Source organism: Glycine soja, chromosome 3 (genome assembly GCF_004193775.1).
Source record: "Glycine soja cultivar W05 chromosome 3, ASM419377v2, whole genome shotgun sequence".
In the NCBI taxonomy this organism is placed as follows: Eukaryota; Viridiplantae; Streptophyta; class Magnoliopsida; order Fabales; family Fabaceae; genus Glycine; species Glycine soja.
Genome location: NC_041004.1, coordinates 5657664 through 5782421, shown reverse-complemented (window position 1 = coordinate 5782421; position 124758 = coordinate 5657664). Strand labels below are relative to the sequence as shown.

General features: G+C 30.3%; 6 protein-coding genes and 3 pseudogenes across 6 annotated transcripts; 6 read left to right on the top strand and 3 right to left on the bottom strand.

The window, feature by feature from the left end:
* Positions 1-9339: 9339 nt before the first annotated feature.
* LOC114406038 (dirigent protein 22-like) lies at positions 9340-10205 on the top strand. The gene has a single exon (XM_028368581.1). It carries the CDS (start codon positions 9381-9383, stop codon positions 9954-9956), a length of 576 nt encoding a protein of 191 aa, XP_028224382.1. The 5' UTR covers positions 9340-9380; the 3' UTR covers positions 9957-10205.
* Positions 10206-22472: 12267 nt separating this feature from the next.
* Positions 22473-25596, top strand: LOC114404862 (annotated as a pseudogene).
* Positions 25597-27433: 1837 nt separating this feature from the next.
* Positions 27434-28906, top strand: LOC114404861 (annotated as a pseudogene).
* A 16044-nt stretch (positions 28907-44950) lies between these two features.
* On the top strand, positions 44951-45868 carry LOC114406037 (dirigent protein 22-like). The gene has a single exon (XM_028368580.1). The coding sequence runs from the start codon at positions 44968-44970 to the stop codon at positions 45622-45624; it is 657 nt and encodes a 218-aa protein (XP_028224381.1). The 5' UTR covers positions 44951-44967; the 3' UTR covers positions 45625-45868.
* An 11539-nt stretch (positions 45869-57407) lies between these two features.
* On the top strand, positions 57408-58303 carry LOC114406036 (dirigent protein 22-like). Its single transcript, XM_028368579.1, has one exon. It carries the CDS (start codon positions 57586-57588, stop codon positions 58150-58152), a length of 567 nt encoding a protein of 188 aa, XP_028224380.1. The 5' UTR covers positions 57408-57585; the 3' UTR covers positions 58153-58303.
* A 3740-nt stretch (positions 58304-62043) lies between these two features.
* LOC114404860 lies at positions 62044-64438 on the bottom strand (annotated as a pseudogene).
* A 10269-nt stretch (positions 64439-74707) lies between these two features.
* Positions 74708-75942, bottom strand: LOC114404859 (protein MAINTENANCE OF MERISTEMS-like). The gene is made up of 4 exons (XM_028367605.1): positions 75607-75942; positions 75421-75503; positions 74886-75318; positions 74708-74800 (listed from the first exon to the last, which is right to left on the bottom strand). The coding sequence occupies exons 1-4, from the start codon at positions 75940-75942 to the stop codon at positions 74708-74710; spliced, it is 945 nt and encodes a 314-aa protein (XP_028223406.1).
* Positions 75943-75960: 18 nt separating this feature from the next.
* On the bottom strand, positions 75961-76541 carry LOC114404858 (protein MAIN-LIKE 2-like). Its single transcript, XM_028367604.1, has 2 exons — positions 76431-76541; positions 75961-76266 (listed from the first exon to the last, which is right to left on the bottom strand). The coding sequence occupies exons 1-2, from the start codon at positions 76539-76541 to the stop codon at positions 75961-75963; spliced, it is 417 nt and encodes a 138-aa protein (XP_028223405.1).
* A 15398-nt stretch (positions 76542-91939) lies between these two features.
* Positions 91940-92849, top strand: LOC114406035 (dirigent protein 22-like). Its single transcript, XM_028368578.1, has one exon. The coding sequence runs from the start codon at positions 92021-92023 to the stop codon at positions 92603-92605; it is 585 nt and encodes a 194-aa protein (XP_028224379.1). The 5' UTR covers positions 91940-92020; the 3' UTR covers positions 92606-92849.
* Positions 92850-124758: the final 31909 nt, after the last annotated feature.

Here is a 124758-nt window from a genome sequence, read left to right as displayed (position 1 = left end):
ATATAAAGGTCGAGTCATACATAAAAAATACACACATTACAAATAATAAGCTTGCCTGGTCCGGGCTATAAAATTAAAAAGCAAGTCAGATCAAACTTAGGTAAGAACAGATTCGACTTAGTCCATTTCTATTCTTATATAGTGAATCTAAAACTTAAGCTTTAATTGGTTTGCTCTTAGGTTGATCTTATTTTTAAACAAAAAGATGGGTTTGTATACCAGTCATAGAAAGAGAAGGAAAACTTCCCCAACTTTGCATACAATCACACCCATGATTTGAACAACAACATCAAAATCCAGATTTTCCCCATTGAACACAATGTTGTTTCTATGAACCATCCACAATTCCTTCTCCCTAACCGATCAATCACAATTTATGCTGAGAAAAGTGTTGTGTACATGATCAAAAGGTTGCACAATTTGGACGCGCAACCATTGGTAACGATTTGGTTCCAAACTGAAAATGCATGAGAACCTGCAAGTAAACAATAAGTGGAACAAGATCTCCTCTTCCATAAAACAAAAAGGACATAGATGATCAACAGTTTTCTTCCAGTTTAGTTACTGCATGATTGGGTATGAGATCGAGGAAGTTTGCCGGGTTTTATTACATTGTTTGTAATGTTGTGAAGATTAATGCAAGAATGATATACAAGGTTAATAATGTTTGCGCATGTTGCTCGGATATGAATATGAAATACAAGATTTTTTTAATTTCAAATTTCAAAAATTTATAGCACACGATATGTTAACACGGATTTATAATTAGAGAATAGTAGTTTTACGGTACTGTTATATGTTTTGGAAGCGTAACAATATAATAACTTAAATCTAACAGACTTAAGAGATCAAATAGATCCCTCAACTAAAAAAAAATCAAATAAAATTTTTAAAAGGATAAAAGACTCAAGTGAATTTTAGGGAGTGTACTGGATTAGGATTTGCAAGAATTTTAAAGATTTTTTCATAAAAAATTCTTGTGGTATTCAATTATATTTTTAAATGATATAAATAAGTTTTGTGTTATTCAATTAATATTTTTTGAATTTTTTAAGGAGTATAATAAAATCTGGTGGTATTTAATTAAAAAAATTTATAACTTAAAAAAAGTCTTTTGATATTCAAAAATATATAAATTTTGATGGATTATTTTATAAGATGAATTTATCTTACTTTTTAATATAAAATATCTATCAAATAACATTTTTTCTCCATATACACATTCTTTCTCCTATAATTTTTCCATATACACAACTTTCAAATTTAATGCTTGAAATGCACCTTTTTTGCTGTTGGTGAGAAGTCAGAACCTGACTTCTCTATGGTTTCCCTTCCTTTTTATTTAAAAAATTAAATTTTTTAGTTTAAATAAAATTAAATTTTTTTATTAAAAATTTTAATTTTTTTTAAAAAAATTAATTCACTTGTTTTTTTAATATTATTTTTGCATTAATAAAATAATTAAAACTTTTAATATTATTATTTTATTAAATATAATTTTTTGTTTATGTCATTTAAATTTTTTAAAAAATGATAATATTTTTTGTTTAACAATTTATTTATAGTACAATACATTATATTATAAATAAAATACATAAAAAAATAATATTTGTCTAAGAAAAACTAAAGATGAATGTATGTTGTGACAATTTTTTCTATTATGTTCTTATTGCTGGCAGATTCCACTTTTTTTTAGTATCCCATTCATTTTGTTCTTCATCTTCATCTGTCTTAATAGGAATGCGAATTGAAATTAGACAACCATTTGTACTCCTCATTCTCCTTGGATCAGGACCCATAATCTCCTTCTTATTCTTGTCACACCAATGTGTGGTGTAGCAAAGGAGGTGTAGTAGACGTGTAAATATTTTATAAAGTAAATAGTAATGACATATAGTTCATGAGATTAACATCAACATTGACAGATTTACATGCAGTCATTATGTGAGAACACGGCAAATATTTACCATGATATTCACTATCATCATAATTTTGGGACTGTAACATGACCATAAACCTTCTAGACTTCTTAACTTAAATCATTTTCTTAAAAAAATAAAAATTATTTTTAAAAAATATAATATTAAAAAAATAAAGTTAGGAAGTCGGGTAGTGAATTCTCGACTTCTTAAATTCCTTAAAAAACAATTTAAAAAAATTAAAATGAGTTAAAAATTTTAAAAAATTACACAAGTTGTTCAAATAAAATAAAATAACACAATTTGTATTCTTATATTACAATTTTAAATTAAAAAAAATCAAAATTTTTAAAATAAAGAAGGAAAATTATAGGAGAGCATTTCAAGCATTAAATTTGACAGTGGTCTGTATGAGGAAATTATAGGAGAGCAAAGGTATATATGAGGAAAAAAAAACACCAAATAATCTCACTTAAACCCATGAGATTTTGCTAGGCTTTTTTATATTGATTATCAAACTTTTTTTTTCTCCCATCACACATACTCTCTTCTCTCATCAATATCCCAACACAAAAATGAGATCTACTCAATTGAAAGAGTTATCGAACAACTGGAAAAAAATAATATTCTTCAAGATGTGTATGACATATATGTCTCTCTTATTCTTTTGGAACAAAAAAAACATCAAATATATTCCTCCCCTTTACACTTTTATGTTTGTTTTTTAAATTAAATTAATATGTGTCTTATGTGTCAATGCTAACCATATTTTTCTTATACTGATTATGCATATCACTTGTTCGACACAATGTTTCCATTACTATCATACTTAATTTTGTCATCCTCATACCTCAGTATTTCTTCTACAAATTTTTCACTCTCATCATTCCCTTCTCGTATAGGCTTGTTATTGCACTCCATGTAAACATGTCATTAAATTTATCATGAAATAATTGAAAAAAAAATCAGTGTATAACTTTAAATCTATGGTTCAAATCCAAAAACGAGAATGAGAAGATGCTATTGAAAAAAGGGTTAGTATAGGAGGACCTAAAGCTAGAAACAATTTAGCTATTAAAAGATTTAAAAAATAATATTGGTTTTACTTTTTTATTCAAACCTCATCATTTCTTATTACCTTTTTTATCAACTCTTATAATTTTGAATGTATTTTAAAAAATTCACAAAATCCTTTTAAATCTTATAAATTTATAAAAAAATTTACATTCTTATGATATAAATTCATTAAAATCTAAGCTATCATAAAAGTCTTGAAAAAAAATAGATAAGTCAAAACATTCCTACACAATCTTTAAAATTTACAATACTTTTTTTTTACTACAATAGTCTTTTAAAATCACAGTCCTATACACACCTTGATAAAAACAATAAGGAATAAAAATATTTTTTACTCTACAATAAAAAAAGAGAAATAAAAAACATAATATGAATAAAATATTTAGGTTAAATTATAATATTAATCCATCTTTAGTTCTTGATCCATCATTTGGTCTTTCTCTTTTTTTGCAATTTTATTTTTCACATTTTTTAAAATTTACAACATTAGTTTAATTCTCAAATTGGTATATACTTATTTTTAATAAATTAAATTATTTATTAATGAAATCTTAAATGAATATGTTAAATTTAGGGTTTAATTGAATAAAAATCAAATGTATAGAAAATTAATAACTAGTAAAAATTAAAAAATTTCTAATACTCATGAACAAAAATTACAAAAGAAAATATAAAGACCCAAATTATAAATAACAAATTAAAGAGAACTAAAAATATAATTTAATCAAATATTTATAAGCGATTAATAGACATCAGGCAGAATTCGCATGGTTATCTCAATTCCTTGAGGTAAGCCTCACGTGAAAACTCCTTTGAAGTCAAAGTCGCCGCGAATGAGTAATACAATTACAAATTGCTAACTTCGTACGTCTTGTCCTAAACTAAATTCACTTAATTTATTGGGACAAACATTTACTTAATTTATTAAAAAAAACTAAAAGAGATATGCAAAGACACTAAGGTAAGGATTATGATATTTTAAGTCTCTATTTCTACAATATTTTTTTATAAATAATGTTTTATTTTTATATTTCTTACTTTATATATATATATATATATATATATGGATCAACTTATTTAATAAAATTACTCATCATCCTCGTTATTTATTATCTTAAAATTTATATATATTTGAATTTGAATAACTAATACATCTATTGAATGTGTACATTTTGGTTAAACTACATATAATATTATATGATAAATTTATTAATTATAATAATAAATATCTTAAAATCAATATTAAAAATTGTTTTTATTAACTAATCATGTAAAGTGTCAGATACAAACAAATATTTGACTTTTTTTGTGACAAAAAATATTTGAATTTAAATCTATTTTAACTATACAAAATCAGTATGTAAGAAGAGAACTCTTAATTATATATTTTATTTTGATCATATTATTATTCATAGGTATGTAATTTTTAAATACTTCATTATGTCTCGGACTCCTTGTAACAACTAAAGCACTAAGGAATAACAGTAAATAAAGAGACTTTTTAACACTGTCCCCATCTCCAGCTTAGTACTAGGAGCCTGGAGCGTGACAAATAGCGATAGTCCACCAATGAATCTTGAATAATTACTCGTACAATCTTTAAATTTGAGTAAATGTGTGGTTGGATTTGTATTAATTCACGTTGTGGCTTAAATTCAGGCCAACCCAAGAAAAAAGATACAAAAGCCGAAAAGACCTCCTTCATTCTATATTGAACTGCGTATACTAATCCATTTAAACAGCCATCCAGAAATAATTCTCACTTGGCCAAACTTCAGACTTTTCTAAGATCTCTCTGTTTTTAAATTTCTTCCCTCCAAACACTTTCATTCAGAATTTTATAAAATAGTATTGTGTTATTCAATCAGAATTTTAAATGATATAAATAAGTTTTATGGTATTTAATTAAGATTTTTAAGATTTTTGAAGAAGTACAACAAAATCTAGTGATATTTCATTAAGATTTTTTATAACTTTAAAAAAGTCTTTTGATATTTAAAAGGATAAATACTCACTTTTGTCCTTCAATATGTACCGTTAACTTTCGTCCGTCACCGTTAATAAAATAGTCTACATGACACGGTTGGACAAATTTGTCACTGAAATGATTGTTAACGTGGATGGCTAGCATAGGGGCATATTTGTCATAATATTTTTTGACTTTTTGTCTTCTCAGTTCACTGACAACTATGTCCCTAAAAGATGAAAATACCAAATTTAGTCCCTAAAAGTATAAGAAGTGCGACAAATATATCCCGACGTATATAATGAATTGTATAGGAGAAAAACTATGAAAAAAGGGATTAAAAAACAGTAAAATACAGCTTAAGATTTGAACTCTTATACTTTGATTATTTATCTATTTATCCATCTATCAAATTGTTAATTAGTTTTTTAATTAATCAATATAACTACTTATTTTCCAAAATAAAATAAAATTCTTTAGTTTTATGGTATAAAAAAATTGAGTTACCATTTAAAAAAATGAAAGCCATTTATTTTTTGAAATTTTTTGTTTCTTTAATTAATTATTAAACTTTATTATGTACTCTGTCACATTATGTCAAATGGAATGGAAGGTCGTTGCAGTCCATAAATCAGCGAGATATACAACTCTACATCCCAAAGATAAAGAATAAACCTCTTTGTTAGTTTTTTTTTGTTTTATTTTAAAGTTAATCTTTGTATTAGTTTGAGCATTATTATATTTTTTATTTAAATTATTTGTATTCTTTATTTATTAGTAACTATTTTAATTTCATTCATATTATGTATAATAAGTGTAATCTCGAATGGAAGCATATAAGATTTATCCAAAAGATTCTTTCATATTTAATATATATATATATATATATATATATTATTGATCAAGGAAAAAGACTTATAATTCCACTTTAGCTTTATCTAGTTAAATTTTGTGAGATTTTTTTAAAAAAAAATAGTTGATTAAATTCTTTTTTTAAATAAATAAATAAATAAATTTGGTCCCGCAGTCGATTGTATTTTTTATACTCAAAATTCTCGACATATTATTTTTAATCTAAATATGAGGGCACTTAAGTTGGAATTGTGATATGGAATAATTTTAAAGATTAAAAGTGAGAAATTTAGTAGAAATTTGATAAAATTATAAGATATAAGATAAAGTTTTTTTTAACGGCAAAGATTAAGGTTTGACAAGGAAATTAAAATAATAAAAATATATATATATTAAAAGGAAATTTAAAAAATATATTACATAAGTACTAAATGGATAAGAACAGTAAATTATAAATACATAACAATAATAATAATAATAATAATAATAATAATAATAATAATAATAATAATAATAATTAGTAACAATTCATTATTAATGTTCGAATATATTTGTCGCACTTCTTATACTTCCTGAGACTAAATTTTATATTTTCATCTTTCAGAGACGTATTTGTCAACAGAGTGGGAAGACGAAAAGTCAAAAAAATTATTATGACAAATATGACCCTATATTGGTAATCCACGTTGGATCATTTCAGTGATAAATTTGTCTCTCCGTACCACGTAGGCTATTTTATTAACAGTGACAGACAGAAGTTAATGACATAACATATTTGTCGCACTTTTTACACTTTCAGGGACTAAAATTTGTATTCTTATTTTTTAGAGATGCATTTGTCAGTGAATTACACATTGAGGGACAAAAGTGACTATTTATCCTATTTAATAATATACAAATTTCGATGGATTATCTTTTGAGATGGATTTCATCTGACTTTTAGTATAAAACATCTATCAAATAATCTCACTCAAACCCTTGAAATTTTGTTAGACTTCTTTCTTTATTTTTATATTGGTTATCAGACCTTCTTTTCTCTCATCAGACATACTCTCTTCTTTCTTGAATACTGAACACAAAAATGAGATCTACTCAATTGAAAGAGGTATCGAACAACTGCCAAAAATAATATTCTTCAAGATTTGCATGTCATATATATGTTTCTTATTTTTTTTGGAACAAAAAAATGTCAAATATACTTCTTTCCTTTACACTTTTCTATTTGCTTTCTAAATTAAATTAATATTTGTCTTATGTGTCAATGCTAACCATGTGTTTTCTTATATTGATTATGCACATCATCTACTTGACACAATATTTTCATGGATTGTCACACTTAATTTTGTTATCCTCATAGCTAAGTAATCCTCCTACAATTTTTTCAGTCTCATCACTCCCTTCTTGTATAGGCTTATTATTGTATCCCTTTTAAACATGTCATTAGATTTATCATGAAAGAATTATAGTAATTAAAAAAAATAAAAAAATCAGTGTATAATTTTAAATTTAATGTTTAAATTCGAAAACAAAAATGAGAAGATGCTATTGTAAGAAGGTTTAGTATAGGAGGACCTAAACCTAGAAACAATTTAGCTATTAAAGATTAAAAAAAATTGTATTGATTTTACTTTTTTTTTATCTTAACCTTGTCATTTCTTTCTTTTTTTCACCAACTCTTGTAATTTTGAATGCGTTTTTAAAAATTCACAAAGTTCTTTTAAATCTTATAAATCTATAAATTCTTTTACATTCTTAAGATATAAATTCTTAAAATCTAAACTATCATAAAAATCTTGAAAAAAAATTCCAATAAATCATAACATTCCTACATAATCTTTAAAGTCCACGATACATTTTTATGTTAAGATGGTTTTTTAAAATCCTAATCCAATACAACCCTTGGTAAAAAATGATAAGGAATAAAAACATATTTTACTTTACAATAGAGAAATTAATAGTAATAAGAGAAATAAAAAAAGCTTAATATTAATAAAATATTTAGTAACATATTTTATCAAAAATATATACGCAAGGATTAAAAAAGAGAAAAAATAAAAAGAGAAATAAAAAACATAATATTAATAAAATATTTAGGTTGAACTATACTATTAATCCTCCTTTAATTCTTCATCCGTCATTATGGTCTCTTTCTTTTTTAGCAATTTTATTTTTCACATTTTAAAAAATTTATAATTTCAGTTTAATTCTTAATTTGATATATACTTATTTTTTAATAAATTAAATTATTTATTAATAATAAATTAAATAAATATGTTAGATCTAATATTTAATTGAATAAAAAATCAAATGTATAGAAAATTAATAACTAATAAAAATTAAAAATTTCTAATATTCATGAACAAAAATTACGAAAGAAAATATAAAGATCGAAATTATAAATATAAAATTAGAGAGAACTAAAAATATAATTTAATCAAATATTTATAAGCGATTAATAGACATCAGGCAGAATTCGCATGGTTATTTCAATTCCTTGAGGTAAGCCTCACGTGAAAACTCCTTAGAAGTCAAAGCCGCCGCGAATGAGTAATACAAATTGCTAACTTCGTACGCGTCTTGTCCTAAATAAAATTACTTAATTTATTGGAACAAACATTTACTTAATTTATTAAAAAAAACTAAAAGAGATATGCAAAGACACTAAGGTAAGAATTATGATATTTTAAGTCTTTATTTCTAAAATATTTTTTTATAAATAATGTTTTGTTTTCATAATTTTATGTTATATATATATATATATATATATATATATATATATATATATCAATTTATTTTATAAAATTATTCTTGATTTTTATTATTTATTTTCTTGAAATCTATATAGGTATAAATTTGAATAATTAACAGATCTATTGAATATGTATATTTTGGTTAAATGATATATAATATCACTGGATGATAAATTTATTAATTTTAATAATAAATATCTTAAAATCAATACTAAAAAATTGTTTTGATTAACTAATCATGTAAAGTGTTAGACATTAAAACAAATATTTGACTTTTTTTTTGACAAAAAATATTTGAATTTAGATCTATTTTAACTGTACAATAGTATATAAGATGAGAACTCTCAATTATATATTTTATTTTGATAATATTATTATTATTAATAGGTGTGTAATTTTTAAATACTTCATTATGTCTATCACTAGATGTCAAAACTAAGGTGCATAGGAATAACTGCAAATAATTCCTATCTCCTGCTTATATAGTACTACCAGCTTTTGGAGCGTGACAAATACCAATAGTCCACTAATGAATCTTGAATAATTACTCGTAGAATCTTTAAATTTGAGTAAATGTGTATTTGGATTTGTATTAATTCACGTTATGGCTTAAATTCAGGTCAACCCAAGTAAAAAGATACAAAAGCCATAAAAGACCTCCTTCTATATTGATGTGCGTATACTAATCCAATTAAACAGCCATCTAGAAATAATTATCACTTGGCCAAACTTCAGACTTTTCTCACATCCCTCCGTTTTTAAATTTCTTCCCTCCAAACACTTTCATTCCAACTTGCCAAACAATACCACAAGACCATGGCTCCCCAATTTCTCATCCTGTCCCTTCTCATCTCATGCCAAGCCCTCACTTCAACTACCAAAGCCGCCGAAGACACCGGTTTCGTTGGCTCACTAGACCGAGCAACGCTCGGTCTAGAGAAAAAAAACCAAGTTAGTCATTTCCGATTCTACTTCCACGAGACCTTCACCGCGAACAACGCTACCAGTGTTCCCGTCGTTCCGGCGTTGCCCAAGTACAACACCACCACCTCCTTCGGGACGGTGGGGGTAATGGACAACGCCTTGACGACGGGGCCGGAGCGTAGCTCGAAGCTGGTGGGGAGAGTGGAGGGGTTGTATGCTGCCACCTCGCAGACGGAGTTCAACCTGTTGGTGGTTTTGAACTTCGTGTTGACCGAAGGGAAGTACAATGGCAGCACCATCACGATCTTGGGGAGGAACCGCATATCTCAGAATCTTAGAGAGATTCCTGTTATTGGGGGCAGTGGGGTGTTTAGATTTGCTACGGGGTATGCTGAAGTTAATACAGTCTTTCTTGATCCACAAACTAGGTCTACCATTGAGTACAACATTTATGTTTCACATTACTGATGAGGATCAGTTAGTTGAATGCGTTTTTGCTTTGATTTAATGTGTGGCACACTATGTTTCAAGTTTCTATATATATATGTTCTTCTACGATTATGAGAGGAGGTTTAGTAGTATACCAGGTTTTGCATTATTTGTTTTTAATGTTATGAAGATTGCAATTTGCAAGTATTGTAAACAAGGTTAATAATGATTGCCCATGATGCATGGGAAATGATATGAAAAACCAGATTTTTCAAACATTTTGCCACATATTTTATTAAGTTCTGGAATTAGTGAATTATATAATCTAATGATGCATGCAATAAATACCAAAATATCTCTAATCTCTAATACTTGAATTGGTTAGCAACAAGCCAACAAGTTGCTTATGGTCAGTGTAAACAGATACATAAGGATGCAGATCATTAAGTAATGTTGGAGTAGCTGGAGCTTCCCCTGACCTTCAACTTGGACACCGATTGCACCATCAATGATCACTATAGCAAGTAAGGCTGTTTAAAACCTAAACAAACCATTTAAAATTGTGTAACTGATTAAAGGAAAATGAAAATTATATTGATCAAATTGGGGGAAAAAACATGAGACAACAAGAATGACAATAACTAAGTTCTTAAGCATGTAATCCAAGATTCAATCTTAAGTCAATGCATGCTAAATACATCTGTTTAGAGATGTTAATTTTTTAAATGAATTTCAATATATGCCTCGAAGAATAAATTCTTGACTCTCAGATTGAAAAATATCATTTAAGTTCATCCAAAAAATAATTGGAAAAAAACTATATTTTTTCTTCGATTTATTATAGTATGCAAATGTCATTTTGAAGGCTTCATCATGATTCAATTAGTTATTAGATTTTATATTGTCAGTTTATTTTATTATTTGAAAAATTAAAAATAATTTCAAAAGTGGCGTAAAACTAAAAAAAATGTAACAAACTACCAAATAAATTTAAACTAGACCACGTAAAATTGGTTTGGTTTGAAAATAATGTTATATTCAAAATTAAACCAAAGTAATCCAAATTAAAAGGTATATTATTTTGATTTGATGTTTGATTTGGATGATTTTTTTTTTCTAAAATGAAAGTCAAAACAAATTAGAACACAAACACCTCTAATAACAGGAGCTTCCTCTAACATGATGAGCATTTGGTTAATGTTCATTGATTATTGTAAATTCGGCTTGTGCTTAAAATGTATGCATTTTGGTAAAAAAAAAAAAAAACTGTTTGACCCATAAGCTAAAAAGAAGGGGGCAATCCAAATTTATGCAGGCGCTTTTTTTCCCTCTGGTACCCCTGGATGTTGTTATTTATGTAATGACAAAAATGTTCATCCCAAGGGAAATAAGTGTTTTTTGTGTATGTCAACCACTTACTGATCACCAGAAACTTATTTCCATTGTGTAGTTAAAAAATATACATAATAGAAACAAGTTTCTATTGTGTAATAGCAGGTGTGAAAATATTAACACAATGAAAATCCGTTGTGTTCATACAAAACAAAAATAATTTACTGCAGTGTAAGTGATTGATATATCCAACAGAAACTTGTTTTCGTTGGGATGGAAATTTTCGTCATTACATAAAATAATAACATTCAGGGAAAGTGCCAGGAGCAATTGGAGAGGTGCTAATAGTAAAGCCCTAAATTAAAGTAGGCCGTTATATTGACAGTTGACTATCCAACATTGGGAAGCCCAACTAAAATTATAGTCCACTGGGCGTTGCTTTGTGCAACAGAAGAATTATTGATACACCCAGCACAATTTTAAAATTCTGATAATACCACTGCCTTATAACTTCTGTGCTTTCCTTCTTCATGCGACATTTTGATTTGTTTGCCTTCACCTTCATTCTCATGAGAGGTACTTTTTCATTGTTGGGTCCTCTTTGGTGGATGTGCATTGTTTACGGTAGTTCGTAGGCAAGTGGTGGTTGGTTTGGCCATTCAAGGCAAAGGTAAGGTCTTCGATCTGGTTTTTTTCGTGTAAAACTTATGGATTGATAATCCGTAAGTTATATGAAATTTACAGATTGATAATCCATAAGTTTTATATAACTTACAGATTGGTAGTCTGTAAAAACCTTACAGATTGTCAATCCGTATGATACTTACGAATTGACCAATCCGTAAGTAACATTTGGATTATCAATCTATAAGTTTCTTACGACTTACCAATCCGTAAGTTTTTTTTTTTATAAATTTATTTTATTGTTTAACTAAATAAAATTAGAATTGTTAATTAAAAAACTTTTAAATAGATATAGTTTGAATATTCATTTGAAACTTGTAGTTTGTATAGTTTGAAACTGATATTAATCTTAAAAGAATTTATACTTTTAATTTAATTTAGTCGTTTTAACATAAATTTGTTTTTTTACCTTTTTAATTTAATGTGTTATATTATTAAATGTAGTAAAAAAAATGAGAAAATTATATGATGGTATAATTATGGTGTGGTTAGGGATTTTTTGTTTGTCATTGAAATTTTTCAATGTTTTGTTAAGATGAATGAAGATCAGTGGATGCATGACAGTGTAATATCTGAAGTAGTTGATATGAATGAACAAAATGAAGACGAAGTTGGTGTGAATGAAGAACATGCTGATTGTTCTAAGGCTTTCAATACTTCTCATGTATTAATATGATTTATTATTATTAAAGTAAGCAAATGAATGTCTCTTGAAGACTAAACATGTATGAATTGCATTGTAGGTATTTGCTACCCATGATGATGTTCCACATTGGGCTCAATCTGTTGCTTATGAAATTGGTTTTGTGGATATGATTATGAGATTAGACACAAATATTGATATTAGAGGAAGAACCTCATTTGTTTTAATTGGTTATTAAAGGAGTGGTCAGTATAGGGCCAAGAAGAAAGGTTTGGTAAGAATAGTTACTGCCAGTAGAAAATGTGGGTGTCCTTTTAAGTTGCATGCGAAACTAGTGGTGGGAGACGAAGGATGGATGGTGAAGTTAATGTGTAGGAGTCACAATCATGATTTGGCTAAGTCATTAGTTGGACATCCGTATGATGTTCGACTGACTAAGGATGAGAAGATCATTATTGTTGATATGACAAAATCAATGGTGAAACCAAGAAATATTTTTCTAACGTTGAAGGAGCACAATGTCAATAGTTATACAACAATCAAGCAAATATACAATGCAAGAAATGCTTACCATTCTTCCATAAGAGGCGGTAATACTAAAATGCAACAATTAATGAAGTTTCTTGAACGAGATTAGTATATTCATTGGCATAAATTGAAGGATGAAGATGTTGTACGTGACATATTTTGGTGTCATCCTGATGTAGTCAAATTAACCAATGTATGCAATTTGGTATTTTTGATAGATAGTACATACAAAACAAACAGGTACAAATTGTTGTTACTTGATGTTATTGGTGTGACACCAACAAGAATGACATTCTCTGTTGCTTTTGCCTATTTGGAAGGAGAACGTCTAAATAATGTTGTTTGAACTCTACAACGGTTTCGAGGTCTTTTCCTCAGACGTGATGCACTTCCTGGAGTTATTGTTACCGACAGAGATCTAGCATTAATGAATGTAGTCAAAACTGTATTCATGTGGTTATATATGCTTTTAAAGTTACCACATACTTCTCAGACGTGATAACACTGCAACATACTGAAATTAAGGTATCTTTTGAGACAAGTACACATGTGGTTGGACATGTTTTTAAAGTTACCTTATACAAGAAACTACTTGGCATAGTATCAAGGTATCCTTTAAACCAAATTACTGCTGAGTTTGAGCGTGTACATTATACTAGTAAAAACCCTTCTCATTGTGGATGTATAATGAGAATTACTCATAGTCTTTCATGTGCATGTGAGCTAGTTAAATATGTTATTGGTACCATATCACTTGACACAATCCATATGTTTTAGCGGAGACTAAGTTTTTCAGACCAATGGTTATCTGAGCCCGAAGTCAACATAACCAAAGAAATGGAAACCATATCCAAGCGGTTTGAAGAGTTTCATTTTTGTGGCAAAGTTACTCTAAAGAGTAAACTTTGGGAAATTGTTTACCCTGATCTAAACTCTATGTGTGCTCCTCTAGAAAAGGTGAAAACAAGGACCAAACATCAAAGATCAACAAAGCGTGATCCGTCTTACTAAGAGTATGTTGATGCATTACATTCTGTGTAAAATAATAATTCTTTAGTCAAATGTAGTGCATCATCATCTGACCAAGCTAAACCAAGAAGGATCATACCAATGTTGGATCAATTTCATCCATGCATTCATGATTCCAATGAAAACATTATTCATGTCAAAGTTGATGGTAATTGTGGATATCATGCAATTATTGTCTTATTAGGTATGGGTGAAGATTCATGGTCTTTGGTTCGCAACCATTTGCTTAAAGAACTTGCAAAATGGTCTTATCAGTATATCAACCTACTTGGTGGCATAGACAGATTTGAGAAATTAAAGCGATCCCTACTTGTTGATGGATTATCCATGGTATATAAGTTTTTTTTGTTACGTTTTGATGGATTAAATTGACTTTAAATAAATTTAATTATAACTGTTACATGCAGGTTACCATGGATAAGTGGATAAATATAACCGGCATGAGATATGAGATTGCATCAAGGTATAATAACATATGGATTGCCAATCCATATGGTTTATACGGATTTCTAGTCTCCACCAACCACAAAAACGTGAGAAACCGACAAAGAGGGAAGAGACACTTACGATGGCGAAGCATAACACAATGACGACTTCGCTGGCAGAGACTGACAGCATGAATGACGGCAGCGTCGCGGAGAGAACATCAAACGAAGAACGAAGAAGAGAAAGCACAGAATGCATGGACAGAGTGAACAGAGAGGAAGAGGGAAGCATTTTTAAAATTTAAGTGAAAGACATTTTTACCACTTCACATAAATTGTTGGATGTACCATTAATTCTGTTGAGTGCACAAAGCAATGTCCTAGTCCACTTTGACAATTAGCCCATCTATCACACATGAAGTTGCTACTTCCAGTCCCCAATTGTACTAATACACTCCCCTTTCTCATTTTGTTCCCCAAACTACCATGCTAAACATGCTCCTCCCATCTTTGTGTCCCTCCTATTTAATTCTCTTCGCAAAAAAACCTTCCACAAAAACACAATCCCCTTTGAGGCCTCTCCAAACTGCGAGTGCCCTTCTCAACCTCGTTGAGACATGAGCGTGAGCACAATGACAGCAATGTGCGCGAGATTTATGGAATTTGTTCACCAATTTCTGGTAACAGCTTCAAGGGCTGGGTGGCTGTGTCTTTTAATTTACTCTGTTTTAGGCTGCATTATCATGTGTACATAAGTTAAGGGATATACATTTGAAGACTTATTGTACGTTAACGCATTTGCAACCTCTATGGATATAGTCATTTAGTGGTGGCCAATTTTGGTTTACCTTTGGGATTAGCACTTGTAGATTCAGAGGCTTTGTTTTCCTTGTGGATTGGCGTTAATGGTTTGTTGAGTGGTGGGATTTTTTTTTTCTTGGGTTCGGAAGAATTAACGAAGAGATTTTCTGAGGATAGGTTGGAAAAAAATGAAAATGGGCAGTGGAAATAGCAATATCCTATTTCTTTTGCTTTAATAATTGATAATTTCTTAGTATATACCCTCTAAGGGAAAAATATTACGCTGGTACTTGCCCATGCTGCACGTCTCTTCACAGTACATCTTTAATTCCAAGTCAATGCATTAGAAATGTGACGAGGGATGGACCAGACTGAGATAATAGCGGACAAAACATAAAAATCGTTCACCAATTATACATCATTAATTTGTATATAAAATATTTGTCATTTGATGTTTTATATTTAATTATATTAATGATTTATTAAAGCACATAAATTATTTTTTATATGTCACAAAAATAATTAATAATTGAGTTTGTATGAATTAATTTTTAACGATATTTTTAAATATAAACCAAAATATAATGAATAAAATATTTATCTTTCATCTTAGTGACACTTGATTATACGAGGTTCACAAAAATATAATTAAAAAAATAGAGTTTAAAAATTAGATATAAAAATAAAAAAATTTTATATAGTAACTAAAATTTGATAATATATAGAGTTTAGATAAAAAAATTTAAGAAGATTTTTTTAGTTTAAAATTTAAAAAATTTAGGAGATAAAAATGAAGTATAGGCTTTTAGTCTTTATTTTTTAAAATTCATAATTTTAATTTTCTATTTTAAAATAAAGAAATTTAGTTTTTATGTTTTTAAAATTCATAATTCTAATCCCTAATTTTAAAATAGAGATAATTAAAAAAGAAGTAAAAAAACTAATTATATAATAATTTAAATTTAATAAAATATAATATTTAGTTGAAGATCAAATTTCTTTTAATAAGATAAGTAATTTTTTTAAAATGTAAATACTTATCTATTAAATTTTTTAATTTGAAAAAAAAAATCGGGGCCCACTCATATAACGTGAGTCCCCCCCTGAGAATGTGATACTGTCAGTCTTGCAGGTCATTTTGGCTTGTAATATGTTTAATTTAGTGGAAATATTGCTCTAGCTCTGGCCGGTCCAGCTAGAAAGCAATGCTTCATGAATAATGCGAATTTATTTGGTGCCACTTGACTCCAATTAAAATTAGAAGACCCATTTGGTGTCTAATCAATGGACAAAATAAACATCTTTGATTTCAAAGAAATAAGAGGGAAATAATGTATATTATTAGTTGGTCAGTATACGTGACAGTTGGACTTCATGAATAAATCAAGAAGTTAATTTAAATTATAATTTTATTGCCTTGAATGGATCATGTATTGATTTACCCTTTTACGTCATTTTCTAGAAATAATAGAAATTTGCGATCTGCAAAGACCTTTTCATATGCATTAAAGAACAAAAACAAGTTGTTTTTTAGTGTAAAACGCTAACTAACCAACAACCTCTATTTTTTATTTTTTTGGTATTCCAGCAGCAACCTCTAATTTCAAAATCTTAACATGTTGTCAGGGAGGGAGAAAGAAAATGAAAACTATTTTTCCAAATAATAATCAAAACCAAAGATGCAATTCTAACTGCTTCATATCATATACAGTTCTTTGATTATTAAGAAAAGGTGATTAATAAATTAATATATATCCTAAATTATGAGTTTTTTGTCAGAAGAATCCAACTGAACTACAAAAACTAATCTTGCAAAATTAATAATTCCTTAAAGTAAAAGACTGCATTAAGGGGAGAGAAACTACCTATATAATTTAGCTGCTTCTATTTTGGTAACAAGCTTTTGGTTGTAGCTAAAATGCCAAAGCACGTAGCGTTTACTGCTGTAGGTGCATTGCCTTTAGTCAGTGGGGACACTGTCCTACTTTGAAATTTCTTTTTTGATGGTACGTAGACAAAGAATACCTATAAATAAATGTTCCACTTACTATTTGATGGTTTAATTTTTTGCTGCAGAATATTAGCTTGTGACAACTTAGGTTGTCTTGGACACTACTACAATCTGGATAGTTCTTGTGCTGGTACAATATATGCAAGAGAATAAGAAATTAGTTGTAGATCTAGAAATAATGATGTATATATGCAACAAAATCAGATATCAATTTTTTATTGATAAATATTAATTGTTAGTTTATTAATTTTATTAGTAAAGAGTTGAACCTATCATATTTTTTTCATTCTCTCTCTTTTTTTTTTTTTTAATCATCCAACCAATTTTATCACCAATCATACATCAATATATACATGTCATATGAAAAAAAAACTCTTTTTAATAGAATAGATGCGAATTTTAATTATCATATATTTCCTTATAAAAAATTATAAGATATTAATATTAAATATAAAAGTCATGTGAAGTTTTTAAAATGTTACGTAAATTTTAAATTGATCATATAAGTTATAAACATACAGATTTGCTAACGTACATTTTCAAAATTCATATATATATTTTTGACCTAGTGACTCTTGTAATACTTTTTCTTTTTTGAATAAGACTCTTGTAATACTTATAGCAAGGTTATATAAGACTCTTGTAATACTCTTGTAATTCCTATAAAATTAATTTATGATCTTTATATATTTTTATATTACTTTAACAAAACTAAGATAAAAAAATATAAATAAAATTTGATGACACGATATTTTTATTAAATATTTAATTAAATTATTTAATTCACCATTACGCTAACTGTTATTTAATTTGACCATATATAACCTGTAGTTCTATCCAATAACGTAAAGAAAACGATTTATTTTATTAATATAGAACGGTTTGGTCAATCAACTTGCAATGAAATAGAATTATAATACACAGTTTTTATAAACGTGCCTTATTAGGTTAATTAATTTTAGTTGACATTGATTTTCACATATCACCAATATTTTTGTTGAGATGCAAACATTATGTTAAATATTTTTTTCTTAATGAAAGGGGCTTAAACCTCAGAAAAAGACTAAAAGTCACAAGGAAACAAGTGGATGAAACAGAAAGATACTGCAAAATACATATTAAAGAAGGAACAAATTACTACTTCAATTCTTCAGCAACGAGTCCATATCTTAAAAGAATATAGGTTTATTAGATGTTCAATATGAGTATTTGTTGGTATATAATTTATAAATACTTCTTTAGGTGATCTTTAAGCCTTGAAGTCTATACTAATTTTGGTGAACTTCTACCCAACCTGCCTACACTCGTGGTTATAAAAAAAGATTAAATTTTTATTCTCTTAATTTTTATAAATTTTAATTTTTAGGTCCTCAAAATTTATTTGACTAACTTTTAGTTTCTTATTAATTTTTTGTCAACATTTTTAGTCCCTAAAAAAATTTAGCCTATCTTCAGTAATAATCTTATTGAGCAATAAAAATAAATAAGAGACTAAAAATAGATTAAAAAAAAACTAAAAATGTTAGATGAAAAATTAACGAAAATCCAAAATTTCTTTAATTTTTTTTTGAAAGTTTGGATCTAAAAGACTTAATGAACTAAAAATTTAATTAACCCAAAAAAAATAACAAATTAAAAAATCTTTTAATCACTTTCCACGGAATAACTTCTTAACTTTAAAAAAATTTAGCCTATCTTCAGAAATAATCTTATTGAGCAATAAAAATAAATAAGAGACTAAAAATAGATTAAAAAAAAACTAAAAATGTTAGATGAAAAATTAACGAAAATCCAAAATTTCTTTAATTTTTTTTTGAAAGTTTGGATCTAAAAGACTTAATGAACTAAAAATTTAATTAACCCAAAAAAAATAACAAATTAAAAAATCTTTTAATCACTTTCCACGGAATAACTTCTTAACTTTGCAAGCATTTCCGCATCTTAATTAATTTCTCGCAAAACATGAGATTGCATCAAGGTATAATAACATATGGATTGCCAATCCATATGGTTTATACGAATTTCTTGTTAGAGCTGTCAAAACGGGCCAGTCCGGCCCACGTGGGCTGGCCCGCAACGGGTTGAGCTAAAAGTGAGCTAGCCCAGCTCGACCTATTTTTTTGTGGGCTAACAAAATGCCAGCTCGGCCCGGCCCACCACGGGTTGGTGGGTTATGTGGGTTAGCCCACTTTTTTATCTTTTTTTTGTAAAAAAAAATAATTATTCCAAACAACTTAAAATAAAATTCAATATAAAAACAAAACTAAATCAAATTCAAATATTTAATATTAAAGTGATTGAAGTATTCAAAATAAACATTCAACATTAAGATAATTGAAATTTAAATGTCATTAAAAATAAACTTCTAAACTATTGAAATTAAACATTAGAGTTATGGACTGTGAAATCTAGAACAACTTCCTCTTCTTTCTCAACATCACCTTTAATTTCATCTACAAAGACAAACAAAAAATAAACAATATCATTAATAAGTCAAATAAATAAAACAACACACCAATAACAAACTAAAAATTATGAAAAAAGAAATGTAAATTACCAATATCTTCAAAACCATTTATCCAATTTTGGGTTAAAATTAGTGTTTGAACATTGGAAGGAAGAAGACTAGCGTGATACTTGTTTAGCACATGAGCACCAATGCTAAATGTCGATTCACTAGCAACAATTGTTATAGGAATGCTTAACACCTCACATGCCAATCTACAAAGATTTGGATAACGTTCTTGACGGTCCTTCCAATAACTCAAAATATCCAACTTAGGAAAAAACTTTGGCTCAAGCGGTGTCTCAGCCAAATAGAGATCTAATTCAGACTTGTCATTGACATTAACATTTTGGCTCACATAATTGATATATTCCTATGACAATATAAGAGAAAAATTAAATTAAATAAATTGAATCATAAAACAATTAAATAATTAAACAAAAGAAAAGACTAACATTATATGGATCATCCATATCTTGATTTTCTTCTATACTGAAATCTTCTTCAACAGTAGGTTGTTAAGAACTTGATGTAGTAGATGAACTTGACTTTACACTCACATATTCATCAAAGAGCTTGTACATCTTCTCTTTTATGTTATTAATCTTTTCATCACAAGTAGAAGCATCAAGCTTTGAATAGTAAAACCGGAGTGCTTCAAGCTTCATTCGTGGGTCAAGAATCATAGCAATTGAAAGAATGACATTATAGTCACTCCAATACTTGCCAAACTTTTTCATCATCAACACTGCCATATTTTGCAATACTGGATCATCACACTTAAGTGTTTCTCGCAACAACCATTCAATTTTCCATACTTGCATGAAGTATTCGTTGGAAGTTGGATAAGATGTACCTAAAAAATATTCAAATAAGATAATTAAACTATAAATATAAATCTGATACTATTTATTATAATTATGAAGTTTGAAAAAATATACCTAAAATCAAATTAGTCATCTTATAAAATGGCTTCAAAAATTCACACAATTTTTTAGCTCTTTTCCATTCCTCATTAGATGGACAACATTTGTAATTTCTATCACGAATAGTGAAACTTGCAAAAGCACGACGATACCTAAGAGCACTCTCAAGCATGATACAAGTAGAATTCCACCGACCCACGGGCACATCCAACCTCAAGCCCACTTGGGTTCCTAGCTACAAAATAAAAATTTAATTTCTTAACAATTATAAATTTATAATAATAAAATAAAATAATATATTATTTAAATTTGGTGGGTTGACGAGTTGGTCCACCAACCCACGGGTTGAGCCCACCTAACCCACGGGTTAAGTGGGCTGGGCTGAAAAGTTGCTGGTACCGTTTTTTTTAAATTGAGCCCGGCCCACCTCTAGCCCGCAGTGGGCTGGGCTGACCCACGGACCGAAACCCATTTTGACGGCTCTAAGATTGATGACAATCATGACCAAAAACTTAATCCGCACTTGGGAATCCCATCCTATAACTAAAGATTAGAAGCCTCGATTCCAAGCAATATTAATAGCAATAAGAATTGGCCATGGTTTAGCATGAGCAATACTACAAAATCCATTTTTTGAAGCATAAGCAAATAAGACCCGAACACACCACCAACAACACACTACTATAGAAAATATACCTTTAATATGGCTCTTTTAAGATTGATTTTATAAAAATGGATGTTAAAAAAACATGATGACACTAATTGTAAATAAATTGACTTTATTAATATTGGTTTTCAAAAATTTGATGTTATGTGTTAATATTAACATCGATTTTTTTTTTAAATCAACGTTGTTTGATCAATTGATAACATTGATTTTTAAAAATAAATCTTTTGTGTATATGTTAACATTGATTTTTATAAAAATCAATATTGTTCGATTAATTGTTAAACATCTCGCTCTCCCCAGTATCACTCGTGACATTGTTCACCTTTACCACTCTCACTCACGATGCTTACTTTCACTGTAGGTGTCATCACTGCCCATCGTTGTATTCTGTTGTCTTCATTCTCAAGTCTTCGTGACTTGCTCCACTGCAAAGATCAAAACCCTAACCTAGCCCAACCCTATCTTTCCCTCTTCAATCCATGGACACCATCAACCCAACCCCAAATCCCCATCCCCTCCCTCCCTATGATCCATCAGAGTATCACAACCTGACACAACATCAATCAGAAACTAGACAAAATGGTAATGACACCAACCACAAAAAATCATCAAAGAACAACAACCAGGTCAAGGAGGAGACCTCCAACAAGCACCATTATAGTTGCCGGTGGGACCCGTAATCAGAATCAAATGACTAGAGCTGTGGCAACTCGGGAACCGGATCGAAGAAGAGGAATTCTTATTGGGTTGATGATAACCCTAATATTCGGTGATTCAGGTTCTTGATTTCATGGGCAATATTGAATTCAATCTTGAGATTCAAGCTTTGATTAGTAGGCTTCTTAAGATTAGTTGAATATTACAATTAGGTTTGCCCTTAGATAATCGACCTGAAGGTGCTCGATCCCTTTCGCTTGAACCTATATATGATAACACGAGAATTATAATGGCTTGTGATTAATGTCTGGATAGGGAAGACTAATGTACCAAGAAATAGAACATGGCCAACACATCACTTTCAACAATCCTTGTGATTCTCTTCTGAGGTTTAACTTTTTCAACTGGGAGAAAATTATCATCACTTAGAACTACCACTACATTATCATCACCCCCCAATGATGGTATTTGCTCATCAATGGTGATGACACATGTGTTGGAGTACAAGTGTAAGGTGAAGATTGTTGAGAGTGAGGAAAAGACCCATAAACTTGAGCCTTAAGGTTTTGGGTTAGAGTGTGGTGTCAACTTTCATTATGTGGTGGCTCATGGTCCACAGGTGTAAATCTCCCCAGTGTTTACTCCTCTTGAATCTCCCTAACAATTGGTATCAGAGCCGATGATTCGACTTGGTGACCGGCTCAGATGAGTAAGATGACAGTGATGAATCTCAGTCTTGGGGATCCCTTGTATTGAAAGTCTTCCTGGCGGTGAGTCCAGGCAGCATGTCCCGCAGGTGAAGCGACAGTGCTAGTACCATGTGGAAGAGACTCACACTTGAGGGGGAGATGTGTTGGAGTACAAGTGTGCGATGAAGTTCCACATCAGGTAGAAGTGGAAAGGTTGAGCACCATATAAGTGAGGAGAAGACCCATAAACTTGAGCCTTAAGGTTTTGGGTTAGAGTGTGGTGTCAACTTTCCTTATGTGGTGGCTCATGGTCCACATGTGTAAATCTCCCTGGTGTTTACTCCCCTCGAATCTTCCCAACAACTAGGTTACACTTGTGGATAACACTTGGTACATACTGTGCTTGCATCTATTTAAAGCAACTAGTAGCTACTAACTGGCTTATTTTGTAATGGTTTTTAGGTGACAACACAAGATGGTTATATTCTTAACTTGGCTAGAATTAGAATGGGAGAATCAAGGGAGCCACAAATTCTTCTATGGCATGGACATTTCATGGTTACTAAATTAATAGTTTCATAAGCAACTATGTGTCATGGATTTTGCAATTGATGTTGGAAATTAATGTGATGTTGTGGTTCCAAGATGACATGACATGGTTATTGCTACCTTCAAACCAGTCTCTTGCAATATTCCTTTTGGCAGATAATGGGTTTAATGTTTGGGTTGCTAACACTTGTCAAACCAAATTTAGTTGGCATCATACATTTTTAGCTTCTAATAGATCGGTTAGTTTGTCTAAAAAATGTTGTTTCACTTCTATGGTCAACAATTTGATTGGTCCTATTGCTTATGTAAGTTTTTTTTTTTTTTATTTAGGATTATTGGACAATGCCTTAGGATGAATTAGTTGCACATGATCTTCCAGCCACATTCAACTACGTGCATGATCTTAGTGGAAAAAATTGCACTATCTTGGTCACTCATAGGTGAATTTCACATGCTACACTTGCTTTTCTTGTCTTTGACTTATTCAATGTGTTGTTGACTGAAGAGTGTCAAATTCTTTTGTAGGGAACTTTAATTGCATTGGTTGCTCATTCCCAAGATCAATTATAGAACATGTTGACATCAATTGTCTTACTTAGTCCAATTGCTTAAGTTTGTCAAATGACTTCCCCCTACTAACAATGTTGCTAAAAAATTTATTGTAGAGGTATTTAGTTATAAACATGTTTTTACCTTTGTACAAATAAAAAATGAAAAGAAATTTTGTTTAAAATTCAAAAGATCAAAACAAATATTTTTTTTTTCTGAAAATCATTGTACAATTTGGGAATCTTTGAATTTAATATGAAAAGGAAAGTAACTCTCATTATCTATCATTCATTGTCATTAATTTCTCTACATTGTGGCTAAGAATAAGAAGGCTGCAATGTTACTTCCTTGTAGTTCAAACTTTTTATGTTGTAAGAGTATTAATACAAGACATTTCTCAAGATTCTTGGGGGATAGAATAATATGAGAGTTGAAATTCATCCTAACATGAAATTATGCTTTCCATTGAATGTAAAATAACTAATATTTAAGAAAACCATGAATTTCATCCTCCAAAGTTATATGCATCATCACATTAGTCTTTCAAACATTTTAGTCACCAAATTAGTTCTTCAAAGATTCTTTATGTCACCACTTTGGTCCTCCAAAGATTTTATCGGGGAAATGCCTTCAAATATCTAATCTTTCACCAAATTAGACAAATACAACAATGTTTTAAATTTTGAGGGACTAATTTAGTAACCAAATTTTTTATAAGATGTTACTTAGTCCAATTGCTTAAGTTTGTCAAATGACTTCCCCCTACTAACAATGTTGCTAAAAAAATTTATTGTAGAGGTATTTAGTTATAAACATGTTTTTACCTTTGTACAAATAAAAAATGAAAAGAAATTTTGTTTAAAATTCAAAAGATCAAAACAAATATTTTTTTTTTCTGAAAATCATTGTACAATTTGGGAATCTTTGAATTTAATATGAAAAGGAAAGTAACTCTCATTATCTATCATTCATTGTCATTAATTTCTCTACATTGTGGCTAAGAATAAGAAGGCTGCAATGTTACTTCCTTGTAGTTCAAACTTTTTATGTTGTAAGAGTATTAATACAAGACATTTCTCAAGATTCTTGGGGGATAGAATAATATGAGAGTTGAAATTCATCCTAACATGAAATTATGCTTTCCATTGAATGTAAAATAACTAATATTTAAGAAAACCATGAATTTCATCCTCCAAAGTTATATGCATCATCACATTAGTCTTTCAAACATTTTAGTCACCAAATTAGTTCTTCAAAGATTCTTTATGTCACCACTTTGGTCCTCCAAAGATTTTATCGGGGAAATGCCTTCAAATATCTAATCTTTCACCAAATTAGACAAATACAACAATGTTTTAAATTTTGAGGGACTAATTTAGTAACCAAATTTTTTATAAGATGTTACTTAGTCCAATTGCTTAAGTTTGTCAAATGACTTCCCCTACTAACAATGTTGTTGAAAAATTTATTGTAGAGGTATTTAGTTATAAACATGTTTTTACCTTTGTACAAATAAAAAATGAAAAGAAATTTTGTTTAAAATTCAAAAGATCGAAACAAATATTTTTTTTTTTCTGAAAATCATTGTACAATTTGGGAATCTTTGAATTTAATATGAAAAGGAAAGTAACTCTCATTATCTATCATTCATTGTCATTAATTTCTCTACATTGTGGCTAAGAATAAGAAGGCTGCAATGTTACTTCCTTGTAGTTCAAACTTTTTATGTTGTAAGAGTATTAATACAAGACATTTCTCAAGATTCTTGGGGGATAGAATAATATGAGAGTTGAAATTCATCCTAACATGAAATTATGCTTTCCATTGAATGTAAAATAACTAATATTTAAGAAAACCATGAATTTCATCCTCCAAAGTTATATGCATCATCACATTAGTCTTTCAAACATTTTAGTCACCATATTAGTTCTTCAAAGATTCTTTATGTCACCACTTTGGTCCTCCAAAGATTTTATCGGGGAAATGTCTTCAAATATCTAATCTTTCACCAAATTAGACAAATACAACAACGTTTTAAATTTTGAGGGACTAATTTAGTAACCAAATTTTTTATAAGACGTGATAATAATCATGTTGCTTATTATCACTTCTTATAGAAGTTATCCATAACTTCTCCAGAAGTTTATGTGCATAATTTTATTTTAGCTTATAGGAGAAGTTTGATCCAATTTACTTTTTTATTATCTCTTATAAGTGCTTATGGAAAAGTTTATCTAAGCAAGACCATACCTATAATATTGAATACTGTAAGTGGAAGTATGTTCTTGATTTGTCACATTATGTTTGTCTTTTCTAATTATTGGTGTAGGCTAATGAGAAGATTGAAGATCTAGTTGTTAGCGTAGAAGGGAAAAGTTTAGAAGAAAACAAAAGTGTTAGACAAGTGGCCTCAGATATCTTAAGAAGGGGGAGTTGAATTAAGATATCACAAACTATTTCCCCAATTAAAATTTTATTTCACTTTCTATTCAAGTTATAAATTCCCTTAAAAATGAACTTCTTAAATATTGATTCAAATAGAGCAATTTTAATATGAATATAAAACAATAATAAATAAAGGAGTTTAAGGGAAGAGAGATTGCAAACTCAGATTTATATTGGTTCGGTCACACTCTTGTGCCTACGTCCAGTCCCCAAGCAACCCGCTTGAGAGTTCCACTATCTTGTAAAAGCCTATTACAAGATCTGAACCACACAAGGACAACCCTTCCTTTGTGTTCAGATTTCTTTACAACAAGAGACCCTCGGTCTCTTAATTCTTTTTCAGAATAAAGAAGAAGAGAAGAAGTAATCTCTCTTGAAAGAGATAGATTGAACAATTTGAGCATTCAAATAATTCCTTATTGAATCACAAGTGTTTTGGCCAAGGAATTTTAAGAGGATGAAACGATTTTGCTTTTTAAGAGGATAAGACCTTTTTGTTCTGAAAAACTCTTAGCAAATTCGTGTCTCAAGTCACATATATATAGGCCTTTGATAGCCATTCAAGAACCAAATAGAAGGATGTGACTGTTGAGAATATTTTCTGAAAATCTGCTCTGGTAATCGATTACACAAATAACTGCTGGTAATCGATTACCATATATGTGTAATCGATTAGACAGTGCAAATTTTGAATTCAAATTTTAATAGCTGTTGTAAATCAGTTTTGGCCACTAGTAATCGATACATCCTCTGGTAATCGATTACCAGAGAGTAAATCTCTTGAAAAATATTTTTTTAACTTAAATTTCTTGGCCAAACCTTTTGCTACTTCAATTGGAATTCCCTTCCTATTTAATATACTCTTCCTAAGACTCTAGAGACTGTCTTGATCATCCATCTTGAATATCTTTGATTTCTTTGTCTTGAATAAAGCTTTGAGAAACATGTAACCCTTTGGCATCATCAAAACATTCAGCTTGATCCTTTGTCTACAAAAAGTTTGCTTGCAAACTGTGCTTCTACCACTCTTTCTTCAAAGCTTATAGGTGGAGAGAAAGAATTCTTTGTACCCATGGTTGTGGATGTTGTAAATTCAATTGGTATTGAAACCAGATTGAACATCATTGGAATAAATAAGGTACATGTGTTGGTTCTTTTGCAAAATGTCTTTTCTTTGACCTTTTGGTTTCGAATGGGAATTGAGTTTGCATACTTTCACTTTCCATTCACTATAATAGCACCAACCAACTCGTTCAAGAGGCCTACAAGGTTGGTTTTTTGCATACCCATTCATGGGAAAGGTCACAACCTTTGTAGCCCAGCCTGTGTCTCAAGAAGCTTCCAATTACGATGAGGTTTTTTTGCAATTAAGCTTGCTCTTTGATGATATTCTGAAAGTACTTATGATCTTCTACATGCTATTTAGTTAGGGATATTGTTTATTTTTATGATATCTCTTTGACTCTCAAGCCCTTATTTTCACTGTTAAGACTTAAGATCGTTGTCCAATGCATTTGTGGCTTTAATTTAGAATAGCCTTCTTAATTAAAGTGTTTTGATATTTTTTTATTGCTTCATCTTTGTGCCTAGGATTTGAAGAATTTAAGACCATAATTATATTCAACAACTGAATATTTTGAATTCTCATACTCCAACGATGACCAAAAACAAGTGTGAGTTGTTATGCTAGAGCTGGTAGATATTTATGTTGATACTACAATATCTTTAAAATCCCCTCTTTATTGTTTCTTGCTTTCTTTCTTTTTTTATCTCATGTTTGAAGAGTGGTGGAAACATTGAAGGATTATGCCATTAAAGCTCTTGTAAATAGAGTTGACCATTTAGGTTATGTGACCTACAAAGTAAATGATTTGTTGGAAGAGGAAGTTGTTAAAGTTTTTGTAGTAGAGCTACGAGTTCTTGTATTGAACAGGTATACCTAACCATCTCCATTTATCTTCATATAAAGAAAATTTATTACATCAGATAATGGTAGTTGGTGAATGTATCTTTGGAAAACTATATCTGGAAAAAGTATAATTGTAAGAACATGAAAGATCAATGGAATTGGTATCCTTAGCTGATGTGATTGGTGGCTAATATTGATGGCCATAGTGAATTATCTATATTTTATCCATAAAATTTTAGTAAAAGGCTTAATTTGACAATACCTAAGTATTTATGTGGATGTTTGGTGCAATATGAGAATACCATGCCTGATTCAATTCTATACAGAATTTTGCATCTGCAGCTATATGGTTTTGAACACTACCTCTAGTTGATATTATTGAAATTTGAATTATTATCATATTAGAGAAGAGAAACTTTATAAGGATCACTAACATTGTGTTCCCTTAATGTGGTAAATTAGACAGTAAAGATATGTCATAAGTATATGGATCATGAGGGACGTACCCAACAGTCGTTGGTGATTGGTACTCCAAAATATCACAAGCGTTATATCTTGCTAAGCAAGTATCCTAAATTTTCCTATACTCTTTCTTCTTATGGTGTTGCTTTCTTTTTCCATTTCTACTATATTTAGTTTTTATTACTTAGCACCAATAAATAATAGCACATGTGAAAAAAATTAGGCACTCCTAATAAATTAATTAAATTGTGCATTGAGGATTATTATTATTATTATTATTATTATTATTATTATTATTTTTTTTTTTTTTTTTTGCAAAAAACAACATCGGTTAGTCTAAAATCGATGTAGCAAGTGTCTTTACAATATCAATTTTGGACAAAACTAATGTTATAAAGGCACATTTTACATTGGTTTTTGTTAAAAACAATGTGGTAAGCACATTCAACATCAGTCTTGTCAATACCAATGTAGAATGTTTCTTTATAATATCAAATTTTTTATAACCGATTCAAAAAGTGTTTCAAAATATACAATTTTAACCACATTTCTACATCAGTTTTAGCCAATACTAATATAGATAATGATTTTCAACATTGATTTTAAAATCGATGTTAAAAATATCAACTTTCAATGATGAACATTTCAATATTAGTTCTAGAACTGATGTTGAAACTCCTTTAGAACTGATTTTAAAGTCCCTTAATGTAGTGGCGACAACTCTATCATAATTGACTTTGATTGAATCATCACTGTTTAATTTGAAACAACATGCAACTAGGGAGTCTAACAAATTAAATGGGTATTCAATTGAATGCTATCGAGCTTGTTAGCATATATGCTTCGAAGCTAACCTCAATATTAATTATCCACTTCATAATATATATCTTATATTTTCATAAAATCTAACATATATGTTAATTGCTATTCATGAGCTTTTATTGTATTGAAAATAGGTGAAAAAATAGCAATGTGCCTCTAATTTACGGTTTCTTTTGTGAAGATTGTAAATATTTTCATTCTTGTATAAATTTAGAAAGTAGAAACTCCATTTTTGTGAACTAATGTTGAATTTAACTCAGTTTGTAGGCTAAAGAAGAGAAGGTGTGAAATACTACTGAAGAACTGGCTTAGCAGGACAGATTGACTAAGCGAGCCTCATTCGCTTAGCGAGACAGCCAACTCACTTAGTGAATGCAAAATCCTAGAAGATGTTAAGTCAAAGAGCAGCACACTTAGTGCACAGCTGCCCCGTGAGGACGTTGTCTCTACTCACACTTAGTGCACCCAAGCTCACTTAGTGGTTATTCACTTACTCTCACTCAATGAGACATGCTCGTTGAGCACGCCTTCATGTGCTGAGAAGCCCAAAAGCCTTTAAAACACTGAGTTGGTGGGAAATGAAGAGTCACTAAGCTTTTACTACATAAAATCAAAAGGAAGAATGCAGAGAGGCTCGAGAGAAGACATTTTCTTCATCCTTTACCATTTTCTTTCACAAAAACACTAATTTCCTCTTTGTATTAAGTCCTACTTGTAATGGAGGGCTAGGAACTTCATTGTTGGGGAGTTATTCTACTGAACACTCTTAATGTAAACTCCTAACTATCTATTTAATGTTATTTTCTGGTATTCTTTGCTTCTATCTACATTTATTTTACATTCTTGTGGCTTGATCATCAATTTATATGTTTAGTAAGGTTTTTGAGTTTTGAAAATGCTTGGAATCCTTAGAACTTGATCGAGCAGCTAGAGGTCTGTTTATCTAGGAATAAAAGACAGTAATCTAGTATATTTTGTACTATATGCGTACTGCAACTTCCTTAGAATGAGTTTGTTGAGGAATCAAGATAAAAAACTAAGAGAATTTGGCTCATTCTTGTGAGGAATCATGGTCTGAGTAAATAGGTGGTGCAAGAGCGCTAAAATAACGTTAAATAGAGAAAAACATTTTATTACGACAAAAGAAAGTTCAGTAGACGACTCCCCGATGCTTTTACCTTAATATTTATCGCATTTTACAGCTTTGTGTTTATTTCATAAGTTGTTTAAGTAGCATAGTACATTACAGAAAATTAAATCATTAATGAATCTTTATCTCATTTTCAAAGCTAAAAGTGTTTACATACTGAATATACATCATCTAAGTGAAACAAATTTCTCTATGGATATGATATTCGGTCTTACCGTTTAAATACTATTTGTGCAAATTGGTACACTTGCCAATCAGCGAACAATATACTATTAATAATTTATTACAACCATTAGATTTCAAAGAAAAAGAATAAGGATGAAGTATAATTCTAAAAAATCTTGATATAGGTTGACTCTTCCTTATATATATATATATATATATAGTCTAGTGTTGATACAATATTAATACTACTAAAAATTCCAACAATTTCTAAAATGCTTAAATATGTTTTTCTCTCTAATAAATATTCATTTTTTTTGCATTTACTCCTTAATATTTTTTTTTATTTTCCATTATGTCTCTAAAAAATTAATAATTTTATTTTTGATCATTTACACTTTTCTTAATCTCTGACAAATTAATGAATTTTTTATGTTTATTTCCTATTAATATTTTTCATTTGTTAATAGTTAGGATTAAAATAAAATTCGTTAATTTATGAGAGGACAAACACAAGATTTGATAATTTATCAAAGACTAAAATAACATATCAAAGATCTAAAATAAAATTATTATTTTATTAGAGATTCAACACAAAAATATATATTAAAAATCAATCACAAAAATCAAGTATTTATTAAAAATAAAAAACATATTTAAATTGAAGTCTTTCTAAAATGCCATAAATAATTCAAAGTAACCACAAAATTAAGTTCCACTTTAAATTCATATATGTAAGCAATAAATTGTGCCTCGACCAATCTTTAAAATCAATATGGTAAAAACCATACCACGGGGAATCTACCAACAACTTTTGCCAAATCAGATTAGTAGTTGAACATAGCCTGAAAATATGATAAATGGTCTCCTTATAAGCAAGTATCATTTTCACCAAAGTGTCCCAATTTTCTTGCCGCATTGGTATTATTAGTAACGCTAACGCATTTGTAGCAATCTTCCAAATTAAAGCAAGTATCTTAATCTCTCCTTAGAAAATGATTTCCCCAATTTTCAAAGCTAATAGATTGATATTTGTTATGATTTTTAAAGCATAGATTACAATTTATATTTTTTACTCTAGGTCAGAAGTATTCAAATACTTTTCATTTAGATAAAAAAAAATATTTGAATACTTGTTTGAAAGATAAAAATCCTTGTTGGTTAAGTATTCAAATATTTTTTGAGGTATTTGAATACTTGCCTCAATAAATGAAAGTAATCAAATTTTAAGGCTTCCAAAAAGGTTTTTAAGCTAGGGGATATCACATGCTATGTATTCATGCACTCATACATACTAAATATAAATAACTAAGTAAAAGACTAGCCTTGAAGGCCACTCAGAGTCTTTCAATGTTCAACAACATCCAAGGTATATAATAAAAGAGAAGCCCAATGAAATCCCTAAAATGCTCATGGCTGAGAGCTTGACACCTGTCCAATTTGCTAGTTTTTTGGGCATTTCAGCTTGAGTGTTTAACTTCTGTTGATGGATGCACGTGGCTTCTTCTCCAACCTTTTCCGGTTGACACCTGCTTCCTTCATTTGTGTCATTTCCCCACCAATTTGCTTCTTCCATTTCCTTTCTTTCTTCTTCATCTTTGTTTCCTCTTCACTTCCACTTTGCTTCCTCCGTTTCCTTTCTTACCTGTTGGATGCATTCCCGATCAATTCTTCAACGACTCCAAATCTGTTTCCTCTCATTTGCGTTAATGCTTCCTCTGTCTGGATGAATTCATGCTTTAATTCTTCAACAACTCATAATCTGCTTCCTCTGTTTTCCTTATTTTGCTTCCTCTATTTGCTTTCTTTCTTCTTCATTAACGCAAATGAGAGGAAACAGATTTTGTATGAAGAAGAAAGAAAGCAAATAGAGGAAGCAAAATAAGGAAAACAGAGGAATTGACAGATTTCTTTCTTTCTTCTCAATGCGACTCCAGTTTATTTTTGTTTCATGCATGTTTACTTTGTTTCGCATTGAATGTTGTTTATGTTGTCTTTATTTTTGCATGTTGATTTCTTCGGCCGCAGGGGAGTTTTAGTTTCATGCATGCTTAGTTTGTTTCACAATGAATGTTGTTTCATTTTGGAAACCTGGAATGTTGTTTGATTTCCTGCATGTTGGGTTAGTTATGGTTGTTTTTGGGTGGTGTTGGTCATTTGTTGCTTATGGATGTTTGCTTGCTTTTTTTTATTTCCTGCATGCTTTCTTTCTTCTTCATTTTTGTGGTCAGTCTCTTCCATCTTCACTTCTAGTTTATTTTTGTTTCATGCTTGTTTACTTTGTTTTGTATCAAATGTTGTTTATGTTGTTTTTATTATTTGCCTGTTGATTTCTTCACCCGCAGAGGAGCTTTGGTTTCATGCATGCTTAGTTTGTTTCACAGCGAATGTTGTTTCATTTTGGAAACCTCAAATGTTGTTTCATTTTGGAAACCTCGAATGTTGTTTGATTTCCTGCATGTTTGGTTGGTTATGGTTGTTTTTGGGTGGTATTGGTCATTTGTTGCTTATGGATGTTTGCTTGCTTCTTTTATTTCCTGCATGCTTGGTTGCTTATGGTTGCTTTTGGGTGGTGTTGGTCATTTGTTGTTTATAGATGTTTGCTTGCTTTCTTCTTCAGACCTGCTTTGTCTGTTTGTGTTATTTCCTTATTACTTTGTTCTTCATTTTCGTATGTTCACTTCCACTTGAGTTTGCCAGTTGTTCATTTTGGAAACCTGTAATATTGTTTGGACATAGATCCAATTTTACATTTTTTTCCCTTTTGAATTATTTTTACCGTTCTTAGTGGTATCAACATGGCACTCCGGGCCATTTAAACCAAACAATTAAGAATTATTAGATGTATTTGTTTTCTGCATGTTGATTTCTTTGGGTGTAGGCGAGTTTTTGCTTCATGGATGTTGATTTGTTCGGGCATCGGTTTCACCATGTCTGCTTGCCTAATGTTATTTGGTGTATTCGTTGGTTATGATTTACGCACGGTTGAGCCAATGGTCAAATTGGTAAGATGTTGCCCATGTGGTTCAATTATATTTAATATTTACGCATTTATGGTTATTTTGTTTGGTTAGGATAAAAAAAAAGTTAGAAACAATAATGAAATACTATTTTTGTTCCCCTGTGATCTTATTTATTAACTTTTGTTGTTGTTTAGGTTGGCATTTGAACAGGATCAACAAAATTGGAAGATAGGCAACATGTGGCCATGGCTGGTATGTTTTCTATTTGTCCATGTTTGGTATGTGTTGGTTGTCATTTAAGTAGGTCAGGACAATTGAAAAATAGGTAAGATGTTATTCCATTGCTAAAATGTTACTTTACATTTATGTATGTTTGGTTATTGACTGTTATTTTGTAATTCTACTCCGTTTGATGTTATTCATCATGGCTGAAATATGCTTTGCCTGATACATGTCATATATTTTTATTCCTTTTCGGTGTTGATGTTGGTTGTCGTTTAGGGAGGATCAAGGAAAGTTGCTATCAGGCTAGCTAAACTATTTTGTGTTGCTTTATTGGTTGCTTTGTTCTTTGAATATGGTTCCTCTGTTTACGTTATTTCTTGACTACTTTGTGTTATTATTAAGTGTTATCAATGAGAAGGCATTGGAACTACTTTGCTTGCTCAGTTTCCTTGCTTTCTTCTTAATTTGTGTGACTTGAGTTTCCCAGCTTCTGAGGTCTTCCATTTTGTGTTTCATTTGTTGGTTGTTTGGGTTTCTTTTCATTTCTTCGGACACAGAGGAGTTTTTGTTTCATGCATGCCTACTGTTTCGACTGGAATGTTGTTTCATTTTGGAAACTTGGAACATTGTATTATTTTCGGTATGTTTTGGTTCTTATCATTGTTTTCTGGTGGTGGTCACAAGTTGTCTTGATTTCTTGCATATTAAGATGGTTATGCTTTGCTCTGATATATGCTCTCAAATTTCCCTTTTTTTTCATTTATCAATCTTTCAACCTATTAGTTACATATTTGGTCCATGGTTAGGGTCGTTAAATTCATGTTGTCTTTATGCAGCACCAGCTAATCACTTGGATTTTACTTATCTGATTCAGATTTTTGGGTTAATGAAAAATGATAGCCAATACATGGCTTGCGATCATGCATATAAATTGGCATTTACTAGAGATATTGCTGTTACATGAGATTGTCTTTCGCCATGCTTCATCTATGAGTAGAAGGGTTGTTCTTAAGCTTAACAAATTTAGGTGGATGTTGTATTTGTTCTGTTTGTCATTCAGAATTGTTCGAGTTTGATTTGCCTACTTTTTAAGTAATTTGCATGTTTGTGGTATTCTTAACTGATATTAACATGGTTTTTTGCTTACAAAAGTTATCAATTGGGCTGTTGCATTGGAATTGACCATTATTGGCTTCGATTGTTGTACTTTTTAGATGATTATCATAGTCAAAACACACATTATTGTGTTGTTGGCCAATGTGGAAATTAATGGAGATCAGTGTATACTGTCATATAGAGTTTGTTGTTTTGCCTGTTTATCCCATGGATTTTACTATATAATAAAAGAAAAGCCCAATGAAATCCCTGTCTATACTTCCAAGGTATATAATAAAAGAGAAGTCCAATGAAACCCCTAAAATGACCATGGCTGAGAGCTTGACATGTGGCACTTTTGCTGGTTTTTGGTAATTTTATCCCTCCAGCTTTGGCCTTATGTTGTATCTATTCTGTTTGTTATTTAGGGTTGTCCTAGTTTGATTTGTCTGCTTTGTTGAGTAATTTGCATGATTGTGGTGTTCTTAACCGATACTGACATGGTTTTTTGTTTACAAAAGTTATCAATTGGGTTGTTGCACTGGAATGGACCATTATTGGCTTTGATTGTTGTACTTCTTAGATGATTATCACAGTCAAAACCACATTATTGTGTTGTTGGCCAATGCGAAAATTAGGGAATATCGGTGTATACTGTCATATAGAGTTTGTTGTTTTCTCTATTTATCCGATAGAGCTTATGCTTTTCTTTCTGATTGGTACAAGATCCTACCCATGCTTAACTAGCAATTCCTTCAAGTCAATTATGAGACTAACTACCTTTCTACTGTAAACCTGTTATCTATGTTTCCTATTTGTTAAGTTCAATGCAAACCTATTATTAACTCAAATTAGAGTGCTGCTATTTGATCACTTCCCCTACTAATAGTTTCTGTTACTATCAGCATCATTGATAGGATTGTTGTGGATAACAATTAATTCCGTGTTTCAATTGCTGTTACTAAAATATTTCAAACTCTAGAATGGTGCCTGCTTGGTTAAATCAGATTAACTTTATGCCTGTTTAGCACTCTTGATGCTTTTAATTCTTAAGTTTAAACTAATTGGCCAATTTTTTAATCAAATATGTTATATCAGATATGCATTTCCTTTTATATTTTTTTAGGTTTTGTTGCATGCATTTACCAAATTTGCTTCTATTTTACTGTTGCATTTTACTACCTGTCCTATTTTTTTCATGCTTCTTTGTTGTTTTTCTTGTTTATCACATTGACCTGATGCTTCTGTTTCTGATTGGTACAGGATCCTATCCATCATTAGCGAGCAATTCTTTTAAGCCAATTATGTCAAATAATGAATTTCTTTCAGGAACTCAGTCCAAGACTGTTTGTTGAGTTTAATTGCATTCCTGAGGTAAACCTGTTATTTATGTTTCCTATTTGTTTTGTTCAATGGAAAATCTAACCAAAAGTACTGGCAACTCAACTCTATTAGCTAAAATCACCGTGCTGCTATTTATTGGCTTCCTCCAATGATAGTTTGTGTAACTATCAGCACTATTAATACAATTGTTATAGATAACCGTTAATCCTGTTTTTTACCTGTACTATTGCAATATTTCATCCTTTTGAATGGTGGTTAATTCTTAAACTCAGATAAACTTTAGTTGTCTTGAACACTATTGATACTTTTTACTGTTAAGGTTTAACTAATGTGACGATTTTAAAATCATATGTTTATTTGGTCTGACCCAAAAATATCATATATGTATATCTGATATGCATTTCCTTTGATATGTGATTTGGTTTTGTGCCATGCTTTACACAAAATTGTTTTTATTTAACACATTGGATTCTAAAAATAATTGTCTTAATCCTTTTTGGTGTAATATTTGATTTGATCTATCTATATACATGCTCTGCATTCATCTCTACCAAAACTTCAAATTTGTTTATAAAAAAATAACTTCCGATATAATATGATTTCCATCCAACGATCATGTATGAGGTCAACTTCCAATTATATTTCTGGCTGTGCAAAATTTAGGATGATGTTATCCTCCACTCTGCATTTTTTTTACACAAATTCTCAATATCAGCCCAAGTTTATTATATTGGATACCAAGTGTCAAACCTCAGTGTGCATTGTTTGATCATGTTGCTGGCCGAATTGTCAGACCCAATTGGCACCCAGAATATGTAACATTAAAAGCACTTATAATATAATTATTTGCTATGCACAAATAACCCTTCAGTTGCTTGCACACCTGTGTACCTTGCCAATGATTCTAAGCCCCCTGCAACCTTGACTCTTCAGAAACAGCGATTGAGACTGCATACTTACCAACCAAATGAATCTGCCATTAATTTGAACTTTGGGAATATGCAATAATTTAATGCATTCAATTTGCTACTTCAGCTTCCAATAACACACTAAAGGAGAGGTTATATACCAAAGGATGCAGAAGCTTCACAACATTCCTGGATTCTCCTGTTTTAGTGTTTTTCCTGGAAAAAAAAAACATTAACTTCTGAGCATCCCAGAGATGAGCATAACATCATCAACAGCGTCATGCGAGGTAAGCCCCTAAACAACTTTCATTTACTTAGCTTTTGTTTTCAGTTAACTGCTTCTCTCCACACCAAATGGTTGTTGTAACTACAATTAGCATGCCTGTGTTATTGCAGATGAGGAATCTAATTATGAGGTGATCCTACAGGTTACAATTTATTGTTGCATTCCACAACGACAAGGTGATATTCGAATCCTCTTTTACTCATATTGTTTTTTTCCCTAATTCCTTTTATCTTATACATAACACTTACCATTACCACATTTTCTGGCCCGGACTATATAAAAATACCAGCATTCTATCATGAACATTGGGCGCCGGACTACCCCAACTTTGCCCACTTTCACTATGACAGAGCCTCATACCAAATACGACTCAGACAACATCGAGGAAAATTGTTCTTTGCTGATGGCCTCAAACACTTGAGAAAATACTTAGACATCTACGAGTCAGTAACCATAAATTTTATGGCGTGTAAACACAGATGGATTTTCAACCTCCATTTCACTCCTCCACTGGAACAACAAGCATGCGGCAGACCCCTACTGGCAACTAGAATGCATGTTTGGACTCTTGAACTCACACAGGCTCTGCTTGGTGATCCTCAACCACTGGTAATCTATGTTAATTACTTTTACAATATTATCAATTTTTTACGTAAAAAATTAACTCAGTTTAATTTTATGTTTAGATGCTTCCACCTCTTGCAGCAATACATCTTCCTTCTTGTGGTTTTCATATGACAGTCTTAAGAAAGTTCGACCCTCCATTCCAATGGCCAATCCTTCCAGTTGCCCCTGGCTTTCATGGCTAGTATGTTGCCTAACCATGGTACCAGTTTCTTGCTGAAGGTGATTTTGTTCATGGAGACGAGCTTTCATTCTACTACAGGCCCTTTGACGATATTTGGGAAGCAGTTATTAGAAAACAGAGAAATTAGGGTGCCAATCATGGTGACATAATTTTAAATTCTATTTTGTTAGTTTAAAAAAACATGTTTACTTAATTTTGATGCTGAATGATATCTGGATTTAAAATATTCAGCTTCTTAGTTTTATCAATGTAGTTGTTCTGAACAATATTTATATATGAAAGATATTATGTTTTTTATGCTTCAGTACTTAATCCTATTACACAAACTACATAGTTGGAAAAGTTTTTTATGTTTTTTTACCTTCTTAAATATCACATTAGGCAACCAACATCAATGTGACAACCGAAAATATCATTGTCAGTTAGACTGTAAACATGGATTACAACTAACAAATATCCTGTTGATCTCATTCATGTCCATGCCTAAAGGGTTATATTTTTGTAATGCTTCATTAAGATTGTTGGTTTTCATTGTGGATGGTGTGGCCATATCAAACATCATCCAAAAACAAAACAAATCAAGAGTACATGGGGTTTGAAAACCTTTCTAACAGCTCAGCCTAGATAGTAGAATTACGGTTAGAAATTGAATTTCAAGTACTATATAATCGATATCTTTCAATTGTTTTTCAATTCAATTTTTTTTTACCCGTTGGAATTTTTGGTAGTGTCATGAAAATAATTTGAAACGATGAAAAAATTCGAAATGCCCATTATGCCCATGGCTGAGAGCTTGACATCTGATACTTTTGCTGAGTTTTTGGTCATTTTTCTTTACATTATCGACAAAACTAGAGGGTTCCAGAAGCGTTGTAGCATTTTCTGTTTTTGCTTCTCTTCTTATCTTCATTCTATTCTTAATTTTTATATATGAAGTATATGAGAATACCCCTTTTTTCTATAGAAAAATTAAAAAAAAAAATATCGTTGAAGGGAGATAGTGCATCAAGTTGTTCACAAGGGCCAACTTAATCCTCTTCCCACCGTCTCCAACTATCGTCCATGTGCTTTCTTTTCCAACCTTGATAATGATTATATTGCCTCTGCAAAGTATTCATATTCAAATTGAAATCCATTAAATTATCAAATACATAGAAGATAAACCCCAAACCAAAATTAAACCATAAGACAATAATAAAAATAATAATGATAATAATAATAATAATTATAATAGCAATTAAAATAATAATAATACTGATAATAACACAAAAATTATATAGAATCATAATCCAACTTCCTTCAACAACAATAAACTTTATGATTTTGAATGTAAAATTGCAGTATGATGTAAACAGTATAAATAGCAACATGCTTTCAGAAAGTCCTCAATTTAACTATCGTTACCTTTAGCTCCTCCATATAATGTTTTCCATAGTACATAAAATAATTTAAATAATAATAATAATAACAACAACAACAGTAATAATACTGATAATTATAATTATCATAATACTAATAATCATAATAATAAATAATTTAAATGTCCAATTCATTTTATGTTGACTGCCAACAAATAATTTAAGGACATATGATTAAATTAAAATTACTTTAGTTAACGTAATCAATATGCATGAAAGTATATGAATAGAACAAAAATTTAAAACTTAAAAACATCGGTATAAAAAAAACATTATCGTAGTTCTATTAAAAACAAACACTACGCGTGAGACTTCAACCTCTGTTGGTTGCTCCACGTGCCTTCCTCTGCAGCCTTCTCACCAACTTGAAACCTACTTCCTCTGATTGCGTCATTTCCTCACCAACTTCCTTCCTCCATTTGCTTTCTTTCTTCTTCATTTTGCTTCCTCCGTTTGCTTTCTTTCTTCATTTTTGTGATCTGTCTCTTCCATCTTCACTTTCACTTTATGTTTATTTTCAAGATTGTCATTGTTACTGTAACCCTTCTTAAGGTTACATGGCAGAAATTAACAATGATATTTCTACCTTGTTTTTCCTTTTGATATCATGCATATTGACTTCATTATTATTATTATTATTATTATTATTATTATTATTATTATACCACATGCATTGATATTTCTTATCTCTTAATTTTTTTGACTTAAAGACATGCTCTTAATTTAATAATGGCCATTGAATTTTTAAAACTATACAAACTATTTTGCATTCTAAATCGTCAACCTTTCTGTAACATTCATCAATCAAAAAACCTCTTCACCCGCTTAGATCACTGACTAGCTTTATAATGAGTGAACTGCCTATTCACGTCCAATTTTCACAGGTAGTCTGCAATGCTCCACAATTCCAAAACCTGTTGAGTTGCTGCAAGTTAAATCCTTGCAAAAGCCAGCAATTAATCTTCTGTACCTGCTACTTCAGACCACCAAAACACAACACTTTAACCTGCACCCTCCATTTCAGGTTTACACAAACCAGTCCTTCACACATCCCGGCACCATGAATTCGTAGTCATCAGCTGGCTCCAACGAGGTGAGTATAAACAAAATACTCACAAATTATGTCTATTCATGTCATTATTTTTTCCTTGCTTTTGATTTCATCTTTCATTCATACCCCGCATCTAAATTGCTCATCTTGCCATGAGGTTTTGCCATTTGCCCGCTTCTAATTTAGGACACACATATTTGTGGTTTCTAGGTTTGCATCCATCGTTGTCTATCCACAGTGACTTGCAAGAATAGTTACAAAATTTTGTTTCATGTCCCAAATTGTTTTTCCATGGACACACGATTTTATTGCTTAAATTGAGCTGCACTTCTGAATTATATCTCATTTTAGAATAGTTCCCATTTTTCACGCCTTCTATTTCAGTTCTTTCTGCATGTCATCCTTTGATCACTCTAGATGTTTTCATTTTGGAGATCTAGAACATTCTTTGATTTTCTGTATGTTTAGGTACTTATGGATGTTTTTTGCTGGTGGTATCATATTGTCTTTATTTCCTGGGTATTCGATTGGTTATGCCTTACACATCATCTAATATGCATGTTCTGTTTTAACATTTCCTTGATAAGAATAATAAAACCTATTCTAGAAAAAAAAAACAATTGATACTCACATTGACATAGTGTTATCTTAGACATTGGGTAGTGATGTCAGGTTGTGTTTATTTCCTGCATATTCGAATGATTATGTTTTAGAGACCATGTAATATGCATCTTCTGTTTTGACATTTCCTTAATCAAAAAAAGAAAATAAATACCAGCAAAAATTAACTGATACTCACATTGACATGGTGTGATCTTAGACCACATACATATATATAATATATATCTTTGCCTGTGTAATTGTTCAATCTATGTCCACATATTGGCCAGTCAAACTTCTTCCATTTCATCAATGCTAAAATCCATTATCATCACAAATTAGACATTTGGCTCTACTAGTTTTGGTTGGATTTAATTCACCTATATTAATAACTTACTTGGATACTTGAATCATAGCTAATCTTTTGTTCTTTGCACTTAATTACTTAAGCATGAAGTTTTCATGATGCTGATTCAAAAATCTCAAAGCTTCTTCTATGACTTTCATTTTGCACCCTTTTATTTGTCTTATTTGCACTAGTTGTATTCACCTTCCTAGCTGTTTTGATTATTATCAACCTTCGTCCACATGTTGCACACTCAAACTTCTTGCATTTCATCAGTGCTGAAATGCATTACCATATGCTTTGATCTTTTGTTTCCTTGGATATGCACAAATTAGACATTTGGTTGTACTGCTTTTGCTTCGATTTTCGTATTGACGATGTCTTATATGCATTGTATATTATGTTTTTTTCATTATATTCATTCAAAACTCTGAAACCTTCTTCCATGACTTCCATTTTCTACCTTTCTATTTGGTGCTGTTGTTTTATTTTGATTAATATTCCGCCATCCTAATAGTCACATGTTAAAGAACTTAAACTCAATTAGTATTCAATTTCATCAACAGCACAATTAAGGTCTGCAAATATTAATTTTCTTGCCTTCTATTTTTTTTTCCCAAACTCTGTCAACTGCTTCCTATTATGTTGTGCCAATCAAATTGATTAATATACATGTTCTTTTCTGTACATTTTCAAACACTGATTTATACCTCTAATTTTAATATTATCAAACCGTGGCCTCTATTTCTTTCCAACATCAACAAACATAACTTCTCTTACTAACACAATATACTCAAATGCTAACTTCTGCATTTTCAAATGGTCTCTCATTTCAGATCAGAAGTCCAATTATCAGCCGCCCATTAATATTGCAGTTTAGAGTAGTATTCCATTGTGACAGGGTAAAATAAAATGCCTACTTTGCCTACTTTTACAACACTATATTGGATATTGTTTTTCTTTTGCTTAACGTTGTATTCTTCCTTTCAGGACACGATAAAAATACCAGTGTTCTACCACCAACAATGATAGCCAGACTATCCAAAATTCGTGCAATTTAAATATGATGGGGCCACTTATGAAATCCAACTGAGGCAACACAAAGGGAAATGTTACTTTGCTGAGAGTTGACAAGATTCAGGAAAGAATTAGAAATTTATGAGTCCATAACCATAAATTTTCTTGCCTACGATCACCTCTCCATATTCAATTTGAATTTCACTCCACCAATAGACCAGCAGACATGTAGAAGACCGTGCTGCAGCTCAAGAAAACACTGATTTATATATCTATTTTTATGTAAAAGTTGAAGCAACGGATATGAATTTATCACGTCAATTTCTCTAATCTTTTTGTTTTTAAGGTATATAAGCAGAATCTAAATGATCTTAGCTTCTTTTATCATCTTTTTAACTCCTCTAACCACGGTTATATATATTGCCATACTTTAAAGAATTCATTCAATTAAATATTCTTAAATCTTCACCAATCGATCTGACTCAAACTGTAGCATTACACTATTAATATCTTCTTAATAATTTGGTTAACTCTTCACATGTGAGATTTAATTAACTTTTTGTAAACAGCGCTAGAAGGACCAAGAGTACTAAACTATTAGATATTAGTTGGATCCAATATATATAAATAAAAAGATATTATTAGTTCATAATAATAAGTTTATAAAGAGATTATTATTAGTTAACACTTTTTTTCAATTAACTATAAAATTAGCTAATTAAACTAATTTGATATATTAAATTTCACGAAGCTTTTGATTAGTTTAAAATATAATTTTCTGCAAACACAATAATGACATAATAATGATATCTTTGATTTTTTTTTATTCTACATCTCATTTACTTTTTATTTGAAAGATACATCCCATTTACTTCTCATTTTATACTTAATAAAACATTATTAAATCGCTTACTATATATTTAAAATTTATATTGCTTTACAACGGATTTAGGTTTTCCCTGTAATAAAAAAAGTAGTTTTTTCAGAAATAAATATTCCATTTTTTAAGTGGGAGCCGGAGGTCCTTATAATAATCGAGCTTACGTCAATCAAGGTGGCCCATCCATAATTTAATAAATTAATTAATTCATAGTCAACACTCATAGTTTGATTTAGTCAGAATTTCGTATTTGTTTAGAAGAATTAAAAATTAATGACACACCAACCAACAATCAAACATGACGTCGTAATAATAAGTAATGATATGTCAACATAGTTTTACTATAAACACTAATTAATAGTACATTATTTCTATGTATATCTCATCTTTCTGTATCTCTATTAAGTGTCAAGTATATAAGGCTGTTCAGCCATAATTTTCTCCCATAAAATATAATAAAGAATCAAACATGAGGCGGGCGATTCTGGTCAATGATCATCGCAATTCATACCTCAGATAAGTCTCACCTCTGTTGGTTTCTCTGACTATTCGATCACTGATTAAGCCTCGTCAAACAAAACGATAAATGTTTTTATAATATGGGGAAATATTTTATTGAGGCATATTCTACTTAAGTAATACCAACTGGTTGGTCTGATGGTACTGACTCATATTCCGGTAAAGTCTCGTATTTAAACTTAATTTGTAAAAAATATAATTAAAAGAGAAATTTTTAGTAAAAATAATCTATCAGATTAATTCTAAATGAATATTACTTGTATGCAAAATAATTAGATATATACTTAATTTGTATCAATATAACATAGAAATAGAAAAAATATACTTGAGTTGTAACATTAATTTAAAATTTCAAACATTAATTTGTAGATAAAAATAAATAAATTAAAAATCAAAAATTATGATTAGTCAGGTTTTAGATGAATATTAGTTAGCTGTAAAATCATTAGATACTTGTATTAATAATATGATAAATTAAAAAAGTATACTTGATCGGTATATAGTACGATTCATTCAAACTTCAAAACATTATCATAATATAATGTCTCCAGTCAATTGTCCCTCAAACTAAGGTGTTAGTTAATTAGATTGAATCACTCACAGCTAGCAAGAGAAGCTCAAACCCAAATCCACCTACTCCGATGCTTCTCCCACCTTATAAATATCCTTGCATTCATATCACTCTCTTCACCCAATCCACTTCCTCCAATTATAACACCCACCAAAGAACCATGGCTACCCAGTTCCTCAAATCCCTCCTTCTCCTCTCCACCTTAACCCTAACCATCTCAGCAGAATACACAGGCTTTGTGGGCACAATAGACCCAAAGTCCATAGGCATAAAGCACAAGAAAACCCTAAGCCACTTCAGATTCTACTGGCACGAAGTCTTCAGCGGAGAAAACCCCACATCGGTTAGAATCATTCCCGCACTCCCCAAATACAACACAACCACAACCTTTGGTTCGGTTGGGATCTTCGACAACGCTTTAACTGTGGGACCCGAGGTTTACTCCAAGGTTGTCGGAAAAGCCGAGGGCTTGTTTGCCTCCACGTCGCAAACGCAGTTGGATCTTTTGCTGATTTTCAACTTCGCATTGACACAAGGGAAGTACAACGGCAGCACCATCACGTTCACTGGGAGGAGCCCCCTCTCGGAGAAGGTGAGGGAGTTGCCCATTGTTGGTGGAAGTGGGGTCTTCAAATTTGCCACTGGGTATATTGAGTCCAGGACTCTCAGTTTTGATCCCCAAACGAGGAATAACACGGTTCAGTTCGACGTGTATATTTACTATTGATGAATGTTGAATGTGTTTTTTTTTTTCTTTTCTTTTTTTCACATTGATGTGCTGTCACGACTTTGATGTTTGTCACTTTGTTTCTATTTAAGTTTCCTCTTTTGATGGGGGCACGTGGTGTCATGGAATAAAGTCATGTTTGGGCAAATTTAATGAGTTGGATCATGATTCTTACTTTTATTTCTTATTAATAATGTCATGGACTCACATTATGTACTTATTATATATGTTTCAGTTTCTCTCTTTTCTTTTTCTTTTAATTCTTATCTTTCTCTTTCCTCTACCCATATACTCCAAAATTGGGGTGTATGTATGTTCAAATTCCGATACAATTCAGTAAATTTAGAATAATTGGACTTAAATTAACTACATTTTGATTTCCATAATATAACAAGTTTTTAACTTTGATACTTAATTTAAAGATTTTTTTCATGATTTGAGGGATGGAGTAAAATTAATGGACTACATTGCTATGTCATAAGTAACATTGTTACTTAATGATGACAAGATTGCAGCAAAAATAGTTAAAGTTTCCGGAGATTAAAACCGAAGACAAATTTTAAAGGACTAAAATAAAATATATTTTATAAGACTAAAAATTTATTTAAATTAAATAATTTTTACAGAAAATTTTATTGTTATTTTAACTTTTTCTATTTTTATTAATTATTATTAATAATTATATTTGGAGGTGAACAAATACCAAGTTGGAGCTTTCTACAACAATTATCTAGAGTTGTCTTCTTCAATTAATGAACTAATATAGATCCAGGTAACGTTAAAAGAGAGACTTTATTCTATATCAGACTTAAAATTAATTTATAAAATAATTTCTGCATCGATTCAAGTTTGAACCAGTGTAAAAAGTATCAATTGTCATCCTTATAAAAAAAGAACAAGATAAATAGATTGTTTGAGATACAAGGTTAGTTAAATAGATGATAACAATAAATCAATAAATATAAAAAAATATAGTAGTTCGTCAACTTATCATTGAGACTAGCTCAATTATTGGTATACTATCAAATTATACTTGTACAAAGTTATAAGTATTATTTTCCAAATCATTGCTTGCTTAAACCCAAATAATTTTACAAGTCTCTTCAAACAAACAACTCAGATATTTGTGGAAAATAAATCCTCTTCATATTTATACCAAAATCACATAATTTGGTTAAGGGTAACGGATAGTACTGATTATTGTCTTGTATATAAGACGGATGTAAAACTCATATTTACATTTTAGCAAAAGGAAGTATATATTCATACCTTTGGAGACGTGGTAGGTGAAGCTTTTGTTGACTTTTCTTTTTTATCTTTCTTGTGAAGATCCTGAAATCATAACAGATTAATTATATCACCACAAGAAAATTATCATCTAACTATAATCATTTTTACCTATAGACATAATTTAGTCCACGTTAGGCATGACAATTCTCCCTGTAATTAGGGGATCTCCGCGGGGACTACCCCATTTGGAACCCTGTGATCGGAGAAAATTTTTTCACTGGAACGGGGATGAATATGAAAAATCCCCCACAGCTAATTCGGGGACAGAGACTATGTTCCCCGCCCCGCAGGGTCCTCGTATCCCTGCGTATATAGAATTTTACCTATATACTCTCATAACTTATAATATGTATAATATAAATATAAAGGTTAATATAGTATTTTACTAGTAAAAAATATAAAATAAAATTATCATATATATAAGTAATATCTCACAAGTCACAAAGACACAAACATTACCCAAATCCTAATGTGTACTTGGATATTTCTTGGATGTTTTTATGCTTGTATGATTTTATTATTATTATTATTGATTTATTTTGGTATTTTTAATCATGTTTTAAACTTAGAATTAAACCTTAAATTTATTATTGTTGAAAAATTGAGATAAAACAAAAGAATTATATTTTTTTTATAATTTTGACATTTTTTTAATGTAAAACGGGGTCTCCAAAGGTCCCCACGTGGAGCCAAGGAATGGGACAGGGAATGGGGACGGGACAAAAAATATCCCCACCACAGGGAATAGGGTAAGGTTCGGGGACGAGGACAAGGAACGGGTGAGTACTCCCTGCCCCTGCCCCACGCGGGTGCCATGCCTAGTCCACATAGAACTCAAATAAACTTATACATACCTACATAGTATTTAATATAAGTAAAAACAAAATGACTTGTACTTATCTTTATATGTAGGTAAAAATAAAAGAACTTATACTTACCAATGTTTAGAGTAAGTAAAATTTATAAAGACTTATACCTATGGATACTTTTACTTATCTATATACTATATATTAAAAGAGAATACCAGGAAAATTACTGTTGTGCCCCTACCCAATAATTTGACACATGTCCATTTTCTTGGCTTTTTGGTCATTTTATATCCCTCTAGCTTTGGCTTGGTTTTGTGCCACCTGTTGCTTTGTTTTCTGCCACCTGCTTGTTGTGTTGCCTTTTTTTTCTGCCACGTTGAGATGTTTAACCAGTTTGTGAGTTTGTCACTCTTTTGCTGAACCACATGGTTTTATGATTAAAGCTTTCCGGTTATTATGGTTTTGGGTTGTTGTTTTGTATCATTCTGTGATTGTGGTTTTAGGGTGGTGCTTTGTATCATTTTCATTTGCTTCCTTTTTGTAACACCCTCTACCTCTCACATATATACTAACAAAAGAATAAAAAATCAAATATTAATTAAAAGTATTTTTTAAAAAACATTTTTAAATACAAGTCTTTCAAAGAGATAAAAGGTTCACAATCACTTTCTTCTACATCATATTCAAACTTGTCCAAATAAATAATAAAGTCATTGGCTCAAACAAGGTCGTCTAAGACTTCATACAATTAATATAAAACCTTATACCCCAATGTCACATCCTATCAGAGCGTTGTGTCTTGACGTCCTTCAGCACAAGGTTCCTTGAAAACAATTCACCTAGTCATCTGCTATCCCGAACACAAAGTTCAAGATCATCACAGGATCCAAACACAAACAACACACAGGGAGTGAGTTATCACATTCCTAACTAATAGAGAAGCAAGACAACTAGATATACATATCATATAAATAAAATAAAACTTACTTAAACATAATTCCACCACTTTGTCATTTGAAATTTGTCTTTCAATCATCAATCACACTTTTCAACAATCAATCACATTACACAAGAATCACACACTCTGATCAAGACATAATAACACATCAATTTCATAATAAACAATTAGCAAGCGTATGCAACAGTTATGCTAAGACTCAAACCTATATGCAATGTGGTACCATGTCAGTGAAAAACCACCTTGGGGCACTTAGGAGTACATAACAAGACACACCACACAATGGGTTTGTCAGGTCACTCTCACTAAGTAAGATCATAGCGAGACCAGTCAGGGTCACGATGTTTTGCGAGAATACTCCAACCATATGGGATCAGCATAGGCTTAAAGGAGCACTCAAACCCGGTGACCCGCAAGGCCTACACTCCGAAGAGTCCGTCAAGGCCTCTCCCTCCTGATTCAGGTCCAACCCTAAAATAATTTTTGCATGCAGACACTGCTCATGAATTTTACAATACCCACAACCTTACACTCGTGTTTTAAATACGTTCAACACAATTACGCTACGATTTAACATTGGTTCCTAAATAGGAAACCTACATTTTCTCTTTAACACTGTGCATCAACACTTTTCTCAAGATAACACTGGTCGGGTTATTGTACAATTAATAGCTTACAACACAAGTAATTTCACATCAAGTGTTAACTACACACTTATCCACAACTAAAACTCATTCACAATTTCACATCTCATAGTGTCACAATCCACCATCACATGTTTACACGTATCTCACAAATTAACACATGTTCAACTTTACACTTATACTCAATCTCAAAAACAATATTATAATCTCAAAGCAACATGTTATTCCACAATTCATCACATATTCCATTTATAAACACTGCTCATGAATTACACAATACCACGACCTCACACTCATGTTTCAAACACGTTTAACACATTGCGCTATAATTTAACACTGGTTCCTAACTAGGAACCTACACTTTCTCTTTAACACTGGGCATAAACATTGGTCGGGTTATTGTATAATTCATAGCTCATAATATAATTAATGTAACATCAAGTGTTAAACACATCCACTTATGCACAATCGAATATCATGCCCACACTTTAACATCTCATAACGTCACATCAACCATCTCATAATATTCCTAATGATATTCATAAGGTACAACATACACATGTTCATCAAATTTAACCATAATATTCTAAAACTCCAACACTTAATAATTTTTTGGAATCATACTATAACACTCTACAATATTATTTACATAAATTATTAATATAAATACATACTTCTATATATATAAACTAGCATACATCATAATGAATAACAAATTTCAAAGTAAACTTTCAATGCACAAATTCTAAATAATTATATGAACAATTTGGTCAATTTCAATTATGATATTAATTTTTAAATTATATATAAAAAACCTAAAAAGCAAGAAAAAGAGAAAATAAAAAATCAATATCTCACTCTAAATTCCTCCTTACTTTATTTCATCAATTCATGTTAATTATAAAAATGCTCGATTTATAGGGTTCACGCTCAACACAATAGCATATCAATTTCACAACAATTGATTTGTCAAACATATATGATTCACAATTATAACTATAAGGATAGAATAAAAAATGATGGAAACACCCCAAAACCTATTCCAATTGATACTCTAAGGATCCCTACACATGTTCTCACTAATCCTCAATTGTGAATAACTCATCCCTTACCTCTAAGCGGGCTCACGTATCTTCAGCCAGCGATAGCAGCATCTCTAGTGGTTCCCTGAGATTCCTCCAGTTTTTTCCTCTCTCCATGAGTATTATCTCGCAAATCCCAACGGTGAAAGTGTGCGCAATTGAATTTCTAACAACATGTCCAAATTTGACTACAATCCAACGGTTAACGAATCTGGAATCGTAGTTTTACCAAGATATTTTTGGGTTTTTGCGAGAAAATAAAAGGCTACAATTCGAAGGGTTTTCCTCTAATCTCAGACATGATTTTAAAATTCCCAACGGTGAGAATTCTGAGAATTGAGTTTCAAACCTGGTGTTTAAATTTCATGACAATCCAACGGTGAATGAGTCCGAGATCGTCATTTTTCTGAGACAGGTTTGGTGCGCTGCGGGAAAAGAAAGGGTTTTGAGAGGAGAAAAGAGAAAAACGAAAATGAGGCAAAGAGGAGACACCTGACTTAACATAGCTATTTATACCTAGGATACTCAGCCTATTATTTGCTCTATATTTATTTATTTATTTTTACTAAAAAGGTTTTAAAATTTATTTACGAAAAAAATGTGATGTTACACTTTTACTTCCTAGCTTTTCTAGTTCTATTGCTTCTGCATTTTAAGGTATAAGTTTTTTTGTATTTTATGCATATGCATGGATGTTTTTGTCGTGCCTACATCTGTTTTAGTGCCTTTTTTGTGCTATTTTCCAGCTTTCTTTTTGGTTCTTTGCTAACTTTCCTACTTTGTTTTTGCCTGAGTTGGGTTTGTTTCGCACTTTGGGTTTGCTGCGTTGTTTGGTTTGGTTGGGTGAAGTGAAGGTAATACTTTTGCAGCAACGTTGTTGTTTGTTTATGCATGCTTGCGTTTCACTTCTTATATTTGTTGTTTAGAGACTTAAGGTTGATTCATGTTCTATTATTGTTGAGTGTGCCTTTTTTCGATTGTTTTTTTCAATTTGTTTTTGCTTCTTTGCCGACTTTGCTGAGTTTGCTTTGTCTTTCAGTTTGCGTTTTGTCAGGTGTTCCGTTTGGTTGTGACAAGAGTAAGATAATCTTTTTCGAGTGATGGTGTTGGATATTTATGCATGCTTGCTTTTCCTATATTACTGTTTGTTGGCACAACAGAGGTTTAATTTTTCCTGGCTGATATTCAAGTGTGACTCTTATCTTCTTCTTTATTATGAGGTTTTTTGTTGCTTTTGGGTTTACAAAGTTCGTTGCCTTTTGGTTGATCCTGCATTTTAATCTGTGAGTTTTTTTGTATGTTTTGCATGACTGCTTTTGCGGTGGCTGGATCTGTTTTTTTGCCTTTTTGTGTAATTTTTTAGCTTTCTTTTTGCTTTGTTGGTAACTTTCCTAGTTTGTTTTTGACTGAGTGTTTTGTTTTCCAATTTGGCTTTCCACTGTTGTTCAGTTTGGTTGTGGGAAGTGAAGGTAATAGTTTTGCAGCAAAGTTGTTGTATGTTTATGCATGCTTGCTTTTGACTCCTTACTGGTTGTTGCCAGACTTAAGGTTGATTCATCGGTTGCTTTTTCCAGTTTGGCTTTCCCCGTGTGTTTCTTCATTCGGCTGCTTTTTCCAGTTTGTTTTTTGTTTCTTTGCTGACTATGCTGGGTTCCATTTGTCTTTCAGTTTGTGTTTTGTCAGGTGTTGCATTTGGTTGTGATAGGAGTAAGATATTGTTTTTGCAGTAACACGCCTGGATGCCTATGCATGTTTGCTTTTCGTCTGTTAGTGTTTGTTGATATGACCAGGCTTTAATTTTTTTGTTGCCTTTGGATTTAGAGAGTGTTTGAGGGACACTTTTATTGGTTTCCCTATATGTTGAGATCTTATCTTATCATCTATTTTTATAATCACTGTTGCTCAGGTTTTTCCATTTACTACATCATAGATTTAGGAGCAAGCAATTTTATGCAGAGTTATGACATGTTCTCCTGATAAGATTAAGTCGATTGATGGTTTAAGAGAAACTCTTAAACTTGCTGTAAGGATCACTGATCTTTGGTTCATTGGGATCCCCCGTAAGTTCGAACAGGCTAAAATGGTTATTGTTGATTCTAATGTATGGTTTTTCCGGTTCTTTGCATTGCTATATTATTGACCATTCAATCAGCTATTCATATGGTTTGTATATTATAGGGAGATGAAATCCATGTTGTTTGTAAACAAGATCAGCTAAAGTCTTGGAAGGCTGATTTGAAGGAAAATTCTACTTATGTCATGCATAATTTTAAAGTGGTGAAGAATGATGGTAAATTCAGAGTCTGTGATCATCAATATATTAAAAATCAATCACAAAATTCAAATATTTATTAGAAATAAGAAAAAACATATTTAAATTTAAGTCTTTCTAAAACGCCATAAATAATTCAAGGTAACCACAAAATTAAGTTCCACTTTAAATTCATATATGTAGGCAATAAATTGTGCCTCGACCAATCTTTAAAATTAATATGGTAAAAATCATACTGCGGGGGATCTACCAACAGCTTTTGCCAAATCAGATTAGAAGTTGAACATAGCCTGAAAATATGATAAATGGTCTCCTTATAAGGAAGTATCATTTTCAGCAAAGTGTCTCAATTTTCTCGCCACATTGGTATTATTTGTAACGCTAACGCATTTGTAGCAATCTTCCAAAGCAGGTATCTTAATCTTTCCTTAGAAAATGATTTCCCCAATTTTCAAAGCTAATAGAATGATATTTGTTATGATTTTTAAAGCATAGAATACAATTTATATTTTTTTAATCTAGATCAGAAGTATTCAAATACTTTTCATTTAGATAAAAAAATATTTGAGTACTTGTCTGAAAGATAAAAAAAAAAAAAAAATTATTCCCTGTTGGTTAAGTATTCAAATATTTTTTGAGGTTTTGAAGGGTTCCAAAAAGGTTTTTAAGCTAGGGCATATCACATGCTATGCATTCATGCACTCATACATACTAAATATAAATAACTAAGTAAAAGACTAGCCTTAAATGCCACTCAGAGTCTCTCAATGTTCAACAACATTACAAATGAAACAAATACACAAAGAAAGTTGACAAAGCAGAAGGCAATCATCAAACCTAAACTAATCTAAGCATATACTTTAATCCCTCTTAAAGAACCATGTAGCAAGTATCCTAATTTGCTTATGTTATTCTACGCGCGCGTGTATATATATATATATATATATATATATATATATATATATATATATATATATATATATATATATATATATATATATATATATATATATATATAATCTCTTTGTTTATTATATATCTTTGCAACCCCCCTCCTTAAAAAACTTTTGTAATATATTTGGATAAAAAATATTTTAGAATTCATATTTCTAGGTTTTCTTACATAAAATTGAAGTTAAATACCTTTTATTTTATTTGAAAAATCGTACGTACATAATCAATCCTGTATTGCTTAGTACTTTATATAGTATATATCTATTTTTATGTAAAAGTTGAAGCATTGGATATGAATTTATCACGTCAATTTCTCTAATCTTTTTGTTTTTAAGATATATAAGCAGAATCTAAATGGTCGTAGCTTCTTTTATCATCTTTTTAACTCCTCTAACCACGGTTATATATATTGCCATACTTTAAAGAATTCATTCAATTAAATATTCTTAAATCTTCACCCATCGATCTGACTCAAACTGTAGCATTACACTATTAATATCTTCTTAATGATTTGGTTAACTCTTCACATGTGAGATTTAACTTTTGTAAACAGCGCTAGAAGGACCAAGAGTACTAAACTATTAGATATTAGTTGGATTTAATATATATATATATATATATATATATATATATATATATATATATATATATATAAAAGATATTATTAGTTCATAGTAATAAGTTTATAAAGAGATTATTATTAGTTAACATTTTTTTTTCAATTAACTATAAAATTATCTTTTTAAACTAATTTGATATATTAAATTTCACCAAGCTTTTGATTAGTTTAAAATATAATTTTCTGCAAACACAATAATGACATAATGGTGATATCTTTTATTTTTTTTTTATTCTACATCTCATTTACTTTTTATTTGAAAGATACATCCCATTTACTTTTCATTTTATACTTAATAAAACATTATTAAATCGCTTACTATATATTTAAAATTTATATTGCTATACAACGGATTTAGGTTTTCCCTGTAATAAAAAAAGTAGTTTTTTCAGAAATAAATATTCCATTTTTTAAGTGGGAGCCGGAGGTCCTTATAATAATCGAGCTTACGTCAATCAAGTGGCCCGTCCATAATTTAATAAATTAATTAATTCATAGTCAACACTCATAGTTTGATTTAGTCAGAATTTCGTATTTGTTTAGAAGAATTGAAAATTAATGACACACCAACAATCAAACATGATGTCGTTAGGGGTGGGAATAAGTCAGATTGGCCTACAAGGACTTACGATCTGACCTACATAAAGTTTGGTCTGAACTGACCTATTTAATTAAAAGATTAAGTTTAGGCTTTTTTAAAAAGCCTATTAAATTAAATAGACAAGGCTTAAGCTTATTAAAAAACCTTATAAGCCTGATAGGCCGGCCTATATATATGTATATATATTTATATTTTTTTTGGTACCAGTTTATATTTATATTATTTTTTGGGTACAATTAATTTTTTTTTGAAACCAACAGACTTTGATTACAAATTATTGCTGCATAACTTTCATTCCTATAATCAAGTAAGACTTTAATTACAATTTAGGTGTGAGTAATGTGTCCCTTTATATTACTCATTATTTTTATTGGCTTTCCTATTCTGGTTAATGTTTCCTTTTCCATTAACTTTCCTATTACGTTTCTACCCTAAAACAAACAAATATAAAAAAGCTTTTAAAAAGACTATCAGGCCAGGTTAGACCTTTAAAAAGGCCAGACCGAGCTAAAATAAAAAGCCTTTGATAGGCTATAGGTCAGACTCTGGCCTCAAAAATTTATCGTAGGCTAGGCTCAGGCCTTTTAAAGTCTGGTCTGGCCTGACTTATTCCCACCCCTAGATGTCGTAATAAGTAATGATATGTCAACATAGTTTTACTATAAACACTAATTAATAGTACATTATTTCTATGTATATCTCTTCTTTCTGTATCTCTATTAAGTGTCAAGTATATAAGGTTGTTCAGCCATAATTTTCCCATAAAATATAATAAAGAATCAAACATGAGGCGGGCGATTCTGGTCATGATCATCGCAATTCATACCTCAAATAAATCTCACCTCTGTTGGTTTCTCTGACTATTCGATCACCGATTAAGCCTAGTCAAACAAAATGATAATCTTGTATTTGGATTGGAATTTCAAAATTTTAAGGAATTTAAAATTTTTAGAATTTGAATTGTTTTGCTTTTAATTTTTTATTTTATTTTTAAAGGTTTTATTTGGATAAATTAATTCAAATTTTTTTCATTTTAAATTCTTTGTTTGGATAAGATAATTCAATTTTCTTCATATGCAAAATTTCAATTTTATATTTTAAATAGATGAAATTTTAATATTAATCTTTATAGAAAATAAACACAATCTAATTTTAAAATATTAATTAAAAAATATTTTCAATAATTTTAATTAGGATTGTTTTGCCTGACCACAATTGGTGATGTTTTTCAACCGGCATCAACCAAGGTTATTTTTCGGTCGACATCAAATAGGATTCGAGAATATTTGTCAGTTGACGTTAGTCAAGGTTATTTTTTGGCTAACGTTTGTTAAGTTTATTTTTCAGCCGATGTTGGCTAGATTCTTTTACCAACGTCGGCTAGGGTTTGTTTGACCGATACCAGCTAGGATCTTTTTGAATGACATTAACTAAGGTTATTTTTAGACAATGTTGGCCTAAAAAATTCTAGCAGGTGTTGATAAAAAAAATCTACCTAATATTGGCTAAAAAATAGCTTGGTCGATGCTGACCAATAGAACCTATCCGATGTCGGCTGAAAAACATCATGGGTCAACGTTGGCCAAAAAATCCCTTATCGAAGTTGGCTAAAAAACAGCTCTGACCAATGTCAGACAAAAAACCCTACACAACATCGGCTATAAAATAGCATTGACTAATGTTGGCTAAAAAATAGCTTTGACTGATGTTCACCGAAAAATCTCTAGTGGATGTCGACTGTAAGAACCTAGGTCGATGTCGACTAAAAATAGTCATGCCCGATGTCGGTCAAAAATACCTAACTGGTGTTAGTAGAAAAAACCCTAGCCAACATCAACCAAAAAACAAGCTAATTAATGTGATTAAGAAATAGCTCTAGTTGATGTCAGCCAAAAAACCCTAGTCGATGTCAGCAAAAAAATCCTAACGGACGTCGGCTAAGAAAATCTAGTTGACATCAACCAAAACACCCTAGCTAACATCGGCTAAAAAAATAACCTTAGCCGATATTGGCTAAAAAATAGCTTTGACTGATGTTGGCTTGAAAAATCTAACTGACGTCAGCTGAAAAACCCTAACAGATGTCTACTCAAAAGTTAGTCATGACCGATGTCAGTAGAAAAAATCTAGCCAATGTCGGCCATAAAATGATTGATCAACATTAACTGAAAAAATCTAGATAACAACGACCAAAAAAATCATCGGCCGACGTTAGCAAAAATTTTCCATGACTGACGTCAGTGAGAAAATAACCCTAACCAACATCATCTAAAAAAAATCTTAGCCGATATCGGCAAAAAATAACTTTGTTTGACATCATACAAAAAAATTCTGACCAAAAATACCTCGGCCAATGTCAGTGAAAAATAATTTATGTCGATATTGGCCGTAAAAACTTTGGTCACTCATAGTTATGAGTATTGAACGAGAAAAAGTCACGAGTAAAAACATAAGTTAGAGTGAGCATATCCAAAAAAAGAATTTCAACTAGTATACTTGATCTCGTATACTTGATCTCGGTATATAGTAGGATTCATTCAAACTTCAAAACATTATCATAGTGTCTCCAATCAATTGTCCCTCAAACTATGGTGTTAGTTAATTAGATTGAATCACTAAGCTCAAACCCAAATCACCTACTCCGATGCTTCTCCCACCATATAAATATCCTTGCATTCATATCACTCTCTTCGCCCAATCCACTTCCTCCAATTAACACCCACCAAAGAACCATGGCTACCCAGTTCCTCAAATCCCTCCTTCTCCTCTCCACCTTAACCCTAACCATCTCAGCAGAATACACAGGCTTTGTGGGCACACTAGACCCAAAGTCCATAGGCATAAAGCACAAGAAAACCCTAAGCCACTTCAGATTCTACTGGCACGAAGTCTTCACCGGAGAAAACCCCACAGCGGTTAGAATCATTCCCTCACTCCTCAAATACAACACAACCACATTCTTTGGTACGCTTGGGGTCTACGACAACGCTTTAACTGTGGGACCCGAGGTTTACTCCAAGGTTGTCGGAAAAGCCGAGGGCTTGTTTGCCTCCACGTCGCAAACGCAGGTTGATATTTTGCAGATTTTCAACTTCGCATTGACACAAGGGAAGTACAACGGCAGCACCATCACGTTCGCTGGGAGGATGTCCCAATCGGAGAAGGTGAGGGAGTTGCCCATTGTTGGTGGAAGTGGGGTCTTCAAATTTGCCACTGGGTATATGGAGACCAGCTCTCTCAGTTTTGATCCCCAAACGAGGGATAACACGTTTCAGTTCGACGTGTATATTTACTATTGATGAATGTTGAATGTGTTTTAGTTTTCTTTTCTTTTTTTCATATTGATGTGCTGTCATGGCTTTGATGTTTGTCACTTTGTTTCTATTTAAGTTTCCTCGATCTTTTGATGAGGGCACGTGGTGTCATGGAATAAAGTCATGTTTGGGCAAATTTAACGAGTTGGATCTTGATTCTTACTATAAGTGTTTTATTTCTTATTAATAATGTCATGGAATCACATTATGTACTTATTATATATGTTTCAGTTTCTCTCTTTTCTTTTTCTTTTAATTCTTATCATTCTCTTTCCTCTACCTATATACTCCAAAATTGGGGTGGACGTTCATATTCCGATACAATTCAGTAAATTTAGAATAATTTGACTTAAATTACCTTTTGATTTCCATAATATAACAATTTTTTAACTTTAATACTTAATTTAAAGATTTTTTTCATGATTTGAGGGATGGGATAAATTAATGGACTACATTGTTATGTCATAATTAACATTGTTACTTAATGATGACAAGGATTGCAGCAAAAATATTTAAAGTTTGCGGAGATTAAAACCGAAGACAAATTTTAAAGGGCTAAAATAAAATATATTTTATAAGACTAAAAATTTATTTAAACTAAATGATTTCTACAGAAAATTTTATTGTTATTTTAAATTTTTCTATTTTTATTTATTATTAATAATTGTATTTGGGGGTGAGCAAATACCAAGTTAAAGCTTTCTACAACAATTATCTAGAGCTCTCTTCTTCAATTAATGAACTAATATAGATCCAGGTAATGTTAAAAGTGGGACTTTATTCTATATTAGACTTGAAATTAATTTATAAAATACTTTCTGCATCGATTCAAGTTTGAATCACTGTAAAAAGTATCAATTGTCATCCTTAAAAAAAAGAACAAGATAAATAGATTGTTTGAGATACAAGTTAGTTAAATAGATGATAACAATAAATATAAAAAAAAATATAATGTATTTTTATAGTGGTTCGTCAATTTATCATGGAGACTAGCTCAAGATGATAAATTATCAAATTATACTTTAACTTATACAAAGTTATAAGTATTATTTTCCAAATCATTCACTACTACAAAAGTAGGTTTTTAAGTCGCGATATCTATGACGGTTCTCCATAAACGATGTAGAAGAAGGCGCGGTGGCAATATTGTAATTAAGGAGAAAAAAATTAGTTTTTACGTCGTACATTCTAAGGCGGTTATAAAATAACCACCTTAGAATGTCTGCAGGTGGCATTATTGTAATTAAGTAGAGTGAAGACAACAACGGGTTTCGAGTTACGACCGTCGTAGTATTACATATATTAAAAAGGCCTAAACCCGCAACGCGCCCCTCAGCCATTGTCTCAGACACTTTCATTTTCTCCTCAACCATTCTTTCTAAACCTCACCCACACTGAACCTCAAACCCTATGCATGTTCCTGAACCTCACCCACAACAACGGGTTTTTACATTGTGCATGTCCATGAACCTGACCTTGAACCACCCACATTGTGTACCTCAAACCCTAGGTTGGTGTTTCTCGTTATTAGGTTACAAGGCATCAAAAGTGGTTGGACACGCACACCTGTACTCACTTCGTGAAACAGGTAATATATGTCGACAACCCTGACTTGTGTTTCTAAGCTTCACAGAGAAATACTGTAAAGTCAAAGTCTCATTTTTATTAAAGTTGTGAGAGGAGTTGGATTTGATTGGTCAGCTATAATAGGGTTAGGGTTTGAAGAAAATAGGGTACGGTAGTGAATTTTTGATTCATTAAACTGTACATCCTTTGAGATAAATTCTGCAATCAGATGGTAGACATTGGTAACCTTTGTGAGTAAGAGTAGCCCAAAACCCTGCTTACAAAGATGTCTCTTTCTTTCTACACTTTCCTTTTTCCCATTTCATTTTGATTTCTATTGCATCATAAAGCTTATTTTAATTGGAATCTGTTTGTGAAGGTTTGGCACACAGCTTCGCTTTACGATTTGGTTCACACAGCTGCCTTAGTTGCCCCCCAATTACAAAACACCCTAATGTTGTGAGTTCACATTTCCCAATTTTCCTACTTTCTGTTCCCTTTTTGCCACTTTGAAAAAAAAATGCTATTTTGCTATGGTATATTCATTGTAGTGTAGAGTGTTTGTGAAATGAAAACATCTACTTGTTTTTTGACTCATCAAGTTATCATTTTGTTTTTTGCAGTTTGGAGGCCTTCTAACAGCTGGTATCTTGGCTTTCTCTGGGACGTAAGTGCTATCTCTATCGTTGCTATTTAAATGACTATGTTTGTATTGTACCATGGAATTTTGTTCCAAACTATTTGTTATGCTTATTTTGGAACTAGAGTAACTTTGATTTATTTATTTGGGGGGGGGGGGGGGTATAATAGAGTTCTCTTCCAAAATGCTGCTTACAAACAATTTTTAATTTGTAGAAATATAATATACTAATATCCACCAATAACGGTGCACAGAAAAGAATTCCTAGATGCAATATAGTTTGTGCAATACAGGCCTAGAGTATGTGACTTTACAGTTTGTGCAGTGTGGGAGCCACCACGTTTTCTTTGCCAAACAGTTAGCAGAAAATGGAAAATATCCATGCTTTGTGTCAAACAAACAATTTCTCAAGGGATCTATACAAAAATACTAATCATCTATATGGTTGAATTCTGATACAATAACTAACAAGTTGCTGAGAACCTTTTTTACCAGACAACATCCCCTGCAATGTGCAGGCACGTGCCCCCGTGATACTTGTTGTATTAACACTTACATACACGGATGATTCTTGGCAAGAGTGATATATAATATAAATATATATATATGTTATTGGAGTGTATCCCTATGTTTGACACTTGGCAAGAGTGATATATAATATAAATATATATATGTTATTGGAACTAGAGTAACTTTGATTTATTTATTTGGGGGGGGGGGGGGGGTATAACAGAGTTCTCTTCCAAAATGCTGCTTACAAACAATTTTTAATTTGTAGAAATATAATATACTGATATCCACCAATAACTGTGCACAGAAAAGAATTCCCAGATGCGCCCATAATTGGTCAAAGGCAAAAAGGGTAAGCAAGATGAGCAAATAGGCAAAGGATCGATAAATCTAACATAAGTATTTAAGTTTATAACAATTTCTTAAGACATAAGAGAGTCATGTTATTCAAAGAATTTATTGTAGTATATCATTATTAGTTATTGATAGTAGAAACCACGTAGTTGTGAGGGAAGTCTACATTGTGTCTGCCTCCCTGTGCACCTTCCCACTTATGCAATAAATATTTTCAATGTCACTACATTTGTTTGCTTGTCTCTCAAATGTAATTATGTATGGCCCCATAAATCAGTATGACAAATGTTATCGAATATGTTTAGAGATATAGATTAACAAAATAATATATATATATATATATATATATATATATATATATATATATATATATATATATATATATATATCAGATTATATAATTTATGTGTAAATTTTATTAACATTTTTTTGTTGTTTAATCAATGAGTTAAGAGTATTCGTTAGGTATATCCAACTACCATTAGTGGTAATAGTTATGGTACAAATACAAACTATAAAACCATTTCACTAGCCTTAGCCTATGACATTCTACTCCTCTTTGTGTCTCTCTCTCTCTTCCCTGATTGATTCATAACTTTGCTGGTTAGGCTCAGACCCAATCTGTATTAGTATTATATATCCTGGTCTTAATTTTGATTGAAGCTAGCTAGCAGCCTGGCCCTTTAGATCTTGGAGGAACAAATTGGCTCCACTCTTGTACCTTGGTTTCAGAAGGGTGCTCTTTTCTATCTTGTTTTGTTTTTTTTTTTTGTTTCTATTTGCTTCAGTGGTGTTTGCTCAGAACATCAACCAGAGAGCAAAGCCTTGCGTAGTGGTGGCATAAGGGTCAACCCTCTAGTGAACCTATTATTCCTAAGGTCCATAAGGGTCAAATTGTTAAGATTAGCAAATTCATTTAGAAGATTCCCTTCAAGGTGGTTGTTGCTGACATCAAGCTTCAACGCTGAAGTTAACCTCCCAAGTGTCAAAGGCAAAGAGCCAGATAATGAACTGCTACTTAACTGAAAGATTAATAACTCATTTAGCCCATAAAAAGCATCTGGAATTCTACCAGTAAGATAGTTTCCAACAAGAACAAGCTTCTTCAACTTCATGAGATTGCCAATGCTTGATGGTAATTCACCTGTTACACTATTTTCTAATATTACTAGTGATTGGATGTTCTTGAGGACACCAACACTTGAGGGGATGTCTCCAATGAGACCTCAAGTGATCTAAACTCCAGTGATTCTAAGTTGGCTGCCAGTTTCTGCCAGTTTCTAGTGGGGATGGTAGCTGGAAACATGTCTTGTGATTGAGAGCAATTGAAGAAGGATAGAGTTTTGGAAGTGCTTCAGGTCAAATAAATGTGGTCTAAATTCCAAATGTTGAGCACAAGTCAGACAATTGTCATGGACCGGTCCAAATGCATGATAATTGTTTCATACTTGGTAGACTAGATCTCTAAAACCAAGCATCAAATTCATTTATATTTATTAAGTATGCAATTTCTCATAATGCCTTCTAGTTAAACCGTTATTTGTGATGCTGAAGAACCCCATCAACTCACTAGTCAACCCATAGAGTCTAATCTGAAGAAAACAAAAAGTCTAGCAATTTTGCCGTATGTTTTTCAGTTAGGAATATAGAGAAAACACAAAAGGCCTGTATATGTGAGCAGAGTGTAGAAAAAAGACACAAAATTAACCAACCACACTTTTTTTACTTCAAGTCCACGACTGATTCAAGTGAGCCAACACTACTAAGTGTCTCTTCTAAAATCCTAAGAGCTAGACCCCCAAAAGAAATTCTGGTTTTTGTTGACAACCATTGAACCTGTCTTTGGCAGTAAAAAAATTAAGAGCAGGCCAATCATGAAATTAATATAACAAAACCCATAAATTAAGTTCAAAACTCATAACTCCACTACAAATAGTAATTTTTTTACCTAAAAAAATTTATTACACCAACCATTTAATTTTTTTCCCATACCTAACAGAACAAACAAGTATAGATAGTAAATGAAATTTAGTTATTCAGAGTTCAGATGGATTTAAAAATCCAAAGTTGATGAAAGAGGTGACAATGTTTGGGAATTGGGGGTGGTTTGGGGGTCAGAATGATGAGAGGACCCGTTATTAATTTCACAGCACACCTACTGAATTTGAGTTGATAGGCACTGCCAACGTTGCTTGTGTTGCTAAATTGAGGCGTGAGGAAATTTGGATTTGAACTTAAAATTCTGGCTTTGTATTGTTAACTCATCTCATAATGTGGCTTTGTGTTTCATTTTTATTTGTTACAAAACTGTACTCCTGGTGTGGCTGTAAATTATTTTTATTGTGTTTAGGTTGTACTGTCAAACGATGCGTAGTCTGTTGAGGATAGAAGTAGACAACTAGTTGTTGGACTGAAGTTACACTCATCCATTCATCTGCAGTGTCACCGCAAGCAAAGCTTTAGTTAGTAGCCTATTTCGAGGTATGTATGTGATTCTGAAACTTATGTCCTCATTTATTACATTGTTGCTTGATATGTAGTCTAGAGATTCCCAAATATTAGCAGTTAGTTACTAGTTAGAGAGTATGGAAAGACGGGTATAGCTTAAATAGGAGGTTAAGTAGGGAGTGGGATTCAGCTTTGTTAGAAAAGGGTGTAGTGGCTTTGTTGTAAATAGGCGATATATATATATATATATATATATATATATATATATATATATATATATACTTTACAACAGATAACAAACACTTTTTCTTAACAATAAGAACATGTGGGCCGAGCTCATATACTGAAGAGTAAATCTTATTGGCTTCTTTGATAGTAAGTTGACTCTCAACACTTTGAAAACAAGTGGTTTAGTGAGATAGTTATCAATTTTTTTAGTATCATAGAAATGACATAGAAGAACATGGTAGAAAATGATGACATAATAAGTTATTTTAAGAATCTCTATTTTCCTTTGTTTTGACAAACAATAGACAAAACAATTTATGAATTTAGATGAAATCATCAAAGTGCTTCTAATTCTGACTGCAACACTGTACCCACCATCTCTTTTTCATACTTGAGATTCTTCATCCTAGTTAGCTCATCAAGTGACCTTTCTGCCTCCTTCTTCAATAAACCAATTTCACTCACCAGCTCATTTCTTTCCACTGTTCTAAATGTAGAAAGCAATATCAAGTCCGAAACTGGCATCAGAACTTGACAATGTAATGTCAGAACCACTAGATGTTCTACAATCAGCACTCAGTGCAGCTCCATTGGTGTTTGCTTTGGCAGACACATCCTGTGAAACATAGAAAGAGGAAGTTTAATAATTTCCACAGAAGGAAAGAAAGCAGATAACCTTTGCACTTACAAAGGACATGACTGTTGAGTTTATATATTGAGGAAATTTTCAATTATGAAACATGATGGTAAAATATAGAGATACCAATCCCTTCCTCCCCCCACATCAATCTTCAAAGAAAGAATGTTCAGACAGAAAGGAAAAGTTATTTTTTGTTTTGTAGACCAGGATACATAAACAAGCCAAAGTGATTCCAAGGCTCCTAGCCCCAATGAGTGAAACCTTACTTCAGAAGAATCAATTTGAGAGTTTGTGTCTATCTCTTCATTGCTTAAGTAGGTCCTGAAACTTCTATCATTGGGTTTTAGTTTGGCATCTTCACAATCCTCTTCCTCTCTACAAATGTTATTTGACAACAAGAAACCCCATCATCAAAAAACAATTGAATATGATGCATTTATTTTAAAGTTATAGGTAGGTATAGGTTTAAGGTGAATTGTGTCCATAATTATAGATATATTTATAAAAATATTGATTTAATAGATAGAATACATGTATTAAGCTTTACCAATTCTTTAAAGTTGCCTAAAAAAATTCTTTAAAGTCTAATTAATTATTTTGTTCAACATTGGATTTTTTGGCTTTATGAATAAATAAAAGAATGGCTTGTTTCAAACTTTTTCATCCAATACAAAACACTACAGAGATGTGATATTTATAGAAAAAATAATTATTTTATATAAATTCATGTGATAATATTTTTTTCATTTCTGCAATCAGGCACTGGATACTTTTAATACGGCAATGGTATCTCCCATATATTATGTTATGTTCACAACATTTACCATTGTGGCTAGTGTTATTATGTTTAAGGTATGTTTTGTTACCTAACTGGTATAGTTAGACACTTAATTACTCTAATTTTAAGATTGTATAAATTGTGTTAAAACAATCCGGATTGATTGTATATTGTATAATCTGTGTTTGTTAAGGCAATGTTTAATATCATTTTGTTTTGGTGTTGCCACAAGATCTTCAATGATACTTGCATGCTGCTTGTTGCCTATATTTATCTAGTACCTAATTTTATTTGCTAGTCAAAGTATCATGTATTTATGCATATGAACTGCATATACCTGTGTAATGAACTGTGAGAGGTGAACGCTTGCAAATGAACTGCATATACATGTGTAATGAACTGCTTGCAAATGAAGTGTGAGAGGTGAATGCTTTTATGAAAATAGTTTGATTGATGAATTTATGTTACCATTCAGTGAAATCTGTCAAAGTATAATGTAGTTATGCTCACAATTTTTTTAAATGTATTTTGATTTTTAAACATTTTATGTAACTAATCTTTTCTTGCTGGTGTTGAGAAGAATATAAAATTGTTTGTTCTAGCATTTTAGAACTAAGTGACATTTATTTTATTTTTATTTGATAAACACTCGGTGATCCTTATATCAACTTTTAATCAATGTCCTTGTTTGTTCAGGGATTTATTGCATCTGCCCTTAATTATGGACTCATTACATGGTGAGGGAGGTTTCAGCACTGCTTTATGAAAGTTGTGTTGTCAAAGTTTGTAATTTGTGGACAACTTACAACTGAAGTTAGCAATGTTAGATATTGCATAATAATTTTAAATTCTTGCAAAACTGTAGACTATGATTAATTATGTAAATTCTTTTATTATGTGATTAAACGATTTTACAATTCTTCAAAATGATGTAAATTCTTTCATTAATTATGTAAATTCTTTTATTATGTAAACTATTTTGCTTCAAATCAATGTATAGAATAATTAAAACACCACTTAAAAAAGTAGAGTCGCACCAAAAAAATTAAAAAAAAAATAAATGATTCTAAGATGGTTGTTGGAAAACCGTCTTAGTATGTCTCACTTTCTAAGACGATTTTATGAATAATCGCTTTAGAAAGTGTTACAAACAAAGGACATACTAAGACTGTTATAACTTAAACCGTCTTAGTATGTCTCCCTTTCTAAGACGATTTTAACAACAATCGCCTTAGAAAGTCTCACAAATAAATGACATACTAAGACGGTTGTTAGATAACCGTCTTAGTATGTCTAACTTTCTAAGACAGTTTAAACAACAACCGCCTTAGAAAACTTTCAAAACAAAGGACATACTAAGACTGTTTTGCCTATAACCATCTTAGTATGTCCAACTTTCTAAGATGATTTTAGCAACAACTGCCTTAGAAAGCCTTAAAACAAATCACTTTCTAAGACGGTTTTTAGCAATAACTGTCTTAGAAAGTTGACCTATTATAACGGTTAATAGCTGATAACCGCCTTGAATAAACAATACATTTTAAGACGATTATTCCTAAAACCATCTTAGAAACACCAGTCTTTAAAGACGGTTCCAAAACCGTCATTGTAGAGATTGGCACATTTTACGACACTGTGTGTTATGACGATTCAAAATCGTCGTAAAATGACATGCAGAACCGACTTAAAAAGCTTTATTTGTAGTAGTGATTGTTTGCTTAAACCCAAATAAGTTTATATGTTTCTTCAAACAAACAACTCAAATATTCGTGAAAAAAAATTCTCTTCGTATTTATACCAAAATCACAGAATTTGGTTAAGGATAACGAATCAGATGATTGTCTTATAAGACGGATATAAAACTTAGATTTACATTTTAGTAAAAGGAAGTATATAGTCACACCTTTGGAGACATGGTAGGTGAAAGTTTTGTTAACTTTTATTTTTATGTTTCGTTTGAAGATCCAGATTAATTATATCACCACAGGAAAATTATCATCTAGCTACAATCATTTTTACCTATAGACATAATTTAGTTCAAGTATGTACAACTCAAATAAACTTATACCTATATAGTGTTTATGTAGGTAAAAATAAAATGACTTATAGTTTGATATAAGTAAAAAAACAAAAGAATTTATACTTACCTATATTTACCATATGTAAAAAACAAAATGACTTTTACTTGTATATAAAAATCATAACAAGCATATACATTTAAGACACGTTATACAACAAGCATATATATTCATATATAAAAATCTAGGTACGTACTTCGACTGGTCACAAGATAAATGGCTTTGTCTCATGTGCGTTTGATTTCAACCCTTCTTTTAAAAAAGGTTATAGTTTAATATACATCAAAAAGCTTTGCTTGTTATATAAGGCTACCTGTTTGTTAAATCATAACACTTGAGGGTAAGAATCACAATCAATAAGGACAGGATATAATATTATTGTTTCAACCCTTCTTGTAAAAAAAGGTTATAGTTTAATATACATCAAAAAGATTAGCTTGTTATATAAGACTACCTATTTGTTAAATCATAACACTTGAGGGTAAGAATCACAATGAATAAGGACGGGATATAATATGATATTCATATCCACACATACTCATACTTTAAAAAATATTAAGTACTCGACCGAACCCATACCCACATGGATAGTTGAATACATGCGTTGTTTCTTGTCAAGTACCTAATTAAAAATATCCATATATATACTTGTTACTAGCACTTTAATTTGAAAATTTGATAATTAAATAAATCATATTCTTTTAAAATGTTATAGTAATTAAATAAAATTCTTATTCAAAGATCTTTTAAAGAACATAATCATAATCATAAAATATCACAATAATTAAAATCCTAATCAAAGAAATTTACAAAGCATAATCTTTTAACGAATTATAAGGAACGTAGTCTCTTTTTCTTTTGTTGAACTAAGGAACACGTTTCGTTTTTTGTGAACTAAGAAATGCTATCTATCTCTTAGGTTATTATTATTATTATTATTATTATTATTATTATTATTATTATTATTATTATTATTATTATTATTATTATTATTATTATTATTAAGGTTGGGTACTAAGATACCGATACCTCTACCCATTAAATTTTTTGGGTAATTACCTTATCCATCGTTAATTTTTCAAGGTACCCACTGGGTTTGATTCTTAATTACTGTCCTTCCTAATTTACGGTGCATCATTGGTCTTTTGTTCTAACAACATTCACTTCTATGGGCAATAAGTGAATATTTTTTAATAATTTTCACAATAAATTAAAGGCTAAAATATACTTTTTAGACTTTTGGTCATTTATGTTTAATTTAGATTGTATTCAATTTTTTCATTTATGTTTTTAAAGGTTCAATTTAGTTTTTTTAAAAGTGTGTTAAAATGGTCATTTTGAAACAATATTTATTCTTTATTTTGGGGCACAATTTTAAATCATATTGTGACTTATATGAGACCAAAACTTATTTCATTAAATTCATGTATATATGAAAATGGTAAAAACCAACTGATGTTTGAAAAATAAAGGTGATCAACATAGTAATAATTATGTGAAAAGTAAATCTAACTAACAACTAAAACATTGAAATTTAATATTAAATTATTTTCCTATTACTTATTAGACTTAATTTCACGTGAGTTTTACTATGCTTTTTGTCTTTTTAATTCGAACATCAATTGAATTTCATGATTTTAATGTAAATAAATCTAATAAGACAAATTTTATATCTCAAATTAATGAAAAAGGGGTTTAAAATTATGTATGTCCCAAAATTAAAAATAATTAGTTTTGGAAGGACTTCTTTTACTCACTACATAAACAACTAAATTGAATCTTTAAAACATAAAGAACAAAATTGAATATAATCTAAAACATAAAACATTAAAAGTGTATTTTAGCCTAATTTAAATGTATAAAAAAATTAACAATTAATATATTTGACAATGAATCCGTTTCCTATCATTAGGAAGAAAAAATATGCTCATTCTTTTCTTTTAGGTTTAATACATCTGTAGATCAATGATTTTTTGGAAAATTTTAATTTGGTCCTTTAGCTAAAAAATTGTAATTGCATATTTGATCTTATATAGTTTTCGTAATTGGATCCTTGAAGTTAATAATTAGTTTATCATGACTTAAAACTATCAGAAAATAACTTTAGGGGTTCAATTACAAAAATTGTAAAAGATTAAGGATTCAATTAAAAATATTTTTTTAGTTCAAAAAGTTGTAAAATTTCAAAATATCTAGAGATCCTGTTTGATGTATGGAAAGACTAATTAGAATTAGAAATGAATTAAAAATGTATTCTCTTTTTTTCTCATGAAAAATTTACTTAAGGATACTATTAAGAGTAGCAAGAATAAAGGAAAGGGAACAACCTAACTTTCAGGCTAGGAACCTCCAGAAATTCAGAGGGAAGGAAACTTGATGATTTTTCTTATTGCCCTTCATACCAGCTAAGGACTCACTATATAGCCATCTTAATCACTAAATGACACTACCGATGTTGGACATTTTAGTGTAATTGATCTCTTTATTATGTTAAAATAAGAGTGCACGCTTGTTTTAATGTAATAACGAGATGTTCGTTTTAGGCAAAGGTTGGAAGTTACATGGAAGTTACTAAAACTTCCATCAACGATTGGAAGTTACATGGAAGTTACTAAAACTTCCATCAACGGCAATATTTAAAAATAAATAACTTCCATCAACCGCCAAAAACCACCTGTTCTATGATTATAAATAATCATCCTGGTTCAGAAAGCACAAAATGTGAAAAACATACAAGACCAAAACAAAACTCTTGAATTATAATCTTCTGATTTTATCCGATTGAACAATTTTGGTTGAACCCCGAAATTTGATTCAATCTGAAAGTGTTTATACACGACTTCAGATTTATCCAGGATTATCTCGATTTTCAAAATTAACCAACAAAAGATTGAATCAAATCTTTCGAGATGACGAACGATAGTTCGAAGATGACAAGCAAGTTTGCGAAGTTGGACAAGTTTAAAGGGCAGGATTTCAGAAGATGGCAGAAGAAGATGCACTTTCTCTTGACAACATTGAATGTGGTGTATGTGCTGAGTACACCGATGCCGGTGTATATGGAAGACGAAACTCTGGATCAAACAAGGAAGCGTTCGAAATGGGAGAACGACGATTACATTTGTCGTGGACACATTCTGAACGGTATGTCTGACTCTCTCTTTGATATTTATCAAAATGTTGAGTCTGCTAAGGAATTATGGGACTCTCTTGAATCCAAGTATATGGCAGAAGATGCCTCAAGTAACAAATTCTTAGTTAGTAATTTCTTTAATTACAAAATGATTGATTCGAGGCCTGTTATGGAGCAATATAATGAACTGCTGCGGATTTTGGGTCAGTTTACTCAACATGATTTGAAAATGGATGAATCCATTGCAGTTTCATCTATAATTGATAAACTGCCTTCTTCTTGGAAAGACTTCAAGCATACCTTGAAACATAAGAAGGAAGAGTTGACTCTGGTTCAACTCGGTAGTCATTTCATGATTGAGGAGTCGCTGAGGGCTCAGGAAATTGACAAAGTCAATGATAAAACCGTAGCAGGTTCCTTTTCCGTTAATATGGTAGAGGAAAGTGGAACAGTTAAGCAAAATTACAATGCTAAAGGTAACAAACGAAAATTTCAAGGAAATAAGAACAAAGGTCCAAACAAACAGACAAAATTGTCATGTTGGAAGTGTGGGAAACCTGGTCATTTAAAGAGGGATTGTCGGGTGTTCAAAGGAAAGAACAAGGCTGGTCCAAGTGGGTCTAGTGATCTTGAAAAGCAACAAGGTCAGATTGTAGTGAATAATTTTAATTCGAATACGAATTCAAATTATGTATCACTAATATATGATGCATTCTATGTGCAGGATGATGACGTTGCTTGGTGGTTTGATTCGGGAGCAACAAGCCATGTGTGCAAAGATCGTCGTTGGTTCAAGGAATTTAGACCAATCGATGATGGCTCTATTGTGAAGATGGGCAATGTTGCAACTGAACCAATCCTAGGATTAGGTTGTGTGAATTTAGTTTTTACTTCCGGAAAAAGTTTGTATTTGGATAATGTCTTATTTGTACCTGGTATTTGTAAGAACTTATTGTCTGGTATGGTTTTAAATAATTGTGGTTTCAAGCAAGTACTTGAAAGTGACAAGTACATCTTGTCAAGACATGGTTCGTTTGTTGGATTTGGTTATCGTTGTAATGGAATGTTTAAATTAAACATTGATGTTCCTTTTGTTCATGAATCTTTTTTTATGGCCTCGTGTAGTTCTATAACTAATATGACAAAATCAGAAATTTGGCATGCTAGATTAGGACATGTTCATTACAAAAGATTAAAATATATGTTAAAAAACAAGTATGATTCCTCCTTTTGATATGAACATTGAAAAATGCAAAACTTGCATGTTGACCAAGATCACTAGGAAACCTTTTAAGGATGTTAAAAGTGAGACTAAAGTCTCAGACCTTATTCATAGTGATTTGTGTGATTTGCATGCTACTCCATCATTAGGTCATAAAAAAAAATATCTTGTTACTTTTATTGATGATGCATCAAGGTATTGTTATGTATATTTATTAAATACAAAAGATGAAGCTCTTGATAAATTTAAAATTTATAAGAAAAAGGTAGAACTTCATCAAAATGGGCTAATCAAAACTCTTCGTACGGATAGGGGAGGTGAGTATTATGATCCGGTTTATTTTCAATCTACTGGAATAATACATCAAACTACAGCTCCCTATACACCACAACAGAATGGTGTAGCCGAAAGGAAGAATAGAACCTTGAAAGAAATGGTGAATTCCATGTTATCCTATTCGGGTTTAAGTGAAGGATTTTGGGGTGAGGCTATGTTGACAGCCTGTTACTTGTTGAACCGAATTCCTAACAAAAGGAATAAGGTTACCCCATATGAACTTTGGCACAAAAAGACACCAAATTTGAGTTATCTCAAAATTTGGGGATGTAGGGCTGTGAGAACTCAGCATAATTTGGCCGATCATTTAACCAAAGGGTTAAGTAGAGATCTCGTGAAAAGGTCGGCTGTGGGATTAGGATTAAAGTCCATCTGAAATCTCTTATGTTAAGATACCCAATTCCCATCTAATATGACATTAGGTGCTGAATTCAATGTGGAAAGCTTAACATGTAGAGATTGGAACACATCATCGAAAGTATCCCAAAAGGAATGTGTTCGGTTCTGTAAGTTAAGGAGGTTGAAGTATAACTTCTCAATGGTCCTTTTGAAAAATTGCATTTGCAGGTGCAAGAAAGAAAAGGACTACCTATATAAGCATGAAGTTTAGCCGCTTCAAGAAGCTGGGACTTGGCTTTGATATGCTTATGAAGGATAGGGACACAGGCTAGTAAAACTAGTGTCGAGCAAGAGTAATGTTATAAACTATTGTGCAGATTATCTTCATGTATTCATTATGAATAGAAAGGGTTCAATCCTTAGTGACACCCTGATATTCGAATATTTGAAACGTGTAATTTGCTAAGATGAAATTCAATCGTCACGATATTTCATCTATGCAGTAGTTTGTGGTATGTTATGACTTTGGTGATTTGATCGGTAATTACACTAAAATGGGGGAGGTTTGTTGGACATTTTAGTGTAATTGATCTCTTTATTATGTTAAAATAAGAGTGCACGCTTGTTTTAATGTAATAACGAGATGTTCGATTTAGGCAAAGGTTGGAAGTTACATGGAAGTTACTAAAACTTCCATCAACGGCAATTTTTAAAAATAAATAACTTCCATCAACCGCCAAAAACCACCTGTTCTATGATTATAAATAATCATCCTGGTTCAGAAAGCACAAGATGTGAAAAACATACAAGACCAAAACAAAACTCTTGAATTATAATCTTCTGATTTTATCCGATTGAACAATTTTGGTTGAACCCCGAAATTTGATTCAATCTGAAAGTGTTTATACACGACTTCAGATTTATCCAGGATTATCTCGATTTTCAAAATTAACCAACAACCGACAAGGCAGATAGACAAGGGTCCTACAATGATAATAGAATTGTAACAAAATTATTCTAACAAACAGAATAAGTCATATTCTCCTAGTCCTGTCCTTTAGTAACTGATTCTAGAATCTTCACAAATAATCTCTCATGTGCTTTGGTGGATTACTTTTCCTCTTGGCCTTCTCTTGCTCGTCTCTGTGTCTTGTTGGAGTGTTGTTAGGAGCATAAAATGATAAAATTATCCTTATTTGTTTTTTCTCTTACGGATCAACTTGATTCGTAAGAAGAAAAATAATAATTTATTAACTATACATTTAAAGATATTTAAAGATATTTATTTTATAATATAATTTATACATTTAAATATATTTATTTTATTAATTATAATATAATTAAATATATTTATTTATTTTAGTAATTATAATATATTTATAAATATTGATTTATTATAAATAGTTAATTTTTTAATATATTTTTTTAGAATAAATTTGTTTAGAAGATGATATTAAAATACTTACTCAGTCCCATTATAATTATTGCTTAAGGTTATTTTATACATATTAATAAAATCAATAAATAGATAAAAGATAATAATAATTTTATAAAATTAATATTATCATCATTAATTTATTTTTTATTTTTATAATTAATCATATCATTAATATTATAAAGAATATAAAAAAATAATTAGTATTATATTAAAAATTAAAATACTAACTACTTTATAATACATTTTTTTACATGATCATTAGTATAAGAGGGAAAATAGTAATTATAAGAGAATTTAAAAATATTAGTACATTATATAAAATAAGGATCTTAGATAACGAATGATGTCCATTTTTTGTTTAATTTTTTTTCTATGAAAATATTAATTTATTTTTTTGTATGACCTCTACTCATGATGTCCATTTTTTGTTTAATTTATTTTTTTTTACACCCTTTTCAACTTTTTTATTTCAATTATATTTAAAGTTATATTTAAAATTATTTTTTATTAGTTGGTAAACTAAGTTAACTAGACCATTTATAATAATTTACATATACTATAACTAAGTTAACTAGATCATTTTAATAACACACGTGTATATAGACATAAATGGAATACACAATCAATGGAAATAAATAAAACTAACATTACTAATGAAAATAAATAAAACCAACAATACTCATGAAATGGGTTCATGTACAATATTTGTATATACATGGAATATCAATATAAAATATGTAAATAAACTACGCCTGATCCGTGCGCCGCCTACGTCTAGACCTAACATATACTAGATGGTCCTGTATCACACTCCTAGCCAACCTAAGGCATTATTCGATCACCTCATGTGTCGATGAACCTGGCGTGACCACCCCTAGACTCAGATGACGCTCCAACCTCTCAGCAATGTCATCACAAACTTCCTGTTACATACAAAACAAACTGATTACACAAATTATTATTATGCAAATATTGAGGTAAATGACGTAAATTATTAGTATTACTTACCACTGTATGTCTAGGCTCCTCCACAGATGTCGACGATGCTCCTGGCTCCGACACGTGAGGGATATCCGTCTGCGGGGCCTGAGGGACGACACGAGGCTGCGGGGCGTGACCATTAGGCAGAGGATCTGATGCGTGGCCTAGTGTCATGAAAGGATGCGAGATGCGGAAGAACCAGTTCATGTAGTCACTGGCACACTGACCTGGCACAGCGCACACCTCACCTGCTGGAACGATATGATCCGAGTAGTGCATCCACCTGTCGTTTATATCATCATACGAGACCCATGAATCGACAGGAGGAGAAGGAATGGTTTGCGTGTATCCAAACTGCCGCACGACCCTCTCTGGTCGGTAATAAACAACAACAGGCCCACAACGCAAGAGACCGAAATAGCATGATCTGACGTGGAAGTCCCGGACCAATCGGTGCTCCCTATACGGGATCCAACAGACATTCGGAATCTAGAGTCGGTCCAGGCGCTCCCTGTACGCCGGCGTACGAATGCTCCTCACGGTCTTCTTCGTCGCAATCCACCTACATGCACGCGGAGAATCCTTGTCGTAGTCCTGATCAGTAGTGGAGTCCGCAACTGACGGAAAGTGCTCGTAAATCCAGCACTACAGATGTAACATCAAAATTATAAACATTAATAATGAAAGTGTAACAAAATTTAAAGTTGAACATTGTTGAGCCTGAACGAATGAAAAACATATTTGTTACCTGCAGCAGTGTGATGTAACTGCCAAGCTGTCGGTTGTGGCTCATAGATGCATCGTTCAGCTGGTCGTACATATGCACCAGAGCAGCCACTCCCCAGGCGTACCTCTCTGTCATACTGAGGTCACGAAGGGCCTCCAAGTAGACAACATGCACATTGGTTGCACTCTTGTTAGCAAACAGAGTGCAACCCAGAAGATGAAGAAGGTATGCGTAAGCCGCAGCTGTCCAATGACCTGCCTGGCATTGGCGTTCATATATATCACGTACCCATTGCAGGCGTACGTACGGTCCACGACACTGGGCTGTCTCAGCCCTGACAGACTCTGCAAAGACCATCAATAAGTCCACCAGCATCTAAACTACATCGTCCACGTGCAAGGGCTCAAAGGCGTGTAAGTCGCCAATCACGGGCAGATGGAGAAGCAAGGAGACGTCGTCCAGCATGATGATGAGCTCTCCCACCGGGAGATGGAAACTAGACGTCTCCCGGTGCCACCGCTCCACAAATGAGGACAAAAGTCCCCGATCGCCGGTGTCTACCGAACACGCGATCAGAGGACTTAGTCCTGTACTAGCAATAAGTCCCTCAATGGCAGGGACAGGCCTGACTAAACTATGGACCTTCCTCCCATGAGAAGATAACTTCAACTCAGGACGCTCCTGAATTGAAGTATAAAGGAACGCAAAATTTGTTAAAATCATCATTTAAAGGAAAACTAATTTCAATCATAAAGTATAATTTACAAGTAACTAAAAATAAATATTATAAATACCTCTCCCATCCATACGCTGCAAGCAACGTGATCCGCATACTAGGTCAACACGGATGGGTCGCTCGGACCACCCGGAAATCCCTCATGCTCATCCTCAGCAGCCTCTGCGCCTGTGTCCGCAGGAATGTCTGCCACAATGTCCTCTACAGCAGTTGGTGCCATCGGGTCATCCGAAAATACGTCAACCTAAACATCTGGCGTAGGGACCACTGGCTCATCGAACGCCGCAGTCACAGCGACTCGCTGCCTCCGTGCGGTTGCGGTAGGCCGTCGACGTTGCGGAGCATCATCGGAATCATCACGATCTCCTCGGCCCACACCCCTGCCAGAAACGTGACCTAAGGCACGACCTAATCCTCTGGTCCTAACCATGATCTGCAAATGAGTACCGCAAAATCCATCACTCATTTCATTCTCTCAAATTTCATGCGTCTAACGCATATAGGCATTATGTTTTTTCAGGCACTACTTGGTAGAAAAAGGATATTCGAACTTTGAAAAGATATATGCATTGCTTATAAGTGACACTGATTTGGAAAGATGAGAGATTTAGGAAGCAATATCCCTTTCAAAGTTAGAATCAGACAAGTTGACATGTGTGAGTCTCACAAACCCACCAAAGCCAGATGACAAATCAGAATGATTAAAATCATTGAAAGCATGGTTAAGTGAGTGATTAAAATCATTGAAAGCATCTAGCTGAAAATGAAAATTTTGAGTCTTTGCCTAGGGGAATCATATTTAATTTGTACCAAAACATGGAGGGGTGGCATTCACTAAGGAATGCAATGGTAATAAGAGTTTGAGACTGAATGGGGTGGCATTCATTAAGAAATTTTGTCACTTGCTTAGGGATGATGTGTTGAGGATTTCCATAGGTTTAGGTCTTTGCCTAGGGGAAGTAACCCATCTTTTATCACACTTATACCTAAGGTAAAAGATCCATAAGGCCTTGGTGGGTTTCGACCAATTTCCTTAATTGGTTGTATTTATAAACTTTTATCTAAGGTCTTGTCATAGAGGCTTAAGAGTGTGTTGCATGCAGTTATTGATTGGAGACAAAGGGTGTTCCTATGGAGGAGTATGCTTGATGGGGTGATCATTGCTAATGAGGTGGTCGAAGAAGTGAAGTGTTGTAAAAATGAATGTTTGATTCTTAAAATAAACTATGAAAAAACATATGATTCTATATCTTAGAGTTTCTTGTTTGATATGTTGCATAACCTTGGTTTCAATGAAATTTGGATTAGGTGGATAAGGACTTGTTTAGAGACGGCCTCCATATTTTTCCTTGTGAATAAACTTCTATATAAGCATCTATAGGAGAAAGAAACATCAAGGTAAAGTGGATTGACTTTCTCTTCTAAATAAAATCAATTTATGCACTTCTATAGAAGTTCTTTTATTAAACTTTTCTAAAAACTAATGTGCATGAAGTTGATTCTAGCTTATCAGAAAAGCTCTTTTCATTTTACTTTCTCATTTTCTTCTAATATATATAGAAAAGTTTATCTAAATAGACCCATAAATGTAACCACTGATGTGTGTTTTATTCTATTCATCATATACTTTATATAACAAGCCTAATTACTATATATGTCTACGAAAAAGGGATATTAGCTACTAATCGGGACAAGATTTTTTTCTAATGTGTCCAAGAGTAAGTAATTAGTCATGAAGATATATTTTAGATGCAAATTACAATGTTCAAGTTCAACAATATTGAAACAACCAAAAACAAAATAAGGCACGCAAACCTAATTAAAGGGGGAGCATTGATTTGCAGGGAAGTAACACAGTCTAGCTTTCAATGATTGTACAGTCTAAATTAAAATACCCTAAATTAATCTTCCCATGTTGTTGCCTTCCGTAAAATGTATATGTAATTTGTACCAGAAAAGAAGATTACATACAATGAATATTCTATTAAAACTTGATACACATGATTATCGAGATTCAAGGGTTGGATTTAAGAAATTTGTATTTTAGAAAAATTATAAGGGAAGTAAGTGTCTATAAGACTTGTTCCTCGAGTAAGTGAATGCCTTGCATATATATACAAAACCATATGTTGTCACGAAGTGTTTGACATACCAAAATTCCTAATTTCAAAAAAAGCTCACAATATATCAAATATTTGGCATTTTTTCAATTAAAATGAAGTTGTGACTTTTACGGATCAGGTGATCCGTAAAGTACTAACAAATAGTTTACGGATCACTTGATCCGTAAGCATCTTTCGGATCAAGTTGATTCGGAACATGCTTACGGATCAGGTGATCCGTAAAAGGCCCAGCAACTTCCCGATAGCGGTTTCCGCCATCGCCGACAACAATGGTGGAAAAAACAAAACGCGAAGAAGAAACTTACCTCGAAGAAGAAGCAGAAACACGAAGAAGAATCAGACTCACACCTTCTTCCTAATCACGGCAACAATGACGGCAATGGCTTGGGAGGTTCACTTGGGAGGCGAAGAAGAAGAAGAAGAATGAAGAAGATGCAATCGCGGCGCAGAAGAATGAAGCAGCAGAAAAGGGTCTGAGGAAGACTAAAGAATGAAGAAGCAGAAAACTGAAGAAGCAGAAGGGTCCGAGGAAGAAGAAGATGTGGCGCGGGAGAGAGAGAGAGAGAGAGGCGAGAGAGTTATTTTTTATAAAAAAAAAATACTCAAGGGCTTAAAGGCCTTTTCACAACAATTGCTGGGTGCACCAGCAAAACTGCTGGGTGCACCTAGCAGTGCTCGTCTTGTTGGTCCATAGCCTTTGTCCTATTAGATACCAAGTTTAGGACTGATGCTAGGTGCACCCAGCATTATTGTTGGTGCACCCAGCACTTAAGGGGAAAAGACTGAAATATCTCTGATCCGTAAGTCTTTTACGAATCAATCTGTAAGTCTTTTATGGATCAACTTGACCCATATGCTTAATATCAACATACGAATCAACTTGATCTGTACGATTTACGGACCACTCTCACGCACACCCAACACAAATGCGAAGATAGCACAAGGACAATTTTGACATTTTAAAAAAATGTTGGGTGCACCAGCAATAATGTTGGGTGCGCCTAGCATCAGCCCAAGTTTAGTTCTACTCATACCAACAATATCTTGAAAAAATTTAAACACACTCTTTGTTGAAAATTTATTGGCAAAAATATAATTTTGTGGGTTTTTTTTAATTAATAAACATCTCTTCAAATTTTATAATTTTTAATAAATTTTATCTAATAAAATAAAAATGCTCTAATATGTAAACCCTTAAAACTACAAACACAGTAATTCTAGGAACAATTCAATATTCTAAAAAAAGGTATAATTCAATTATTCTCTCCTCGTGCCTTGAATTACTCAAAGAAGAGTAAACTGGTCACAATTAAGTTCTAAATGTAATGATGCCAGTAACAATTGACACAACCGGCCACTTCCCTTGTATCCTTATAAACCTTTCACGTTTGGTTCTACCCTCTCACAACAACTCAACATGATGTACAACCCTATGACCTTTGGGACTCGAACTGAGTTCCAAGCTTGTGGGGAGGGCTCTCAGGTGTTATATATGCCTTGGCTTCACTGAGTGAGGATGCTAAGTGCTTTTCTCATGGCCATGAACTTTGCTTTCATTGAAGAGAACTACAATGGCAGCACCATCAGAGCATCTCCAACCCAGCAACTCACATGGAGTGCTTAAAATGCAACCCACATGTATATATTACTCACTTTTACTCTTCTCAATACAAATACCTTTGAGCACTTAATTCTCACAATGGAACAACTCTCTTTGAGTGCTTCAAATGAAATTCACAAAAAATTATTTTATTATTAACTTCATTTTTATAATCATTTATGTTCATTTTTATAGTAAACAACCGGTGCTTAAAGAGAAAAGTAGCTAATGGGTGTGTAAGGTTGCTTGCAAAGCAATGCCTTAAATTGCTCTCACATTCTTGATTTTGGAAAGAGATATAACGTTGATTGTGGTTGGAGAAGGGTGAAAAAAAGAGAGATCATGAATTCAAATTTCTCATGGTTTTAAATAGTGCAGTTGCACTTGCGAACCTAATGATAAAACATTTTGACTATCCACAATTACAACCGCATCAACTATATTTTTCCACGATTACATTTAATTATCCTAATCTTTTAAAATAATTAACAATCTAAAATATGAGAAATTTAATTCTGGTTGAGAAAGCAGGTTATCAAATATTTAGTATTTTCCCTCCTATCTTTACCTTTACACCACATCGTACACTTAAGTGACAGATTTTGATTGTAGTTCAGTGGCTAAAATTAGAGTAATGATAATTTTAACATTCTTTTATTTTAAATATCTTTCTAACATGGCTATTGTATTCTACACTCCCTCTATTATATCATGCATCTCATATTATATTTCAAAAAACTCATTTTAGAATATAAATTTACATTCAAAATGAACTTTCAAAAATAGGAGGTGCACTGAGAGTGCAGAAAATAAACAAACACCTTTCATTTCTCTTTGGGCCCTAGACATAAAAGGCCCGACTCAGGACAAAAGCGTTAACCCATAAAGCCTAAAAGGCACCTTAGAAACTCTCTGCATATTTATTTAAAGGGAACTAGCTACTATTAAGACTATCACTTTTGCAATTCATACTACCCACGTGGGTATTTTTGTGTAATTCCAAAGTTACCCTTTTTATGGAAACAAGATTTTGACGTATAACTATACAATGGAATCATTTTTATGTTCTTTATTGAAGGGGGTGAAAATAATCAAACAAAAAAACCCAATTTCATTATATGCGGTACAACAAAATCATTTTTCTATTATTTAGAGAAAGGGTGTAAAAAAAAACTTAAATAATGACATCACGATTTTGTTGCATAATCTACAACGAAATCATGTTTTTATTTTTCCTTTCTACCATACTTAGTTCTTATCAAGATGAATATATGATTCCTTTGAGCACAACGAAAATCAATCATTAGTTAAGATATCTTTAAATTAAGAATTGTGTACTAATAAACATTGACACATGTAATAGTTAACAATTTATTTTTTAATCAAATGATTCAAAAGTTTAAATCCTAATTGATACTTATATATGAAATAAATTGTATTAGGAAAAAAATATATGTATACTCAAAGTCTTCACAAATATTTGTTACTATTTTCGATAAATACCTCTTTATACAATGCCATGATTTTAAAAAATTAGGAATTGAGTAGCCTATCTTTTTCTCTTATTGAAACAACGCAACTTCATGTTACACACGCACACGCCTACTTCACACACAATTGCTATGGATTCAAAGGAGGCATGTATTCATCTAACTTTTAATGGAATGTTTCTTTTTTTAATTTCTTCAAACTTTTAACTTATATATTCACTTCTGCATCATTAATTATTTTTGAAACTTTACTTATTCATCTTAACCATCATTTCCTTTCAAATTAAACTCTATTTTTTTTTTTTCACTTCTCAATCACAATTTATTCTCTAAAACTTTTAACTTAATCATTTTTCCCAATTTTTTCTTGAAAATTAACTTTATTTAATTTGATTGCATATTTATCTCTGTCATATTTAGTGACAAGTGTCTATCATTTCGAATGTGATAACTTTATCGTAATTGAAATAATGATTATCATTTCAATAAGCACTTAAGTAATACATTTTCTCGAGTTAAAAACATTCATACTTACAATTTTTTAAATAAAAAGAACTCACATAAGATTACAGATTTTAAGTCCCATGAATATAAAATACTTTATTTGTTGATTCATTGTAAAAATTTACCTTTTCAAGAGTTAATTCACGTTAATTCTCGAAACAATAAATTTTCAACATCAACAATAGGTAAGAAACCAAATAATTATGAACAATACATATATTGAAGTTCTTTCGGCTTTCTTCCAACTTTCTTGAGGGATGAGAGAGCAAATCCTAAGAGCACATGAGATTCTTTTCAAAGATCTAAAAACTAGTTTAATTCTCTCTTTGCGATGTATTTAGTAGTATATGTTATGAAAATAATTAAAGAAATTAAATTACCTTACATTTACATATCAATTAAAGATCGTAGCTTACAAGGAAAGTTAGTTATTTTGTTATTTAGTCTTTCCAAAAGCAATAATAAAGAAAGAGTGATGATAATCGTTAATAAGAAAATCATTTCACATATTATTCTAACAAACAGAATAAGGCATATTCTCCTAGTGCTGTCTTCTAGTAACTGATTCTAGAAACTTCACACATAATCTCTCATGTGCTTTGGTGGATTACTTTTCCTCTTGGGCCTTCTCTTTCTAGTTTCTGTGTCTTGCTGGTCCATAGTCTTTGTCCTATCAGATACCAAGTTAGTTCTACTCATGCCAACAATATCTTACTTGAAAAATTTTAAACACACTCTTTGTTGAAAATTTATTGGCAAAACTGTAATTTTGTGGGTTTTATTTTTTATTTAATAAACATCTCTTCAAATTTTATAATTTTTAATAAATTTTATCTAATAAAATAAAAATGCTCTAATATGTAAACCCTTAAAACTACAAACACAATAATTCTAGGTACAATTCAATATTCTAAAAAAAGATATAATTCAATTATTCTCTCCTCGTGCCTTGAATTACTCAAAGAAGAGTAAACTAGTCACAATTAAGTTCTAAATGTAATGATGTCAGTAACAATTGACACAACCGGCCACTTCCCTTGTATCCTTATAAACCTTTCACGTTTGGTTCCACCCTTTCACAACAACTCAACATGATGTACAATCCTATGACCTTTGGGACTCAAACTGAGTTCCAAGCTTGTGGAGGGCTCTCAGGGGTTCTATATGCCTTGGCTTCACTGAGTGAGAATGCTGAGTGCTTTTCTCATGGCCATGAACTTTGCTTTCATTGAAGGGAATTACAATGGCAGCACCACCAGAGGATCTCCAACCCAGCAACTTACTTGGAGTGCTTAAAATGGGACCACATGTGCACATTACTCATTTTTACTCTTCCCAATACAAACACCTTTTTGAGTACTTAGAGCATTTCTACTCAAGTTTCTTATATGAGTTTCTTAATCATCTTTTTGTGGTTTCGACATCACTTTTTGTGGTCCTCACAGTGTCATGTCACTCATAAGAAATTTATATAGAATTTTACTCCAATACAAGAAAATCGTAAGAAATTACAAGAAATCCAAACATTTAAATTATTTTATTATAATTTAATTATTATTCCAATAAAATAATTAATTCATTTTTTTCAGTTTTTATGTATACAAATAATAAATATGAATAATTATACTGATTGAGATCCATTTTAGAGAGAATAAAAAAAATTGACACTCAATAGCAACAACAACAAAAAATAGCAGGACAAGAATTGTGAAAATATGTTGTATCGTGCATAAATTTATAGTGAATAAACAAAGTGAAAACATTTCCATAGCAAGTTCATTTTTGCACTTCAACGGTATTATTTTTAGATCAATAACAACGGTAACATTTTCATCAACGGTCAAAATCCTTCTTCATTAATTATCTCAGTTGTTCAACGGTTCAGATTCATCTTCATTAATAAGATGGATACTACAGATCGTCTCACCTCATTACATGAAAAGCTACCTACTTCTTTTCTCGACAACTTTTTTTCTCTCTCCAGCACGTCTTTTCTTCTTTTCTCGATAATTTTTTTTCTCTCTCCACACCTCCTGAAGCTTCCCCCTCTCCTCCTCTCTATCTTCGTCTCTCCTTCTCTTTATCTTCTTCCTCTCCTCCATGGCCACATTCGTCAACACCTCCAGCCATCACCACAACACCTTCGCCTGGCCTCACCTTCACTCCGCGTCACCACCTCTGGCCATGGTAGCGTCTCGCGCCACCTTCGCTGGCGTCAACTATGAAGCACATGGACAAGTCTCCAGCCATGGTCGCATCTCGCGTCTCCATTATGGTTGCATGTCGCGTCTCTGTCATGGTGTGTTTGCCTTCACCTTGACTGTGTTTGGTTTCTCCTTTTTTTCCCTTTACTGTTTTACTTGAATCTGGATTTAAATCAATTTTTTTTTCAAATTTTATGATTTTTGGGATATTGTGGTTGTTCAACGAGTATATATGTTCCGTGTTCTTCCCTTGACATTTTTATTTTCCCTCATGTTGAAGCTGAGAAAATCAATTTTTTATTTGTTTAGATATTTGTTATGTCTGAGAATTTATTTTTTTTAATTACTAGGTATAGTTTCCTATATAAGAAATGATTCTCAGTCATGAAGGAACTCATTCTGCCACGTCAACCTGTTCCAATGCAAAAAAAAATTAAGAAACTGTTTCTTTCCATTAAGCACCTGGGGAGAAACCTGTATTGGAGATGCTCTTAATTCTCACAATGGAGCACTCACTTTGAGTGCTTCTAGTGGAGTCCACAAAAAATTATTTTATTATTAATTTCATTTTTATAATCATTTATGCTTATTTTTTATTTTTTAATATCTTAAAAACAAATAGCACTTGTGCTACGGTAAGCAACTGGTATTTAAAGAAAAAAAAAGTAGTTAATGCGTGTGCAACGTTATTTGTGAAACTTAAATATTTGCGAAACAATGCGTTAAAGTTATTCCCACATTCTTAATTATGGCAAGAGATATAAAGTTAATCGTGATTGGAGGAGGGTAAAAGAAAGAGAGAAATCATGAATTCAAATTTCTCATGGTTTTAAAAAGTGGAATCGCAATTGCAACCCTAGTGATAAAACATTTTGACTATCCACAATTACAACCGCATCAACCATATTTTTCCACGATTACATTTAATTGTTCTAATCTTTTAAAATAATTAACAATCTAAAAAATTGTGAGAAATTTAATTCTGGTTGAGAAAGCATGCAGGTTATCAAATATTTAGTATTTTCCCTCCTATCTTTACCTTTACACCACATCGTACACTTGAGTGGCAGATTTTGATTGTAGTTCAGTGGCTAAAATTAGAGTAATGATAATTTTAACATCCTTTTATTTTAAATATCTTACTAACATGCCTATTGTATTCTACACTCCCTCTATGACATCCTGCATCTCATATTATATTTCAAAAAACTCATTTTAGAATATAAATTTGCATTCAAAATGAACTTTCTAAAATAGGAGGTGCACTGAGAGTGCAGAAAATAAACAAACACCTTTCATTTCTCTTTGGGCCATAGACATAAAAGGCCCGACTCAGGACAAAAGCGTTAACCCATATAGCCTAAAAGACACCGTAGAAACTCTCAGCATATTTATTTAAAGGGAACTAGCTACTATTAAGACTCCCACATTTACAATTCATACTACCCATGAGGGTGTTTTGTGTAATTCCAAAGTTACCCTTTCTATGGAAACAAGATTTTGACGTATAACTATACAATGAAATCATTTTTATGTTGTTTATTGAAGGGGGTGAAAATAATCCAACAACAAAACTCGATTTCATTATATGCAGTACAACAATATCATTTTTCTATTGTTTACTGAAAGGGTGTAAAAATACTTAAATAATGACACCACAATTTTGTTGCATAATATACAATGAAATTGTGTTTTTATTTTTCTTTTAGCTATACTTAGTTCTCATCAAAATGAATGTATGATTCCTCTAAACACAACGTAAATCAATCATTAGTTAGGATATCTTTGAATTAAGAATTGTGTACTAATAAATGTTGACAAATGTGATAATTAACCGTTTGTCTTTTAATCAAATGATTCGAAGTTTAAATCGTAATTGATCTTTATATGTGGAATAAATCGTATTAGAAGATAAATATTTATCTTGTGTGTGTTTAAGGTTTTTTTTTTTACATAAATACACATTCTCTCTCCTACTTTTTTTCAATCTACAATACTATACAATTTAATTCTCAATATACACTAATTGGAACATTCTCTCTCCTTTTTGTTTTTTTTAATTTAAAATATTATAAAATATAAATATTATATTATATAATTTTTTAATTGGTTTTAAAATTACTTATTTATTAAATTAAATTTTATAATTTTTTCAGATAAAGAAAAATAAAAAAAATAGATTAGATTAGAGTACAATTTTTTAGTTACTTTGTATGTACTTTTGTAGTTAAATTTATGTGCTGTTAATATTTTTTTTGTTATGTTCGTTAATTAAAAAAATAAGAAAACTAGTTAGTAATAGTAAAATAAACTAAAAAATACAGTAACAAAATAATTGATACATATATCTTATACAATAGACATAAAATTTCAAAGAGTAGTAACTGCTATATTGAAAATATATTAAAAATATCTTTAAAAATATTTATTGAAAATATATTTAAATAAAAAATATATTGAAAATATCTTTAAAAATATTTATTTAGCAATTATTTTTTGGTTAAGTGATAAGAATTGATATTTTATTATTTATGGCTTGCATATATGAAAAGAAAAGATTAAAATATCCAAAAAATACTGATAACGACTAAATATGAACTATTTTTTATAATAAAAATATATTAAAAATATCTTTAAAGATATTTAATTAGTAGTTATTTTTTTGTTGCCACCTGAATCAATGCGGCAAGAATATGAACGAGAGATCAATGGGTCCTAATACAAAGGGTCGTCCCATTTTAACTCGCATTTCTACTTAGATAGACGAAGAAGAAAATGAAGAGAAAAATAGAAAAAAAATGTGAAATTTACCGATAACATGATCATAACATAAACAATTATCTTAACATATTTTTATCTTGAGTTTTTCCTTAGTCAAATGTAATTGTTTCAATATTTTAATGATAATTCAATATAATATTCTTCTATAAATAAATTTTTAAACAAAAAATCTTCTCATTTTTAATTAAATTTAATGATATAAACAAACTAATTATATTTAGTAATATAATTATATTAAAAATAATTATATTAGAAAATTCAGATTTTAAATAAAAATATTCACTTAAAAAATATGTTAAGTAAATTAAATAATAAAACAAAAATAATTATATTTAATAATATTATTTTCTTTAAAAAAGTTAAAAAAAACAAAATTATAAAATTTAATTTAATAAATAAGTAATTTTAAAATTAATTAAAAATTATATAATATAATATTTATATTTTATAATATTTTAAATTAAAAAAAAAACAAAAAAGAGAGAGAAACTCTGAAGTAGTATATATTGAGAATTAAATTACAAATTAATATTGAGGGTAAAAAATAGAAAAAAGAATGTGTATTTTGGAAGAAAAAAAACGTATGCTTAAAGTCTTCACAAATATTTGTCACACTTTTCAATGAATACGATACTTTATACAATGCCATCATTTAAAAAACTTAGGAATTGAGTAGTCATTTTTCTCTTATAAACAACACATCTTCATGTTACACACGCACACGCCTAGTTCATTGCATGTGTTCATCCAACTTTTAATTGAATTTAATGCATTTGTCCGTTTCTTTTTTAATTTCTTCAAACTTTTACCATATATATTCACTTGTGCATCATTAATTATTTTTGAAACTTTACTTATTCATCTTAACCATCATTTCCTTTCAAAACTCTATTTTTTTCACTTCTCAATCACAATTTATTCTCTAAAACTTTTAACTTAATCATTCTTCCCAATTTTTTCTTGAAAATTAACTTTATTTAATTTGATTGTATATTTATCTTTGTCATATTTAGTGACAAGTGTTTGTCATTTCGAATGTGAATAACTTTACCGTAATTGAAATAATGATTATCATTTCAATAAGTAAGTACTTAAGTAATACATTTTCTCGAGTTAAAAACATTAGTGCTTACAATTGTTTAAATAAAAAGAACTCACATAAGATTACAGATTTTAAGTCCCATGAATATAAAATACTTTATGTTGATTAAAATCATTGTAAAAATTTACCTTTTCGAGAGATAATTTATGTTAATTCTCGAAACATTAAATTTCCAACATCAACAATAGGTAAGAAACCAAATAATTATGAACAATACATATATTGAAGTTCTTTCGGCTTTCTTCCAACTTTCTTGAGAGATGAGAGAGCAAATCCTAAGAGCACATGAGATTCTTTTCAAAGATCTAAAAACTAGTTTAATTCTCTCTTTGCGATGTATTTAGTAGTATATGTTATGAAAATAATTAAAGAAATTAAATTACCTTACATTTACATATCAATTAAAGATCGTAGCTTAGAAGGAAAGTTAGTTATTTTGTTATTTAGTCTTTCCAAAAGCAATAATAAAGAAAGAGTGATGATAATCGTTAATAAAAAAATCATTTCACATATATTATTCGGCAATTATAATTATATTTTATTTTCAAAATAACCCTCTCCTTGAAGAAGAGTCAAATCCTATTTCCTTACATGAATATATCTATATAAGAAAAGCAAAATAATTTGTTCATTGCAAAAATTTATTCATTATAAAAAATATAAAAGCTATTCAATATTACACGTATCGGTAATCACATAATATAAATACTTTTTTAATATAAAAGAATTAACAATATTCGTAAAAAAAATTAACAATATTTTTTTTTCTGAATAAAAGAATTAACAATCCTGGCAACAAAATATGAAACACGAGGCCATCATATTCGTGGCAATGCAATGACTTAAGAGAAACTCTTCTTTCTTGTCAGTTTCCAATCATGCTTTTTCATGGTCCAAAATCATCACGCTTCTAAGATCTCACTCACTTTTTATACATGATTTGTTTTATATACTTTTTTAAAAGAAAATTAAAAACTCGGCTACATAATTACTACTACTATTATCAATTGATTAGGATTATAAACACAAACAGATTTAAAACTATTCAACAATTTCTCCTCCACTCAATTTTTACAAAATCTCTAGTTAAGTTTTATTAAAAAAAATCACAACTTCAAAAAAGCTTAATTACACATCTCTCAAAAATTAATTAAAATTGTAAGAATACATAATAATCTGAGATAAAAGGAGTGACAAAACGGAGAACCTGTCTCCACCCACCAAAATCAGGTTGTCACGTGGCATAAGAAAAGTAGGTTGAGAATTTAAGTTTAATCATAAACCAAAAAATTAAGAAAAATAAATAATAGTATATTTTAATTGATTTTATCCTTTATAAGTATTCAATAAAAAATACTTACTGAAAATTTAAATGTATTATCTTAAATAGATAACAAATATAATTTAATTGATTTTAATTAATTTTATCTTTATAAAACTTACTAAAAAATAGAATGTATTACTTTAAATTTTAAATAATAATTTATTTAAACAAAACAATAAATTAAATAAAAAAATTAATAAAATACATAAAAGTATCAAAATACATATTAAATTTATTTATTTATAATAAAAATGGATTAATAAATTGGTTTTTTTTTTGTTTTTCCCTCAATTCATTTTGTTAAGGTTAAAATAAAGTGCGTTAAAATGAGTTGATAGGTCAAAAACTTCAACTTGACGCACTAAAAAATGATCAAAATAGTTGGCCTTGTGATGAGATCAATCCATTTTAACATCCCTATTGATTTTTGAGTTTTTTATTCATAAAATATAAATTAAATAAATAATTACCTGAATGATACAAGTCTCAAATTATTTGCCTATTTGATATATGTTAATGTTCAAGGTGAGTGAGAAATCGTGTAGCAAACGATCGATTTCTCTGCTTCCATTTTTCTATTGCTTCATTTGCTGCATTTGACAAATTAGTTTTTCCCAAACCAATTTTTAACGTGGTTTTTTTTTGCTTAAAATTATTTTTTAATTAAATTGTATTAAAAAATTATTTTTATCCGATAAATTTAATTAAAATAAATTAGAAAATCATTTAAAATATTCATTTTATTTTTTTAATTGCGAAATTTGATTTAATGATGTCTTTAAAAAAAATAGGCAGTGACTGTTTGTGCAATTTTGCTCATATTTATGATTTTTTTCCAACATTAGCTCAATTTCATAGATTTAATATAAATGAATTCGATGACACAACTTCCACACGTTGAATTGGTCTACAAAGATTTTTAAATTTGTGCTCCAAAACACACAAAAAAAAAAAACAATTTTTGAACTTTGTGAATTTCTTTATGTTTTTCACAAGAGTTACATATATACATATATATATATATATATATATATATATATATATATATATATATATATATATATATATATATTGGCTATAACATTAATTAAGTTTCATAACTTTTGTGCAGATGAATGTTTACACTATCTAAAGGATGTTATTAAGTCAGATTTCACGGTTAATGAAGCAAAATGAATGTTTTAAACAATTTTCTAGTTTATTTTAATTTAAGTAATGGGATAAAAATAGAATTATTTATAACAAACTAATCCAAAGGAATTTTATAAAAGAAACAATAACTGTCAAAAGATTAAGCGGAAAAAAAAAAAACCACGTTAAGAGAAACTGATTTCTCAAGGCACCAAATAACATAAATGGCATAATGGAGAAACTGAGAGAGAAATCAGTTTTCTGATACGTGATTTCTCACCCTTCACGGTAGTATGTATCAAATAGATAAATAATTTAAGACTTGTATCATTCAGTTAATTATTTATTTAATTTGTATTTTACGGGTCAAAAACTCAATATTCAATAATAAATACTTACTGAAAAGTTAAATGTATTGTCTTAAATAGATAATAAATATATTTTAATTGATTTTAATTAATTTTATTTTTATAAAACTTACTAAAAAATAGAATGTATTACCTTAAATTTTATATAATAATTTATTTAAACAAAACAAAAAATTAATAATATACATAAAAAGTATCAAAATACATTTTAAATTTATTTATTTTTAATAAAAATGGATTGATAAATTGGTTTTTATTGTTTTTCCCTCAATCCATTTTTTAAGCTTAAAATAAAGTGGGTTAAAATGAGTTGATAGGTCAAAAACTTCAACTTGACGCTCTAAAAAATGATCAAAATAGTTGGCCCTGTGACGACATCAACCCGTTTTATCATCCTTATTGGTTTTTGAGTTTTTTATTCATAAAATATAAATTAAATAAATAATTACCTGAATGATACAAGTCTCAAATTATTTGTCTATTCGATATATGTTAATGTTCAAGGTGAGTGAGAAATCGTATAGCAGACGAAAAAAAACCACGCTAAGAGAAACTGATTTTATAAAAAAAATTCCAAACAAAAAAAAGAAACAATAACTGTCAAAACAATTAAGCGAAAAAAAAAACACCACGTTAAGAGAAACGGATTTCTCAAGGCACCAAATAACATAAATGACATAATGAAGAAACTGAGAGAGAAATCAGTTTTCTGATACGTGATTTCTCACCCTTCACGGTAATATGTATCAAATAGACAAATAATTTAAGACTTGTATCATTCAGTTAATTATTTATTTAATTTGTATTTTAGGGGTCAAAAACTCAAAATTTTCTCCTCATAGGTTGGTTTATGGTTTAGTGGAAGAAAGTAATTAATTATAGTGGTGTCCCTATTGAGTTCTATGAAATGATGCCACCAACAACCACACCCACTCTCATTGATTCTTTTGCTTCCCTCACTTTCCCCACTTTTGTCTCCTTATAAACCCTTCACCCTCTCCCCTTATTCCCACTCCCAAACCCCTCTCTTCATTCCAATTCATTTTGGCACCACATTAACTCTAAACACACCATGCCAACCCTCAATGATGTCCTCACATTCTCATTCTTCCTTCTCCTCTCTTGCTATTGCCACCTCCTCAATGGCCAAGAGGACTCCTCATTTGGCCATGCCATCGACAGAAAATTGCTAGGCCTAAAGAGAAAAGAAAAACTCAGCCACTTCAAGTTCTATTGGCATGACATAGTGAGTGGTCGCAACCCCTCGTCGGTGGCGGTTGTTACGCCACCGACGAGGATGAACACGACCACAGCATTTGGCTTGGTCAACATGATCGACAACCCGTTGACCTTGGGCCCAGAATTAAGTTCCAAGCTTGTGGGAAAATCTCAAGGTTTTTACGCTTCTGCCTCGCAGAGTGAGATTGGTCTTCTTATGGCTATGAATTTTGCTTTCATTGAAGGGAAGTACAATGGCAGTACCATCACCATATTGGGGAGGAATTGTGTCTTCCACAAGGTGAGGGAGATGCCTGTGATTGGAGGGAGTGGACTCTTCAGGTTTGCTAGAGGGTATGCTGAGGCTAGGACTCATTGGTTTGATCTCAAGGCTGGGGATGCTATTGTTGAGTACAATGTTTATGTTATGCATTATTAATTGATGATTTAATAATTATGTTATAAAAGAGATTATTATATATACTTTTAGCTTTTGCTTTAGCAATTGGCAATTGACACTTTTTGTTGCTTTTGATGCTTAGCTTTGCCTTATCTAGAGAGGTGGGGCTTGTTCTTGTAAACCCATCTTAATTTGTTCCCAATTTAATTATGTATTTGTGGTCTTTGTGATAATTGGAATAATAATTTATCATGCTCCCTGCCCTGCCTGCAGTTCGGAATTAGTCTCAGAAAAAAAAAATGACAATATAGTTATTCAATTCCCATGTTCAGTTATGATGTCTTGAATTGATTGAGTGGGGGCAAAGGTTTCTGCAATTGTGAGAAAATTAATTCTGGTCGAGAAAGTATGCAATCTAGCTACTTTGCCGTTTTGCTCATTATGGTTCTATTGAAGTGAAATTTCATTTCAACCTCTCTTCTTTATCTTTGGAAAACTAAGGACATTATCAATTAAATTATGGATGTTGTAGTTTCTTTGTTTAATAATTTGAGCCTCAGATTATCAAATTAAATTTTAGTATTGTACCCCCTATCTTTACCTTTGACACATCTTACACTTGAGTGGAAGATTTTGATTATTGTTCAGATGGCTAAAATTATTATCATTTTTAAATGAAAAAGAAGGGTAGTTATTGTTAACTTTTCACGTCGATCGAGTTTAAATTCATTTACCAGAGAAACAGTGAAAGGGAAGTCATACCAGAACCTTCCCATGATAGTGTTATATGTTAATCTCTGATACACTATGCCCATCTCTTACTACATTTCTAGTTTTCTTTCCCCAGTTGACAAATTTATTTGGAGAATCATGGTGTGGTGTCACCTTATGATTAATCACTTAATTGATATCAAAGTTACATTGTCACTTCTGCAAGAGATGCAAAGATGGTATGTTACCTTTGTTTTGGTTACAGAGGTGCATGTTTCTACTTTCTAGCATCTACTTGACATTTTCAACTGTCAAAGAACCATATTGAATTTCAATTTTGTTTCTGTTTCTATAATGTGCAAATAATCTCCTCGGGATATAAGTGGACAATTAAGGATAAGAATGTGTTTCATTAAACAAACACTTATTTAATGATAATCCTCCATTCCAAAATGGGGTAGTATGAGATGAATTTCTTTTTTGAAAGATAAAAAAAAAAGGTGAAAAAAAATAAAACAATTAATATAAAGTGATAGTAAAAAAATACAAAAAAAATTAAATTCAAAACATACAAAGGAAAAATAATTATCCTTCTTTTCAGGCCAAGCCTTATATTTTCAGGCCAAGCCTTATGTTTATAGTAGTCCTTCTCCATGTACCCTTTCTTTTTTATAGAAAAAATACCTATACTCCTTAATTTTGGCAAGGTATATGGTTCTTTTCCTTCCTTTCCTTCTTTCCCTTATCTTGAGTCATGGTAAGAGCACCTTCACCAATTTCTTGAGCAAGTCTCCCTTCCCTTCCTCTTGGACAGACATGGTGAGAAGTTCATTGATTGAACATTTCTCTTTATGTGTCTTGTATGATATTTTGAAGGGACCATACTGTGATAGGAGTGAATTCAAATTAGGTGTACCATGAATGACTTAAAAATTTCAACCTGGAGCGACTTAAGTTAAACCGCTAGATCCCTCATTTTCATAATGTGTTGTCTCACACCTCCGACTCCGACATTAGGGTGCTAGCCAAGGCCTTCTCAAAACTTTCAAACTGTTCATTTATGGCTTTTATGAAATCATTGACCTTTTGGCATTTCAGAATTGAACCACGGATACTAACAGAGATATGCGTCTTATGAACAAAATGGTAAGACGGTTAGATCTTTCTCATCGTTCGCATAACGCAATTTCTTCTGAAGTGCTAGAATCCATAAGCTTAGCTAACTCATCCCTACAGAGAGCATAGTCAAGGTCAGCAACCCCTAAATGGAGAAGAACTTGTTCCTTCCATTGCTTATAGTTTTCCCCATCAATATGAGAACCTCATTTTTATCATAAGAGATTATCAAAGATTGAACTGGAACATGTAACCGAATATCAGTGTTTATAATAATTTAAAATGCATGTGAATCAGTATGTCATCAAAATCTATATGTGGGTTAAGATTCTAACACATAAAAAATCACTTTATTTCTTTATGATGAGCTAATAAATTATCATTGCATCTTCTAATATATGTGGGTTAATTAAAAGACAAATTTATTTCATCCTAATATCATAAAAATTATAATAAATTCATGTGGGAAAATTCAATATAGTAAACACAATCAATTACAAGTTATCATATTAATCCTCATGTGATTCCTGTAAGTATAATCTAAAAATAGATGCTATGGCTACTCCATAAAATAGATATGATATGTAGCAACAGAAATATATGTACATAATATAATTTCAAAAGGAAAATCTTTGTACGGTTTGAAATAATGAAATTAATCATGTTCGTCTGTTTTGAAGGAACAACACACCATGTATTAATATAAAATATATAAACAAAAGCAATATGTATTTAAGGTAGTGTAGAAGCCTCACAGAAATAGAAAACAAACAATTTTATTTTATTTTTTTAAGAAACATTGCAATCATAATTTAAAAACTACTAGCACACAGCACACCAAAAACAACATGACAACATAGTTACTTTAATTAGGTTACTAACCTTCAGCCATACCTCTATAGTTTCAATTGCAAAAAATGTTTCTAACCTTTAACACAATCTTATTCGATGGAATGGGTATTGATTTCTGATGTGTTTAAACTAGGAATTCTATGTCTATTTATATTGATCAATCATAAAAATTGAATTCACGGTATCAAGGTGCTCATATATTCTTGATAACTTTACAATTAAGATTGAAATGCTGAAATATTGTTACCAAGTATGACTAAGTTAAGTGGTTGAGAAAACAGAAAAAGTGGATGAGAAAAATTAATACTACTTTAATTTGATTTCAAAATTGAACGGTAATATGAGATGATTTTTTTTTGAAAGATAAAAAAAAGTGAAAAATAAAGTAATTAATATAAAAAGTGAAAGTAAAAAAAAACGAAAAAAAAAAACTAAGATGAACGAGAAAATGAGTGCAAGTTGAATATTTTTCTTATATGTGGTAAGATATATCTAAATTCATTCCAAAAACCAAAACAACCCTTTAAAAATTTCTTAACAATACGAAATTGTTTTGCACGAAAAGTGTGAAAAAGTGATGCTAACCGTAAACCATTCATAACGTATCATTTGTCAAGTCGTTTTCTTTCCTTTTTTTTATTGATTTTTCAAACCAATAGGAACCAAACAACTTGATTCGTAACCAAGAGCCATGTGGTTAATATGTACTTGATGTTTTAGAATTTTTTTCATAATATATAGCATTTTTCAAAGTCTTTTTCTAGGTCTTGAAAGCCCACTCCACACGTTCAAAGTCATACGAAAATGCTAGCAAGTTCTTTAAAGGGGAGAAATTGTTAGGTAATTGAGGATTAATTACTACTTATCTATCATTTAATCAATATCTACATAATCCATACTTATTATTCAAGTTTTTAATTTATAAAAAATTAAAAACATTCAATTATATATCATATAAAAATTAATAAAGACAGTGGAATGGTTTAAAAATAAAAATTATTATAAGTGTAATAATACACTCTGTGATCATAATTTTTAATACAATTTAATTTTTTATTGATAAATATTAGTTTCTTAATTTTATTAGAATTATTAATGAAGATTTAAATTCATCATCTCTCCTTTTTTTTATTGGCCGTTAACTGAGAAACATAAAATTGTTTATTTATTAATTTATTAACCAGTGTCCTAACTTCTTCTTCTTAATAGCTTTCCAAAAAAAAAAAAAACTTCTTAGTAGGACACCAACTCATAAAGCTCCAAGAAAAACGCTATGCGCAAGTCCCACAACCACAGACGTAATAAATGTTCAAAGATTTTTCTCTAGCAAGTTCACTGAAAAGTCTTCGCGCTACCATAGTTGAGACTTGAGACCGATTTTTTCTTTGGAGCAAACCCCACGAATACGTTATTTCTTTTTTTGGGGAAGATTAAAAATGCATTCAAGTTAAGTCATTTATGCTTTATTCCGAAAGTCTATTTCAGAATTTTGGTTCCTCTGACATCATTAAAAATAGAGCAAGTTATTTTTAATACTTTATTTTCACTCTTTCTCATTTTTTTTAAATTATGTAAAAGATCTTAAGCCTGCTCTGCATTAGGAATTGATGAACTCACATTTGGTAGACTTAACATACTCATAATTTGCTTCATTGGCAAACCATTATCAGCCGCTAGTGCAAGTAGAACATTAAAGTGATTGGTAAGAGAAGAGAAGATGAACATAATTCTTACATTTTTTGTCGTATCATTTAATTCGAATTTATTTTAGTATAAACTAATGATAGATTTTCATATCATTGATTTTTTTATTTTTCTCGTAATTTTGAGAACAAATGTGTTGCAGTGTTGCATATCCTGATCACGTTTAACAGTTGTGTAAGGTTTTATTATAAGGGCACGGGTTTCTTCTCTATTAGCTAGTCTAGATGTGGTTCATGTGTACAAAGTTAAAAGGAAGCATAGGATATGCAACACATTCAAATGTTTGAATATCTAGTGTCCAAATATAATGTGGGGTTGTTAAAGTCAAATGCCACTAATTTAATTTGAAATGATATGTAATAATTGACAACAGACTGGTGTCATCTAATATACCCTTTAAATTTTTCTTTGTGCTTATTTTATTGTGCCTTTTCACGTTTTCAATTGCAATTTTGGGTCACTTTACATGGTGGATTAGGTATTGTCAATGTTAATGTATCCAAACCATTGCAATTCAATGTTAATGCGACGGTGCAGAATCTAGTAACTAATCCTCGAAAGAGTCATTTATGTTTATTTTATTTAAGGCTCGCGTGTTCTAGGTTCGTCACTATGACGTTTTGCAAATCTTCTAGAATATGGCATTTTTTATTAGTTTCAATAATTTGGGAATTATTTTAACCTTGCTTCCAAGTTTGACACACAAGTATATATGCTTTCCAGTTTCCATTAATAATCATTTAAAGCAATTATGTTCTCCTACAGTATTTTCCTTTAAAATTGTCAATGTTGATATCTTTATAGTTCTTCAATTCTGAAACTTCCATTTTTTTTATCAATGTGTAGGCTGGCATTTGAAATTGGTTACACCATGAAATTAAAAAAGAAAATTATTTTTTCATGTTTGCTTTTGGTAATAGTTGATAGCAAGAAATATGCTTGTCACATGCTCTAATTATTTCTAAAAAAAAAAACTTCTATGCATTCATCATTCGCTCTGTCCATATTGATAGCCAGAATTGCCATAAACTGAAATTTCAGAATTCGCAATGTGCTTATCTTATTTATTTGATTTTTCAACATTGTATATAACACATTGCGTGTGATTCAATGTTTTGTTTTTTCTGACCCAATGAAGCTCTCTGAATTTTTTTTCATTTTCTGAATGTGATGAGTGAAGAGAACTGTGGGAATACTGTTTCTGGCACCACCACTATTATGGAGGGTATTGCAGGCCAGGGTTTGCAGAAGTTGTTGATGAAATGACTAAATGAGTATCTATGGCATGATGCCAGGTATGGTTTACAGTGTCATCATTCATGGTTTTCTCCAGGAGTGAGATGTTGAAAGTTGAAGAGAATTGATCATGTTATGGGTGAAAATGAATGCTGGACAAGACCACTGAATCTCATTGATTCTTAGGTTTTGGGTTTTCCAATGAAAGTGTTCAGGATTGCATCAGAATTGCCACAAGGGAGTTGCTTATAGCCTGCCATGTGTAGATTTACTCTGCAAAGTTGGTAGATATTATGAAAATTGTTTATTACAGAGTAAGATGCTTTGGACATTGAATTAACAGAATTTTATGTTGATTGGTGGATGTCTAATAAGGCAATTTTAAAGTGAGGATAGATTGCAACACTCTCGTCAATCACAACTGATTATTAGTAAAAATTTATTGGAAACTAAAAAAATAAGACAAAGAGACTTGTTAAATAAGAAATGAAATCTATATAAAAATTATAATTTTTAATAAATTTTAGTTAATAATATAAGATGTATTTTATATATATATATATATATATATATATATATATATATATATATATATATATATATATGTATATATATATATATATATATGATGTTAGAATTTTTTTATAATCTGTGTTTGTTTATGACAAACAGTGAAAGAAAAAGAAAAAGAGTGAAAAGAGAGTAGAAAGTGACAGATTATTTGATAATAAAAAAGGGGGAAAAATAAATATGAATATAAATTTTCGTAAATACCTTAAATAAAAACTTAGGTATGAGATAAGTAGGGTATTTTTATCATTATATTAAAACTTTGTTCTTCACTCTTTACTCAAATTGGACAAATTTGCTTGAAAATTCTTTTCTGCTTCCTATCTGTAGGATCTCCCAAACGAAAGAAGAGAAAGAAAGCAAGCTCTTTTTCATCCTCTGTATTCTTTCCTTCATGTTTCTTGTGTACTAAACAATTGGTTAAAGTTACTCTCTTGCGGAATTTTATTACAAGTATTGTGACTTAAGGTATGATTAATCAATTCAGTTAGATAAGTGGTTAATTCATGACTTCGTCACCTTTTGTAAGTAATAGACTAAAATGGATAAATCTTAAATGTTTCATATGTTTATGCGTAAATAACAAGAGATAAATTCTATTAACTATTAGGATTGAGTGGTATGACCCCATAGTTTATATAAGGAGGACTGCTAATTATTGTGAAGAGTTTTAGTGTGAATGTATTAGAAAATCACCTGTTGTATTTTGTTGGACAAAGTTAAATAAAAAAAATGACAAAAAATAAAAGATTTAAAAGAAATCAAGCATGCCTTTTCAATACATTTTAGTCAATAAATTAGTTCAACAAATTTCTTGCGATGGAGTATATCCCTTTTTGTGACAAAAAAACGAGGGAATGTCAATATAGTTAGAATATGTATATGGGTTGTCTTGTCCTTTTCGAAAATGTAAAACTAAACCAGGCTAATATTTTTAATATTATTTTCTTGACGTATCATCAGAGTCACTCACTCGGATTTACCTCATAATAAATTATTTTTCTCAGTTAATGGATATCAGTATATTTAAATTTTAAAGTCTGAACTGCCAGTTCATTAAATCATCTAGTGTTGTTTCTTGCAGTTCCCATTACCATTAATAGTAAAACATGGTTCTGTCAACCATTCACAAAAAGACTTTAATAATTTTTTGTGTAGATCACATGTTTCTCCACCAAAGACAAGGTTGTTGGAGCAAAATATCATTATTAAAACAATAAAAAAAATTCTCATAATATTTAATATAACTGCATATTTAATAAAGCTAAAACAACTATATATTAATTGATCTAAGTGCTTTATGTTGAAAGACTCAAACCATTTGCAATGTAATATAATTGTGTAAGAGAAATGTTGGACTTTGGAACCATTTGTGTTTTTTTTTTCTCCCTTGGTGTATGTGCTATCTCGTTCATGCGCAATTGCTCTTGCTTTTGTGGTCTACATATGGTACTCGAATCATGATGGTAGGTATTGGATGACTTATTTCATAAGCATGAGAAGTGAGAACTTATGTGCCGCATGTTCTACACGGCCTATTATTATATGATAAAGGACCATATGTGACAACAAGTATGCATGAACAAATGTGTAGTATGCAATTGGATACTATTATTGCTTGGGATCATGGTGCTCACTTGAATCTCACTCACCCCAAGTCAATTTTTGAAGCCAATTGTTGCCTGACTTATTCACTACGCTATATTTTTTTTTATCATTCTCTCGATTTTTTATTTTTTTTTTGTTTATGAAGGACTAGTTACATGTTTGATAGTATGAAAATAAGGTTGGGAGAGTAGAAATAGCAAGAGTGGAAATAATGTTGGCTGTTTAGTTTTATGGAAATAGAGTAAAAATAGGATGAGACCTACTAATACTTTTCTACTTTATTTATCAGTTATTTTCATTTCTTTCTTTATTTTTTTTATCATCAATAATATTATAGACCATTGTCCCTGCATGTTGGCTGGAACCTGCAGGAATACTTTTTTTTTTCTTTATATTTTATTTTTTTATTATTTTCTCTCTTTCTCTTTCTACCAATGCAGTGTGCGAGATATTTCCTTTTTTTTTTCTATTTCTCTTTAGCCAAACATTTTTTATTTTTTACTTTATTTCTCGTATATTTTCATTCACCCGGTTTCTTTCCTTTCTATCAAACGAACCCTAAAACTCTTTATCGAATAAAGTGGTTCACTCCTATAAATACTCATCGAACAAGAAAATACGAAGAAAAAGGATATTGTGTTTTTCTATAAATTAAAATCAACTTACTGCTTTAATTTTTCGAGAAGTTAAATGAAAAAAAACTTTCATAAAAATTAAGTGTATAGTTGATTATAGCTTATGTAAGAATTTTAGTTTATTTTTCCTTCGCATCTCTTTTTTTCATAAGAACTTACGGACAAGTTTATATAATTTAAATGTTCTAATCAGATTAAAGAGGCTTACAATAGGAACTTATTATGCAGAACGTGGATAAAACAATGAAAATAGAAAAATGAATTTAATTATCAAGGCAATTGCATTGCTCCGTTCAAGTTTAGAGAATTTCAACAGACCACCAAAGGTAAATTTGAATGCAATTACCAACACTAATTATGAACTCTAGTAGGTAAACTACTTGGACTTTAACCAACAAGTGAGAGCATAGACTCTTGCAACCACACTATTTCTAAGTCCGTTGATTTGATCAAGTGCTTCAAATAACTTAGGTTAGAAATCAATCGACCAAACCTCTGAAGTCCACACCTAATTAAGCCCATTAGACATCCAAATTAGGCCCAAACATTTACATGCCCTAGGTCTAAAATTTTAGATGTTTATAGTTCAACACATGAATATAATACAGAGAAACAGGGTAAAAATACTACTATTGTCAGAAAATGTTGTAAGAGTGAAAAGAAAATACAAATGACGGTTGAATTGTGTTTTCCCACACTTCTTGAAAAATGGCAGAAAGTATATGCAAATAAAGCACAGAGACGTTTAAAAAAGAAAGATAATAAGACTATTGCACAGTGTATGTATGTTGGAGATGTGTACTATCATCCCATTTCATATTAGGCCCATGTTGAAAGTGACATACAAATTTGGGGTTTCTCCAACTCAGATTGGATAGGATGCCCAATACTCCAAAGATCTATAACACTTTATATATATATATATATACTAGTGGGTAACCGTGTATACGCGAGGGTCGTTCGTCAATTGATTTTCGATAATAAAAAATTAAAAGGAGGTATTGTAAAAAAAGGAAAAAGACTAACATTGATATTAAAGAATTTTATATAGTGCGGTACATTGATTATCAAATCCATTGAACATAAATATAAAGATAGTTCCAAACAAAGATAAGTAAAATTGTCTGCCAAAATAAGAAAATAGATTCAATAACAACACTAAAACCTAATCTGTGTCGCTGTCATCCCAGTCTTTTTGACGTCTAATGACAACCTCCCAGATTTTGTCGTGACGCCTATAGTAGAACGAAACTTCATCTTCGTGGCTGAAATCGCTCTCTTCGAGACACTTTTTGTTTCATCTTATGATTACAAATTAAATTTGCATAATTTTGTCTTTAGTTTACAAAGTGAATTTGAGGGACTCAAAATAATTTTTTAGTCCTCCAAAATGAAATTGAGACACTAAAAGCAGCATTTTGAAAAATTTAAAGTGCTAAAAAATAGATCTATAATTGGAAGACCAAAACTTAAAATGTTTTATTTTAAGAAATTAATAATAGGTTGAATCATAATATATTTAGATTTACCTTGTGTTATTAAGAACTTCCCTTTCTTGTGGGTAGAGAAGTGCTTGTTGAGTTTTGTATTTTAAAAAACATTTTTATAATTAAGACATTATAAACTTATATTTTTTTTATTATATTCATTTTTTTATTGTTATTATGTTATGATGACAGGAGTTATATGCTTCTTTCTGGTCACTAATTTTTTTCAAATCTGATTCCTCTGCTCTCAAAAAGTGATTTTTTTGTTGCATGTTTGTTCATTTTTTGTGTGAAAGGGAATAAAATGGATAAACAAATTATTATTCCTAATAAGGAAGGAAAGAAAATTTTGAATTCCATAAAAAACATGATGTCCATACCCACAAAACTATTTGTAAAATATCAATAAAATTATAAAAAAGGGAAGCATGCATTCACAAGTTACTCATAAAATTTATCAACATGAGAAAAAAGATATACATGTCTTGCAAATGGAAACAATTAGTAACAAAACAAACATGCATAACAACAAAAAAAAATTAAGAAATAGGAAATATATGTGTTAATTCTTGCCATGAAAACATAAAAAAGGGATTCAATAATAATAATAATAATAATATTTCACATTTTATTTTATTTGTTAAATTTTTTATATCATTAATCAATAATAATTTTTTCCAGTATAACTTTATTATGATAATTTTGTGAGCAAATGACAATATCATTTCTGTATACCTTATTCATTAATTAAATTATTGTTTTATTCATAGTGATAGAGCTATATGTTACAAATAAAAAAATTCCCATGTCAAGATACACATATATATTAGAGCTATATCTTTGAGCTTTAGCTTCTCTTTTATGCAGTGGTGCAGTAACACTGCAGCTTGCTTGATCAGTTTTAAGGGAGATAGAGGGAAGATGAAATGTAGTTTGGGTTTCTAAGGGTGTGAAAAACATGAGGGAGGTGAAGTAGTATGCTTTGTTGTGGGTGCTTGCGCAAGGGTTGATATGCCTCTTTTCGTTTAGTATAAAAAATTATTTGTATTTTTTAAAATTATTTTTTATGAATAAAAAAAAAACACCCTTTGTGTTGTTTTATTGCTCTTGTAAGTTTTTTTTGCAAATTCTCATTTGACCCTTATTAGCAACGTGTCAATAATATAGGATAGCCGAAGAGTCGAAGACATATAATTGGACCACCGACAATTTATTTTCCTAAAAAATAAATAAAAATAGCTTATAAAGTTTGATAAATTTACCTAATTCAACTATATCTTAATTAATGAATAAGATGTACACAAATGATATTGTCATTCGATCACAAAATTGTCATAATAAATCTATTATTTGTTTTAACAATTGTTTTATAAGTTATATTGGGAAAAATTATGATTGATTAATCATATAAAGAATTTAACAAATAAAATAAAAAGTGAGAGATATGAAAAAGAATAATAGTATTATCACATAATTGTTATGAGTTATTTTTTTACCACATTCGAGAGAGCTCATACACTTTTTTATATGCATGTCAATTGTGAGTCTCACCAACAAATATTAATTTCATTCATGAAAGTGTACATTATTATATTTTGTCTTTGGGGTTGGATAATGTTGTTATCCCGTGATATCCGAAGGTCCTATATTTGTAGGAAATCTTAGCAATATTTATATATTCTTTTAAAATGAATGAAAATGTCTTATAAACTTTGATAATCTTATCCTCTTTAACTCTCATCTAATAAATTAAGAATATATGTACATTTATATTGTTACTCTATCACAAAATTATAATATGTGGTAAATTTGGAAAGCTTTTCATAATGGTTTATAATAATTATTTTATTAGCTACGATAAAAAAATCTATGATTGATTAACAATAAAAAAATGAAAACAAATTAAACTTTTGAATAATCATTCATATAAAATTGCTTACACTACTTGAATTGTTGATTATATTATATAAAAAATTCCATACCATTAAAATTGTTGTATCTATTATTATATTGTATCTTTGGATTTGGATAAGGAGATCATCCTGCCGTGACTTTAGTAAAATATATTTTTAATTTATTTATATATAATTTTAAAGTGAATTGAAATACAAAGAAAATGAATGGTGAGATGTTGAATATTGATTCATGTGGTAGAAGTTAGTTTGAGATTTTGGATATAGTTTGACTTTTAGTAGAAGGTAGTAAAGAAAAGAAAGAAAGAATGGTGAGTTGTGCATTCCCTCCTGTCACTAACTCCTCAATTTTTTGTTGTTTGGTATAATAAGTTTTGTGTTTTTATAATACAATTCCTAAAATAATTTTTAATCTTTTATTTGGTTGTTGTCTAAGGAATATGTTAATAATCTAAAATAGTTTATGCTATATAATTGAATGGACATTGAATTTATGTTTAAAAGGATTGAAAATAGTTTAAAATATGTGAAATTTAATCTCATCCAACTATAATTTAATTAATGAATAAGTTATGCATTAATTATATTATTACTGATTCACAAAATTATGATAATAAATTAATTATTTTTTATGATATCTTTTTATAAGTTATATCGAGGAAAAATTAGAATCAATTGATCATGACAAAACTTTAACGAATAAAATAAGATGTGTTGTTGTGTGTGAGATTAAAATATATTACCTATTGTATAATTATGTACACTATAAAATTTAATTTAACAATTGTAGAAAGAACAAACAAAAAAATCATATAAAAACCGGAATGCACTAATATTGATAACTATTGATTTCCATGAAATTGATTTTTACCATTTGATTTAAAATGCAAATCCATCAATAATTGTTAAAACAAATACACAAAATGAATATAAATTAAAATATGATATCTCAAAATCCAGAAATTGCAATAAATTAAAATAGAAAAAGAACAAAATGTGATAAACAAAAAACTCTTCACTATATGTGCCTCACATTCATAAATCGAGTTGAGTAACCAAGCTATACAACACATAAATAAAAATATTCAATTGTGCACATAAATGGTGTAGCAAGTAAACACATAAAATGAGCTTCATGTAAGCATGTCCATTAGTCATCCGCTGCTATATGATCCATAAGCTCCAATTGAAAATACAGAGGTCTTCCATTTTACATCAAATAACAATTGATTCAATCAAAATAATATATTTGTCCTATAAAATGGAAGTAGTGTTACATAATAAAAATAATATAGAATACCTTATACTAGGAGTATAAAATAAGGTCTAACTCATCATATTTCACAATCAACAAGCTAGGATGAGACTTTTCCCCATTACAAAGTGTAGGATCTCAGCCAAGATAACCTACACATGAAGTATAAAATGAGGTCTAACTCATCATATTTCACAATCAACCAGCCAGGATGAGACTTTTCCCCATTACATAGTGTAAGATCTTAGCCAAGATACCCTGCACATGAAGAAGTACTTAGAATAACAGGCAAGTACAATGTATGAAATTAGGGCAAGAACAGAAAGCAATGAATGATACTTAGCGGAGGCTTTGAATTTTCTCTCAAAATGTGTTTTACAATAGATGGATCAAATACTATTAGAAAGGACTACAAGATAACCAAGAACAAAACTCAATAAGAAACACACTGAACTCAATTTTGTTTATGTATTCATAGAGAATTTCCATTTGCTTAAACGGCTGAAGCTCTAAAAGATTTATTCCAAATATTGAAACTTTAATCAGAAGACAAATAAATCTGGAACTGAATCTTGACAAATAGAGAAAAATCAAATTTAAAAAAGAAAAAAAAGAGTAAAATAGAAATAATAGTGAGAATGAGAATTTGTAGGAGAAATATTGGATTTCTCTTAAGGCCAAAGAGGTCAACTAAGATTCAAAAGCTGATACAAAACAAAATATAATTACAATTAGTTACCCCAAAACCAAGAAGAAAAAATATTAATAGAGAATTTTCATTTCTTAAATTGTTGAAGCTCTAAAAGCTTTATTCCAAATGTTGAAACTTTAATCAGAACACAGATAAATCTGAAATTGAATCCGGCCAAACAGAGCAAAATCAAAGTAAAGTAACACAGGGCTATCAATTTAACTGCTTCACGCTTCAGTATTAGCGTCGATAGTTGTTGTTAGTGGTGGTTATGTCGTATTTCTATCTGGTTATTATTGAAATACACCATAAACCCATGAATTTTTTTTTGTTTTTGGTACCTTGCCCCTAATAATATATATTTAATTTTGCTGACAAAAAAAACATGTTATATATTTAGCTGTGAAGTGAGCTACCTCATAATTGTTTAGCTGCAAAGTGAGCTACCTCTAAAATTGTGCCCGTCTAAAATATTTACAACAACATATTACTACTTTATTATGCCCCTTTGAAAGGCTAATCTGTAATAAGATGTAAAACAATGCTAGCAACTACAACTCAAATACTCAATTATTGTTTTTTCTCTGATGTATATGTTTTTGCACATAAAAATATAATAAACTCAACCTTAAAGGGTTTTTTTCGGTTCAGGAGCTAAGGAGTAAGCATGCAGAAGAAATGCCTCCAACGAATTGAACAGATGATTTGGCTAATTAACTTAAGCCTGTCAAACATCAAAAACCATTTGATGCGTCAGAAAATTAACTTAAGAAAACCAACCAAAAGCTGAGGACTGAAAAGAAAATATTATCACTGTAATGTAAAAATCAATATACTTTACTTACAGTAATATGAGTAATTATTTTTTAGTGTCTCTCTCTTAAAAACTTAACTCACAATTAAACAATCAACTTTAATAATCTAAAATCCTCAACAATTGGTAAATTCCCAAAATATTAAAAAAATAAAAACAAAAACAGTCACCAATCTACCCGCCTAAAATATTTACAACAACATATTACTACTTTATTATGCCCCTCTAAAATGCTAATCTGTAATAAGATGTGAAACGATGTTAGGAACTACAACTCAAATACTCAATTATTGTTTGTCTCTGATGTATATGTTTTTGCACATAAAAATATAATCAACTTACCATTGCAGTGCATTACAAACTTAAGCCTGTCAAACATAAAAAACCATTTGATGTATCAAAAAATTAACTTAAGAAAACCAACCAAAAGCTTAGAACTGAAAAGAAAATGTTATCACAGCAATGTAAAAAATCAATACACTTTACTTACAACAATATGAGTAATTATTTTTTAGTGTTTCTCTCTTAAAAACTTAACTCACAATTAACCAATCAACTTTAATAATCTAAAATCCTCAAGAATGTCAAATTCCCAAAATATTTTTAAAAAAATAAAAACTAAAATTGTCACCAATTGTCCATTCCCTTTAATTATCTCAAGAAAGGAAAAATACCCCAAAGTTACAAAAAAAATTAAAATCAAAACAGTCGAAGCCTAAAGATTCCATGAAAAGCAAAGCATAATATATTAACTAACCATGTACAAATCAATAATATACTTGAATGCAAATGGCATTCAAGTATTTCTCAATGTCTTTTTCTTTTTCACCGTATTATAGCCCAAAATTTACCTCGTTACCAAATGAAAGTCGTGGCTGCTAGATTCTGCATAAATCAACAATCTATAAATAATGAATTAGAATGTCTGATCGAGGTCGTACCCGAATCAAATAAACATTAAAATGCAGTAACTAGGAAGTGATCCTAGGTCATTTCCCAACAAGCAATGATAAACCAAATGTTCATAATATACTTGCAGTAACAGTAACGATTGGGGGGTGGTTGTTTGTGTTGTGAAATAAAGAACAAGCGAACTAGAATGCGAAATTAATAGTATTAAAAACAGGCTGTTTCCTCTGATTCAGAAGTCACTCTCTTGTCCTAGGTTATGGAGAATTCGTCCCTAACAGTTAACCACTTAATCCAACCCTATTTTAATTTACTAAGTGAAAACCAACTTAGGGCTGTCAATACGTGATTAGGCAACACATACACCAATTAATCCTTCATCCATTAAGCATGAATGCTAGTTAGGCTCAGAGGCAATTAATCGAACACGAAGCGTGCACAAATTAATATTAACGAATGTGGGTTAATTGGTGAAGGGAAAACTGCCAGGAAGCTACATTATAAATAGAACCTCGAAGAGAGTTAAGCTTCGTTCTCAGAAGGACACAACACCAGAAAATTAGTCTTCCATAATTTCAACGAAAACAGAGAACATAAATGAAACTAGGAGCAAAAACGTAAATAAAGATAAGAGCATAAAATGTAAATGAAACTAAGAACAGAAAACGTAAATGAAACTAAAGGTAGAAGAAGAAACAAGAACGAAATTGTAATTAGAAGCAGAAAATGGAAAATAGCATTACGTGAATAGTAACATTAGAACAGAAAATGTAAAACCCTCAACCCTATGCTCTAAATAATAGTCTAACAAAATGGCCTTGCACGAATCCCAAGACTTCTATTTAAAAGAGTTACTCAAAGTCACTGGGCCCTATTACATTATTCTGGCCCAAAACAAAATAAACACTGAACCACATAAAATAAAATTGCAATCTCCTAATTAGAAATTAACTAAGGTAAGCGTTACTTTATTTTCCCTCTTCAAGTCTACAACCAAAATCCGGATTAAACCCAATGTTTTATTAATTCATGAAATTAGATTAAAAACATCAAATTAGCTAAATGAGCCCAAATAATAAAACTGCCTAATTAATTTGACAATTAAGACTAATCAGTAATTAAAATGGTGTAAAAAGGGTTTAAGAAATAGAAGAAAATGATGGCACATCAATGTCCATTAAAACTCGAAATTAATCAAACCTTTGGACTCAATCGTGATGTGTGATCCAACTGAGTAGATTGACAAAATAGGCCATTGGCGCTTGTATATGTCTGATAAAAAAAATAAAACATTAAAAATGATATATAATAAGTTGACAAATTAATAAATAAAAAATAAACACACTTGCTAAAGTTAAATCAACTAAATGAAAGTTCTAGAAGTACTAATGTAAGAACATTATCATTACACGAAATTTGCTTCCACTATTGTTTCTACCTTGTTCTATTTTCCATCTCCAGAGACTTGCCTGTCCAAAACTTAAGAAGCAACAGTTAAATCATGAAGCCTTAACAGAAGAGAAGAATGGGGTTTTCTTCTAACCTCAGAGAGAAATAAGGGGAACCTTTTTTTTTTTGTCTTGGTCTACATCTTCGAAAGGACAACTCGATGGAGACCAGAGCAAGCGTGACCGTGTCGTTCTCTCTCTGCTACCGCCACTGCATGTGTCTGAAACTGAAACGTCTACTTTGAAACATCAAGAAATTCATTAAATAAAATTAAGGAAAGTTAAAAACAAATATGAAATACATGTAATAATAAGAAAGATGTAAATGACAAAAAAAAAATGAGAAAACAAACTTACCAATGAATATTGATGCAGTGGTGAAGGAACTCACTATGCAAGAAAACAACATAGAGATGTATATTCAGTGGTGAAGGAACTCACTATGCAAGAAAACAACATAGAGATGTATATTAATATGAAAAAAAATTACTTAGCCACACTTTCTCTCAAACAAACCCCACCAAAAACTGATTCAAAGACAAAGGTACAATAGCAAAGTGGAATCTTGAAGTATCACAGTTCTGGCTATAAGGTTTCTAAGTCTATTCTATACATGCCTTGAAATTAGGGGTATGAATAGGTCAGGCCAGGTTTTAAAAGGCCTGAGCCTAGCCTACGATAAATTTTTTAGGCCTGAGTCTGGCCTATAGCCTATCAAAGGCTTTTATTTTTGTTCGACCTGACCTTTTTAAAAACCTAGTCTGGCCTGATATCCTTTTTAAAAGCCTTCTTCACATTAAATCTTTAATATTCCTTTGCTCTGGAGTAGGAACGTAATAGGAAAGTTAAAGAAAAAAGGAAACATTAACAGGAATAGAAAAACCAATAAAAATAAGTCAGGCTTTTTAAGGCTTATAAGGCTTTTAAGGCTTTTTAATAAGCATAAGCCTGGTCTATTTAATTTAATAGGCTTTTAAAAAATCCTGAGCCTAACTTTTTAATTAAATAGGTAAGTCCAAGTCAGCCTTTATGTAGGCCAGGTCGTAGGCCCCTGTAAGCCGGCCTGGCCTATTCCTACCCCTACTTGAAATGTCATGTATGTCTGTCATTTGTAACATATAAGAGAAAGAAAAACATGATAAAAATGATAGAAAATGAAAGAAAAAAGAGTTACCTTTTGCTGATATTGCACCTCGAGTTGCACATTCACTCAACAAAGCAACCATTTATTTTCTTCCTTAATCCTTTTTATTTATTTTCTGATTAGAAAACAAACTAAGAAACTATAATAATAATAATAATAATAATAATAATAATAATAATAATAATAATAATAATAATAATAATAAACATGCATAAAACAAAGCACAAAGAAAGAAACTTGCCGGCGGAATGTTTTTTCGTGGATTACCTTGCAAGCGGGAAAATTAGAAAGAAAACAAAAACAAAGCGGGAAAAATCAGTAAGGAAGGAAAAACATAAAACAAGCAACTATAACTTACCAACAAAACATGAATAATAGTAAACAAAAGTAGACTGAGAAACGAAAAGAAAACATCCATGAGAAATCAAAAACACCAAACAAACAACCATGACTTACTAGGAAAACATCAATAACAGGAAGCAAAAGTCAAAACTTCTCCACTCAACAAAAAATGGACAACAACAAAGGGACCAAAAACATAACAATATTAACGATCATGTTATTGACAGAAAGAAAAACATAACTATGAAAGATGTTATTATGTGGTACAGAAATAATGAAAAATGAAAGATATTGACTAACATTTTAAGGAGAATGATTGTAAAAAACAAAATAAAATTAAGGAGAATGAAGTGTCTAAAAATCATTACTTTTCAAAAATAATAAATCTGAGACTGACAATATATCAACCAAGAAAAAGAAAAGAGAGATATTATTGAAAAAGTAAAGCATGCATAGTTCCATTCTTAAAAAGGAAATGAATTACCACACCCATAAGGTTGGAAATAGCTTTGTGCAATGGTGGGGATGAAGTTGTTGTTGCTGGTGTCGACGGAGGAGTCCCTGAAGACGATCACCACAAAAATCTTGATTTCTCATATGGAAAACATCAAGAAATCCAGCCACTGGGGTCAAGAAATCCATTAAAAAAATTGAAAGGAAGAAAATGAAAGAATAAAAGGAAAAGAGGAGAAGATTGAGGAAGAGAAAGATGGAGAAAGAGAAGATTGAGAGAGAGAGGGTAACGTAGCTGAGAAGAAAAGGTAAGAGAGAGAAGAAATTTTTTATTATTAAGTGGAATAAAATGAGAAGTTGAAATCCGCCAATCAAGAAGTGACACGTGGTGAGGACAATTCTAATTATTAAGTGAAATGAAATGAGGAGGTGAAATCCACCAATCACAAAGCAATATGTGGCAAGGGCAACAAAAAAACGGTGCAAAAAAAGAGAGAGGCAAAATGACAAAAAATCGGAAGAAAAAAAATAACACGTGTCAGCATTTCAGGTAGGGATACAACAGAGTTTTTTCAAGTACTTCTCTTTTATTATTAGATAGTATATTTTCTTTTATTATTAGATAGTATATAGATTTTGGCCGATTACTTGTATTATAGAAATCAAAGAACAAGCTGCTCTCTCAAGATCTTCTTCTGGGACTAAATACAAGGCCTTATCATAAAATGTTAATGAGTAGTATTCTTTCTATTTTTCTTTTAACTCTTAAGGAAGTTATTCTCTAATCTCCTTCACAATTGCGTTGGCTTCCTATATTATATGTAGTGCTCTCAAAACAGGACACACCTTATTAAGACTGAATTTGAAACTTTCAGCAAAAAATTGTTTATAAATCCACGTAACTCAATCAGAAATTTAGTTGGCACGTGGATAGTATTAGTTTGATGTGCCTCCCATAAAAAAAAAGTTTGATGTGTCATCCGCAATAGAATGGAGTGGATTAATAAATTTCTCTCAATTAAACCTTGGTTTGTATTAACGTTGGTAAACTTCTATTTAGATAAAATTCATTTTGCAAATGAGTCTGTCAAAGCAACTTTTTTTTTTTACTTTCATTTCAATCTTAATCTGAGTTTCATGACAAAATTGTAATACTACTTTTAAGTCTTTTAACTGAAAACCAAATAAGACCATTTTTTTTAGTTTTACTTTTTAAATATACTTTTTGTCTTTAACCTTGAAAATCAAATATGCACTATTTCTTTTATCAGCAAAAAGAGAATATATTGATTATGGCCACAAGGGTACCCTCCCTAATACATTACAGAAACTAATACAAAGCAAATATACTATGGAACGTGTTATTATTTTTTATTCGTATGAATTAAATATGGTGTGCTAATAATACTTACTTACCTTAATCAATCGAGTTAAATCTCATTGAAATGTGTTATTTAACCCATAATAAAAAGGTATTATATGGGAGGACGGAAAGAAGTGTTGAGTTCGATTTACTCGCTAACAACAAAACTAACCATTGATGGTTAATATTTGTCGATTAAAAAAAAAACGCAATAGCTGGGTATTGAGTATTGACAGTATACTACAATTCATACCAGAAATAAGCACTTGTAATTCACAGATAGCAGAGTTGCTTAATATTCCATGACACCAGAATATTATCCTTGTTTTAAAACCAATCTCAGCTGTTTTAAATTTCATGCCTTCCATGATCTTAATTTGACCCACAACACGTTCGTTCTGGCATTGCTGACTGCACACCCAACCATATGCACAACTCCCAGACCAAATATTTGAACTTAGAAGACACTCTGACCAAAGATGCACTAAAATTATTCAACTTAATCCAAATGAGCTAGACTTGCCTTAATTGACAACCCTAACTTAATATCATCCGATCTCAAATTAATTTAACATTTATTTATGTATTGATCAACATATGATAGAAAAAAAATTGTTTTTTCTTGTTTGAAGTGCAATTATTGCAAGTGAAGTGTAAAGTTCTCAAGTCAGCAGCACAAACCAATTAGTGATGTGGAGTTTAATAATTTATAAGCTATATAAATTTAACCTTTTATGCAGTAATTATCAAAAAGAAATTGCAATGCACCCACATCACCATGATAGTGATGTATGTTACACACTGCTCCACACCTTTTAATTTTGTTGTCTGTTTGCTGGCAAAATTGCTCAAAATCTGCATACTCTATTAGTCTATTTGAACAGTTTGGTACAAAATTGCTTCTACCACCAGTACCAATCCGGTTTTACGGAAGAAAAGACAAGAGAAGAAAGAGCACATAGCCACATAGGCATAGTTTAGTATTCTATTATATATATTCACTTTAATTAAACTATTACATCACTTTCCCTAGTTAAAGAAACAAATATAAAAAAGTAAGAGAAAAACAGAAATATAAACTCCTTCTAGGTTGTATTCCATCCATATCTCTACTGAAACTCAATGGAACACTTGACTTTCAGATCCAACTTGGTTCAATTATTGTAGCCATTTGATGATCATATTGTACTAAGGACGAAAAAAAATTCACATGTTGGATTTGTTGGGAGGGGAAAATGAAAACTATAGTTGTTAACTTGTTATTGTAAATGTTACTGTTTGTGTTAAGTTGTTAAGTATATAGGTAGCTCAGCGATCAAAGAAGATCTAATCAAATTTTGCACCATTTATTTGCTAGGAAACCTTTTCGATTATGACAAAATATTGCATCTGATTAGCTTCCAAACCATAAACTATAACGTACATTCAATGATTGTGCTATATTAGAGTGCTTGTCCTCTCTGAATTTTGCTTCCTGAGGTAGTGATTCCATTCCTCATGTCCTATTATATATGGACAAATGAGAAGCTCAATTAATAATGGACCCTTCTCTGTCTTTCAATGTTTGATAATACTTAAAAATTGAAAGGAACCCTTAATCTGTCTATTACTTACTTTCAAAATTGTTCATATGTAATTTGTTTCTAATCTCTTAAAATTGAAAGGAACCCTTAATCTGTCTATTACTTACTTTCAAGATTGTTTGTATATAATTTGTTTCTAATCGTTTAAAATGAAAGGAACCCTTAATCTGACTGTCACTTAGTTTCAAAATTGTTCGTATATAATTTGTTTCTAATCTCTTAAAATTTGAAGGAATCCTTAATCTGTCTATTACTTACTTTCAAAATTGTTCATAAATAATTTTCTTCTATTCTTTTAAAACTGAAAGGAACCCTTATGTGTCTAACACATCACACATGTTTTAGCCACTTCACATTTCAAAGATACTCCTAACTTTTAAATGATCCACATCCTATGAGCAAAAACAAAGTGCTTCAGGGATCAGTGATTTCAAATTTTTTTGCTTTTGTAAAAGTCTAGATGCTAATATCTGTGATCCTGCATAAGCTGTACTCCTCATGTGTTTCTGGGGTTAGTTGTTATTATGGTGGGGACAAAAAGATGTTGGTCTTGGAAGAATCTTGAACAGATTGTCTCTTAATTTTTCCTCTGATTAAGGGGGCACTCTTTTCAGGATACAGTGTTATACTGTTATGAACATACACTTCTAGTATTTCACTTTTCTTTTCTACCACTCAATGCTTACTTGTTCTTTTATCAGTTTCTTGCTTTATTTGATAACTGATACAAAAGAAAAACATCTCTTTTTCCCTTTTGATGATAATTAAAAGAGGTAAAAACTGATAGAGAGGTCATGTGGTTAAATACAACAATAATAGAGACTAAAACAATTGAAATTAAAGCTAACTTTGATAATAAATGATCTTAAAGTTGTACTTGTTTATAATTTCAAAAGTTTGGAGATGGACAATGTGGTATTATAGGCTGGTACTGGAATAAAATTTACTAAGAGAATATAAATTAGATAGGGATTGCTGCAAAATTTCATGTGCCATGTGCGCATTTTTGTACAAATACTGCATTCTCTTTCGCTTTTCATTTTGGTTTAAAATTAAATTTTATGTTAAAAGGCATTACTTGAAAGAATGTAGAATACTTAAATGGCCTGTTTTGGCTTTCTTGTTTTAAAATGCAAAAGGAAGATTTTAATATTTGCAACCAAAGCTGTAGTGCAAGAATTTTCTATCTCAACTAGAAAAGGCATTATACACCAATAAAGAAAACAAATAAAAGGTGGATGAAGATAATTAGTACACTTAAGGCCTTTTGAAAGTTGAGAGATTAAAGGTTATTTGGTGGAATCATGCTAGTGAGGAAGTCAAAAGTGATTCTACGATTTAACTAAAGAAGGGTACAAAAAGAAAAAGCCATTGATAATTCTTTTTTGAATCTCTGGGGTGCTTTTTCCCAAGCAGGTACTTTAAGTGATACTTGTTCTCACCATAATGGTTATCTATTTCTCTCTTATTGGATAGATTCAAGTTTAGCAATTTGAATTATGAATCTCTAGCACGAAGGTTAGGACTTAGGTGGGTAAAATCATTAACTTGTCTTATGTTAAAGCATAAACAAATGCCTAGTTACTACCTCTAATATCTTCTTTTGTTTAGATTAAAATTCCGATCCCCAAATATACCCACAAATTTCTCTCATCCAATGGCTTGATCAACAAAGGTTTATTTTTTCTTCTTTTTAAGAATCCAATGCACAAACTCTAACTTTCCGTCAAAATGTGGGACCAAAAGCTTCTCTTTGTTTATGTTTTTGCCCGTAAATCCTTCTGCTTGGTTTTTTTTTTTTTTTTTTCTCTTCCAGTAAATGTGAACGCATAGAAAATTAAAACCAGATGGTCACCTATCTCGAACAACAACAAAAAACCATAAAACAATTCACAGAAGCAAAATACATCAAGCAAACGTATGTTATAATAAACTTAATTTTTTTATTCTCATTATATTTTTCTTAGGTCAGCGATAATTATACATTGCGAATATAATTAGTAGTTAACTAGATGGATTGAAAAACACCACTAAAAAAAGGTTAATATATTAGCAATTAGTTAGTCTATAATTTCAATTAGAAGCAATGATGATAACAATAAGACTAAAACAACAATACGATCAAATGAGAGCAATGGTCTAATTTAGTAAGATGAGTGCACCCAACAATATAGAAAAATATTTAAAAATTATAATTATTGAAAGTGTCATTTTATCAATGTCTATATTATTATCTCTATTCCTTTTTAATTGTGTTCTAAAATTATTGTGTAGAAATCAAGAAATATAATAATTTTTTTATCTCTAATAAAGTAATTGTAGAAGTTATTTTTATTTTACTCCACAATTTATATGTGTAAAAATTATGAAAGAAATAAGGATATAATTGATAAAAAATAATTAATATAATCTTTAACTTTACAAATAATAAGTAAATAAATAAATAAATTCTTAAAAAATTTGACCATTAAAAAGGAATGAAAGGAGTATCCTCTTCTATCTTAGTACATCATTTAATTTCATTCATGTGTATGTAGTATAATGCAAAATGTTTTTAATTAACACAAAAATAATTAACCGGCTTATGAAACTCTATCGTAATCGCATTTTTATTTTGTAAAGTGTTTTAAAAAAATACATTGAATTAGCATTTTTAAATACAAAATCTTACAAAAAAAATTCATTTACATTTTTTTGGTGAAAACAAAATATACCACACAACCGGAAAAACTTCCGTACTATAATACTGGAAAAAGAAAATAACCAATCACTGATCATGAGACAGCAATTTGTTGCCACATTAGTACTCATATTAAACGTGCTCTAGGCTTTTTTTTTTAAAATAAAAATCATCCTTTTTTTTTGTTGCTTTTATGTCATTGATCTTTGTCTCTTTATGAACTGAACAAATTTAAACATAATCTAAGATTTAATTTGATAATTGATTCCTTAAATTTAGTTATAAAGCTGACAAACTCAATTGAGTTTTTCATGAATTTGAATTTAGTTGAGTTTCGGCTAAAAAATAAAAATGTATATTAAACTTAAGTCGAATTTCTAGTCGAATAATTTTTTTATCAAGTTAAGTTGAGCTAAGCATAACTGGATTCATTTTTATTCCTAAGTTGTGTTCTAAGATAAATCGTGACATTCAGTAATTCAACATAAATTGCAATATTTATTTTGGTATTATAAGAAAACAAATGATCTTATTCTTTAAAATTGATTTTTAACGGTCAACCAAGCATGAGACTCAATTCACCTATTTTTTATATAAAAAAAATATATTTTTTAAAAATAAAATCTTGAGTTAAAACTCATAAAATAATGAATTAAATATGTTTGAGATTTTTAATATATATATTTAATTTTTTGTTTTAAGTATCTGAAAAAAAAAATTGTTGTTTTAAGTTTCTAATATATTTAAAGTTTTATTTTGAGTTTTTATCCTCAATTAAGTAATAACTGATATCATTTTAACTATTCTTTCAATATATATCAATCCATTAAAATGATGTCACATTATCATTTAATCTTAGCATAAACTCAAAATAAAAAATTTGAATATATCAAAAATTCTAAACAACAAAAATATTTATCAAGAACTTAAAACAAAAATTATACATATATATATATATATATATATATATATATATATATATATATATATATAATTTATCATGTACCTAAAATTTAAGTCTAAGATAATTCAGTGTTTCCTGATTGGATATAAAGACTTCACTTTACACGTCACACATAAATTGTAATTTTATAAAAAAATGATAATTATAAAATATATACATCAATATAAAATAATAGTTTTTTATATTTTAAATATATATCATTATACCTCTATCAAATTATGTTGAATAACTTATAATTTAACTATGCCCAATATTAAAATTTATGTAATTTTAATAAATGAAAGATTGGATTGGTTTTAATATGGATGCTAGTTTACTTTACCTTGAGTTCAAACTAGGCTAAACTCATCCTATATGTCAGGTGAATACTCTTGGGTTGGACATTAATTACTCACTTTGTGGGCATAATTATTTATCCTTGCCATGTGTGTTGTAATCACTTAAGTAAGGCGAGTTCTTTCAAAAGTGAAAGGTTTGTTTTAAAAAATAAAGTAAAATTATAATTGTTTATTAAAAATAAACATTTGAAGTTTAAGAAGTTACGTGTTTTATTTTATAATTGTAAGCATTCAATCACATGCACTTTCGATCATTGAATTTTTAATTATAGATATAATTTTTTTTACATTTTTCTAAAATATTTTTTTTTACTTTAGAAGAAAAATTAATTCAATACAACAAAATTTAACCATTTAAAGTAAGTTAGGAAAAAGATATTAGTGAGCAAGATAGACTTTTTTTTATCTAAACCATAAATATTTTCTTTAAAAAAATATTTGAGTTGGAAACATTAATAATATAAGACTAATTAAGAGCGGTTATTTCCATAAAAAAATTTAAATCCAAGATTTTTTACTTAAAGAATTAGATATGCGTGACTTAAATTAATCACTCGTTTGTGATCAAAGAAGACCCGAGCCTATGATCCAAATTCCTTAAAAATTTAATAAAGAAAATGACACTCAAAACATTAATGTTCGTTGAATTTCTATTTGGGTGTACCAAATCTGAAGCACAGGACCACACACCATGTTTCCAATTCCCCAGCAGGAAACTATTTTCGTATTCTTGCTCTGCTGCAATTACCATTGCTTCTTCCTTTCAAGCAAAGTTCCTCAAAAGTCAAAGACTTGGCCATCTCATTCCCATTTTCTCAGGAAAAATAGTTATATCTTTTAATTTTCTAAATATATTTAACTTAGTAATCTATATTTTGAATCTAATAAAACAAATAGCTACCCAGTTTTACGTGTTATATTTTTAACTAGTAACGTGATGTGCCCAAAATAAATAAAATAACAACTCCTCTCCTCGTAGGCTTTGTAGCTTCTTTGTTCAAACTCGTGGCCTTAGAACTTTTGGAAGGCCCAGCAAAATAGTCCATGAATGATTCAGTAGTAATTGTAAGAAATGGTAAATAATTGATTTCCTCTTTAGGAAGGATGGAGCATGCTGTGGTGATGAGGGGAGTACCTCAATTATTTATTATTTATTATTTATAAATATAAACGATAGAATTTTGAAAGAATTTTGTTTCCCTAAAGGCATGAATAAACTTTTCATTTAATTTCAATTCAAATTAGTTAAACATCTTAAAATTACTCAAATTTTAAAAGAAAAATAAAATATTATATAAAAAACACACACATAGATAGATAAATAACACATTACACGAGAACTTTTCTCTTGAAAAATAAATTGTAAATTTAAATCATTAGATAATATTTAAATGGATAAATTAAAAGAAAGACATATATAACTTTTTAATTGATGATGTAATTAGGAATTATAAAGTTAAGATATTAGAGAGAAGAAATAAAAGAAAATATTGTGTGTTTGAATTTTTTGGGCTAACAAACTAATAACTAACATTAACCCTTTTAAAAAATATAACCATATAATTTATTTTTAATTTTGATAGTCAATATTTATAAATTTTGTTTTTCATAATTAAAAGAATTTTTGTTTGTTAACATACACCTACATATTTTTTAAAAGAAATAAATTGGCAAGTTATATCTTAGTTTAATACACATTTGTTAACGTTCATTGATATATTGATATGTGTTTTTAGAAGGACTATGTTATTAAACTACACCTTCAGTATTTTTTAAGATAATTATTATAACTTATTAACCTCATAAAAAATTGGTAGATATGTTAGTGTATATATATATATATAACACAAAATGCTTGTATGCTATAGGATGTGTATACTTTTAGGCAGGGAAATTGACATTTGATAACACAAATTACAAAGCCACAGCATGGGAATTCACTTTGAATATGTATAGTGGATACATCAACAGTGTATAGAGCCAATCAATTGAAAGTGATATATCCTCCATCAACTAAATTAATTGACACATTCATATCATCCCATTTATGTGGACTGTGGGGTAAAATGTTCCGGCAAACACACGACAAATGCAGGTTAGTGGACAGGCACAGTCTGTAAAGCTAGCTTATAGCACGGTCATAAGATTAATTTCTTATTATATATTTTGCAAGTGATGCACATTAATAAAACTAATATTTTCTCCAACAAAGTAAAAAAAAAAAGAAAAGATGTCAAATATAATAAACGCAATACATGAATGGACCCGTGAAATTCTTTCAAACTATATACATGAAAATACAATTTTTCCATTTATCTTGATTAAGCATTTATTTCTTAGCTAATGTCCTAAACGAATATGACATCCTAACTTTTATTATCAGTCTAAATACACGCTTGAGATTATTGATTACACATGTAGTGCATGTGTCAAACTGTAATAAGAGCAAGACCCTCCAATGACATTAATAGACTTTTGGTTCATTACTATTTTTCAGGACCATTAGCATATGATTATACATAATAAATTGTACTATGGTGCATTTGACCATCACACTATAGAATATATACATAATGTTCTTTCATATGGTTAAAATTTTGAAGGTTGCTTTCAAACCAACTTTAAAGCTTATTTTTTTCTTACTTGCTTTTTTTATCCCTAATTTTTTTTAATTTGATGTATTTTATTCCTAAATTTTAAGAAAATTATAAATTTTACCTTTTGTCATTTATTCATAAATAAATACAAAAGTTTGAAGTAAAATTTTTCAAAAAAAAGTTAGGGGTATAAATTGTCAAAAAATAAAAAAATTTGAGGATAAAATTGTCAAAAATAATAAATTAGGGGTATAAAGTGTAATTATGTTAATAGTAAAATAATGAGAGTAAAATTTACAAGATTCTTAAAAATTAGGGATAAAACACACCAAATGAAAAAACTGGGGTGAAATTTGTAAAAAAATAAAAAAATTGCTATAAAAATACAATTAAACATTTTTTGAATAGCTTCTGCATTTTGCATTTGTTTTTTTTTTTTCAGAAAATACATTATGCCATTTCACTCATAAGAGAAAAGAGATACAATGTATTATAAGTTTGAATTAAACTTGGACTACGTACCAAATTGCCAAGTTGATTTTGAAAGAACAAAACGACCATATTCATCTCACAAACAAATTTTGGTTCCAAAGCAATATTGTTGGCTAAAGATAGCGACATCGATGTTGCATTTGATTTTCCCCGAAGGAGGTTTTTTCCATCGTGACAACGATAAAGGACACAGTTTCCAAGTGTGTCAATGTTGGATACATGTCGAACTTGCATGACTGCATGCATTATGAAAGGAATTGAAGAGCTAAGTATTCAGAATTGAAGAGCTAAGTATTCAGAATTGAAGAGTTTAAACTAAGATGCTGAGATCGTGTCTGGATTATTCCATACCTTATCATAGCAAGTTTGTATCAATTATCATGAGATAAAAACTGGAACAAGTCAAAGAGCAATTTTGTTATACCTTTAGCTTGGAGAACTTTGTCTTCTTTAAATGTGAATTAAATTCGGTTGAGTGATTAAATTTTCATTATTTTTATAGTTTTTAATGTGAATAATAAAAAAATTAATTAAAGACAAAACTCTCAACTCAAGAGTTACCGCTAAAATAAGATTAATATGTTTGAGTGGTTAACTGAGACTCAATGTAAGAAAAAAGAAAGAAACAAGATATTGAAATGGGATTAAGGTTGCTTTGTGTTGTTTAAATGTTTGTGTTTGATGGCGAGGAAGGAAAGATAGGGAAAATGAGGGGATATGTGAGTAAAAAAGAGAAATAGAATATAATTAAGGTTGTTTGGTTGAGATAAAATAAAGTGAAATAGAAGAGAAATATTTGAATTAAAGATGTTTGAGAGGTAAGAAAAGAAAAGAAATAAGTTTGGTAAATTAATGAAAAAGTTGTAATTTTTGTTGGAATCCTAAACTCTAAATCCTATAAAAATTTGAAATTTTGAAGTGTTTAAGTTGTAATTTTTGTTGGATAAGTGGTCTCAATAACTTAAGAGGGGGTGAATTAAGTCTCACACTATTTCTCACTAACAAACTTTTAACCCCTTCTTAAATGATAGACTCATGATGCAGAAGAAGAAACAACAATCAATTTAATAATGTTCTTTAAATGTGCAAGACAAAATTGATTGCAATAAAATAAATAAGATAAGAGAAGAGAGAATTGCAAACTCAATTTATACTGGTTCAGCCACTTCCCGTGCCTATATCCAGTCCTCAAGTAATCCACTTGAGATTTTCCCCATCTCTAAAAATCCTTTACAGACTTTGAACGCACATTGGGATCCCTCACCCTTATGTTAAAGATTCTCCAAGAGATAACCAGTTTATTGATTACAATTCATTCTCACAATTCAAGAGACAACCAGTCTCTTGATTACAACTGAGTTCAAGATGAACAGAAAGATTTCTCTCCTTTAGAGTAAATTATACAAATTGAAGATCCTAGAAGAATTCTCAATAGATTTGCAAGTGTTTGCCCAAAAGTTGTTGAACGAGCATTTGACAATTAAGTTCTCTTAGAATATATCTCTCTTCTGGTAATTGATTATACTGCTTGGTAATCGATTACCAAAGCCTTTGATCTCTTGGAAACAATTTGTTTTAAGGCAAAAACCAATCAACCACTGAGATTGTTTGAGACCTTATCTTTTTTTTGACCTTGAATTAATCTTGAAGCAATGTTTAACCTTTGAATGTTTGTTGAAGTAACCTTGTAAGCAACATTGTTTGATTCTACTTTGACATCATCAAAACCCTATATTCATACATTCATAATTTTTTAGCAAACTACTTTCTTAAGCCTTCAAACTCATTTATTAGTATTTTTTAAGTTATAAAAAGCTCTTGAAACACCTTATGTATCCTAAGAGAAAAAATTATGAGTTAAAATCTATATATCTAAGACGCTAGTCTAGTCTTTGTGCATCCACCTTAAACAAATATGTCCATATGTATAAAATCACAAGTAACTTGTTAGGAAATAATAGTTATGTTAAAATACTATATAATTAATAAATTTTTAGTTTAAATATGTTTTTTTATTCTTGCAATACATTACTTTTTTTTGTCTTTATAAAATTATTTTTCTTAAAATGATTCTTATGAATTTTTATTTATTTTACTCACTATTATTTTATTTTAGTCATTCTAATTCATCTTTTTTTAGTCCCTATAATATATTTTTTTTCATTTTGAATTATTTTTTTTGAAAAAAATATATTTAATAGAGACTAAAAATAAATTATCTATATATTACAAGGATAAAAGTTTTAAAAAATATTTAGTTTCAAAATCATCTTTGTAAATTTCATTTTCTCTTAAAATTTGATATTTATAATTTTTTAACTTTGGTATTGATATGAAGTTGCTTCATAAAAAATAATAATAAATCTTCATCAAAAATCAAAAACCATAAGTACACACTAAAATTAATTAAAATTCAAATCCCAGAGTATTTAATTAAAAAACACATATTACTATCATTTGTGTCAATTATTATTTATCTATAATTATTATTCTATTCATTAAAAAATATAATTTACAAGGAAGAATGCTAAAAATTATGCATCACATGAACAAATCATATCATATTTAAACCTAAAATTTAAACATGAAAAAGCGTCAGTTTTTTTTGGTAAAATGAAAATAAAAACTTTCCTTTGTATTTTTTAAAGGGGAAATGGAGGAAACGGAGGTCCCTCAATGTAGTAAAAAAAAAAAAACCTTGTGCAATCTCCCAAGCGGTGCGGTGTGGGTTGCTACTGCCAAATCTGAACCGTCTATTATTTGCATCACACTTCTCTCTCTTCCCACCCTATCCTTTTCAGTTTCCTCATTCCCCCCCACATTTTCCTTACACACTCCCTTCCACACCACTTACTCAACTCATTACACATCATAGACATGTTCACACAATAACATAATTAATTAGTTCAAGAATATGTAATTTTTTTAATATACTGCGGTTCAAGAATAATCTAAAGTATAAGAAAATGTATTTTTGAAAAATTAGTAAATATGGTTTATAAATGAAAATAAAAAAACATAGAAATTTAAAATTGACAAAAAAAGTACATTTCCTTATTAAAATCAAGAAACTTTTCGTTATTCATATAATGTAAAAATATTTAAATATAAAAAATTATTGTACTACTTTAATTTTATTAGCTCATTAAATTAAAATTTTTAAGCTAATAAGCGTTCAAAAAAGCCTAACTAAACAAATTTAATAACTTATTTTTAACCAAATAAACTTGGTAAGTAACTTGTACATGGAATAAACTAATTAAGTAACTTATAAACAAATTAATCAG

Bases quoted from the DNA above. Each gene is read 5' to 3' on its own strand.
- LOC114406038 (XM_028368581.1), top strand. From the start codon at position 9,381: ATGGCTCCCCAATTTCTCATCCTGTCCCTTCTCATCTCATGCCAAGCC.
- LOC114406037 (XM_028368580.1), top strand. From the start codon at position 44,968: ATGCTTCTCCCACCTTATAAATATCCTTGCATTCATATCACTCTCTTC.
- LOC114406036 (XM_028368579.1), top strand. From the start codon at position 57,586: ATGGCTACCCAGTTCCTCAAATCCCTCCTTCTCCTCTCCACCTTAACC.
- LOC114404859 (XM_028367605.1), bottom strand. From the start codon at position 75,942: ATGGTCTTTGCAGAGTCTGTCAGGGCTGAGACAGCCCAGTGTCGTGGA. The intron at 75,319-75,420 runs GTGGATTGCGAC...GATCCCGTATAG, and splicing joins GATTCTCCGCGTGCATGTAG to GGAGCACCGATTGGTCCGGG. The intron at 74,801-74,885 runs GTAAGTAATACT...TGTATGTAACAG, and splicing joins AGGAGCCTAGACATACAGTG to GAAGTTTGTGATGACATTGC.
- LOC114404858 (XM_028367604.1), bottom strand. From the start codon at position 76,541: ATGGCACCAACTGCTGTAGAGGACATTGTGGCAGACATTCCTGCGGAC. The intron at 76,267-76,430 runs GTGTTGACCTAG...ACTTCAATTCAG, and splicing joins GTGGTCCGAGCGACCCATCC to GAGCGTCCTGAGTTGAAGTT.
- LOC114406035 (XM_028368578.1), top strand. From the start codon at position 92,021: ATGCCAACCCTCAATGATGTCCTCACATTCTCATTCTTCCTTCTCCTC.